The sequence below is a fragment of the Globicephala melas genome, chromosome X (assembly GCF_963455315.2).
Source record: "Globicephala melas chromosome X, mGloMel1.2, whole genome shotgun sequence".
NCBI classification, from domain to species: domain Eukaryota; kingdom Metazoa; phylum Chordata; class Mammalia; order Artiodactyla; family Delphinidae; genus Globicephala; species Globicephala melas.
Genome location: NC_083335.1, coordinates 80,383,641 through 80,505,536, shown reverse-complemented (window position 1 = coordinate 80,505,536; position 121,896 = coordinate 80,383,641). Strand labels below are relative to the sequence as shown.

At 42.7% G+C, this 121,896-nt stretch overlaps 2 protein-coding genes and 1 non-coding gene across 5 annotated transcripts; 2 read left to right on the top strand and 1 right to left on the bottom strand.

Moving 5' to 3' along the window:
• Nucleotides 1–3,405: 3,405 nt before the first annotated feature.
• ITIH6 (inter-alpha-trypsin inhibitor heavy chain family member 6) lies at nt 3,406–41,559 on the bottom strand. Its single transcript, XM_060292045.1, is given in 21 exon segments — nt 3,406–3,617; nt 4,909–5,228; nt 5,230–5,281; nt 6,263–6,376; nt 11,396–11,444; nt 16,759–17,714; nt 17,717–17,779; nt 17,782–17,828; nt 17,830–18,581; nt 18,583–18,776; nt 19,504–19,675; nt 25,391–25,507; nt 30,233–30,402; nt 32,565–32,744; nt 32,747–32,808; nt 33,652–33,671; nt 33,673–33,763; nt 38,809–38,963; nt 40,226–40,348; nt 40,977–41,032; nt 41,445–41,559. Coding segments are annotated over 21 exon segments (4,020 nt in total).
• Nucleotides 41,560–48,759: 7,200 nt separating this feature from the next.
• Nucleotides 48,760–57,034, top strand: MAGED2 (MAGE family member D2). Of its 3 annotated transcripts, none has more exons than XM_030850112.2 (13): nt 48,760–48,875; nt 50,381–50,454; nt 50,825–51,316; nt 51,890–52,198; nt 52,319–52,382; nt 52,642–52,721; nt 53,291–53,385; nt 54,088–54,167; nt 54,261–54,303; nt 54,648–54,710; nt 55,803–55,917; nt 56,290–56,696; nt 56,882–57,034. In XM_030850112.2, exons 2-12 carry the CDS (start codon nt 50,410–50,412, stop codon nt 56,686–56,688), a joined length of 1,785 nt encoding a protein of 594 aa, XP_030705972.1. In that variant the 5' UTR covers nt 48,760–48,875; nt 50,381–50,409; the 3' UTR covers nt 56,689–56,696; nt 56,882–57,034. The 3 variants fall into 3 exon arrangements, with proteins under 3 accessions (XP_030705972.1, XP_030705971.1, XP_060148765.1); XM_030850111.2 differs by lacking the exon at nt 48,760–48,875 and adding an exon at nt 49,422–49,506; XM_060292782.1 differs by lacking the exon at nt 48,760–48,875 and adding an exon at nt 50,147–50,222.
• Nucleotides 55,513–55,641, top strand: LOC115849157 (small nucleolar RNA SNORA11). Its single transcript, XR_004037920.1, has one exon. It is a non-coding gene; the product is annotated as a small nucleolar RNA SNORA11 (small nucleolar RNA).
• Nucleotides 57,035–121,896: the final 64,862 nt, after the last annotated feature.

Sequence of the window (121,896 nt, the reverse complement as noted above, 5' to 3'; positions counted from 1 at the left end):
CAGGGGCTGTGTCCCAGTGTCTGTACACCCAAGTATCTGTGTGTCTCAATGTTTATGTATCCCAGTGTCTATGTACCTCAATGTCTATAAGTCCCTGTTTCTGTCTACTGACTATGCAACAGTCTGTGTGTCAAAATGACTGTGTGTCACAGTGTATATATAACTCCCAGTATCTGTAGATCACAGCCTCTCTGTACTCTAATGCTTGGGTGTCCCAATATCTGTTTATGTCCTAACAACTGTATGTTCTAGTGTCTGTGTGTCTTGATGTCTGTGAGTGTTCTGGTATCTGTGTTCCTCAATTTTTATATGTCCCATGGTTTGTATACCCCAGTGACTGTTTCCATGTTGCTTATGTCTCTTAGTTTCAGTGTTTTTGTGTACTTCAGTACCTGTAGCCCAGTGTTTATGTGTCACAACATCTGTTTGATCCAGTTCTGTGGTGGTTCTATGGTGGTTCTGTGTCTCTATGTGCCTCAATAACTGTATGTCCCAGGATGTGTCCCAGTTCCTGTGTGTTCCAATGTCAGTGTGCCTCAGTGTATGTATATTCCAGTGTTTGCTTGTTCTACTGTTTGTGAGGTAAAGTGTCTATGTGTCTCAATGTTTTTATATGTCCTTATGTCTGTGTGCCTCAATATCTATATTCTATTGTCCGTGTGTTCCAGTCTCAGCATGCTCCTGTGTGTCTCTGAGTTTCAGTTTTTGTGTGCTTCAGTCTCTATACCCCAGTTTCCTTGTGTCCCAGTGTGTGTGTGTGTCCCAGGTTTTATGTGTCTCTGTTTGTGTATCCCTTTTTGTGTTCCTGAGTCTTTACATGTTCCTGAATCTTTTCAATTTTCTGAGTCTTTATTGTGTCCTCGAGTCATTGTTCATCCTTGAGTCTGCATGTTCCTGAGTCTTTGCATGTGATCTAGGATCTAGTGTCTGTTCATCTCCATGTCAGGGCACCCATGAGCCTCTGTGTTCCAGTATCTGTGTGTTCCTATCTTTGTGCATCCCCAAGTTTTGCATATCCCTGAACTTTTGTGATCCAGTGTAAGTGTGTCCTGGAGTCTCTATATTCCTGTCTGGGTGTCTCTCTCTGAGCCTCTGTGTTCTAGTGTCTATATTAATGAATCTGCACATGCCTCCTTCTATGTGCCCTTGTTTGGTGAGTCTCTGAGTCTATGCATCTCTGGAGCTTGGCTCTCCATGTCTGTGATTTTGTATTTATCCTACTTCTCCATTTATTTTCACCAGCTTTTGCCAATGTTTCTGTATTATTTTCTTGATGTTGCTGTGTCTTAAGTTGCTCTGTGCCTCAGTGCCTCTCTTTCTTAGTCCATTGATCTTTTTCTCTAGATTCCCATGACTGTGTTCTTGTTTCTATGGGTCTGTTTGTCAGGGTGTCTCTCTGTATCTGTTCCTCTTTTCGTCTTGCTCTGTCCTTGGTATGCTTTTGATCTGACTCACCACGTCTGTGTCCCTGTCTCTGTTTGTGTCTGGTGTCTGGATCCATGTCTTTTTATTTTTGACCCACTATTTATGTGTCCTTGGGTCTGATTCACTGTCCCCATCCATTCATCTGTGGCCTTGATTGCCTTTTTGTGTGTCTTTATTTCTGGATAACCCAGGTGTATCTTGATTCTGTGTCTTTGCCCATTTGCTTATGTTCTGTGTATCTGTTTCTCTGTGTCTAGGTTTCTTTATTCCTATCTTGATCCTTCCAGAAGTGTGCCTGTGTTTTTGTCCCTATGTCTAGCCTGTATTCATACGATTGTGTTTGTGAGTTCACATACCCATGTCTACTTGTTCTAAGATTTCTGTCTCTGAATTCCTGTGTCCCTGTCATTGTGTCACAATGTCCCCATTATTCCTGGGCCTCTATTTTGTCTGTCCTTATATCTCTGTTACCTGGTCTGAAACTTATCTCTTTGGTGGTGTTTGTCACTGTTGAGGTGTCTGCATCCCCATGTCTTTGTCGCTGGATCTCTAAATATATAAGTCTATGCTCCTGTCTCACTCTTAGTGTGTTTCTGCATGTGCGTGTGTCCTTGGGTCTTTGTCACCAAGTCTGGATCTGTGTAACATCTCTATTTCTATGTCCTTATAGGTCTCTGGTCTTGTATCTTTGTGTTCTCTTCTCATCCCCCACCCCATGTCTGCATGTCGTCATGTCTATGTGTTTCTACCTCTCTGTCCTTGATATCTTGGACTGTGGTTTTGACCAATGCCCCCCTGGTTACTTCTGTGTCCTGTGTGTCTTGACTCCTCTGCTCCTGTGTCTGGATCTCTGTGAATCTTTATCTTTTCACTTGTATGCTGTTATGTCTCAGTGTCTTCACATTAGTCATTGTGTGCCTGTCCCTGGGTGACCTCATTTTTGTCTCCCTGCCTCTTTGTTTGTGACAGGGACAGCACCTCAAAATGGGGATACAGAAGCCCAGCAAGTGGACATCTGTTTTTCTGGGTTTATGTCCCTGATACTGTCACTCTGGCTTCCTGCCCCCCTCTTTGTATGTCTACATGCTCTTATGTCTATTCTCTTTATTTTGAGATCCTTGTGTTTCCACATGTCTCTATCTCTATTTACCCATCCATGCCTGTGTCCTCGTTGCTGTCTTTCTGTGTGTGATTCTGTGCCTTTGGTTGTGAGTATTATATGTGTGTGTCTACTGCTGTGTCATGGGATCCTTTTTGGTTCATTCATTCAGCAAATATTTACTAAGCACCTACTATGTGCTAGGCCCTAGGGATACATAGATGATTCAGAAAAGGTCCTTGCCCTCAAAGAGCTCACAGTCTAAGTAAGGGATCCAGACAAGTAAATAGATGATTACTACATAGTATGATAGGTGAGCTTGAATGGAATGTGGGGGTGGGCTATGGTAACAGGAGGGGACCACACTCAATCTATGGGAGGGGTCAGGGAAGGCCTCCTAGAGGAAGTGACAACTAAGACTTGAAGAATATGTAAAATTTACCTGCATGAAGCCAAGGAAGGGAGTCCCACATAGAAGGAAAAGCACACGCAAAGGCCCATTGGTGGGAGAGAGCATTGTTTGCTAGGGGAACTGTAAGAACTTTAAATATGTCATCAGAGCCAGAGGTCATGAGCAGGACTGGTGCTTCAGTTTTTTGTTTTAAGGAAGTCACTTCTAAGGCTGCTGTGGAGTATGGATTGAAAAGAGTAGAGACTGGAGACAGTAAGGACTGTGAGGAGGTAGAAGTCCCTAAGCCTCTAGGTCCATAGATCTGCATGTCTTTGTGTGTGTGTTCTGGTATGTGTGTCACTTAGTGCATGTGTTAGTGTGCATGTCCCTGTGTGTTTCCACGTCCTCGGAGCTTTGTTCCTGGCTCACCCTATGCCCTGGCCTCTGGGTCTCCAAAACTCAGGTCTCCTGCTCTGGGGTTCAGGGGCCATCACAGGACATAAGCAATGTAGGGGTGGCCCAGCAGCTGCTGTACATGAGAGTGCTTCACCAGCCAGCAGGAAGCCCAGTGGGGTGGCAGCCTTGGTGAGTCCTTCAGCAGCCTCTTGCCTAGGATCACAAGCACATCTGGGTCCTGGTGCCTCCTCAAGCTTGGCGCCATAGGCCCTGCCACCAGCTGGATGTCTGCATGCTGGAAATGTCCTGAGGGAGAGAGATGCAACACCAGTTAAGGCAGTGGTCTCAGTCCTACTGACAGCTCTGAGAGGATCCTAAAGCAGGAAACCTAGAAGGAAAAGTGGGAGGGAGGAAGGGCAGCAAAGGCCTGGAGGAGGGAAGAGGCTGAGCATTGTGTGAAACGTGGAGGAGCCAGATGGGGCAGTAGTATGAAAGTAGAGAGCCAAGGTGGATGAGATGGCAGCAGAGGGGTTCAGTCCGGCTTGAAGGAGATGACAAGGCAGATTGGAGAAGTGAGGAAGTTCAGAGGAAGTAAAAATATCTGTCCAACCCACCATCACTGCCCAAACTCTTTGGCGTGTGCCTCTGCCTCAGGTTCTGCTAGTGTCTCCTGACCTACAGTCTGGTTTCCTGCAATCTCCCTTTACAGTAGCCTCCAGAGGGATCTTTGTAATACTCAGATCTGACTGTATCTTTCACCTGCTTATGCCTTTTCATGACTCCCATTGCCTTCAGGAAAAAGCCAAATTCCTCATGCTGGCATTCTTGTCTGATCACTCCAGCTCCATCTCCTCCAATCTCTATTCCTTTCCTCTACATGTTTGCTCAGCTTTACAGACTCAGTGTGGGTCTGTCTACTATAGGAGATCTTTCTTGAACTCCAGAGCTGGGCAAGATGCCTCACCCTGGGTTCCTCCAGCTCCCTGGACTGCTTTCTGTCTAGCACTGATAACTCCCTGGGATCACTATCCATGCCTGGGTCTGTCTTTATATATATATATATATATATATATATATATATATATATATATATATATATATATATATATAATTGCTGCATAGGGTCTTCGTTGCTGTGTGTGGGCTTTCTCTAGTTGTGGCAAGCAGGGGCTACTCTTCATTGTGGTGCATGGGCTTCTCATTGTGGTGGCTTCTCTTTGCTGTGCAGCATGGGCTCTAGGCGCACGGGCTTCAGTAGTTGTGGCACATGGGCTCAGTAGTTGTGGCTCACAGGCTCTAGAGCAAAGGCTCCATAGTTGTGGCACACGGGCTTAGTTGCTCTGTGGCATGTGCGATATTCCCAGACCAGGGCTCGAACCCATGTCCCCTGCATTGGCAGGCGGATTCTTAACCACTGTGCCCCCAGGGAAGTCCTGGGTCTGTCTTATTCCTAGACCAGGAGCTCTCCAAGGGCACAGCTTGGCTCTGATTCCTCTTTGTGGTTTGAGGGTCAAGGTGCTGGGGGCTCATTGGCCTCTCACCCTGGCAGAGTCTCTCTTGGGACTGGTGCCCTCTGACCACTATCAGCCTCAGTAACACTTTTCCAGCAGACCACGAGCCAAGGGGCTGAGACCTGAGCCACTGATCACATAGAGCCCCAGGTGGGGTAGTTGCAGGGTGCTGGCATTCTGGTAGCGGTGCTGGAGGACTAGGAATTCAAGGTGGGGCCCAAGGCAGAGGATGAGGTGGGCTGTAGCAGCCGCATGGAGCTCCAGCTGGGACCTCTTCAGTAGGGCTGACTGATCCCAGGACAGAAGCAAGGTACCCTCACCTTGCATGGATATGGAACTGCGGGTGATGGTGATAGTGTAGGCCTGGGATTTGTCTTTAGTAACTGTGATGGTCTGGAAGTAGGTACTTGTGCCCTGGCCTTGATGGTGTCCCAAGCAGCTGTCCACGTACATGCAGCCCTGGAGGGAGAAGAATGCTTGCTGGGAGCACAGGCTTTCACATGGTCATTCACATAGTCACCCACAGCACAGGAGGGGTGAAGTCTCAGGGCCTGAAGTTCAGATGAAGTGGTGCAGATCTGTGGTTAGAAAGCTAGCTCCTGAGGAAAGTGCTTCTACCACAGCCCATCTATCTGCTCCTTCCTGTGCAGTGTATGAGCATGTATGTATATGTGTGCATGCTTACCCCAGTGGGGCTATTTGCATGTATGTGCTTGCCTCTGAGTGTGTAAATGTGTGTGTTTAGTTCTGTTCATATGAGTATCTCTGGACATATCAGTGCATCTGCGTATTTGGGGAAGGTGTTATGGTAGAGCGTGTATTTTTTTTGGTTGTATGTGTATATGTGTCTCTGGATATGTTGGTGTTATAAGTCTTGGTGAATAGTTTATGTTGTGTGTGTCTGGCTGTGTGTTGGTACATATTGTATAACTGGGGGTGTCACTGTGCATGCATCTGGCTGTGTGTCATGGTATTTATGTGCTTTGGTATGTTTTATATGTCTAGAGTAGCAGAGTATGTGTACCTATGTGTGTTGAATTCTTGTGTATTGGGATGAGTGAGGTTACCAGCGCATGTGTGTGTGTCTGAGTGTGTTGATATATGTGTCATTGTGTAGATCTGGGCATGTGTTGTTCATCTCTGTGTGTCTGGATGCTTATTTGTATGTTACTATGTGTAGGTGTGGAAAGTGTCAAAATATATGTGCCTAGATGTGTATTTTTGTGAGTTTACTGTATTCCCTAGTGTGTGTGTATGTGTCTCTGTGAGTGTCTTGGTGTTAGAGTATATTTGTGTGTGTTTCCTTGTGTCTGGGTATGTCCTTGTGTGTTAGTGCGGTGCACTGATATGTGTTTGTATTAACCCACAAATGTCTGGGGGTGTTGACATGTGTATATCTGGCTGTGGAGTTATATGAGGTAGAGTCTTTGGGACTATCACCTGCCTTTGGGTCATCTATGAGCTGTAGTAGGTCCCCTGGGCACCCATCTAGTGTGAAGTGGATCCTCTATTTTGAGCATGGGCTGTGGATCACAAAGTGGGTGTCCCCATCCACTGCAAGGCAGGAGGCACAACTCTGAAGTTATGGTCCTAGAAGTGAGGCAGGAGGTAAATGGGTGTCCCAGGGTAGGCAATTGGAGATTCGTTCCCTAAGGACAGAAACTCCAAGATGAGCATAGCAGGACAATTGAGAGAGGAGGCTGGGCCCTGCTCAGATAGAAGATAAGAGACCATATATTTCTCATTCTCAAAGTCAAGGAGACCTTCCCAACTAGAAAGGCTCCTTGGAGGTCAAAAAGGGAGGGGGCGCCACCCCATAGTAAGTGATTTCAACTACCCATAGGCCTCTTGGGTGGCATCCATCTTGGCGCACACATTGGGAGGATCCTGAGATATACCAAATATGGACTCTGAACCAGGCAAATCAAAATGATCGGCTAAAGGAAACCTTGAGGAAATGCCCCATATAAGTGATTTAAACTACCACGAGGGCGTGACTCTCTTTTTGAGTCAATCCCTGTGTCTATACACGCGTACTGTACTCTTTTTCCTCCTAATAAATACTTTACTTGTTTCACTACTTTCCATCTTTGTGGGAATTCTTTTCTGCAAAGCTGAAGGGCCAGAGCCTTGTCACTGACCACTGGTCTAGTGGCTAGGATTTGCTGCTCTTACCACCACGACCTGACCTCAATCTCTGGCCAGGAACAGAAACCCTGCTTCAAACCGTTGCAGGCTGAGGCACCTGAAATCATATTTGGTTCCGACACCTGGGAATTCAGGCATTCAAGGTAAACAGTGGGTTTCACCCAGCTGCGGCTTGAGGTCCCTGACTTTTGCTCTTATTTTCTTTCTCACTCTCCACTTCACTTTCTTTTCAAGACCTGCAGGGCATAACCTCTGTCTGCTCACAGCGTTGTGGCTACCCCAACAACATTGAGGGTGGCAGGCAGATTCCCCAGGCTGTGCAGATTCAAATAACACTTGGGTGACAGCTGATGCTATCCTTTGGGACATGGTGGAAACGTGATTTCCAACTGAGAAGGAACCCAAGGGGTGTCTTTTTCTCTCTCTTGCTCTCTCTCTCTCATTGTCCTGTATGGAACCCTCCACTACGCTTTTCTTTCAGAAATTACTTGCACAACAAGGTCTCTTTCTCACTTCGTATCTCTGTGCCCTTTTAGGGAAGGATTTCCTGGACATCATTCCTAAACTGCATCCCCGCCACTGACAAACCCAGTGCTGCCTGTGTGAGACAAAATTGTCAGACCCTTCCCAGTTCTATCTTAGCTGCCAGACAGGGCAAAGGATTTTGGGTTCTTTTGCTGTCTAGTCTCTCACCTCACTCAACGCCCAGAAATTTACTATGAGAATTTCTCCACCTCCCGGCCCTGGAACCTTGAACCCTGTGGCATCTTCCATAGCGCCCAACTCCAATTTCTCCAAGGGTTCCTCTTTGCATCTATGGGACCCCCTTCACTCCAGGTCTTGGCAGCCTACACACTGCTATGGACAGCCTGTCTGGCTGGCCGCTACCCAGAAGCCTGAATTATAAACTTTGTAGATGCTCAGTCATGAGGAATACACCCCAGCATAGGAAGACTTATCACAGGACATAAGCTCTATAGACAAGGGATCCCTCCTAAGGAAAGTCCTGGCAACTGGTCTGCACTGGTTCAAAGGTCCTCCCCTGGCCATGTTGGGGGAGAAGGCTTGCACAAGTTACCATGGAAGACCAGAGACATCTGGTCAGAAATCGATGGGAGAGTAGAGGACACTTGAAACCTCATCAGGTTTGAAGAGAATTTGGGCTATGCCCTGAACCCCTTCAGGTTAAAGCCTCCTGATAAATGTTTCCAGCATGCCAGATTCCATTCTAGAAGCTCTCTCTTGTTCTTGCTTGCAAGTTACTCAACATAGGAGGATCCCCCTCCAAGCAAGAAGAGACACCTCTGGAGTGTATCCTTAAGAATTGGAAATTTTTTTTAAATAGAAGGGCTAAGAAAGGAAAAACTTAAGTTCTACTGTAACAGTGCCTGGCCTTTGTATAAGTTAGGGAATGGAGAAAAATGGCCTGAAAATGGGTCTTTAAATTACAATACCATTCTGCAATTGGATCTTTATTGCTGCAGGGTGGGAAAGTGGACTGAGGTTCCCTATATTCAGGCTTTCATGGTCCTTTACCAAAATCCCACCTCTTATAATTCAAAACCTGGGGAACCAGAAAACTCTCCTGACATGTTAGATGATCCCCCTTCTAAGCTCTCCCATCTCTCAGGGGCAAACCTAGCTCCTCCTCCTGACAGTATCCCTACTTCTCCAGAGCCACCTACTTCTCTTGCTCCCTCTGACTGACCCCAAACTGCACCTCCTTATGCCCACCAGACCCTCCATTACCCCAAGAGAGGCTAGTCCTTCTTGGGTAACTCGCAGTGGAGCTTCCTATCACCCAGGATCAGGGAAACTATGCCCTCTTAGGGGAGTAGCAAATGGAGAAGGGACAATCAGAGTACATGTGCCCTTCTCTTTAACTGACTTAGCCCAATGCAAACAGAAACAGGGCCAATTTTCTGAAGACCCTAGTAAGTTTGTTGAACGGTTTCATGACTTAACTTGGAAGGATGTCCAAGTAATTCTATCTATTTGCTGTACTCCTGAGGAAAAACAGAGAATCTGGACAGCAGCCCAGGGACATGCCAACCAGCTTGCCAGACACCAACCCGAACATTATGCTATGGGTGGAGATGCAGTCCCAAATCAGGAACGCCCTTGCAATTATAATTTGCAGGCAGGAACAGAAGCCAGGAAGCCTATGCTCCAATGTGTATTAGAAGGGATGAGAAAGTGTATCAAAAAGTCAGTTAACTATGAAAAGGTTAAAGGAGTGACCCAAGAAGAAGAAGAAAATCCAGCCCTCTTTCATAGGCAGCTTGTGGAGACTTTTAAGAAGTATACCAACATAGATCCCTCCACTTCTGAAAGTCAGCCCCTGCTGGGACAACACAACATTTTATTAGTCAGTCCACCCCTGATATTAAATGGAAACTCCAAAGATTACAATTAGCCCTACAAACACCCATGCCCCAACTACTAGATGTGGCATTTGGGGTATTTAATAATTGAGACCAAGCTGAGAAGGAAGAGAGAACCCATCATGAGAAAAGACAGACCAGGGCTCATGCAAAACTGATAGGTGTTGCTGTCAGCCATGCCTTGCAACCTCAGGACAACCCAAGGGGGCCAAGAAAGTCCAACTCTCCATCTGGAGGTAAGACCAACAAGGGGGAATGCTACAAATGTAAGTCAACTGGCCACTGGGCCCAAGATTGCCAGAAAGAGCCCCCCAGGCCATGCCCAACCTGCAAACAAATAGGTCATTGGAAGAGGGACTGCCCTCAGTCCCAAAGAAGAAGGGGGGCTCCCGCTCCCAAGATGGCCATGCTCGACAACTGAGGTGGGCTGGGGATTCTGGTGGCTCCCCCCAATGAGATGTCTTATCTCCATCGAGGAGCCCTGGGTAGTCCTTGACGTGGCAGGTAAGAAGATTGATTTTTTAATTGATATGGGAGCCACTCACTCTGTCTTAATTTTTCACTCTAGACCTCTTTCCTCCAAAAGCTGTACTGTGACTGGTGTTGATGAAAAGCTTAGCACCCATTGCTTTACTGGGCCTCTCACTTGCCAATTTGAGCAGTGGTTGATTTCGCATGCCTTTTTAGTTGTACCTGAGTGTCCCACTCCATTACTGAGGAGAGACCTTCTGAGCTCCCTCAGGGCCATACTCGATTTAGGAGGCCCCGAGCAGCCCCTTATCTTGACTCTGACTAAGACAGACCAACTGGAAGAGCAAGGTCCTATTCCCAGCCATATTCTACAAGCAGTGGACACTTCAGTATGGGAAAAAGGAATCCCTGGAAGGGCCATAAATGCCCAACTGTAAGAATTAGTCATAGACCAGAAGCTGCCTACCCTAACAAGAGACAATACCCTATAAAGTTGGAAGTGAAGAAGAGTTTACAACCCCTTGTAGATAAATTCTTAACGCATGGCCTCTTGGTGCCCTGCCAGTCTCCGTGCAATACTCCTATTAGGCTAGTTGTTAAGCCAAATGGGGAATGTAGGATGGTACAAGACCTTAGAGCAGTAAACGATGCAGTGGTCCCTATACATCCCCTCATGGCCAATCTTTATAACATATTAGCCCAAATCCCTGAGGACACTAAATGGTTTATTGTACTTGACCTCAAGGATGCCTTTTTTTTGCATCCCAGTTCATCCCTCATCACAATATCTATTTGCCTTCTAGTGGACTAACCCCGGCTCAGGCCAAATGCAACAATATACCTGGACAGCATTGCCTCAGGGGTTTTGGGACAGTCCACACTTTTTCACCCAAGCCCTAGGAAAGGAACTAAGGGAAATACACATGAAAGAAGGGGCTATTATACAGTATGTAGACGATATATTAATATGTAGTCCCTCCATGGAGGCCTCAGATCAAAATACCATTGAAGTGCTTAATATTCTTGGGGCCTGGGGTTACAGAGTCTCTCAGATAAAGGCACAAATCTCAAAACAACAAGTTAAATATCTGGGATATATTATAAACCCTGGAAGTAGACAGTTATCTCCAGATAGAAAACAAGCTATATTAGGCCTAAGCACACCAAAGACAAAGAAACATCTCTGTACCTTTTTGGGCATGACAGGATTTTGTAGAATTTGGATTCCAGGATTCAGGCTAATGGCTAAGCCCCTATATGAAGACACTAAAGGCCCAGATACAGAACTATTACTTTGGAACGGGGAATAAGAAAAGGCTTTTTAATGATATCAAGCAGGTCCTCACCAGAGCCCCTGCTCTGGGTCTCCCCAATTTGAAAAGCCATTCATCTTGTATGTGGCTGAAAAGCAGGGGACAGCTTTTGGTGTCCTTATACAGAATCTAGGGGAAGTTCCTCAGCCCATAGGCTACTTTTCCAAGCAACTAGACTCCATGGCCCGAGGTTGGCCTGGCTGCTTCCGGGCAGTAGCTGCCACTGCTTTATTAGTGGAAGAAGCCAACAAGCTCACCTTTGGACAGCCACTGGAAGTCCAGACCCCTCATCAAGTGCAAGGGATTCTAGATACAAAAGGTCACAATTGGGTAACTGGAGGCCGTCTTATTAAGTACCAGCCTTTGCTCCTTGACTCCCCAGAGCTAACCCTCAAAACTTGCCACACTTTTAACGCCACTACACTAATGTTCGCCAAAAGCCCAGAGCTAACACATTCTTGCCTCAAAACCCTTGACTGGGTCTATGCCTATAGGTCTGACCTAACAGACCAGGCCACAGAAAACCCTGAGGAAGAATGGTTTACTGATGGCAGTAGTTTCATTAAACATGGAGTTAGGAGGGCAGGGTATGCTGTTGTGAGCATGCATAGTGTCAGAAGCAAAACCTTTGCCACCTAAAGGCTGAACTGATAGCTCTAACCCAAGCCTTAATCCTAGGGGAAGGAAAGATTGTAAATATATACACTGACTCAAAATATGCCTTCCTTGTTTTACATGACCACACAGCTATCTGCAAAGAGAGAGGACTCCTAAATGCAAGAAATTTCCCTATAAAATATAGGGCTGAGATTTTACATCTCATAGAAGTGGTTCAAAAACCAAAACAGATAGCAGTCATTCACTGCCACGGGAACCAAAAGGGAACTTCTCAAATTTCCCAAGGAAACAACAGGGCAGATCGGGAAACAAAGAAAGCAGTCTTGATGCCCATAACTGAAATGGCATTAATCCCATCTCTTACCCCTTCTAACGTTATACCCAGGTACTCAACTTCCAAAGAGAACTGGACATGAGACAGAGGAGGAACTAAGGGAATGGATGGCTCGTGGCACATAGATCAGAAATTGCTCATACCTCTCTCTGACCAATGGAAAATTATTATAGGGCTACAAGATTCTTTCCATCTGGGGAGAGATGCAATGTTTATAATTGTTTTCCGTCTTTTTACAGGGAAAAGGCTCCCAGAGACAATTAAAAGAGTTACTTGAGCATGTGCCCTTTGTGCCACCCATAATCCAGGAGGCAACTTCAAGCCTCCCCCTCTTGTTAACCCAGTCCAGCGATGTAGGACTTACCCAGGAGAGGACTGGCAAATAGATTTCACTCAGATGTTCTCTTTCCAGGGTTTCAAATACTTACTAGTCTTTATAGATACTTTTACTGGATGGAGAGAGGCCTTCCCTACTAGAACAGAGAAGGCAACTGAAGTGGCTAAGGCTCTCCTAAAGGAAAGTATTCCTAGATTCAGGTTGCCCCGTCACCTTCAGAGTGACAATGGACCTTTGTTTGTAGTAAAGATCACTCAACAGCTTTTTCAGGCTTTAGGGATTAAATACAACCTCCGTTCATCCTGGAGACCACAGTCTTCAGGAAAACTGGAACAGGCTAATCATACTCTAAAGAAAACCTTGGACAAACTCCATCAGGAAAGGTCAGAGTCATGGTATTGCATGCTGCCAATAGCCCTCTTAAGGGTCAGAGCAGCCCCTAAAACAATCACTAAGTTAAGCCCTTTTGAAATGACATACAGAAGAAATGACATACAGAATGACATAGCATGTCCTTACTCTGGACATGCTAACTGACCCAGAAACCCAGGTTCATCTTAAATACATTATAAACCTAGGCCTGGTGCAGAGGCTATACAAGAGCCTGGCAACAGAGTACAGCCCTCTCCAGATGACAGTCCCAGTCACTCTGTTGTAAAACCTGGAGATTGGGAACTTTTAAAGACCTGGAAAAATGAGTTCCCTGGTCATCAGCTACTCACAAAATGGAGGGGTCCTTACCAAGTCCTGCTGAGCACTCCTATAGCAGTTAAACTCCAGGGGGTCACCAGCTGGGTTCATCTGTCCAGAATTAAACCTGTTTCCACTGATATGTTACAAGAACCTGAAGACCTACATTCCAGCCATTCCTGTGAATCCACCCCTTCCTCTGAGTCTCCACAGGATCCGGAGGACCCAGAAAAGCCTGAAAATTCCAGGTGGATGAATGAACCTCTCCAAGACCTGAAGCTTTTATTTGAAAAGGACAAAAAGACTTCTTAGACCCTAGGCTAAGTACCCATAGCCACTATCTTCCTTCTTGCCTTCCGGTACACTTACAGAATAATTGATAGGCTCTGGTAGATTTAGATAACTATTGTCTTCTTTGCTCTCACCTTTGCTTTTGGAATTTACTAAACTTCTCTGCCCATGCTAGGTGATTTAAATATGACTCTGACTGGTGCTACTATGAAGCCTTAGCTTTTCTATGCCTATTTCCCTTATCCACAGGATGGACAGCAGCTCTGGTTCTCATTGCACAAACTCTTGCTTCCTCCACTCTATTGACGGAATGCTGGATTTGTTTACCCTGAGCTAAGTCCATTGTGGACCAGAGCAACCCTCTTGTCCATCTTGTAAGGAATTATAGCCAAGTTCCTGATGGAAAATGGTCTTCTACCAGAGACCCAAGGCTCAGAACGGTAATGTACGGAGTCAGAATTGTTCATTTTCCTACTGAAGAAAATTCTAATGTCTCTTGCCTAACCCTCCCCTTAGCAACAGAAGGAGAATATGAAGTCAAACTGGGAGGACAAAGAACTGGCATTAAAGCACCCCAGCATTTTATAATGCCCCCCCAAGCCAGAATTCCAGTTACTTATTTGTGCTCAAACTCTAACTCGCTACCCAAAGGAAGAACGATCCACACAGGAGAAGCAGATAGTAGGACGGATGTGGATGGAGCGGGTTGGTTTTGTAGCTGCAGAAATTTTCCATAACAATAGAATTGGATGGCTAGGTCTTTTTTTTTTTTTTAAAAAAAACATCTTTATTGGAGTATAATTGCTTTACAATTTTGTGTTAATTTCTGCTGTATAACAAAGTGAATCAGCTATATGTACACATATATCCCCATATCCCCTCCCTCTTGAGCCTCCCTCCCACCCTCCCTATCCCAACCCTCTAGGTGGTCACAAAGCACCGAGCTGATCTCCCTGTGCTATGCAGCTGCTTCCCACTAGCTACCTATTTTACATTTGGTAGTTTATATATGTCAATGCTACTCTCACTTCGTCCCAGTTTACCCTTCCCCCACCAGATGGCTAGGTTTTAAAACTTTGGGTGAGTTAGTCTACCGTGCCCTGCCAGGATACATTTTCATATGCCAGGTAGATAAAAAACCATGCACCACTAATTGCCTACAAAATAACTCCATGCCCACACAGTGTATGCTGGGAACCTTGATTACCCCTTTCTTAATCCACTCCTTAAACGAATCCAAGCACTGGGCCACTTCATTAAAACTGTTCACACAATTAACTCGAGATTTACCTGGTGGCATCCCGGATGCAGATGCCTATTTCTTTGGGTATACATTGTTACCATGGTGGGGAGTAGCCGCCCACCAACATGTCCTTCGAAACTTGTCTTATACTCTTACTACCATAGGTAACAGTACTGCTAACTCTCACTAATTTACAGAAGTCTCTAGATTCGCTGGCCAAAGTGGTACTTGACAACTGACTGGCCCTGGATTATCTGTTGGCAGAACAAGGAGGGGTACGTGCAGTTGCCAACACTTCTTGTTGCACATACCTTAACACCTCTTCCCAGGTAGAGGCCAACATTGAGAAAATTCGACAACAAGCCACCTGGCTTCAGCAGACAATTAACCACCAATCCTCGGTATTATGGGTGGGAAAATTGAAAACTGGTTCTCCAGCTTGTTTTCCTGGATCCCACAAGATATTAAAACGTTTTTAATGCACTATGATAATCTAAGTGGGAGGGAAGTCCAAAACGGGAGGGGATATCTGTATGCGTATGGCTGATTCATTTTGTTGTGTAGTGAAGGCTAACACAACATTGTAAAGCAACCATACTCCAATAAAAATTAATAAAAAAAGAAAGGGATTTAAAAAATGTAACAGGAAGTGGCTTTAAAAGTAAAAGTATAATAATATTCTTAAAAAGAAATTAAAAATAGAATTAATATTAGATTCTAATTAAGTTCACTCAAAAGATAAATTAAATTTAATTAATTAATTTTTTGGTATACACAGTTGTTTCCTTTATTGGTTCTAGTAATTATAATTACATGTATTTATTAGAGTTCTTTAATCTTAAAAACTTTAATTTCTAGTGATATCTAAGAATTAAGCAATTGTGAACTGTCATGCCTTCCTATACCAGCATTCTTTTTTTAAATTAATTTTTATTGGAGTATGGTTGCTTTACAATGTTGTGTAAAAATAAAATCATGAACCAAAGAAAAAGAACCTCTCTGATGGGAGGTTTCCATTTTCTTATAACCTTCCTTGTTTCAGCCATACTGATTTATGTTATATTTTGCCTAGTGCTCTGTTGTCTTCCATACTGTTGCAAATTTGCAACCAAGACCTTTCAGTCCAAGAAGGAGACCTGGAACCAACAGGTTCAGAACTTCCATTTTAGAAATAGAGAAATATACTAAAATTTTAAGCCTGAGATTAACAAAGATATGCTGACCTTGTATAACCAACTTCCTACCCTTGCTTGAGTCTCTGATTATAGTAGTCTTTTGCTAGTCTTTAGCCCCTGCTTCTCTAATCTAATTATTTAGTTTGTTTTCTCTAGGGCATCACAGGACAATGGTGGTGCAGGGACTCCAACCACTCCCCACAGCCAATCCTGCTGAAATAACAGAAATCACCCTGGGGCCCCTTAATGAGACAGGGCAAGAGTTCTGTGACCCCAGTTAGGTAGGGTCTACAAGACCCTTGCCAGCCTGAGGAAGCTATGGAAGATAGACCTTTGTCCTTCATCTTCCCCATAAATATTTCTTGGGGGCTACTTCTCCCACGGGGTATTTGAGGCAGGAGGTAGATGCCCTCCCTAGGGCTAAGCTATTGGAGATTCAGTACCGGTGGACCGATACTCTAAGATGAGAATAGTAGGACAATTGAGAGAGGAGCTGGGCCCTGCCCAGATAGAAGATAAGAGACCACATAGTTCTCATTCTCAAAGTCAAGGAGATCTTCCCAACTAGAAAAGTCCTTGGAAGTCAAAAGGGGAGTGACACCCAACTACCCATAGCCCTCTTGGGTGGAATCCATCTTGGTGCACACATTGGGAGGATCCTGAGGTATACCAAATACGGACTCTGAACCAGGCAAATCAAAATGATTGGCTAAAGGAAACCCAGAAGAAATGCCCCATATAAGTGATTTAAACTACCATGAGGGCTTTATTCTCTTTCTGAGTCCGCCTGTGTCTATCCACATGTACTGTCTCTTTTTCCTTCTAATAAATACTTTACTTGTTTCACTACTTTCCATCTTTGTGGGAATTCTTTTCTGCAAAGCTGAAAGGCCAGGGCCACTGGTCTAGTGGCTAGGATTTGGTGCTGTCACTGCCGGTGGGTTCAAGGACTCCACAAATTTGGACTCCTCCATTGACTCAGACAGCAGCTGTAGCTCCTCAGGGATAAGGAGCAGGATGACCGCCTCAGGGAGGATGCTAGAAGGCAGCAAGACTGGCAGGTTTGGGGGGTTGCCTTCTGGCATAGGCCTGGAGCTGTTGGGTAGGCCCATTGTTGGGACTCCTGACACAGATGGTCCCAGAATTTTCCTGGTGCACTGGGGCTCTGGCAACAGGTCATGCTGATGCCATAGCCTTCCAGGGGGCAGCAGAGAGGGCAGGGTGGGGTGAAAGAGAGTAGGGAGGGGCTCTCCAAGGACAGAAATTGTCATGGAACTGCTGGGACTTGTAGGACTTGAGATAGTGCTTAGAAGTATGCTAAGGCTCTGAGGAGGTGGGGACCTGAGTTTGTCAGGTCTGGAGGGTAATGAGATTTTGGGTTTATTGGGGATTGTTGTCTTAGGTTTGGAAAGTGATAAGCTTAGGGGAGTTTGATGAGGTGGGGCACTAGGTTTAAGAGGTGATGGGATTTTAGGGGTCTTGGGTAAGAGGATCCCAGGTCTAGGGTACGGCAGGTTGTTTGGGGTCTTAGGAGCAGGAACACTTGCTCTGGTGTGTGATGGGTATTTGAAAAACTGATGTGTGGAGACTCCAGCCCTGGGCTGTGACAGACTTTTGGGTGACTGTGATGTAAGTACCCCAGGTTGGGGGTGTGATGGGGCATCTAATTTAGGTTGTGATGGAGAACCAGGTTTGGAATGCAGCAGAGTAACATGTTTCATAGAGCCACCTTTGGGCTGGGCTGGGGTGCTAGGATTCAGAGGTGGGACTTGTGTCTTGGAATTCATGGGTAATAGGGTACCAGAATTCTGATGTAATGGCGTGTTGGGCTTCAGAAGCAATAGGCCACCAGAATTTGAGGGCACAAAGGCAGCAGGTGGTATCCTAAAGTTGGCTGAGCCAAGTTGCCAGAATCCTGTTGTGCTGGAATTTGGGGCTTTGGTGTGCGAGGGTGGATGGGGTACTAGGGCTCTGACCCAGTGGCTCCAACTCCTTGGAACTGGGCAGGAGTAGTTGAGGATAAGTAGAACTTTGGTTTCACAAGCCTTGATTTGGGAGAAACCTTGGGAACCAAGGCTGGCTGGGCTGTGCCTGCCCTTAGGCCATGACTGCTGGTGGATGAGGGCATGATGGTGCCTAGTCCATCTGCGGTGAAAGTCTGTTTCCTGACTTCAGTGGCTTCTTTGGGCTGCACCATGACCAGTGATGTCAGAGGTGTGACAAAATCTTATTCAAAGGACAGGTTGAGGACCTTGGAAGCCAGCAGGTGGTGAGTGCTGGCATCGTGAGCTTGGAAGTGTGCCTCCAGCAGTTCTCCAGAGGTGATGTTGGCCCAGAGGCAGCGTATGAAGTGGGCTACATTGGGGGCTGGCTCCCCTGGGCAACCAAAGACATTCTGGCTGCTGTTGGTGGCCACCTCACTGTGGCAGGCCCCGAGAAGCCGACCCCTGGGGCCACGGGTTGCCAGGTAGATGTCTAGTTCCTGCTCTCCTGGTTGCACTTGGCCTGCCACCACCAGCTCCGAACCACCAAAGTAGTTGGGGAAAAAGGCCCAAGGTGAGGCCCCAATCAAGCCACCTAGGTAGTCCAGATGCACATCTACCAGCAGAGGCATGGAGATCTCTTCACAGAGGCCCTCCAGCTGTAGGGCTGTGTTGGTGTCCTCACATATGGGCCAGGCTGCTCCTTGGTTCTCCAGGGACAAGCGACGCAGCAGTGGGAAGTCAGCATCATCCCCAAAGGCCAAGCTGACCTTGGGACACTCTGTTGTCCAGTGCCTGACGGATGTTGGAGAGGATCACACTGGGAGTTGTCACTCCAGCCATGGGCTCCCCATCTGTCAGGAAGATAATGAGAGGGATCCTCCCCACACTGTGACCCCTCCCAGGCTCCTGGTTTCTATGGTTCAGCACTGAAGTAGCTGCCAGCAGAGCTGCATTGATGTCAGTCCCTAATTGGAGAGCAGACTGTGAGACCATTTTTTCTAGTAACTTCTACCCGCATTGGACACACTGGGTACCTCACCAACCTCCCAGGCAGAGTCATATCTCCTTATCTTTGCTCACACTGTTTCCGCTGCTCATCCTTCCCAAATCCCCACCCCCACACAGGCTCCCTGAGATCTGACAGTGGGGCCCACATGTCCTTGGTTTTTATCACTCCCTGTCTCAGACTGCTCTGACTGTTTCCTGGGGGGATGTCTCATTCTCTAGTCAGATTGGCAGATCCCCAAGGATAGCATCTCCACCTCCATGCTACAGGGGAAAAAGGGCTGAGTTGTCAGGAGGTGGTGGGTGGGGGAGACTTCAGTAATCGTCTGAGAGAGGATTGATCAGAAGCCAAAATCAGGGCAGCAGCTTGCTCAAATACTTAGAAATAAATATCTAGATTATTGATTAAAAAAACACAAAAGTTTCAGCAAATTCTTTTGAGTATGTGCTTTAAAGAGGAGGAAATTCAGCCCCAAAGAGGAATGTGTCCTAAAATACATGGAGATTTAGCTATGCTCTTTCCACTAGGCAAAGAAACACAGAAGGACAAAGGGACATATTTGTGTAAAATGTAACAGTGATATTTCAGACATTATGAGAGGTGAAGTGGATGGGTGCATGAAGGGAGGGTTTCAAGAATTTCCCATGTAACCACAGCCTGCCAATTTGGGTGGGTAGGTCTAACACAGCCAGCAGCTTCCACGTGCCCCAGGTAGTCCTTGGCACTGGGGACATTCTGGATGGTGGCCTGGATGGAGCCTCTGGCTTTCCAGACACTAACTGTGTCAGAAAAGGAGATGATGTTGAAGTAGTCGCTGACCGGCAGGTTACCAAGGATCACACTCATGGCCTTTTTAATCTGTGGGATATAGATGATGTGAAGGAGATGGACCAAGACTTGAGGTCTTGTTCAAGACTGAAAGGCTCTTTCTATACAAGGTACTAAGTGTTGTATGGTTTTAATGTTCTCTGACTCCAGCACTTTAAGTCTAGGATTCTTAGGCCAAAATGCTCTATAGGCTCTAATGGATCAAAGCCTAGAACTGTACTGTCCAATGGTAACTGCTAGCCACATGTAGTTATTTAAATGTAAATGTAAGTTAGTTACAATTAAAGAAAAAGTTAAAATTCTGTTTCTTCATTTGCAGTAGCCACGTTTCAAGGGTTCAATAACCTCATGTTGCCAGCAGCTACTGTACTGGACACTGTTTAGAACATTTCTATCATCAAAAAAGTTCTACTGGACAGTGGTGATCGAGAAGGTTCAAGTTCTATGCTTTCAGAGAGCTAGGATTCATGAGTTCTATGGTTTCTGAGCCCATGATCAAGGATTCAATGATTCGAGGGCCCTAAAGTTTAAGAGCTTTACGACAGGTATTTATAGCTACCTTTCAATGACTTTGCATGCTTTGGTTCTCTGTTCTCTCTAATCTGTTCTTCTACCTCAATTTCTGTTTCTTCCAGGCTGGTCTTCTCACCAGCCTCCAGATAACCTAGATTCTATTTCGTCTCCACAACTTTGTCCTTTACTTATTCATACCTTCATAGTTCCTTCAGTTGCTCTTTCTCTGGGCAGCCCTTCCTTGATTGCCTAGTCTGATCCATGCCCTTCACACCCAGATATTCCCTGTCCCACACTATTTGCTGACTATCTTACGTGGAATATTTTCATTCTCCATACAGATCTTGAGTCCTCTGAGAACAGGGCTTAGATTGCTACTTCCTCTTGGCTCCCTTCTCCATGACAATATTTAGTATAGGGCTACGCTCAGGGAATACAATATGTAGGTTCCAGTATTAGGGTACCATTTATAGGATAATTGCTATGCTCCTGGCAGTGCAATTTTAGATGCATCAGCTCATTTCATCTTCACAGCAACACAATGAAGAAGGTACTAATATTATCCTCATTTTACAAGAGATGACATTAAGCCTCAGAGAGTGGAGTGGCCAGCTCAAGGTCACACAGCTAGTCATTGATAGACCAGGGACTCAAATCTGTATTTTGGAGGTGGTAAATCCAGTGATTTTAAGCATAATATACACCTTCAACCTTTTATAGAGGTGTGGATTCTAGAAACCACAGGAAGGACATTTGTGGCTTGCCTTTCTCTACATCTTAAACTGATAGAAGATGCCTTGAATGCTTTTAAGGGAATCAGAATATTTCCTGCCATAAGATGAACTCAGGGGATAAGTCACACATTCTGGGATCAGGAGCTGAGCACCGGGGACTTCCCTGGTGGTCCAGTGGCTAAGACTCCACACTCCCAATGTAGGGGGCCCTGGTTCAATCCCTGGTCAGGGAACTAGATCCCACATGCCACAACTAAGAGTTCTCATGTGGCAACGAAGATCCTGCATGCTGCAACTAAAAAAAGAAAGAAAGAAAAAAAGATCCCACATGCTGCAAATGAAAAGATCCCACATGCCACAAAGAAGATTCCACAAGCTGCAACTAAGACCTGGAGCAGCCAAATAAATAAATAAATATTTAAAAAGAAAAAAGGAGCTGAGCACCATATTCCTGCTTCCATTGAGAGGGCTGACACATAAAGGATGGCTTCCCTGAGAATCTCCTGTTATCCAGGGACAGATTACGTTTTTAAAAGTATGTTGTTTAATCTCCTATTACTTTGAGATTTTCCAGCTATCTTTCTGTTGCTGATTTGTAGTTTTATTCCATTTAGTCTGAGAACATACTTTGTATGATTTATATTATTTTAAATTTGTTAAGGTGTGTTTTATGGCCCACAATGTAGTCTGTCTTGGCAAATGTTCCACATGAGCTTGGGGCAAATGTGTATTGTGCTGTTGTTGGATGAAGCGTTGTGTAGATGTCAGTTAGATTCAATTAAATGATGGTGTTGTTCAGTTCAACAATGTCCTTATGGATTTTCTGCCTGCTGGATATGTCCATTTCTGATATAGGGAAGTTGAAGTCTCCAACTATAATAGTGGATTTGTCCATTTATCCTTGCAGTTCTATCAACTTTTGCCTCATGTATTTTGACACTCTAATGTTAGGTGCATACACATTAAGGATTATTATGTCTTCTTGGAGAATTGACCCTTTTACCATAATATAATGCACCTTTTAATCCCTGACAATTTACTTGCTCTGAAGTGTACTTGGTCTGAAATTAATATAGCTGTTCCAGCTTTCTTTTGATTAGTGTTAGCATGGTATATGTTCTTTGCATCCCATTACTTTTATCTATCTGTGTCTTTATATTTAAAATGGGCTTCTTGTAGAAAACATAGTTGGTTTTTGTTTTTGTTTTGTTTTGACACTGACAGCTTCCGTCTTTTTTTTTTAATTTTTAAAATTTTGTTATGGTAAGAACACTTAACATGAGATCTAGTCTTTTAAATTTTGAAGCAATTTTTAAGTCAGCCGTACTGTTTTTTTTTTTAACATCTTTATTGGAGTATAACTGCTTTACAATGGTGTGTCAGTTTCTGCTCTATAACAAAGTGAACCAGCTATACATAAACATTATATGGAAGCTTCTGTCTTTTAATTGGTGTATTTAGACAAGTCATCATTAAGGTGATTACTGATATAAGTAGATTAATATTTGCTATATTTTAAACTGTTTTCTCTTTGTTTCCCTTTTTTTTCTTTGTCTCCTACTCTTTTCCTGCCTTCTCTGGTTTCAGTCGAGTGTTTTATATGACCCCATTGTCTCTCGTCTCTTAGCATATCCATTATGTTAAGAAAATTTCTTAGTGGTTGCCCTGGAGTTTGCAACATGCCTTTACAACTAATTACAGTCCACATTCAAATAACACTATACAGCTTCATGAATAGTTCAAATACCTTGTGACAGAGTAGTCCAATTCCTCTATCTTGTCCTTTATAACATTGCTGTCATTAATTTCACTTATCAGTAAACTATATTCACTGAATACATTGTTGCTATTATTATTTTGAACAAATCATTATCTGTTAGATCAATTAGTTAAAAAATAAAATATATTATTTTACTTTTATTTATTCCTTCTCTAACAATCTTCCTTTCTTTATGTAGATCCAAGTATCTGAGCTATCCCGTTTTCATTCTCTATGGAGAACTTCTTTTAACATTTAGCTGTGCAAGACAGGTCTACTGGTGACAATTCTCTCAATATTTGTTTGGCTGATAAAGTCTTTATTTTTCACTTTGGAAGGACAATTTTGCTGCATACAGAATTCAAAGTGAGTGGTTTTTTCCTTCAACACTTTGAATGTTTCACTACACTCTCCTTTTCCTTGCATGGTTTCTCAAGAGAAATTCAATGTAATTCTTATTCTTGTTCCTCTATAAGTAAGATATTATTTTCTGTGGGCTTTTACAGGATTTTCTCTTTGTCTTTAATTTTCTGCAGGTCGAATAGGATATGCGTACATGCACATTTCTTGGTATTTATCCTGCTTAGTGTTCTCTGAGCTTCCTGGACCTGTGGTTTGATGGATGTAATTTATTTTGGAAAATTTGTATCTGTTATTCCTCCAAATATTTCTTCTGTTACTTTCTTTCTTTTCCTTATGGTATTCCCATTACACATGTTACACTTTTGTACATGTACACAGTTCTTGGATATTTTGTCTTTGTTTTTTTTTTAACATCTTCATTGGAGTATAATTGTTTTACAATGATGTGTTAGTTTCTGCTCTACAACAAAGTGTATCAGCTATACATATATCCCCATATCTCCTCCCTCTTGCGTCTCCCTTCCACCCTCCCTATCCCACTCCTCTAGGTGGTCACAAAGCACTGAGCTGATCTCCCTGTGCTATGCGGCTGCTTCCCACTAGCTATATATTTTACATTTGGTAGTATATATAAGTCCATGCCACTCTCTCACTTCATCCCAGCTTACCCTTCCCCCTCCCCGTGTCCTCAAGTCTATTCTCTACATCTGTGTCTTTATTCCTGTCCTGCCCCTAGGTTCTTCAGAACCATTTTTTTTTTTTTTAGATTCCATATATATATATTTTTCATTCTTTTTTCTCTTTGCTTTTCAGTTTGGGAAGTTTCTATTGTCATATCTTCAAGTTCATTGATTCTTTCTTTGGCCATGTTCAGTTTCCTAATGAGCCCACCAAAGGCATTTTTCATTCCTGTTACAGTGTTTTATATTTCTAGTATTCTTTTTAATTTTCTTAGGATATCCATCTCTGCTTAAATTTGCCATCTGTTCTTGTATGTTGCCCACTCTTCCCATTAGAACCATTAGCATATTAGTCATACTTATTTTAAATTCCTGGTCTGATAATTTCTAAGCTCTGCCATATCAGTTTGGTTCTGATGCTTGATTCATTTCTTCAGATTGTGTTTTTCCTTTTAGCACTCTTTGTATATTTTTGTTGAAAGCCAGACATGAGGTATGAGGTAAAAGGAAATGAAGTAAATAGACCTTTAGTGTGAGGTTTTATGTTTATCTTATTAGGAGTTAGGTTGTGTTTGTTGGTTGCTGCAGTTGTGGGTGTCAGAGGCTAAAATTGTTTCTAGAGTCCTTGTTTTTGTTTCCTATGTTGTCTTGGATTTCCCTAGAGACTCTTTCATAAATAGAGTACAGGCTTCCAGTTCTTTCAACTGTAACCTCCTGCTTTTACACAGGGACCCAGCTGATATGGTGGTCATGCATGGGGGGAGGAGAAACATTCTATAGTTCTAGGATTAGGTCTCAGTCTTTTAGGGCACCTAGCCCCTGGAATATGCTCATCACAAGTTCTTTCAGCTTTTATCCTGCCTTAGATGAAATGGGAAGACTAAAAAGGTTTGGAGTTGGGTATATCCCTTCCCATACATTAAAGGCTAGAGGAGACAGTTTTCAATACTTCCCTTCTCCCAGTTTGGTTATATTCTCATAAAACACAAGTCAGTTAGCCTTAGGTCGGATGGCCTCTGTGGTTCAAAATGTCAAGGTAAAAAGGTTACACTGTCCCAAGACACTAGAACTGTATATTTCTAGAACCCTAGAGTACAATGGTTTGAAACGCTGCTTCCAGAACTTCATGGATTCAGGCTCTAAAGTCAAAATCTCTTTGGCCTATGGCTCCAGGATTCTGTTTCAAGGGTGCTATGGTAGGTGAGGTACAAGACTGAAGCCTAGATGGACCCAGGACTCTATGGCTTCTAAGCCCTATAAGGCCAGTGCACTGTATTCTTCTGGCTATATAGTCAAACAAAACAAAACAAAACAAAGCTGTGGCCCCTTGACAGTTCTGAATCTAAAATGACTACAGTTTTAATGTTTTGACTCATGCTTTATGATGCCAGAGTACTCTAGCCCAAAGTCTCTATGACTCTGGGCCTTTATGAGACCTGGAGGTTTGTGGTTGAGGCTCTTGATGGATTCAGGCCCCACAGTCCTATGTTTCAGTGTTCCTATGATTCTGTGGCTCCATGTCTACGTGGCTCCTGATATGTAAGGTACCAAGACTCTAAGGTAGGCCTAGGCCTATAAGGTCCAAAGGTGATGGGATGGCAGGGTGTCTTGTCTCAGGGAACCACTGTACCAGCACTCTCTGCTTTCTGAGCTTTCTAAATCAAGAGCAATGAACGATCCCCAGGGTCCTTGTTACCTGCTTCATTTTGGTACCAAACATGGAGCCGCTCGCGTCAATAACAAACACCACGTTTTTCTTAACAGGTGGAAGGCTTCTGGGTGCAAAGTAATGAACAAAATAGCCATCGCAAATCTGGAGAAAAAGAAGTGGAATCAACAAAAACTGTGAAAGCCAGTCTAAATCAAGTCCCCTCTTATTTTGCTGCATAAAACCCTGCTCTTTTCCTTCCTAGGCCTTATCACTGTTGCTATTAAATAGGCATTTGTGGGATTGTTTGCTCAATGTCCATCTCCTCCACCAGAAGTGTATCTCTGCTGGTCAGGCTGCCAGCCCAGGGCCTGCCCCTGAGCTGTGGAGAAAATGAGACTGGCTTGTGGCCCAAGGCTCCAGGGATCAGGATCTCTGTAATATGTGAGTTCCTGTCTGTGAGAGCTGGGCTTGCATAGTCTTGAGGGCCCCTAGGGACGTTTTGCCTGGGCTCCAGGAACTGAGAGTGTTGTTTTAACCTCCCTCTATAGAGTGAGCCTGGGGCCCGGCTCCATTGCTGCCAGGGGCTGGGAGTTTGCAGGGCCTCCCTCTCCTCCTTAAACCTCCTTTCTGCTGTTGCTGGGCAGAGCAGGGAGGGGAGGAGGGAGCAGAGGCTGAGTGAGCTATTTGTTCAGAGGGGATTGGTTAGACCAGGTGCAGATGCCTTGGGCTATCGGGGATATGATTGGCTGCTGACCCCCTTCCCCCACTCCATCTCTCCTTCTGCAGAGCCTGGGGCCTGGGACAGTTGGGGGAAGGGGAGGGGGAAGCTGGAAGGGCCCCCAGGACCAGTGGCAGCTCAGCCTAAGGAAGTATAGGCTTGCTGAGGGTCTGAGCTGCCCAGGAGCCTGAAGCAAGCTCTGTCCTGGGATAACCAGCTTATTCTCCTCTCAGCCCTTCAGGCATTCTCCGGTCACAAAGCTGGACACACTATCTCCTCCCATCTTGGAGGGCGGGAGGGGGGTGGTGGAGAGCAGGAAGGAGATGGGAGGACATCTTGCTCTTCCCCTCCACCCCAGCCTTTGAATTAATTCACAAGCACAAGCGTAGGCTTTGTCTGCACTTTTTCCTGGCACTCTACAGCAGTTCCCCAAGCCCTGGGTCAACCATCCTGCAACTGCCCAAGCCACAGGCAGAGTCCAGCTGCCCTTCTGTGTTCTTCCCATACCTGGGTAGGTGAGACTTCTGGGAAAATCACATTCCTACCTCTCCATGGTCCCAGGCTCACCAGTGACCCCACACCTCACATCCTATTATGTAAACCAGAGGCATGACCCAGGTCACCAACCTCTCACACTCCCTTCAACTGTCATGCCACCCCATTCTCAGGAAATGCCTCCCCTCCCTCTTCATGAAAAAATTAAGGGCACCAGGCCATGTCCCTTGGACTGCCCACCCCACCCTTGCGCAGGGTCCACACACCTATATGCCTCCTCCCTCTACTGAAAGACAAAACAATCCTTCCCTGACCCCATGCATGCCCAGCCTCCAGTACCTCCTCCACCAGCCAGACTCCTACTCTCCAACCCAGCCCATGCACCCGACTGGGTCTTCTTTAGAGTTTAAAAATGTTGGTGTCTTTTCCATCCACTAAGACAACCTCCATTCATCCCAATCCCACCCAAACTTCAAATCAGCTCCTTTCTTCCCGGTAGCATGCCAAGGTAATGAACTCGGCAGCTGCAATGGTCTTCTCACCTCCGGTTTACTCCTCTGCCCACTGCAGCCTGGCTCCCACCCCCACCGCTGATCCATCTCTCACCAAAGGTAGCAACGACCAGTTGGTTGGAAAACTCAGTGGGTGTATTTCAGTTCTCACCAGACTGCACCTCCCTGATATATTTCACAATTGACAATCACTTCTGCTCCTCAGAAGAATCTTTTCCCCTGGGATCCAGAGAGGATGAACACTCCTTATTCTCCTACCAGCTCTCAGGTCCATCGGATTCAGTCTCTTTCTTCAGCTCCATTTCCCCACTGTCCCTTAAACAGTGTTGCCTAATATTTGTCTGTCATGGCGTGCAAAGAGAATGATTACGTTTGTGTAGCACAATGGAGGGAAGTGGTGGGGATTTACAGCCCTGAATAGGCTGATGGCAGCTCCGTGGGGCCAGATACCCCAAGGGCTGTGGAGATCAATAGCTCCTAGACTGGGAAGCTCTACCTTAGCAACTGCCATCCTGGGTCTGCTCTTCTGGCTCTATACATTTGGCCTGGGTCACCTCTCTAGCTCTCTTGGATTCAACCCCTGAATCTCCACTGCTGACCCCACAACTCTTTCCCCAGTCCGATGCTCTTCACTCTTCCCCCTCCACAGCTTCATACACACTCACCATTGGACCTGTTCCCTTGGATGGCTGAAGCCTCCAATGTATGCTGCCCAAACAACAAATTCATTACCTTCCTCCCATCTCAGCCTTGCGTGTCTCTGTCATTTAGAGGCACCATCATCCACATGGTCACTCCAGATACAAACCTGAGTGTCACCCCTGAATCCTCCTGTGTCCCTCACTCCTCACATCCAACCAGCCACAAATTCATGCTGGTTTGATCTGCTGGATATGTCTCAGGCCCAACCCGCCTCGCCATCCCAAACTAATGAAGTCCAAATTTAGGGCTCCTTTCCCTCTGGTTTCCCTGCTTCTCCTGGGGCCCCTCCCGTCCATGCATCGTTGCAGCAGCTGCAAGGTCTGGTCTTTCTAAACACAAACCTCATAGCATCATTCCCTCTCAGGGCTCCCTGGGCATGTTCAACATAAATTTTATGTTCCTTATCAAGCCCCTGCAGCACTCATGGCCTTCAGTCTCACCTCTTAGCATTTCTTGGGCCTCAAATCAAAACTCCAGGAACTCCAATCCACTTGTAGTTCCCTACACACCCCTGGATATTTCCAGCCTCTATTCTTTGTATCATGCAGCCCTCAGTTTACTAGACTGCCTTTGCCTTCTGAGAGCCCCCCTTCCCAACTTGGCACACTTCTTTGAATTCTTTAAGACCCAGGTCAGGCTCCCTGACCTCCTCACCCCTCATGATGGCTTCCATCATACTTATGTTGTCATTGATAAAGCACTTCTCATCTTGTGTCATTCTCGTGTCTCTCTGTTTCACCTGGAGACAGTGAATAAGATCTGTGTGTGATTCACTTCAGGGTTCCTGACATCAGCCAGCAGTGGGCATAACGGATTAGGTGCCCATGGAGTAAATGTGTTGGGCTTTGAAAGGCGGGCATACTCAAGTAAAATGGGAGGTGAATTGAGGGGTTCTTGGTTGGGGGATGCAGGAATCATAGCACACAGTGGATGGGAGTATCAGTCGTACTATTTAATGCCTAGTTCCGTCTGTTCTATCTGTATCTTTACTCCAGGCAATGATGGGAGAGGTAAAGAATGAACAAGCAGACAAATGTCTCAGTTCACACGTGCACGCGCGCGTGTGCACTCACACACACACACACACACACACACACACACCAGAACACCAGGTTAAGGCCCTGCTGCCACCTACTGGCATGATACCCTCAGCTCCTATTCTGAGAGGGTGAATTGCTTCTATTCCCCTTACACAACAGGCCTCTGTTATACCTCTGTGCCTCTGCATATGCGATTCCCCTCTCTCTGCATGCCCTCCCCTTCATCCTATCGGCCCAGGTGGAGGTAAAGTCTATTCAGTTTTCCTATGCTAACTTAAAGGCCAACTCGTTCAGGAAGGCTCTCGTGAAACCCTCCTCAGTGGTATCCATACGTAACCCATTACATATTTATACACAGCCCTTAGAACCTTTTATGACTGCTCTGGCTCTATGTATCGAGTTACCTCAGGATGGGACATTTCCAAAGGGAGATTAGGGACTGTGTCCAACTCATTCCTGACTTCCCAGAGTCACTGAGGGCAGGACTGGGCTAGAGATGTTTCCAGCTTGATGGAGGTGAGTCCACATATGAATGAATGAATGAATAAGTAAGTGCATGAGGAGAGGTGTAACCAAAGCACTATACTAGCCCAGAGCAGAGAGAGGAATTGTAAGTGGGGTGGGGTCATCATGGAGGTGGCACTGAAGCAAGGTTTTCAGGGATGAGGAGGACACTCACCAGTGGAAAAAGGAGGGAGAAGACATTCCCAGGGCAGCAGACAGTATGAGCACATACTCAGGCACAGATGACTGGCAGGTTCAGGTGCTTTGGGACATTGGTGTGTGGTGTGGCGTGGTGTGGGGCAGCTGGAGGATGGTTTGTGTGCTGGAGGCAGTGAGAGGTGTGGTGGGAGAAGCAGGCTGGGACCAGACCTCTCAGGCTGCCATGCAATTGTTGTTGTGAAGCCAAGGGTCCCGGATCAGCCTCTACCCCTCTGGTAGAGCGTGGGACCTCTGCACATTCTTCGTGAGTGTGTGAGCTCAGAATTTAAGGGTTCCCTGTTTAGGCAAATGGCTCAAGTGAGGCAAAAAGAATTTTTAAAACTTAGAGACATCCAGAAAGCCCAAGAGAACATGAGAGTATCAGAGCTGCAGAAAGTGTGAGAGACTAATCGCTGGCCAATGGTTGCCTTTCCGAAAGGTCTGGTTAAGAGTGGGCTATGACTTGCTTCAGTTAGGAATGTATTCACCTGGATCTTGATTCAGTTTATACAGTTCCGGGTGTCCAACCCTTTGGGGGACACATGTGCCTCACCAGGTGTGAAGTCATGTGTCGCTACACACCGTCCTATCCGTGTTCACTAGTCCTCACTGATCCCTAGGGAGAAACAAACGTGCACCTTGTGGAGGCCAGCGCCTTGTTTCCCAGGTCTGTCTGACTCCAGAGCCCACGCTCTTTCCATTCTCCTGGCCCTCTCACCTGCACGTCTCCAACGATGTCCTCCATGACTACATCATACTGGACCACGAAGTCGGCCCTGATACCTGAACTGGAGAAGGCAGACTGATCTTGCAGTGTCGCGCAGAAGGTAATTCGGACACTGGTCTCTCCCCTCTCAATCCTGGTGGATGGGGGCGAGTCAGCCTCACCTGCATGGGTGGGGAGGGGTTAGGTGGGATGGAGAGCTCACCAGGCAGAAAGTCAGGTAAAGGGACATCAAAAGAGGCAATATCTGGGGAGGGTGAGAAGTAAGCCCTGCACCACCTGCTGTTCCTTTTGCCTGCAACGCCCCTCCACCTGCCCAAATGCTACATTCCTCTCCCAATCCTACAACCAGCTCCCCCTACTCTGCCTCTTCCACGGGCCCAGCCTGACAGACCCAGCCCCCACTCAGCTCCCAGGCTCTGGCAGCCTGGCCCTCACTCACAACTTCATCCTGGCTCATTTGCCATCCATCCAGGGAGCCCAGTCTCTGGAGGAGTGTCATGTCCCCAGGAGCCTGGATCTCCTCCCGGAGAGACCGTGTCGTGTGTGTTGTGGAGAGAGACAGATACACAGTCAGGGCCTCGGTCTCCTCCCATGCCCCTTACTGCTGTGGGAAACTGCAGCCCAGCAACGTTCTCTTCTAGATAGAATTTCATGTGTTTTCTTCCCCCTCTGGCTCCTTGACTCTCAGAATCACGTGTGTGAATAAGACTTTTAGCGCCTCATGAAATCACAGATGAACTTCTGGTCCCGGATGTTTGCTGAGCTGGCCACAAGATCAACTCCTCTGGAATTTCAGCCCAAGACAAATGTCCATTTAGACATGCCTCTGTGCCTCCTTTTTTCCAGAAAATGGAAACTAGGGAATTCTGCTCCCCACCCCCCTTTCCTGCTACAGCTGTCAGGAAGCTTAGGGGCAAACTGAGCCCCCATACTCTCTGAGGCGTCTGCTTACATACATTCCCTTGGCTTCCTTCCTTTCAGAGGTCTTTGTTCTGTTTTATCCCCACAGGATTGGCTCTCCCCTCCGTTTTAACCTTTAAGGAGAAGGGGGGAGGGAGCTGCCATTTATAGCTTAGGGTTTAAGCGTGCAAGCTCCAAGGACTCAGATGCTGCCTGTGGGCCCCTGGACAAGTTATTCACACTCTCTAAGCCTCAGGCTCCTCATCTGTAGCACGGGAAGGATAATAGCTCCTCTTTCATAGACAGTGTTTGTGCGAATTCAGTGAGATCATTTATGTAAAGCATTTGGAACCATACTTGGATCTTAGTAAGTGCTCGATAATGCTAATGATTACAATTATCATCAGGTCTTCATTACTCTGTACCAGTGATTTGCAGAGAGGAATTTTCTCAAATTCTCACAGTGGTCCTGGGCCATCGATTGCACGTCCCTATCGTACAGACGGGAAAAGTGAAGCAGAGCCAGTGAGTGATTTGCCTGCTGCCCCACCTTTGGAGAAGGTCAAACCTGGGATTTGAACCCAGGTCTGTGTCTGTCTCTCTCTTGTCTGTATTCCATACTGTCTCTCTGGGTCAGCAGGATCCAAGTAGGTAGGACATCCGAAGCTAAACAGTTTAGCGAGAGTGGCCACATGACATGGGTGATTTCTCTGTGCCTGTCCACTTGTCCCTCAGCGGAGGCGTCTAGGCCGGACCAGTGGTTCTCCAATCTGACTGGACATCAAGTTCACTTGCAAATGGGTTAAAAAGATAGGTTCCTGGGCCCCTCCCCAACCTACTGAAGCAGACTCCAGGAGGGTGGGGTCCAGGAATCTGTATTCTGACAGCTCACATAGCGATTCTGCTGGCCGTAGCCAGTGTGGCCTTCAAACACCTTGAGATGGAAAAACAAACACCTTGAGATGAAGTTTGAAGCAAGCCTGGCAGCCAGGACATCTCTCTGGCATACAGGGCCTGAGATGATGTCCTCTGGGGCAGCCTGCACTTCACACTGTCCTCCCATTGCCCTTCCATTCTCAGTGGTGATTCCAGAGGAAAGCAAGTGTGGGCTCTGAATCCCTTAGCAATGTCAACATATGATTTCATGGAGCTGACCCAGCAACTCCTTCTCCCCTTTTACAATTTCAGGAGGGAAATCACCACTGCGGGAAATGTGGGACTTGCTGGTTTCACACAGCTTGCAAGGATGAGAGCAAGTTTGTAACCGAAATATTTTCAACTCCAAACCTGCCCTCTTCTCCTTGTTTGAATGGGAAAGGAACCTAGGGCAGAAGTGGTATTAGAGGGAAGCAGAGGGAAAAGGGGCAGCTTCCCATTTAGGGAAGGCCAGTCTTATGGTTGACCTGTAGTGCTGCTCACATACTTGTGTGGGTGTTGGTGTGCAGGCGGCTGGTCCTCAGCGGTGGTACGTGAAGATAGCCAATGCCTGTCTTTTCTGACACTGTGACCTCTACACTCAGCCTTGTCACCAATTGGGGTCTCAGGCTCACCACCAGCTGGTACTGGCCCTGGTGCCGCTGCAGCAGCTCCTCGTAGGCGAGAAAAAAGTCACCTTTGTGGCTGTTGCCAGCCTGGTGAAGATGCGAAACTTCTCTGATTCTCAGTCCCTGGTCTTGAAAGGGAGGAGGATGAGAGATGGGATGTCGTGAGGAGGAGGGGAGCTGTTAGATGACCTAGTTCTGGCTACCCCCTTTCTGGCCCCAGCAGACCTGGCCAGGCTTCTGTTTCAGCTAAGTCCCTCAACCACAGTTAGTTATTCACTCACCCACTTGTTAAACTATCTCTCTCACTCATTCATCCTCTTAAATATTCTGCCTAAGAAATTCTATCACAGGCAGCTTACCCATAAGGAAACTATGTTAGTGAAAATCTGAATCTACAATAAAACAACAAGGGAGTAATGATTTATTTTATAAAAAGAGGTTTCAATTTACACACAATGTCTCTTTCCCTTCAAATAACCCCTCACACCCACCCCTCCCCCATGCTTTAGACTAAGCTTGTTTATACGCCATTAATTCCTCAGTATGCAGTAGCCAAACCTAAAGTTTCCGTGCTTGATGAAACTCTTTTGGAGGCTGAGAGGAAACATTGAAGGAAGACAATACACTTCTGCCATCAGAATGGAACTCAGTTAGGAAACAGGATTTGATTTAGAGAAATCTCACTTGAACATAACCTTACCGGAAGATGCCAGTTCTTAAATAAGCCACATCCTGCTGGCAGGAGGAAAGTGGAAGTAGTGAAGTAAACTCCCATTTATTGAACACCTACTCTCTTATAGGTTTTGCTATTCATTAACTCACCTCATCTTCATGTAATCCTATGAAGTAGAGATCATTATCCCCACATTACAGAGGTAGAGATTGAGGCCAAGTGAGAACATGTGTAAGTCCCTGATCACACATCTAAGATGAACTTGTCATGTTTCAGACTGGTTGGAGCCTTACCTGATGCCTACATGAGCAGCTATTTTTTCCTTGCTGATGGGCTTCCTCATAGATTTTCTTTTCCTGGTGCTTCTCTTTGACTTCTGCAATGTAGACTTTATTGTTGATGGTCCTGATGGAGCAGGAAAGAGGAAGGACAGACAGAAACAGAGAAAGGAAAAAAGAGATGGTCAGTGACATAGACAGAAAGAGACATACAAAGAAGATGGAAGAGGAGGATGAGGGATGGGGAGAGAAAAAGAGCAAAATAGAACTGTGAAGCCAGAGTGAGAGAAGGAAGAAGAGAAGAGAGCAGAGTCCAGGGAGATAAAAGCAGGTGAAGCAGTTATCATTATCTCCATTTGTCAGGTGGGGAAATAGAGACCACACAGTTGGTATATGGTTGACTTGGTGTTAGGACTTTATGTTTTCCAAAGTGTTGAATGAATTCCATGTTTTGGCACATAAAATAATTTTAGGTGGGACACAACTGAACATTTTTATTACAATTGTTATATATTTACTGTAATGTGTATTAAAAATATAAGTAGCACGTTGAACACATGAGCTCATAGATATTGTTACTTAGGATAAGCCTAACTTAGGTAATCTTAAGTGTATCTATTTACAGAAACTATATTAAGTAACTAATATGGTGGGTGGCACAGGCAGTAAAAATTGTGAAAGCAGAATGCAAATTGCTGCAAAGGCATCTGAGATTGACTAGGGAAGGGGCCTTGACCTTAGCGGGCTCAGAGACCAATGAGATACTAATTCAAACTTGTTTTACCCCAGTTTTTCCTATTGCTCTAAGGAAGGTAATAAGGTATAAAGGAGTTCAAAGAAGGGAGGAAGCACTTTTGCCCAAGTCTTCCAGAAAAGGTCCTAGAGGAGGTGGCCTTGGTGGTGGGGGAGTTCAAATTAGGGAAGATTTGGACAAATGATCATCACTGGCCATGCCTCCTCAGTCTCCTTTGTTGGCTCCTTCTCTTCTTGATTCTAAATCTTTGGAACATTCCTAGACTCTGCTCTAGACCTCCCCTTCCTCTCCTCTGTTCTTTCTACAGTCACTCTCTAGGTGAGGTCATCTAGTCCCATGGGTTTAAATATCATTTGCACACAGAGGCCTCCCAAATCTGTATCTCTAGTGTGGACCTGTCTCCTGAACTCCAGACCTATATATGGCTTACTTGACATTTCACTAGCATTTCCAATAGGCACCTAAAGCTTAACATATCCCAAACTGAGTTCCTTGTAGCTCCTCCACCTCCCAAATCTGCTCCTCCCTTGGTTTTCCTTATCTCAGGAAATAGTTGTTCGGCTGGAAATCTTAGAGTAATGCTTGCCTCCCTTCTTCCTCTCATACACCACTTCTAATCCATCAGGGAATTTTGACCCTATCTTTAGATATGTCCACAATCTGATTACTTCTCCCCACACCCACAATTACTACCCTAATCCAAACTACCAACATTTCTTGCTTGGATAAATGCAACAACCTACTAACTGGCCTCCTTCTTTAAAGCCTTGCCTCCTTATTACCTGTTCTCTTCACAGCAGTCAGACAGATCCTAGATCCTGTTAAATCCTAAGTCAGACCATGTCCCTTCTTTGCTCAAAAGTCTATGTGGCTCTTGTCTCAAATCAGAGTAAAGGCCAAAGTCCTCACCAGGGCCTCCATGGTCCTATACTATATGGCTCCCTGTCACCTCTTTAACCCCATCCCCTCCTTCTCTTCACCTTATTTATTATTCTCCAGCCACCAAGGCCTCCTTGCTGTTTCTTGAGTTTTTTCAGAACACTCCTGTTTAAGAGCCTTTACAATTTCTGTTCCCTTTGTTTGGAACACTCTTCCTCCAGATATTGGCAAATCTTATACTCTCTCTTCTTTCAGGTCTTTGTTCAAATGTCATTTCCTCAGAGAGACATCCTTGATCGCTCCTAAACAGCGCCTTCCCACTCACTCTTTATCTCTCTTGCTCTACTTTCTATTTCTTTGTAACACTTATCCATAAACTGACATATACTTCCTTGTTTATTTTTCCCTTATCTGCCTTCTCCATTGGACTGTAAGCTCCTTGAGGGCAGGGATTTTTTCTGTATTAATTGCTACTGTATCCCCAGTACCTGGAATGCTGCCTGGCACATAGTAGGCGCTCAACAATTATTTGTGGAATGGGCATTCAATACAGACAGCAGGAAAACACAGGGACCATGTTTCAGAGAACAGCAAGTAGTTAGATTTGGCTGGAACAGAGAGGTAGGGAAAGGAGTTATGGAGAGAAGTTTGGAGTGGTTGTATAAGCCTAGAGAATAAAGGGTTTTGAACACTAGACTCAATGAGCTCATATGACGGTGAAGACTAGATATGGAGAATGGGAGTCCAAGATAAATCTTGAAGGGGGGGATGGGTCAGATCTGGTCTTTGAGGAGTGATAGATAGTTCCTTGTCCTAGAGAACATTACTGCAACTCTGCAAGCGGCAGGAACAACAGTCTCTCTTTAACAAATGGAAGGCACAGGTACTGGGGGTGGTTGGGGTAGAATGAAGTTATTTGACCAAAGAAGCAGTTTCTAGGAACACTTGAGGAGGATATGCAACCTGCAGAAAAGACCACTCAGGTGGGAAGTGTTTCTAGGCAGCTGAAACAGACTATTGCTGTGGCTGGGCTCATGTGGGGGTGGGCTGAGCTGGCATTGCCCCAAGGTCTCCTGGGGGTTGTAGGGGTGTAGGGTGGGGCTGGTCTGGCAGCAGCACACTGGGGCCTCTCTATGTGTGCTACCTGCAGCAAGCATACTTTCCATGGAGTCTGCCCAAAACATTTCCTCCAGCCTGCTTTGCTTAATTAAAAAAATTATTTTGGAGTTTTTTCTATTAGAGCAAAAATCCACATTCTGTTTGACTGCTTAGCTCTTGTATCATTTGACCAGCAACCTCTCTGGTGAGCCCCCATACTCCAAACCCATGCTGTCTTTTTTGCCTTTGATCTTCCTGGGTCACCCACACACAGTGATCCTGGTTCCTTCCAGTCTTACCCATATGGAAATCCTGTTTCCAGGAAGCTTTCTTTGACTACCTCACCACCTCTCCCATGAACTCCCTTGCCAGGGACACACTGCCTACCTCCTCCAACCTTTCCTCTCTTCGGGGGAGTGCCATCTGTCCATCAAGGCCAGGAGGTTCCTGATGACAAAGCTCAGGCTCTAGGGCTGCTGTTAACAGAGGCTTACAGATTGTTTATAGCACAAAGCCCACCTCTGGTGAGGGGGTCTGTGCAAAGGCCGAAACTCTGCACGTGCTGGCCTCATTCATCTGCTAAATCTGAGTCACTCTTCCCGTTGGGACCATTTTCTAATTCACACTAAGGTATTATATGAGCCAATGAGGCCCCACCAAGTTCTCCTTATCTGCTCCTCCTCTCAACGTTTACCATCTCAAAGAAGGCACTGTCATCTACCAGGTCAGACAAGCTGAAATCAGGTGGGCACCTTCTATCTTTACTTACTCCCCACATGTATGCACCAGGTTGTTTCTCCCTCCTTATGGTATCTCAAATCCCACCCCCACTACGCTGTTCCAGCCCTCAGCAGCCCTTATGCGGATATTGCCTCAGGCTCCTTACTGAGCTCCCTGCTTCCCAGCTGGCCTTTCCAGCCCACCCCACCTCACTATTGTCACTCCTTGCTTAAAACCTTGCCATATCTCCTCATTATGGGCCACAGTTATTTCTAAAGTGGAGTACACACACTCTGGGGGTGCTGGAGTGTGTACACGCCAACACACACTGAGGGAGTGGGAAAACAATGTTAACACTCTACTTATAGGGTTTTCTCTTACATTGTCTATGTATATTTTTACATATGCTTCATAATGTACCTAATATATTTGCTCAGTAGTGTATTTATAGACTTTATAAATTAATAAATAATATATATTTGGGAAGTACATGATCAATTTTTTCCTGATGGGTGTGCAAACACATAAGATGGTTTGGAGACCATCAAGTAAGGTCCAGGTGCTTGGTCTGGCATTGGCAGCCTTCTACCACCTAGTCATTCCTTACCTCTCCAGTCTCAATTTTGACCACTCTCTACCTCTGCTTGTGCCCTACACTCTGGTGACACTGAAGTCCTTCCAGTTCCCCTAATGGGGAAACATTTATTCCTGTGCTCCTTTTGCCTGGATTCTCCAGCCCTGCCCTCAGCCTGCTTGCCCGATGAACAGCTCATATTTTGAACCTCAGTTTAGGTATCATCTTTGTGAGGCTTTCTCTGCATGGGGCTGGGGAACTGACCACTGTCTCCTGGTAGGCCTCGCCATTCCCACCATCCCCACCATCCCGCATTCACGCTTCTCTTTCTTCCCAGCATACTTTAATAAAATTATCTGCTTTCATTTTTATTTCCCCCATTAGACTGTGAACTCTTTGGGAGCAGGACCATGTGCAATTCATCTTCCTTTTTCCGTAATACCCAGCCCAGTGTAAGTCACACAGTCAGCATCAGGAAATGTTTGTTAAAAAAATAATCAAGCAAATATTATCAAGGAAATATTATCTGCCCGCCACTAATTTTAGCATATATTTTCACATATATTAGCTCATTTAATCCTTTCAGGTGGGTTCTAATTTATTTTATTTTATTTTATTTATTTATTTATTTTTGGCTGCACTGTGTCTTCGTTGCTGGGTGCGGGCTTTCTGTAGTTGCGGCGAGCAGGGCTACTCTTCATTGCAGTGCGCGGGCTCCTCATTGCGGTGGTCTCCCTTGTTGCAGAGCATGGGCTCCAGGTGCACGGGCTTCAGTAGTTGTGGCATGCGGGCTTCAGTAGTTGTGGCTCGTGGGCTCCAGAGCGCAGGCTTAGCAGTTGTGGCGCACGGACTTAGCTGCTCCGTGGTATGTGGGATCTTCCCAGACCAAGGCTTAAACCCGTGGTCCCCTGCATTGGCAGGCAGATTCTTAACCACTACACCACCAGGGAAGCCTGGTGGGTTCTAACTTTATCCCCATTTTACAGATGTGTAAAATGAGACTCTGATAAGTGACATGATTTGTCCTGAGTCCCATAGCTGGCAGAATCAGAATTCAAACTCAAGAGTGCATGCTCTCTATCACTATGCTCTGCTGAAAGAATGAACAAAAGAATGAATAAAACAGTGAGTTTGGAAGCAGACTTACATGGTGAAATTGGAGATAAAGGTGAGGCGAGGCAGATCCAGGTCAAAGATGACTTCATGAGCCTTGGCATGCGGACTGAACAAGACAGAGGTGACCAAGGTGTGGGCGTAGCGGGAAACCACAGTAGAATGCATTGAATAGATTTTCATCAACAGCTGAGGGAAGACAGGGAGGTGGGTTAGGTAGACTCTATCCTTGGCCTACATGTATTAGTACCCAGGACTCCTGGACAGGCCTCAAGGTACAAGTGGAGAAACTGAGGCCCAGAGAGGGAAAACAGCCTCTGTCATTCATTTTGTGGATCTGCCTAATATTTCAGTGAGCTTTACCAAGTCTCAGACCTAAAGGCTCACAGAGGATCACAAATCAAGGGACTTCTGGACAAGTGCTTCTCCAACTTTAATGTGCACATGAATTTCCTGGACATCTTGTTAAAATGCAGATTCTGATTTAACAAGTCAGGGGTGGGGACTGAGATTCTGACTTTGTAACAAACTCCCAGGTGATGTTGATGCTGCTGGTCTATGAATTTTACTTTGGGTAGCAAGGCTTTAGAATATAACAGAGTGGCTGTCATTCATTGAGCTCTACTCTGTGCAAGACACTGTGATATATGTGTCTATAACTATATCTATATCTATTCCCTTTTTAGGAACTCAAGTGTAAAGGATTGCACCTGGGGACTTCCCTGGATGTCCAGTGGTTAAGACTCTGCACTTCCACTGCACAGGGCACAGGTTTGATCTGGTTGGGGAACTAAGATCTCCCATGTTGCAAGGCGGGGCCAAAAGAGGGGAAAAAAAAAAAAAAGAATTGCACCTGATAAGTACAATCAGACACTGAAAGCATGATAAGCATTTGGCATCCATGATCTTATTTAATCCTCACATCGGCTCTATGGGCTACATAATATTATTGTTCATATTTTACAGATGTGTTAACTGGGCCCAGAGCCTGAGGCCGCACAGTAAGTAACATATCGATCTTCTTCCTGACCTTTCCTGAAGCCATGATCCCTTCATCTACCCACACGTCTAGCTCATTCTCAGTGTGGGGCAGAGGGAAATGAAGGCATTTGGGATCAGCTGGACCTAGAATCAAATTCTGGTTCTGCCACCTCTTAACTGTGTCAATCTCTGAGCCTCAGTTTCCTCTTCTATAACAGTAGATAGCTTAGCTATCTACTTAGCTATAATAGTAGAGCTTAGGTTACAGGGATGCTGTAAGGACTAAATGAAATAATAACTCTAAAATCCCTGGTGGAGCACCTGACATATGCTCAGAAAATAGTAACTCTTTCCTCTGGCCCTAGTTTCCTAGGACTGAGAAAGCAGACCAAATAACCTTCCACTGTTGCCCCCAAGGAGCTAATTTCCTTGCAAATCCTGGGGCTCTGTTCCCTCATCCCAGATCTAACCTTTGTGCTTGATGAGGAGGTCCCAGAAGGTCCCTGGCATGTCAGTTCCAGGAGAATGGTCAGCAAAAAGCTGATACAGATGAGGCATCTCCATTTAGACAAGATGCCACCTCTGGCCCGGGGCTGTTGTTCACATCCAGAAGGTCTGAGCCCAATCTCCAAACTCGTGCTCTTTTAAGCCTTCAGGTATCCCTTCTCTTGGGAGGGAGGGACTATCCTGAAGGGTGGGGAAGACTCTGAATGTGGCATTGAATCCACACAAGCCAGGATTGTCCAAGAGCTGGGGTTGGCATCTTGCCTGGAGAGGGGCCAGTTCCATGCCTCCCTTTTTCCCATCATCCAGCTGTAAGATGAATGGAAACTAAACATACTAGAGTTCTGGGTCTGTCTGTTTGCTGTGTTGGCCCAGGGTGGGGTTTTTCTTTCCTATAAACATCCACAGGAGCACAGTAACTGAGGCCAGAGAAAGGTCACTTAGCACTGATCATCTTAAAAAGGTAGCTGATGTGAGAGAGGGGTTGGTGGAGCAAGGCCCCAATCCTGGTCCTTTCTGGCATGGATTTTAGCCTTGAGACAGGAAGGATTTACTTAGGGTCCCATAAAAATTGACTCTTACAGATATGAGTCTTACAATCTGCAGAATATTCAGAGGCCAAGATAGGCTAGGGTAGGACTGAGAAAATAAGATAGTGGTTCAAAGTAGAACTACTGGACTCAGACCATCTGGGTTTGTCTCAGTTCTGCCACTTACTGAGAGTGTAATATTGTGAAATTTAATTAATTGCTCTGCAGCCTCAGTTTCCTTACCTATAAAAAGAGAGTAATAATAGTACCTATTTCATAAAGTTGTTATGAAGATTAAAAAAGCTTGTACTTTCAGAATGCTTGGCACATGGTAAGCATTCAGTAAACATTAGCTGCTAGGACTAGAGCTGGATGAGGCCTGATTGATCTCGAAAGTATGGGAAGCTCCCTGTCCCTCTGGAGACCTAGGTGGGGGAGGGGTGGGGAGATGCTCAGTTGATGGGTGTCAGTCTGCCTGTGGGAACCCAGAGATGCTCTGGACTGTGTCTACAGGAACTGTGGAGGGCAGGAGTGAGAACTGGAGCTGAGAAAGAAAATTACTTGAAGGTGCGCACACGGGACATCAGCATCAGTCAGAACCCCTATCCCTCTGCCCTTTCCATCCACATAGAGCACATGCAGCCCCAGCACTTACCTTCAGGCAAAATCTCTAACGACATTTTACAAACTGCGTAGGGAACATTCAGACTTGTCCTATGGCATTTGGTATCGCATAACAAAGCCTCCTCATTCTTGTATTTGGTGACCATGGCCTGTCAGTTGCAACCTCCCCCAAGTCCACACGAGGTTTCCTGTCAGAATTTCCTCATGGGAGAGAGCCCTAGCTAGAAAAAAACAGCTCTGCTTATACAACAACAGAGAAACCCACATCAGCTACCAGTCCTTTTCCCTTACCTGGGATGGATAACCAAGTGTCTTCAGGCAAATTAAGGGAACCTGCAGCATGAAAGCAAAAGACTAAAATAAGAAAATAGAACAACTGACCCCAGAGAAATTGGGGAATTTTGGAAAGGAAAGAGAATTTCAGAAAAGAAATGATAATATCCTCAGGAAATTTCAAGAAGGTAAAACATGAAAAAAACAAGACGTAAATGCCACAGAACAGGAACAATCAGAGAAAAGAAAGACTCCTTAGGGATGGAAAATAAGTTGCTGAAATTAAAAGAAAATCAACAGAAGGACTGGGAAATAAAATTGAGGAAATTTCCCAGGATGCAGGGCCAAAAAACAAAGAAACATAAAGTAGGAGAGAAAATTTAAGAGATGAAGATTAATCCAGCAGGTTCAACATCTGAATAACAGGAGTCCTAGCCAGAGAGAACAGAAAAAATAAAGGACAATTTGTCAAAAACTTGTTAGAAGTTAATTTTCCAAAGTTGAAGAAGGATTTCCAGAACAGGTGCCCAGAACAGTGAACCCAGGTAATAGTGGATCCAACCCAAGCAATTACTACAACAGCCTCCTCACTGGTCTTCAGCTTCCTAATTTGTCATCCCTGCCCCCTTCACCAGTATATTTTCACAACAGCCAGAGGGATCCTTTTAAAACCCAAGTCAGATACTCTCCCACCTCTGCTAAAAACCCTCCTGTGGATTCCACTGTGGCTTGGCTTACAGGGCCCTATAAGATCAGGCCCCCATTACCTATCTGACTTCATTTTCTATTACTTCCCTCCTTGCCTTCCTCCACTAGTCTAGCAACACTGACTTTTATGTTCTTCAAAAATGGCAGGCACGAGACAAACAATGCCAGGCACAGTCCTGCTCTAGGGCCTTTGCACTGACTGTTCTTTCTATTTGGAATGTTCTTTCCCCAGGCATCCACTTGGCTAGCTCTCTCACTTCATGCAAGTCTTTGTTCACATGCTACCTTTTCAGTGAGTCTTTCTCTGACCAACCTATTTAAAACTTCAATAACCTCCCACTCTCACTGGCATTCCCTATCCTTTTTACCCTGATTTATTTTTCTCTATAGCACTGATAACACTTAAACTTGTTATATATTTTACTTATTTATCTGATCATTTTCTCTTTCTTCCTCACTAGAATATCACCTCCATGGGGACAAGGATCTGTTTCACTGCTGTATCCTCAGCTTCTAGAACAGTGCCTGGCACATTGTAGATAATAAATGTTTGTTGAAAGAATGAATACAATAAAGGCAAATAATTCAAGGAATAAAGAAAGGCTATTAGAGAATCCGTGTGTGTGTGTGTGTGTGTGTGTGTGTGTGTGTGTGTGTACCTGTTCGAAAAAATCATGGTCTAACTACAAAGCAAAATAAAACATAACATGATTATAAGAAGCTGATGGAATATAAGAGGGACTCCCTTTGACCTTGATAGTAGAAACATTCTCTTTGGAGAGGCCGAAAGATTGTGACATAGGACTTGTAGAGAAGGAACTGTATTCCTGGCTCACTATTTGGCTGGGTTTTGAAAAATATTTACATAGTCATGATAATGTAAATCATGACTGGTTTTCAGGTTTTACAGTCAACATGAAGACAAAGCAGGGAAGAGCTGGTTGTGGCTGCAGGACAGAATGTAAATGTTAATAACCTAGACAATGTGAAGGAAAGATCAAACTGACAATGTGGGTCGTTCAATGGGCAGAGGGAGGGTGGTGGCTCTAATATCCTTGTCCTAAAAAGTGGGTAGTCAAAATTACCTGTCAAAAATGGATGGAATAAGGAATAGAGGTTTGAGTATATGTATTTTTTCAAGTTACAAAGTTAACTAGGAAAAACAAAGGAATATCAGCGTTAAACATTGCAGGGGAGTGGAGAGAAAGTGAGGCAGTGTACAGAAACAAAGCCCTCATTGTCATACTTGAGAGTCAACAGGATATTGTCTAAATTTTATAAACCAAGAGACAAAGTATATACATGTTATCTAGAGTTGTAAAGGGAGCCACCAGCAGAACTAAGTGCAAGAACTGGGTTTTTTTTTGGTTTGTTTTTTATAAATTTATTTATTTTATTTTTGGCTGCGTTGGGTCTTCGTTGCTGTGCACGGGCCTTCTCCAGTTGCGGAGAGCAGGGGCTACTCTTCTTTGCAGTGCGTGGGCTTCTCATTGTGGTGGCTTCTCTCATAGTGGAGCACGGGCTCTAGGCGCACGGGCTTCAGTAGTTGCGGCACGTGGGCTCAGTAGTTGTGGTGCATGGGCCTAGCCACTCCGCAGCATGTGGGATCCTCCCGGACCAGGGCTCGAACCTGCGTCCCCTGCACTGGCAGGCAGATTCCCAGCCACTGCGCCACCAGGGAAGCCCAAGAACTGTTAAAAGGTTGCTTTGAAGGGGTGGGATGGAGATGGGGAGAGTCAAGGCAGGGGACCATTGGTTTTTATCATGTGCTCCTTCTTACTGTTTGATTTGTTGCCATGTATGTGCATTACTTTAATAAAAATAAGATCTTAAAAACTTCATGTTGATCTTACAACAAAATAGTTATATATCCTATGACACTTTATGACAATATCAGAATGGGTATGTGGATATCCAATTAGACTTGCCTCCACGGAGGAAAATCACACTGTAATGTGCCTTGCATATGTTTTTGAAGAGGGTTGGAAAGGATATTATGGGACTTAAAACATTGGCAGTACTTGAGCATAGTAGTGGAGGCTCTGGTATTTGGCATCGTACTGGCCTGGGTTCAAGTCCTCTCTCTGCCATTCATTAGTTGCTCTGTCATGGGCAAGTTACTTCCCTCACCCCCAGTTTGTCCGCCATAAAAGGAGGCTAATGCTCAAACAGTAGAAATGTAAGCCCCTCAAGAGAAAGAGCCACCTCTGTAGAGGTGCATAATATATAGTTGATGCTCAATGTCTGCATGTGAGGCCCGAACCTGCCTCACAGGTATGTGTTGATGAAGGACTCAATGTGCAAAGAGCAGGGGAGAAGGAGTGTTAGTTCAAAAGTGGGTAGCCGGTTTCCTCGTCTATGGGAAATTTGCCTTTGGTTTAATAAAATGTAGTCATTTTGGCTATGGAAAGAATAGCTCTCAGGGCTTAGAGTGATACAAAATGAATTAAATTGCCCTGTACATAAAAGGAAGAAAACAATAAGAATTCACCAGCAGCTCAAGGGAGAGGGCACATGAGCCTGGAAATGGAAAGGAGGGGAGCTGCTTTCTCTGAGTATTGGGAACAGAAAGAACCCAACAGCGATAGGGAGTGGGGTCCAGGAGAAGGGTTGGTTAGGAAGCTTTTCCAGTGATGGGAAAGGCTTAGGAAACGTGAAGAACAGGAAAGTCTGATGTCCAATATTAAGTTGGTTGCTAGGCTGTGCTGTACAACTTAGATGACTAAAGAAGTGATAGGTAGCCTTGGAAGGAAATCTTTGCCACTTACTCCCAGCCTTCAGAATTTTCCAACATTCAGAGGTACTGATTTTTATATAGTTTGGGGGAAGGGAAATGTGTTAGGAGAGGACTGGTGGTGAGGATATTCTGGGCTTCTCATGTAAGCTTTAGGTGTCTGAAATCTTGGATGTCCCGGTACTAGGCAGTTTCATCCCCTGACATTCTGCAGTAAGCAGTCTTTAGCCTGCCTTTCCTTATCACCTGAACAGAGCTGCTTGGTGATAACTCAGCTTTTCATCTTTGTTCCTAGTTAATATGTAGAATCTATATGATTTCAGGTATTTTCCTGCTGATTTATGAATGCTGGAAACCGGTCTGGGACACAGTGACCTAGGTTCATCAGAGTTTATGGGCAGATGCTGAAGTTCAAAAGATTCCAAGAGTTTACAAAGAGAGAAGGTGGGAGGAAATCTCTCTAGTCAAATGATGAAGATTGTAAGTGAATTTATTTTTTTCTCTCCTGTTAAGGTTTCATCCTGTCCTCTGATCCCCAGATCATAAGATGAATGATTATGGTATTATGCTATGAAGGTGTTTGGCATTGAGAGGCACTGGGGAAGTTTGGCTTTGAAAGTCTCTGGGAATATCTCTCTGATGGACATGGACTGAGATTTTGCCTGAGTCCCTTGAGTCCAATATCTCCTAAGGATCTGACTCTATATTCTTTTAAAGTTATCCCAGGATCCCAAAGGCCACAACCAGGACTTAAAATGTTGTGGAATTTAAAATGATGGAGGTTGTAACAGAGGGTAGATATAACAGAGGGCGTTCCATAGGGAAGAAATCGTATGAGCAATGGCTCCTAAGAGAAGGCAGGGCACATCTGGTAATAGTGAAGTGTTTGTTTGGAATATACACAGTACTCAGAAAAATAGCAAGAAAAAGCCTGGAAAACTAGTCAGGGCTAGATTTTGGGAGAGTCTCAAAATCAGAGTCAGACATTTCTTGAAAGAGTAGTTTATGCTCATTGTCAGGAATACCTCACCTGCAATTCACATCTCAACTCACTGCAGTCATAAAACTTCTGCATGGCATAGACTCCCAAACAGTGGCTTCAATCAGACATACATGTATTTATCTCACCTAAAAGAAATCCAGAGTTAGGCAGTCCAAAGTTTGTATGGTGGTCCTATGAAATTGTTAGAGATCCCGATTCTTCTCAGTTTACTCCTCCACTATCCTTAGGGTGTGACCCTTGTCCTCATGGCCTTTATTCCAGGAGGCTATGTGTCCAGGTAAAAATCAGATTTTCTATTAATAGGGAAGGAGAGGAGAATGTATACTGGAGTAAACAGTTATCGACCTATGCCACAAGTGTGAAACTATCCCCTCCGTGGTCACCAGAGACCAGACCACTACCTGACTGCTACAATCCCTAGACATTTTTCAGGACTTTTCTTGACCTCTGGGTAGTATTCAACACTATTGACTCCTCCCACCTTTTGAAATATTCTCTTCCTTTGGTTTTGTGGCATTACTTTCTCCTGCTTTTCGCTCTGTCTCCTTGGTCATTACTTATCTGTCTCTCTCCTGGGCTCCTTTTCCTTCACCTATGCTGAGGTTGCTGTTGGCCTCCAGGGCTCTTCCCTGGGCCCCGTCTCTTCTAAGGTTTTTATTCTTCCCAGGCCCAGGGAAGAGCCGTTAGTATTCCATATGTTAGTGAAAGGGGTTACCATCTACACATTTGATCTCTCAAATTAGATTCCCAAAAGTTGCCTTTGACACTTCCCTCGTCCTCACCCCTTTCCCTACATCCAACTATTCATAAAGCCTTGCTTTTTATTTCTTTAATATCTTCTGAATTCAATCACTTCTCATGACCTCCACTGCTACCACGCTAGGCCTAACCACAATCATTGTTTACCTGGATGACTACTCTCCCTTTTTCCAGGAAGACATCTAATTCATACTCCTAATGGGTTAGGCAGCTAGAGTGGTGTTCTTTCTAGAACACAAATCTATGTTGCATCCAAGCCTAGAACCCTTCAATAATCTCTCAGTGTTATCAGGATCAAGACCAAAGTCTTTATCTTGGCATTCAAGGCTTGCCATGATTTGAAAGGGATGGGAATTTGGGGTACTAGAACTGGAAGAAAAGAAGGGCTGTGTCTAGTGTGAAATAAAGCCCTGTAGATGGGGGGAGAGAACCTAGGAGGTAAGAAAGTGGTGAGCTGATGTCACAAACTTGGAGGGAGCAACAATTTAGAGAAAAAGTCAGGCGAACAGAAGCCCACCATGAATATCTGTGAAGTATGTGTGTATGTGTGCATGTGTATGTTGAATTGTCCATAGAACATAGGGATTCATATTTTATTTGCTTAATAGAGGAAAAGGTGACTTCATAAAGCAGAAGACATAACCATTTGAATTACTTTTGATATAGGAAACATATTGAATATTAATTCTATAACTGACCACTGTGTTGACTTTTATTATGGTTTCTAACAACATTAATTGATGCTCTCAGGTTGTCCAGGTCTGCATTCATATACTCTGTAATTAATGATAATGTTGTTTACTTTCAATTTTGTATACATCTTATTTTGTTCTCTTGAATAGACCCAATTATTGATACTTATGTGAATTTATTACGTGGTAAAGGTGCCATTTCAAATCAGTGGGGGAAAAGATGGATTAATTTGCACATGGTGTAGGGATGAGGCTATATTTTTGGAAAATAATTAATCTTTATACAAAATAAATGTTGGAGTGATCAAACATTTAAATGTAAATAATAAAACCATAAAACTGCTTGGAATAAAAGCAGTGATTATTATAACAGGAGTGTGGAAAGCATCTCTAAGCATGAAGCAGAATCTAGTCATGGTAAAGGAAAACCTGATACATTTCACTACATAATAATTAATCCTTTTTGTATAGCAAATATTATCCTAAATAACATGAAAAATATTTGTAGTATATGCAACACATAAACATGCAAGAGACATTGCTGGTGGAAATGTTATTCTGTGTATCTTTTTAAAGTTGACAAGTTTTGTATCAAAATGGAGTCAGCACTGCTTGTAATAGTAAATAAAAAATGAAAACAATCTAAATGTCTATGTATCCTGGACTGGTTAAATACATTATGGGACATTTACAGAGAAAAGATTATGGAGCAGTTAAGAAAAATGTGCACTATGGAAAGCTGTTTAGAATATATAACTGGGAAAAAATAAAACAAACCCTGGTCACAGAACAGTAGGTATAGTGTACCATTTGTGGGGAGAAAACCCAAATAATTAGTATATAAATAGAAACAAATCTGGAAGAATGTATATCAGAACGTTAGTACTGGTTATTTCTGGGGCATGAGATAAGGGTGGCCTTTCATTGGTATGTTACATATTTCTGCATAATTTGAAATTTCACAACTACAACATGTTACTTTTGCAATAAGCAATATATATATATATATATAAACATATTCAATGAATGAATCGCTTTGAGGCAGTAGTTTTGGTTTGGAATGGCTTCAGACCAAGCCTGGTACAGTGGCATAAACACGGGCTTCGGCGTCAGACAGCCCTGAGCGGGGCCCCATTGCCCCACCCCCGAGGAAGGAGAAGGGGGGTGGCAGGGGGCTGCGGAAAGGGGCTGGGCTGGGCTGGGCTGGGCTGGCTGCAGCTCTAGTCCAGAAGGCTGAGACTTCGAGAGGGACTGAGAGAGGGCAGACGAATTCCGGACTCGCTAGAGGACAAGGTGAGGGACGTTGAGATTGGGGTTTCCAGACAGTGGTTCCAGTCCCCTCGAACCTAGAGCCAGGCAGGTGGTCAATTTTTACTGCACCACTGCAGCTAGGGGAGAGGTTACTCGGAGTGGGATGTAGGCAACGAAGACGACCGAGAGAGTAGTAGGCTGTATGGACTGGAGAGCAGAGGCTAGTTGAGGAAGAGGGGGAGAAAAACTGGGAACCGGGCGTGTTGAGTGGTGGATGGAGAATATGAGGGGGAAGGGGAATACTGAGAGGAAGTGGAAATTAAGAGAAGAAAACAGGGGATGTAGAGAAGGGTTAAGGAATACTGGGGGAGGGGGTGCAATGGTAGCATGAAGGAGGATGTAAGGAATGGGAATCCGGAATTCTGTGGGGTAAATAGGAACGGCGATGGAGAAATAGGGAGCAGGGAACAAGGCAGAGGGAATACGGAGTGGTACGGAGTGGGGGATAAGGAATGAGGAGCGGGCGGGGGGGAAGGGCAGACTGGCTGGGACGGAGGCCCCCTAGGGAGGCGGAAAGGGGCGGGACCACTTCCGGCCTGGAGGGGGGAGGGCAGTCTGAGTTTATGAGGGGCTCAGAGGGAGTGGACGCACTCAGGAGTAGTAGAAGGACGAGGTGAGCAGGGGGGCCCAGCTCTGGATCCGAGCCCGGGAGGGGTCGGCCCACCCTCTGGGATCTGGAGAAATCCTGCTCTAAGGACCGGATCATACCGGATCCATCCGGCCCGGGAAGGGAGGGGACAGGACCCTGTTTGGCTGGGCCCAAGATGGAATCACTAGCTCAATACTGATTTGAGGAGGGGGGTGTATTAGGGAAGGGGCGGAACCAAGATGCGCTTGGCCCCTGTTTGGAGGGGGGCGTATTATGAAAAAGGGCGGGACCGGACGGTGCAGTGGACTTGGGCTGGATGTCAGCAGGGGAGGGGCCTGGACCCCCAGACGCTGCGACAATTTGAGAGAGAGGCTTGTTGGGGAGGGGGCGGGACCGAATGGTACTACGAACTTGGAGAGGGGCGTGTTGGAAAAAAGTACTGGACTGAGCCTCTATTTACGCATGCGCACTATGGATCTCTGGAAAGGGGCGTGTAGTGAAAGGCCAGCTTGGAGACAAGCCAGCTGCCAAATGCGCATGTGCACGGTGGACATCAAAGAAAGCTTCTGCTGGGAAAGCGGGCGGGGCTGAGATGGGCCCTGCAACGGATGCGCATGCGCACTGTCGACTTGCGGCTGGGGGGGTGTGCACTGGGAAAAGGGGCGGGGTCCTCAGAGCTGCCGCGCTGGCACATCTTCCTGGAGTAGGGGAGGGTACGGCTGCAGAGAATTGAGATCTAGGTGCTCTGGATTACTGAATTTGAGAACGAGGGCCTTGGGGGGGTGGGGAGAGGGTTTGGGATTGGGACCCTAGGGAAGGTGGGTATCAGCCTCCAGGCCGAGCGGGAGAGAGGACGTTAAGTGAGCTCGCCTCTTAACCCAGGCCTTCTCTCCTTCAGGCTCAGCTCCTGCCAGGCCAACTTGAGACATGTCTGACACAAGCGAGAGTGGTACGGGTCCAACCCACTTCCAGGTAAGCCCTTCTTCTGCCCTCTCCCTAGCTGCATTTGCTCTCCAGCCCCTGTTGCTGCCCCAAATCTCTTGGCACCTCCCCTCCCATCCCAGCCCTTCTCCATCTACCTACCTGCTTCGTTGCCGCCTCCCTCCCCCAAGTAGAGGGAGGGAGGAGGGAAGGAAGGAGGGAGGAAGGAAGGTGGGAGGGAGGGTAGGCCCGCCCCTCTTCTGCTCAGAGGAAAGGGAGGCCTTGTTGGGCTGAGGTGGTCAGAGCACACTGCAAGTAGGAGTTAGTGTAGGTCAGAGAAGTGAGGCCCTGGAATTTTGGGGCCATTTGCCTAGTTGGGGGTGGGGAGAAGGTCTGTGAGCTTCCCTGCTTCCTCTTGCAGGCTGAAGCTTCAGAAGAGGACCGTGGCTTGAAGATGCAGACCCTATTGACAGTGACCCAGAACTTGGAGGTCTCAGAGGCACCGAAGGCCTCAAAGGCACCAGAGGTCTCAAAGGCCATGAAGGTCTCAAATGCTGCAGGAGTTTCAAAGACCACAGAGGTCTCAAAGGCCACAGAGGCTCAGGAGGTATCTGCCACTCAGGCCTCAGCTACCACTAAGCTGACTGATACCCAGGTTCTGGCAGCTGAAACGAAGAATCCAGCAGCTGACACCAAGATGCAGAATACTGACCCTCAGGCTGTGACAATGCCTGCTACTGAGACCAAAAAGGTCAGCTGTGGGGCTGATACGAAGGTCAATACAAAGACCCTGGAGACTGAGGCTGCTGCCTCTCAGGCTCTGGCAGATGAACCTGAGCCTGAGGGTGCAGCTGCACAGGCTCAGGAAAATCAGGATACTCGGCCCAAGGTCAAGGCCAAGAAAGCCCGAAAGGTAAGACCCTTGCCTTTCTGTTTCTCTCAGTTGGTTCATGGTTCTATAAACCTTTAGAAAGTTCCCTCAGCTCATCAAGGCTGTGGCGGGACACTAAGAGAAATGTGATATAATTCCTGTTTTCAGAAAGCTCACAGACTGGTGGGCACATGAGACAGGAATACGAACAGCTGCAATCTGAATGAAATGCAGTTTATATTTACATAGTAGCTACCATATGTCAGGCCTTGAGCTAGGCACATTCACACAGGTTATCTCATTAAATCCTGAAAGTAATCTAGTTTTGTAGAGAAGGAAGCTGAGTCCCAGAGAGGTGGAGTGACATGTCCAGGATGGTATAAGCAGAGCCAGTGGTGCACACAGGAGGAGGAGAAGCCTCAGGCCCCATCCTTGTGTTGCTCCTGGCCTGGTGGGAAGATGAAACTCCTGCTTGGAAAACAGTGAAAGACAAATCCAAGACTCAGGCAGTTACTACAAAAGTGGGATTAGAGGGGACTTCAGGAAGAGAGAAGATGAGGAAAAAGGACCATCTGCATCATCTGGCAATGTTGTGCTTGCTCTCCATTGATGCAGGTGAAGCATCTGAATGGGGAAGAGGATGGCAGCAGTGATCAGAGTCAGGCTTCTGGAACCACGGGCGGCCGAAGGATCTCAAAGGCCCTAATGGCCTCAATGGCCCGCAGGGCTTCAAGGGGCCCCATAGCCTTTTGGGCCCGCAGGGCATCAAGGACTCGGTTGGCTGCTTGGGCCCGGAGAGCTTTGCTTTCTCTGAGGTCACCTAAGGCCCGTAGGGGGAAGGCTCGCCGCAGAGCTGCCAAGCTCCAGTCATCCCAAGAGCCTGAAACACCACCACCTCGGGATGTAGCCCTTTTGCAAGGGAGGGTAAGAAACCTGTCCTCTCCACTCAGCGTTATTCACTGCTTTGCCTGCCCTCTTCTCTGCCATCCTCTCAAGTCTTCTGCAAGCATGTTTTGATCATTCCATCTTTTCCTCCTCTCCCAGGCCAATGATTTGGTGAAGTACCTGTTGGTTAAAGACCAGACGAAGATTCCCATCAAACGCTCAGGTAGAGTTCTACTAACCCTCCCTTCCCCCAGCTCTGTTCTCCATTGCCCTCTCCCCCATGTGCTGAGGGCATTTCTTGCTCTCCTGCTCCCACTTATGTCCTCCTAAAGTTCTAATTTAGCAGTAGTAGTATCTCTGTTCATTAGCTTAGAACGTGTTTATGCCACCCACAGCAGGGTTGGTGAAGGGTCTTTAGTTTGGGTATGGGGGCCACCCGGCCTCACTTCTGCCCAGGTGCTCGCAACACTCTCCCCTTGCAGACATGCTGAAGGACATCATCAAAGAATACACTGATGTGTACCCTGAAATCATTGAACGAGCAGGCTATTCCTTGGAGAAGGTGAAGGGGCAGACCTGGGGGATGGGTGCAATGGGGTAGCCTTGAATCAAACAAAGGTGTACATGTCTTTACTGGGGGGTACCACAGAGACTAATCCAGCCCCATCACTGTGCAGATGGGCAGACAGTGGCCTAGCAAGGGGCATAGACTAGCTTGAGGTCACACAGTAAGTCAGTGGTAAAATCACAGCTAGGACCCAAGCCACCCAGCTTAGTCCTGACTTCTGTCCACTGCTGGACATGTCCTATAATGTATTTCAGATGTTCTTTCTCCCTTTCATTCCCCACTCTCTGGCTGCCTAGATTCCCACTAATCACAAAGATGATGTTGATTAAAAATAATGCATTTGTTGCCTGTTTGCCGTGTGCTGGCCACTCAGCTAAGTGATTTAAGGGCATTATCTCACTGATGTTTCTCTCTCACACACACACATACACACACACACACACACACACTCACACACACACACACTCACACACACACACACACACCCCTAGTCACAGGGGGAGCTGTGGGATGCCCAGAAAGCTGAATTCTGTGATCTCACAAGCTGTTTTCCACATCTGCAGGTATTTGGGATCCAATTAAAGGAAATTGATAAGAATGACCACTTGTACATTCTTCTCAGCACCTTAGAGCCCACTGATGCAGGCATACTGGGAACGTAAGCTGGGAAAGGGCTGGGGTGGGAGGGAGGCTTCTGCTTTTGCCCATGGTACTACTCCATCCCTGTCCTCTCCCCACATCCCCTTAGGAAGTCAGGAAAGACAGAGCCTAAAAAACCCTATTCCAGCTCCTGCACGTAGTTGGAGCCCTGCACACAATAGTGATACCTGATTATGATTTACTGTAGGGTGTAGAAGCCTGGGGCAGGGCACTCCTACTGTCAGGCTTTTTGTTTCTCCCGAAGCTTCCCAGGAAAGCAGACCTGTCATTGCTTATCTCTTCCTGTTGGCCTTGGTAGAATGGTTCTCACAGGAGGGCTTCCTGGTATGAGTGGCTCATGATGTTTGAAGGCCAGGAGCATCAGTGGGGCTGTGCGTAGAATCCTCTTGGAGCTGAGGGGTCTGGGAGAGCAAGAAAGGACTCACATTGGCTGGGTGTCCGGGTTGTACTGGGTTGACAAGTACAAGTACAATTCTATCCTCTCAGCAACCTGGGGAGAGGAGAATGTGATTTTCCCATTTTATGAATAGGAGAGTCTAAGTGCCTTGCCCAGGGTCACATAGAGCTTGAAGCATAGACTGGGCAGAATTCTCTCATATGTGAAGGATCTGGGAGAAGCTAGCCTAGTGAGCTGGCTGGTGTGTTTTTTTGCAGATAGCTCCTGGATGTAAACCTTCTCTCTGTCCCATTATTCCCCTAGGACCAAGGACTCACCAAAGCTGGGTCTCCTCATGGTACTTCTTAGCATCATCTTCATGAACGGAAATAGGTCCAGCGAGGGTGAGTGGCTGGGCTGGCAGCTGAATGGGGGGTCATGGTCGGAATTCCACATGTTCATTTTCTATCCCTGTTTCCTTTTGCCTCCCCTTGCAGCTGTCATCTGGGAGGTGCTGCGCAAGTTGGGGCTGCGCCCTGGGTATGATTGGGCTCTGTCAGTGCTTGCTGTCTGTGTTGTCCTTTGGCAAGAGAAGATGGTCCCAGGATTGCATCAGCCTGGTGATCTGGTGGAGTGGGCAGGGTTGCTGGACTGGGTAGAGGGTCCAGGGTTCTGACCTGGGTGGATGGGGAAATGGTCCTGAACTCTGCTGTCTGTCTCACTGACTCTTGGGCTTCTGTGGAGCTTCCATCTTAGGTTGGAAGCCTCTTTTCCATGTTGGAAATGTCTCTGCCCACATCTGGGAAGTGCAACAGCCCCAATTATATTTATCTATGTATGTAATTATGTATGTATGTATGTATTTTATCATTTTCTGCTGTCAGGATACATCATTCGCTTTTTGGGGATGTGAAGAAGCTCATTACTGATGAGTTTGTGAAGCAGAAGTAAGTGTCTAGTGTTCCTGTGTTCCATGCATTTTGCCTGTCTTAGAACTGAGTAATAAAGCTGTGGTGCACGTGCATGTGCATATGTGTGCGTATGCAGGTGGTAGTTTATTCCTGAGGTAGTAGCAGAGAACAGAAGCACACATTTCCTGACCTACTTGTACTCTCACATATGCCTTTGGAACAATTCTTCAAAGGAGGGATTGTCATCACCAGTATTGTACGCATGAGGAAACTGAAGCTCAGAGAGGTGAAGTAATTTGCTCAGGGTTATTATACAGGTAGCAAACGGAAGAGTTGTATTTAGATCCTGGCCCCAATACCTTGGTTCTTTTTTACTATGCTAGCTAGGGCTTCATAGAAATTAATCTCCATAAAGAAATGCCATAGAATGGTAGCTTTAAGCAGCCACGTACTGTGCTGGGGTCTTGACTAGTACATCTCATTTCATTTTCATAACTACCCTGCAGAATAGCTGCTGTCATCTCATCCCCTGTATCAGTTGAGGAGCCTAGGGCTCGGAGAGTGGAAGCCTGAGCATGGCTCCGGCTGGTAAAGGATTCATTTGGACTTGAAGCCCAGACCTCCTGACTTTTCTGGCCAGGGCCCACCCTATTCTTGGTCCTTGGAGAACATGTGTGCACTCATACAAGTGTACCAGCACACACCTGTGGGCTCACATACAGATGGTCGAGAGTATGCATGGAGTCCACTGCTCTTGGTTGACTGTTTCTTCCTGTACAGTCATTTTCTAGGGTGGACTGTCCCAGGGTTCAGCCAGGCCATGGACAAGCCCCATGGTGAGGTGTGCTCAGAGCAGGGGGCCTGAAGAAATGGCTCCTCTGTTTACAACACACCCAACAGGAACCTGGGTTATTGTGACAAGGGGCACAAAACTCGTGGCCTTCCTATGAACAAATGCCCTACACGTGCCCCCTGCACCTCCACGTGGCTGCTGGGCAGGACCAGTGGGATAGGGCTGAATATAGGAAGAAAAGCTGCAGTATTTAGTGGGGGAGTTTTCCACCTAAATGCATGAGTGGGCCACGAGTGGTCTTACAGACATAAAGGCTTTGAACCTCTCTTTTCAAGGTACCTGGACTATGCCAGAGTCCCTAATAGCAATCCGCCTGAGTATGAGTTCTTCTGGGGCCTGCGCTCTTACTATGAGACCAGCAAGATGAAAGTCCTCAAGTTTGCCTGCAAGGTAATTGGAGAGCTGTCCAAGCCTGGCACATCAAGAGCATGGGGTGCCACTGTTTAGGGTAGGCTGTGTGCAGAGCAGCCTGCAGCTCATGCATGAACATTCTGAAGCCTGTATTAATGTGCAAACACTCTATCTGAATAGTTTAATCCTTAAAACTAACATGTCATTGCCTTACTGCAGATGAGAAAACTCAGGCTCAGAGAGGTTGTCAGGTGTTATGTCCAAGGTCGCAGAGATAGTAAGTGTCAGAGCAGGGATGGAATATTAGGTGTATAATTACTAGTAGTATTTATTGTATTACTATAATTTGCATCCTGTAGGCGCTCAGTGTTCAGATTATGATCCTTCAGATGGTTGTTATTCCTGTTTCAGGTACAAAAGAAGGATCCCAAGGAATGGGCAGCTCAGTACCGAGAGGCAGTGGAAGCAGATATGAAGGCTGCGGCTGAGGCTGCAGCTGAAGCCAAGGCAAGGGCTGAGATTAGAGCTCGGATGGGCATTGGGCTCGGCTCTGAGAATGCTGCTGGGCCCTGCAACTGGGACGAAGCTGATATTGGACCCTGGGCCAAAGCCCGGATCCAGACGGGAGCTGAAGCTAAAGCCAAAGCCCAGGAGAGTGGTGGTGCCAGCGCTGGTGCCAGTGCCAGTGGCAGCTTTGGTGCTAGCACCAGTCTGACAGCCACTCTCACGTTTGGGCTCTTCGCGGGCCTTGGTGGAGCTGGTGCCAGCACCAGTGGCAGCTCTGGTGCCTGTGGTTTCTCCTACAAGTGAGATTTCAGGTATCTATTTAGACTTGGGGAAGCCGGGCCTCGGGGGAATGGGATGAGGAGCTGGGTGGTTATAGGAAGGCCAAGGTTGGAGGACCACATGGAGAGTGTGAGAAAACACTACTTTTGGCATTTTATTCCTTCTTTTTTGGTGGATATCAATTGACTTTTTGATTTTCTTTTACTTGTGTTTTCAGATATTCCTAATCCCAGCAGTCTTTCTCTTCGAGCCAGGGTGCATCCTCAGAAACCTACTCAACACAGCACTCTAGGCAGCCACTATCAATCAATTGAAATTGACACTCTACATTAAATCTATTTGCCATTTCTGAGTTTATTGCTTTTTTTGGTGGGCTGTCACATTTTGGTATCACATTTTAAAATGAATTGGGAAAGTTTCCACCTCAATCTGTGCTTAGCTTTAGGTGACACTGTCAAATAGAGTAAAATTAGAGCAAAATTAGCATGTTTCTCTAGGATAGGTTGGGCCCCATCTCTAGCCTATAGAGCAGGCAGGATTGCAGTGGTGTGAAGAGTCATGGGGATTATAGGCATAGAGGACACACTTTGAAGAAGAGCCCTGAGGTGGGCAAGTCTGGAGAAGAAAAATAGAGATTGAACATCAAGTATAGACTCTCCTTTTGAGAAATTTGGGTGAGACAAGAAGGAGGGAGAGGGAGGTAGCTAAAGGGAGATACGGGAACAAGTAGGGATTTTCTTGGGAAAAGAGAGAGAGACTTGAGCAGGCAGGAGCCAAAAGACAGGGAGATGTTGAAGGCTGACTCGTGTAGCCCAGTCCCTGAGGAGGTGGGTGGGGAGGACCTGTGGGAAGGGACTGTACAGAAGGGACTTGGAGAGGGGACTGTGGAAGGATGTTAGGCAGTGGAGAGGCCCCAGTAGAGCATGGAGCCCGTGGTTTTTGGGAGACCTCTTCCCCGTGGCAAGGTGCTCAGTAATCTTGTAGGAATCAAGATGAGTGTTAGTTTATTCCAAGGTTTTCATTCTGTTGTTTGGTTGTGGAATAAGGACAAGACCAAGGGCAGTGAGTGTGTGAGTCTGAATCTTCGTTACTGTATCCACAGTGTCTGACATATAGTAGGTTCACAGAATGGTGGAAGAGATGGACCGTGGGACCCAGGCAGGCTTGGTGAGGAAGATGAGGAGATTGTGTGACAGACTGGGAGACAGTGTAGGGGTTTGTGGACAGGAGTCTCTGAAGTCTATGAATAAGGCAGAACATTAAGTGAATATACTAAGTGCCTGCTACGTGCCATGTTCTAGGTGTCTGGGAAGGAATGTTGAGAGAACTGGAAGGATAAACTGGGGCACTAGTCAGATGGTCATACAATGGGATGATTATATTTAAGAAGAGAGCAGAGATAACTCTGGGTGATGAGAAGGTCCAAGGAGTAGGTGGTTAAACGGGAGAGAAGGTGATGGTTCCTATACATGAGGGGTCAATGGCCTGGGAAGATGGGGTATTGGTTGGGTTATCCATTTGGACAGTGAAATCACCGAGGATGGAGGCAAGTGCCAAAGTCCCTTCGTGTAGTCCTCCCAGCTCTAGTGCCCACTAAGGCATGCGGCCTGCAGGCAATCAGAGATCCACCTTTGCCCTGTTTTGGGGAGTATTTCCCTGGACCTTTCTTTCCAGGAAGCTCTCATCATCTAATTGCCACATTACCAGATTCCTTATCTGGGACAGAGTCTTGCAAACAATGAGGCTCTAGTAACAGCTGCCTTTCCCCTCCTGTAGACTCTGTAAGCAGTAAAGGAACAAGGTTTGCTGCTTAGGGAACAGGATCTAAAAAAGAAAAAGCTGCACCTGGAGCAAGGTAGTTCCTTGCCTGTGGTCATGAATTGAGACCTGCTTTTGCTGCCGAGGTTGTTCTTCACTGGAAACAAAGATTCTTCCATTAATTCCATAGGCCATGGTCCCTTCTGGGTGGATAGTACCTGGGAGAGGTAGACAAGGCCAGAGGCAGCTTAGACCTAGGAAGGACTCTCTAGTGGGTGGGTACCACGTCCAGGGCCCTCTCAGACTTCCAGGTGATGTCCATCTGAAAATGGAATGGGTGGGGGGGGTGATGGTGAGGGGTGGCAAGGAACTTGGGGACTATGATTCTAATAAAAATTGAGTTCAAAGTGCTTGATAGAGATAAGGGTGAATCATAGTCATGAAGAACTCTGACCTTCCCACTTACCTTCCCTCTGCAGACCACTAGGTTTGCAGGGCTCCCTACCTCTTCTCCTTTCCTACAAGGCTTAGACTTTGACAGGGCAAGTGATGGACTTTTTCTCACTACCCAAGTGTAAGGACTGAAGGCATGTGAGGCAGGGAGGAAGAGATCAAGTCCAGTTCCAGGCAACTGGGGAGTGGCCAGAGCTAGGAAGAGGGAGTGCCAGGGGAAATGGGGATAGACCCTGGTTCATGTTTTTTGTCAGCTTGGAGGCCACTACTACAATGGAAGAACTCCCACAGTATATCATTAATTCCAAATAATTCTAGAATGTATCATATATCCTCCATTTGGCTAGGAGTGGGAAAAGCTCCTAGAGCAGTTTATCTATTTTTTATTATCACCCCCCAAGAAGCCTATTTAGACATTTTTGTCCTAATTGCTACCCCCCATGAAATTTGAATATCACAGATATACTGTATATCTATTTAAAAATTATGTACATTTGCACTTTATACATAAGAAGATATTTTATTCAATATAGGGTTTATAGTGACTAAATAAAATGTTTAAAAGTTTAACAATTTGTAAAAGCTATGAACATTTAACTATTTGCTGAGCAACTTTAAATGTAACCTATTTACACTGTAAGGTATCAGAGTACATATGTAAATTAGCAATTTATGTAACTGATGATATTAGCAGTGTAATCAAAATTTTAAAATACTATTCAAAACATTTTTTCAGCAGAAGTAAAACAAATGAAGTTTTAAATTAATTTCTTAAAAATTATTTTTAGTGAAATTAACTTTTAAGTGTTGCTTGATATGAGAAAACTTTTAACTAGCTCTTGGATATTCATTCAGGTATCATCAACATTTTTCTTTTCAGTACTTGACATAATTAATGATAGATTGAATAACTTTTGTAGAATTAAATAAAAGCCATTTTTCTTTAATTCTCAAAGCCCAAACAACACACAGAGCCACTGAGGATCAAACATAAAGGCAGTCAATGGCAGCCAAAAGGCACAAGCTGGTCACTTCTGCAAGAATGAGCAATAGATTGAAAGTCTTCCAGTCATAGCCATCTATTTGCCATGGTTTTGTAGTGTTGATCTTGCATATATTTTGTGTATTTTCCTCATTGTTGCTCATGTGAAACCCAAGAAAACCCAGTAACAGAAATTAAATATTAAAGAGTAAGATTCCTCAGGTAGGGCTGAGCTTTAGAGGGCCACAAACTATTGTAATTTTTGTGAAAGTTTTTTGTGATTTTTGTCCCCCACAAGGACCAATTTTCACTCCCTTGTGGGGTGATTACCCACCATCCTATCTTCCCTTTACCCCTGCATTGAGAATAGAAACCCTACAGCAACATTTCACCTGGACTGAATAAAACAAGGTAGAATGAATGCTGAGTGGGGTGTGGGGAAGAAGAGAGAGAGAGAGGGAGGGAGAATGAGAGGAAGACAAGAAAGGAAGGGAGGGAGGGAGGAAAAGAAAACAAGAAATATCTACTAGAGACCAACCATTTGTGAAAACAAAATGGATAACAATATTTTTCTCCAAACTTACACTTTCAAAAATGCTTTGGTCCAACATAATACTATTAATCCATGTACAATTGCCATTCATCCCTTCAAAAGGAGATCACCCCAAATCTTATTACCTACTATCTCCAGCCTCCAGTCTAGGAATTTTTGGGTGATGTGCTTTTCTTTTCTACCTACCTTGCAACCCATTCTAGATATGCTACAAGCTATGAACTAGATTGTACATTGAACCACCATGACCTGTGAGTGTATGGGTATTGTATCATTTGGATAATCTTTGGATCATCACTGTGTATGATGTGGATGAAGGTACTAAGGGGATTTCCTGGGACTCATATACTCATATATAGAAGGTAGATTAAGCCCTGCTCCAGTGGGTCCAGCAATCCTGAACTGCAAGTTGTGCGTTATGCTCCTGAGACCTTAGAGGTTGCCTCCACAATGACTGTGTGGAATCTGAGCTCTTGGAGGTCCTACCTGTATTGGCTGGCTGTAATATGCGTTGACCTTTTGCCACCAGACATAGCAGTGCTAGGGTCATGCAATGAATCTCCTGAGTTCCAGACATGCTCTTCCTTACCCCATTGTGTAGCAGAGAGAGTCCCTATTTCCCCTTGATAGTTGGGACCACTCATCCCAGCCACATAGTAAACACCCTTTTTTTTGCCTGTTGGTTCAATGTCATGAGGAACTCCAAATGGCCAGGTGGAAGTCTCAACTTCCTGTGAATCAAAGTTTTGCAATTGTTTCACTAAGTAAAGTGATGAGAGGTGCCATTCCCATTTCCACCCTTTGGTTTCTAGACCTGTGTATTCTGTTTATGGGAGAAAGATCATCATATATTGGTCGTTGATTCACAGAATACACTGAATTCTGCAGGATGGCCCCCCGAGCTCACAAAGTGTTGTTTCCTAACTGTCACCAGAACTAAATCTTCCATAGGCCATCCCACCCTTCTGCAAAGGCGGTTGCTTATGGGTGATTGCCCATCGCCGTTAGACCATTTGTCTTACCTCTTTCACTGTGAAATGTGTTCCTTGACCAGAAAAAAAATATTGTATGGGATATCTCAATGATGTACAAAGTGTATAAAGTAATTAGAAAATCCAAGGATGGTGGTACTGGTAAAAGCACCAGGGAAGGCAAATCCATTCCAGAATATTTGATTATTTCCATAAGGATAAATTGATGCCCACTCCCTGATGGAAGAGGTCCAATGTAATCCCTCTGTCATCCAAGGATTTGTTGGTCTCCCCAGGAAATGGTGACATATTGGGGTTTCTGCTGTTGAGAAATTGGGCACTCAACAGTGTTGGTAGCCAAGTCAACCCATGTGATGGTAAATCCATGTCAAATCTCTGCATAACATCCATCCCTTTTACAATGGCAGTTTTGTTCACTGGCTCATCTAACAAGCACTGGAATGTCTAGAGAAAGAGGTTGACAGATTTCCACAGGCTGGGTCATCATGCTCCCATTTGTAAGCATTCACATGAGACACAAATATTCTCACACTCAGCCCATTCCGAGAGATCTGTTCACTTACTCCTCATATATACGTAGGCAAAGCAATTAGACTGTGCCTTACATGTAATAAGCGCTCTCTAAGTATTTTGCTGCCTTGTTGTTATGGCTCAGTTCTCCAATCTTGTTCCTTCCCAGTGTCTGACAATCTGACAAGACTGTTAATTGGCATTTATCAGTGCCCTGGCCAGGTCACTTTCTGAATTAAGAGATCAACCAGATGCACAGCTCCGAGTTTTGCCTCCTAGGAGAATTTCCCTTCCTTACTTCCCATCAGGGTCACATCTAAGTGGGGCTGTTAACTTCCAGTTAGTTCCTACTTATCATACAGCATCATCTGCAAACCATGCTCCTGGGTTTTTTCTTCTTCAGTGAGCTGGTTATTGGAAACTCACCACAAGGGCCTAGAAGTGAGCTGAGGGAGAGCAAGCAGTGTGGCATGAGTAGGGACTAAGGGAGTTTGTGCCTCCTATAACTCGCTTTTGCTTTCAGGACCTGCTCCAGACTGACTTTGTTTATACCGCTGCTCTTTGGTGATGGAGTGTTGTTATTGCCTGACCAAATTTATGGCTTGGCGGATCAGATGGCACCAAGCCTAGGATGGGCAGCTCAGTTTAAATGGTCACTTGGGGTCCCATGGTTAGGTGTTCAAACTCTACCAGGGCCAGTGATTTAACTTTGTTAACTCAATCATCAGGTGCCAGGAGCTGTTTCTCAAAAGGAGGGTAATTATTTGACAAAGAGCATGGCTTATGCTCCAAAACTCTAGAGACTTGTGCTTAGATTCTCTGCTTAGGGCTTGTCACAGGCCCCACACAGCATCCCAATCTGTCACAGACGCTCACTCAACTCACTCAAACATTTACTTGCTCATTCCACAAACCTCTGCTAGTGACTACAGTGTTCATGGCCCGTGCTGGGTACTGGGGTGGCCTGTTCTCAAGAACAGTGAGGGAAACAGTGACAGCACCAAAAGGAACCACTTGGGTTTGTGGGAGCCCAGATGAGCAAGTGATTCACCCTTCTTCTGCATATAGGCATGTTATTAATCACAGATGTTGTGTGAGGAACATCTGCACAAATGTACAGTTACAGGCACACATTTTCATGTACAAATATAGGCATTGTGTACACGCATTCTAATTACGGAATATGAGTCAGCAGTCAGTGTGTTCTGGTGGAAGGAGTCCTGACTGAGAGACAGGCGAAGAGGGTTAAACTGCCCCAGCTCCCTCACAGGGTCCCCGTGTGGCCTGGGGCATGTCTCTGGCCCTCTCTGGCTTCATGTCTGCTGCCTGTAACATGCGAACAGCATTAGCTCACCCAGCCTGGTCTTCATGAGTGTCACATTAGATAGTAGATGGGGAGCACCCAGAGTACTTTGTGCCCCAGGAGACTTATATCTTCGCTAATTTATCTTCAGTTTACCGATTCAGCGAGCCATCTGCTTTTTGATGGCATTCTGACTGATGAAGAGAGTAAATGGGAAAGAAAAGGGGAATGAGTGAATGTGTGAGTAAGGAAAGAGTGGGTGAATGTAATGTGAGCAAATGCATGAATGAATCAGTAAATATGAATGAGTGAATGACTGAATGAGTTGATCAGTAACCTTCTCCTATTTATTCTACTAAGGGATTCAGAGCCCACACTTGCTTTCCTCTGGAATCACCACTGAGAATGGAAGGGCAATGGGAGGACAGTGTGAAGTGCAGGCTGCCCCAGAGGACATCATCTCAGGCCCTGTATGCCAGAGAGATGTCCTGGCTGCCAGGCTTGCTTCAAACTTCATCTCAAGGTGTTTGTTTTTCCATCTCAAGGTGTTTGAAGGCCACACTGGCTACGGCCAGCAGAATCGCTATGTGAGCTGTCAGAATACAGATTCCTGGACCCCACCCTCCTGGAGTCTGCTTCAGTAGGTTGGGGAGGGGCCCAGGAACCTATCTTTTTAACCCATTTGCAAGTGAACTTGATGTCCAGTCAGATTGGAGAACCACTGGTCCGGCCTAGACGCCTCCGCTGAGGGACAAGTGGACAGGCACAGAGAAATCACCCATGTCATGTGGCCACTCTCGCTAAACTGTTTAGCTTCGGATGTCCTACCTACTTGGATCCTGCTGACCCAGAGAGACAGTATGGAATACAGACAAGAGAGAGACAGACACAGACCTGGGTTCAAATCCCAGGTTTGACCTTCTCCAAAGGTGGGGCAGCAGGCAAATCACTCACTGGCTCTGCTTCACTTTTCCCGTCTGTACGATAGGGACGTGCAATCGATGGCCCAGGACCACTGTGAGAATTTGAGAAAATTCCTCTCTGCAAATCACTGGTACAGAGTAATGAAGACCTGATGATAATTGTAATCATTAGCATTATCGAGCACTTACTAAGATCCAAGTATGGTTCCAAATGCTTTACATAAATGATCTCACTGAATTCGCACAAACACTGTCTATGAAAGAGGAGCTATTATCCTTCCCGTGCTACAGATGAGGAGCCTGAGGCTTAGAGAGTGTGAATAACTTGTCCAGGGGCCCACAGGCAGCATCTGAGTCCTTGGAGCTTGCACGCTTAAACCCTAAGCTATAAATGGCAGCTCCCTCCCCCCTTCTCCTTAAAGGTTAAAACGGAGGGGAGAGCCAATCCTGTGGGGATAAAACAGAACAAAGACCTCTGAAAGGAAGGAAGCCAAGGGAATGTATGTAAGCAGACGCCTCAGAGAGTATGGGGGCTCAGTTTGCCCCTAAGCTTCCTGACAGCTGTAGCAGGAAAGGGGGGTGGGGAGCAGAATTCCCTAGTTTCCATTTTCTGGAAAAAAGGAGGCACAGAGGCATGTCTAAATGGACATTTGTCTTGGGCTGAAATTCCAGAGGAGTTGATCTTGTGGCCAGCTCAGCAAACATCCGGGACCAGAAGTTCATCTGTGATTTCATGAGGCGCTAAAAGTCTTATTCACACACGTGATTCTGAGAGTCAAGGAGCCAGAGGGGGAAGAAAACACATGAAATTCTATCTAGAAGAGAACGTTGCTGGGCTGCAGTTTCCCACAGCAGTAAGGGGCATGGGAGGAGACCGAGGCCCTGACTGTGTATCTGTCTCTCTCCACAACACACACGACACGGTCTCTCCGGGAGGAGATCCAGGCTCCTGGGGACGTGACACTCCTCCAGAGACTGGGCTCCCTGGATGGATGGCAAATGAGCCAGGATGAAGTTGTGAGTGAGGGCCAGGCTGCCAGAGCCTGGGAGCTGAGTGGGGGCTGGGTCTGTCAGGCTGGGCCCGTGGAAGAGGCAGAGTAGGGGGAGCTGGTTGTAGGATTGGGAGAGGAATGTAGCATTTGGGCAGGTGGAGGGGCGTTGCAGGCAAAAGGAACAGCAGGTGGTGCAGGGCTTACTTCTCACCCTCCCCAGATATTGCCTCTTTTGATGTCCCTTTACCTGACTTTCTGCCTGGTGAGCTCTCCATCCCACCTAACCCCTCCCCACCCATGCAGGTGAGGCTGACTCGCCCCCATCCACCAGGATTGAGAGGGGAGAGACCAGTGTCCGAATTACCTTCTGCGCGACACTGCAAGATCAGTCTGCCTTCTCCAGTTCAGGTATCAGGGCCGACTTCGTGGTCCAGTATGATGTAGTCATGGAGGACATCGTTGGAGACGTGCAGGTGAGAGGGCCAGGAGAATGGAAAGAGCGTGGGCTCTGGAGTCAGACAGACCTGGGAAACAAGGCGCTGGCCTCCACAAGGTGCACGTTTGTTTCTCCCTAGGGATCAGTGAGGACTAGTGAACACGGATAGGACGGTGTGTAGCGACACATGACTTCACACCTGGTGAGGCACATGTGTCCCCCAAAGGGTTGGACACCCGGAACTGTATAAACTGAATCAAGATCCAGGTGAATACATTCCTAACTGAAGCAAGTCATAGCCCACTCTTAACCAGACCTTTCGGAAAGGCAACCATTGGCCAGCGATTAGTCTCTCACACTTTCTGCAGCTCTGATACTCTCATGTTCTCTTGGGCTTTCTGGATGTCTCTAAGTTTTAAAAATTCTTTTTGCCTCACTTGAGCCATTTGCCTAAACAGGGAACCCTTAAATTCTGAGCTCACACACTCACGAAGAATGTGCAGAGGTCCCACGCTCTACCAGAGGGGTAGAGGCTGATCCGGGACCCTTGGCTTCACAACAACAATTGCATGGCAGCCTGAGAGGTCTGGTCCCAGCCTGCTTCTCCCACCACACCTCTCACTGCCTCCAGCACACAAACCATCCTCCAGCTGCCCCACACCACGCCACACCACACACCAATGTCCCAAAGCACCTGAACCTGCCAGTCATCTGTGCCTGAGTATGTGCTCATACTGTCTGCTGCCCTGGGAATGTCTTCTCCCTCCTTTTTCCACTGGTGAGTGTCCTCCTCATCCCTGAAAACCTTGCTTCAGTGCCACCTCCATGATGACCCCACCCCACTTACAATTCCTCTCTCTGCTCTGGGCTAGTATAGTGCTTTGGTTACACCTCTCCTCATGCACTTACTTATTCATTCATTCATTCATATGTGGACTCACCTCCATCAAGCTGGAAACATCTCTAGCCCAGTCCTGCCCTCAGTGACTCTGGGAAGTCAGGAATGAGTTGGACACAGTCCCTAATCTCCCTTTGGAAATGTCCCATCCTGAGGTAACTCGATACATAGAGCCAGAGCAGTCATAAAAGGTTCTAAGGGCTGTGTATAAATATGTAATGGGTTACGTATGGATACCACTGAGGAGGGTTTCACGAGAGCCTTCCTGAACGAGTTGGCCTTTAAGTTAGCATAGGAAAACTGAATAGACTTTACCTCCACCTGGGCCGATAGGATGAAGGGGAGGGCATGCAGAGAGAGGGGAATCGCATATGCAGAGGCACAGAGGTATAACAGAGGCCTGTTGTGTAAGGGGAATAGAAGCAATTCACCCTCTCAGAATAGGAGCTGAGGGTATCATGCCAGTAGGTGGCAGCAGGGCCTTAACCTGGTGTTCTGGTGTGTGTGTGTGTGTGTGTGTGTGTGTGTGAGTGCACACGCGCGCGTGCACGTGTGAACTGAGACATTTGTCTGCTTGTTCATTCTTTACCTCTCCCATCATTGCCTGGAGTAAAGATACAGATAGAACAGACGGAACTAGGCATTAAATAGTACGACTGATACTCCCATCCACTGTGTGCTATGATTCCTGCATCCCCCAACCAAGAACCCCTCAATTCACCTCCCATTTTACTTGAGTATGCCCGCCTTTCAAAGCCCAACACATTTACTCCATGGGCACCTAATCCGTTATGCCCACTGCTGGCTGATGTCAGGAACCCTGAAGTGAATCACACACAGATCTTATTCACTGTCTCCAGGTGAAACAGAGAGACACGAGAATGACACAAGATGAGAAGTGCTTTATCAATGACAACATAAGTATGATGGAAGCCATCATGAGGGGTGAGGAGGTCAGGGAGCCTGACCTGGGTCTTAAAGAATTCAAAGAAGTGTGCCAAGTTGGGAAGGGGGGCTCTCAGAAGGCAAAGGCAGTCTAGTAAACTGAGGGCTGCATGATACAAAGAATAGAGGCTGGAAATATCCAGGGGTGTGTAGGGAACTACAAGTGGATTGGAGTTCCTGGAGTTTTGATTTGAGGCCCAAGAAATGCTAAGAGGTGAGACTGAAGGCCATGAGTGCTGCAGGGGCTTGATAAGGAACATAAAATTTATGTTGAACATGCCCAGGGAGCCCTGAGAGGGAATGATGCTATGAGGTTTGTGTTTAGAAAGACCAGACCTTGCAGCTGCTGCAACGATGCATGGACGGGAGGGGCCCCAGGAGAAGCAGGGAAACCAGAGGGAAAGGAGCCCTAAATTTGGACTTCATTAGTTTGGGATGGCGAGGCGGGTTGGGCCTGAGACATATCCAGCAGATCAAACCAGCATGAATTTGTGGCTGGTTGGATGTGAGGAGTGAGGGACACAGGAGGATTCAGGGGTGACACTCAGGTTTGTATCTGGAGTGACCATGTGGATGATGGTGCCTCTAAATGACAGAGACACGCAAGGCTGAGATGGGAGGAAGGTAATGAATTTGTTGTTTGGGCAGCATACATTGGAGGCTTCAGCCATCCAAGGGAACAGGTCCAATGGTGAGTGTGTATGAAGCTGTGGAGGGGGAAGAGTGAAGAGCATCGGACTGGGGAAAGAGTTGTGGGGTCAGCAGTGGAGATTCAGGGGTTGAATCCAAGAGAGCTAGAGAGGTGACCCAGGCCAAATGTATAGAGCCAGAAGAGCAGACCCAGGATGGCAGTTGCTAAGGTAGAGCTTCCCAGTCTAGGAGCTATTGATCTCCACAGCCCTTGGGGTATCTGGCCCCACGGAGCTGCCATCAGCCTATTCAGGGCTGTAAATCCCCACCACTTCCCTCCATTGTGCTACACAAACGTAATCATTCTCTTTGCACGCCATGACAGACAAATATTAGGCAACACTGTTTAAGGGACAGTGGGGAAATGGAGCTGAAGAAAGAGACTGAATCCGATGGACCTGAGAGCTGGTAGGAGAATAAGGAGTGTTCATCCTCTCTGGATCCCAGGGGAAAAGATTCTTCTGAGGAGCAGAAGTGATTGTCAATTGTGAAATATATCAGGGAGGTGCAGTCTGGTGAGAACTGAAATACACCCACTGAGTTTTCCAACCAACTGGTCGTTGCTACCTTTGGTGAGAGATGGATCAGCGGTGGGGGTGGGAGCCAGGCTGCAGTGGGCAGAGGAGTAAACCGGAGGTGAGAAGACCATTGCAGCTGCCGAGTTCATTACCTTGGCATGCTACCGGGAAGAAAGGAGCTGATTTGAAGTTTGGGTGGGATTGGGATGAATGGAGGTTGTCTTAGTGGATGGAAAAGACACCAACATTTTTAAACTCTAAAGAAGACCCAGTCGGGTGCATGGGCTGGGTTGGAGAGTAGGAGTCTGGCTGGTGGAGGAGGTACTGGAGGCTGGGCATGCATGGGGTCAGGGAAGGATTGTTTTGTCTTTCAGTAGAGGGAGGAGGCATATAGGTGTGTGGACCCTGCGCAAGGGTGGGGTGGGCAGTCCAAGGGACATGGCCTGGTGCCCTTAATTTTTTCATGAAGAGGGAGGGGAGGCATTTCCTGAGAATGGGGTGGCATGACAGTTGAAGGGAGTGTGAGAGGTTGGTGACCTGGGTCATGCCTCTGGTTTACATAATAGGATGTGAGGTGTGGGGTCACTGGTGAGCCTGGGACCATGGAGAGGTAGGAATGTGATTTTCCCAGAAGTCTCACCTACCCAGGTATGGGAAGAACACAGAAGGGCAGCTGGACTCTGCCTGTGGCTTGGGCAGTTGCAGGATGGTTGACCCAGGGCTTGGGGAACTGCTGTAGAGTGCCAGGAAAAAGTGCAGACAAAGCCTACGCTTGTGCTTGTGAATTAATTCAAAGGCTGGGGTGGAGGGGAAGAGCAAGATGTCCTCCCATCTCCTTCCTGCTCTCCACCACCCCCCTCCCGCCCTCCAAGATGGGAGGAGATAGTGTGTCCAGCTTTGTGACCGGAGAATGCCTGAAGGGCTGAGAGGAGAATAAGCTGGTTATCCCAGGACAGAGCTTGCTTCAGGCTCCTGGGCAGCTCAGACCCTCAGCAAGCCTATACTTCCTTAGGCTGAGCTGCCACTGGTCCTGGGGGCCCTTCCAGCTTCCCCCTCCCCTTCCCCCAACTGTCCCAGGCCCCAGGCTCTGCAGAAGGAGAGATGGAGTGGGGGAAGGGGGTCAGCAGCCAATCATATCCCCGATAGCCCAAGGCATCTGCACCTGGTCTAACCAATCCCCTCTGAACAAATAGCTCACTCAGCCTCTGCTCCCTCCTCCCCTCCCTGCTCTGCCCAGCAACAGCAGAAAGGAGGTTTAAGGAGGAGAGGGAGGCCCTGCAAACTCCCAGCCCCTGGCAGCAATGGAGCCGGGCCCCAGGCTCACTCTATAGAGGGAGGTTAAAACAACACTCTCAGTTCCTGGAGCCCAGGCAAAACGTCCCTAGGGGCCCTCAAGACTATGCAAGCCCAGCTCTCACAGACAGGAACTCACATATTACAGAGATCCTGATCCCTGGAGCCTTGGGCCACAAGCCAGTCTCATTTTCTCCACAGCTCAGGGGCAGGCCCTGGGCTGGCAGCCTGACCAGCAGAGATACACTTCTGGTGGAGGAGATGGACATTGAGCAAACAATCCCACAAATGCCTATTTAATAGCAACAGTGATAAGGCCTAGGAAGGAAAAGAGCAGGGTTTTATGCAGCAAAATAAGAGGGGACTTGATTTAGACTGGCTTTCACAGTTTTTGTTGATTCCACTTCTTTTTCTCCAGATTTGCGATGGCTATTTTGTTCATTACTTTGCACCCAGAAGCCTTCCACCTGTTAAGAAAAACGTGGTGTTTGTTATTGACGCGAGCGGCTCCATGTTTGGTACCAAAATGAAGCAGGTAACAAGGACCCTGGGGATCGTTCATTGCTCTTGATTTAGAAAGCTCAGAAAGCAGAGAGTGCTGGTACAGTGGTTCCCTGAGACAAGACACCCTGCCATCCCATCACCTTTGGACCTTATAGGCCTAGGCCTACCTTAGAGTCTTGGTACCTTACATATCAGGAGCCACGTAGACATGGAGCCACAGAATCATAGGAACACTGAAACATAGGACTGTGGGGCCTGAATCCATCAAGAGCCTCAACCACAAACCTCCAGGTCTCATAAAGGCCCAGAGTCATAGAGACTTTGGGCTAGAGTACTCTGGCATCATAAAGCATGAGTCAAAACATTAAAACTGTAGTCATTTTAGATTCAGAACTGTCAAGGGGCCACAGCTTTGTTTTGTTTTGTTTTGTTTGACTATATAGCCAGAAGAATACAGTGCACTGGCCTTATAGGGCTTAGAAGCCATAGAGTCCTGGGTCCATCTAGGCTTCAGTCTTGTACCTCACCTACCATAGCACCCTTGAAACAGAATCCTGGAGCCATAGGCCAAAGAGATTTTGACTTTAGAGCCTGAATCCATGAAGTTCTGGAAGCAGCGTTTCAAACCATAGTACCCTGTGGTTCTAGAAGTATAAACTTCTTATATCCTGTGGCAGTATAGCCTTTGTTACTGAAAGAACCACATAATTCATTGGAGGAATGGTATAGGATGCAATATCCCCTGAATTTTAGCATCTTGGGTACCTGAGTGCTTAAAATCTCATGAAGTTATTGGACATTAAACTCTGGAAGGTTAGGGTTTTTTTTTTTTTTTTTTTTTTTTTACATCATAAGCTCCAAATCTCTAAGCCTAGATATCCTAGGCCAGAGTGATTTTTCAGCCCCTGAACCACAGTATCTTTTGACTCACCCTGTCTTCATATCCAGTCTACTGTTAAATGTATTTAGTGATTACCTAATTTTGGGTATGTTATTTTTTTAGTTTTAGAAATCAGCATTAGTGAGTTCAAGAGATCACTAGAAAGTATCTTAATTGAGGCAAAGCCACCCAAGATAATGAAAATAATACAGTAAAGGGTTATAAACATGTGTCAGAAAGCCAAATGATGAAATAAATTTTATTTTTATTTCTTAAAATTTATTTATTGAAGTATAGTTGATTTACAGTGTTGTGCCAATCTCTGCTGTACAACAAGTGACTCAGTTATGCACATATATACATTCTTTTTTTAAAATATTCTTTTCCATTATGGATTATTACAGGATATTAAATATAGTTCCCTGTGCTATATAGTAGGACCTTGCTCTTTATCCATCTTATAAATAATAGTTTACATTTGCTAATACCACACTCCCAGTCCTTCCCTCCCTCACCCCCCTTCCCCTTTGCACCAAGTCTATTCTCTATGTCTCTTAGTCTGTTTCTCTTTTGTAGATATGTTCATTTGTGCCACATTTTAGATTCCACATAAAAGTGATAATGATTAAATAAATTAATATATAGATTCTAATAGCTTAGAGAATACCAGTTAGGGAAAACAGAAAGAAAACTAGACCTAGGTACACCATGAGCAAGCTGTTTAAAACCAATGGAAGTGAAAAAATGTCAAGAGCATCGAGAAAGAATTATTATCTTTAGGAAATAACAATACATCTTAGAAATGAACTTTGAAAAGAAACTATGGAAAGTCATAGGCAATGCAATGACTTTTTTAAAGGAATTATATTTTTAAAAAATCCCAAGCTATATTCTGTACCCAGCAAAAATGTTCTTCAAAAATTAAGGTAAAATTATGACATTTTTGGACAAGTACTGATAGAATTTATTGCCAGCAAACTCAAGCTACAATAAGTAGTAGAGGATGTTCTTTAAGTTAAAGTAAAATGAACCTAGATGGACAAACAGAATTGTAGAACGGGTTGAAGTTCCCTTGGAAAAGATACACATATGAGTAAATGTAAAAGAATACTGACTGTTTTTTGCAACAATGTTAATTACTTGCCATGGGATTTATAGTAGGTAGAACTAAAAATATTTTTAAAGTAAAGTGCATAAAGGAAATAAATGGAGTTAAATGGTTTTATGGTTCTTTCATTCTTTGAGAAGTGGTTAAACTACTAAGTTAAGGTAGACTATAATAAGGCAAGAATGCATGGTTAGTATTTAGGGTAAACATGACAACAATACAACATTATATAACTAAAAATCTAATAAACGAAATAAAATGGACCAATAAATACTAATTAATCCAGAAGAAGTCAGGGGAGGAGAACTAAAGATACAAAGAACAGATGGGACAAATAGAAAAGTAGTATTAAGACATTAGGCTTATGGGAGAAGACAAGATGGTGGAGTAGAAGGACCTTGAGCTTACCTCCTCTTACAAGAACACCAAAATTACAGCTAATTGCTGAACAACCAATAAGAAGAATACTGGAACCTACTAAGAAAGATATTCTACATCCAAAGACATAAAGAAGAAACCCAGCATGATGGTAGGAGGGACACACTCATGATATAATCAAATCCCATACTCCCTGGGTGGTCCACCCACAAACTGGAGAATAATTATATTGCAGAAATTTTCCCACAGGAGTGAGAATTCTGAGACCCATGTCAGGCTCCCCAGCCTGGGTGCCTGGCATCAGGAGGAGGAGCTCCCAGAGCATTTGGCTGTGAAGGCCAGTGGGGTTTGATTGCAGGAGCACCACAGGACTGTGGGAGACAGAGACTCCACTCTTGCAGGGCACACACAAGGTCTCATGTGCACAGGGACCCAGGGCAAAATCAGTGACTTCATAGGAACCTGGGCCAGACCTACCTGCTGGTCTTAGAGATTTTCCTGGGGAATTAGGGGTGGCTGTGGCCCTCTCTGGGGTCATAAAAGCTAGTGGCAGAAATACAAGGGAGTGTTCATCTACTTGAACTCTTGTTGGAGACAGACATGTTGCTTTGGTAATTAGCACCAAGACCTGGCTCCACCCAACAGCCTGTAGGCTCCAGTGCTGGTATGAGTCAGGTCAAACAACCAACAAGGCAGGAACACAACACAATCCATCAGCAGACAGGCTGCCTAAAGACTTTCTGAGCCCACAGCTGCCTCTAGACATGCCCCTTGAGATGGCTCTGCCCACCAGATGGCCAAGATCCAGCTCCATCCACCAGTGGGCAGGCACTGGCCCCTCCCACCAGGAAGCCTGTACAAGTCTCTAGATCAGCCTCACACACCAGGAGACAGACAACAGAAGCAAAACAAAACAAAACAAAACACCCCAAAAACCAAAACCAAAACCCTACAATTCCTCAGCCAGTGGAACTGAGTCCTCAAACAGGTCCTCAAACAGGTCAGGACCTACCCTGGCACCAGCTGGTGCCTGGCACATGGGTGAAGAGAGGGAAGTGTACTCCTGGGATGCATAGGACATCCCTACAGAGGGCCACTTCTCCAAGGTTGAGAAACATATCTAACTTTCCACATACATAAAAATACAAATACAATTTAGACAAAATGAGACAGCAGAGGAATATGTTCCAGACAAAGGAACAAGGTAAAATCCCTAAGGAACAACTAAATGAAGTGGAGATAAGCAATCTACCCAAGAAAGAATTCAGGGTAATGATCATAAAGATGATCCAAGAACTCAGGAAAAGAATGGATGCACAGAATGAGAAGTTTTTAACAAAGAGTTAGGAAATATAGAGAAAACCAAAGTTGAAGAATACCATAACTGAAATAAAAATCACACTAGAAGTAATCAATAGCAGAATAAATGAGGCAGAAGAGGGGATAAGAGAACTGGAAGACAGAGTGGTGGAAATTACTGCTGTGGAACAGAATAAAGAAAAAAGAATGAAAAGAAGTGAGGACAGTTTAAAAGACCTCTGAGACAACATGAAATGCACCAACATTCACATTATATGGGTCCGGGAAGAAGAAGAGAGACAGAAAGGGCCTGTGAAAATATTGGAAGAGATAATAGCTGAAAAATTCCCTAACATGGGAAATGAAACAGTCACCCAAGTCCAGGAAGCACAGAGAGTCCCATACAGGATTAACCCAAGGAGGAACATGCTGAGACACATATTACTCAAATTGAAAAAAGTTAAAGATGAAGAGAAAATATTAAAAGCAACAAGGGAAAAGCAACATATAACATACAAGGGAATCCCCATTAGGTTATCAGCTGATTTTTCAGCAGAAACTCTGTAGGCCAGAAGGGAATGGTATGATATATTTAAAGTGATGAAAGGGAAAAATCTACAACCAAGAATACTCTATCCAGCAAGACTCTTGTTCAGATTTGACAGAGAAATCAAAATCTTTACAGACAAGCAAAAGCTAAAAGAATTCAGCACCACAATACCACCTTTACAACAAATGCTAAAGGAACTTCTCTAGGCAAAAAAGAAAAGGCCACATCTAGAAAGAAGGAAATTACAAAGTAGGAAATCTCACCAGTAAAGGCAAACATATAGTAAAGGTAGGAAATCATCCTCACAGAAATATGATATCTAAACCAGTAATCATGAGAGGAGGTGAGTTCAAATGCAGGATATTTGAAATATTTTGTAATAACCTATAAGGGAAAAGAATCTGAAAAATTATATACATATATATATATATAAAAGACTATGTATACATATATATACATACATATATATAACTGAATCATTAATTTTATATATATATATATATATAACTGAATCATCCGGCTGTACACCTGAAACTAACACAACGTTGTAGATCAACTATACTTCAATACCAATTTTTTAAAGAAGATATTAGGGTCAAACTGAACTATGTCCTCATTACATTAAATTTAAATACACCTCACACTTCAGTGAAAAGACTAAAAAAGATAGAATTCAATTATATGTTTTATTAAACAATAGATAGACCTTAAATATAAGAACACAGGCTGAAACTAAAAGGATGGCTGGTGTCTTGTATTAATGCCAGATTAAACAGGCTTTGAATCAAGAAAAAGAAGAACATTTTGTAATGATAAACGGATCCATTCAATTGTAAGATATAACATTTATAAATTTGTATGTACCCATTATCACAGGCTTGACATATATAAAAAATTAGAAAAAATAAAAAGAGGAAAAAAGTAAACTTTATCCTCAGTAAATGTTAAACTCCCCCCACCAAAAAATTGATAGAAATAAAAGGAGGCATAAATTCACAATCATAAGTAGAGATTTTAGCATGCTTCTCTTAGTAACTGATGAAAATTAGTTAACAAATATGTAAGGATATGGGTGATTTGAACAACAATATTAAACAGTTTTGACATAAAGGACATCTATAAAGCACTACCCCAAATGATAGCAGAATACACATTCCTTTTAAGTGTGCATGAAACAATTTCCAAAAGAGACCACACTCTGGGGTATGTCATTTTTCAAAAAATTTTAGAATACACATTAAAATCACAACGAGATACACTACACCTATTGGAATGTCTTAAAAAACAAAACCAAACTAAGGCAAACCAAAAATTCATAATACTAAGTGCTGGTGAGTATACAAAAAGAAACTCTTAAATATTGCTGGTGGGAATGCAAAATAGTACAGCCACTATGGAGAGTGGTTTGGGAATTTCACGTAAATTTAGAAAAAAAAACTTACCATATAACCTAGAAATCCTATTCCTAGCCTATATTTTTTCCAATAGAAAACAAAACTTAAATTCACATAAACTTTGTAATGAAATGTTTTAGTGGCTCTATTCATACTCACCAATTAAAAGGAAACAACTCAAATGTCCTTCAACATTTGGTGAATGGTTAAATAAACAGTGTTGCACCCATACAATGGAATGCCAGGTATTTACCCTGGAGAAATGAAAACTCATGTTCACATGAAAATCTGTATACAAATATAGCAGATTTATTTATGATTGCTGAAACCTGGATACAACTCTAATGTCCTTCAATTGGTGAATTAAAAAAAAAAAGCTTTGATGCATTCATACAATAGAATACTACTCATCAGCAAAATAAACAAACTACTTATACATGCAATGACATGGATGAATCTCCAATGTGCTGTGGTAAGAGAAAAAAGAAAAACTACAGATTCCAAAGGCTATATACTGTGTAATTCCATACATAAGACCTTCTGGAAAAGACAGTGTTATTGAAAAGCAGATCTGTTGTTGTTAGGACCTAGGAGGGGTGGAGGAGTTGACTACAAAGGGACAATATGAGAGAGTTTTTTTGATGTGATGGAATTGTTCTGTATTTTTCTTTTGTTTTAGATTATGTGACTATATGTATTTACCAAAATCATAAAATTGCAGACCCAAAATAGTAACTTTTACCCAATTCAAATAACAGAAGTAATAAGAAGTACTTATGAGAAATTTTATGCTTGTAAAGCTTATAACTTCAGTAAAAAGATACAATTTCCTAAAAAATTACAACTTACCAAAATAGACACAAGATCAAATCAAAAGTGTGGGGCTTCCCTGGTGGCGCAGTGGTTGAGAGTCCACCTGCCGATGCAGGGCACACGGGTTCGTGTCCCGGTCTGGGAGGATCCCACATGCCACGGAGTGGCTGGGCCCGTGAGCCATGGCTGCTGAGCCTGTGCGTCCGGAGCCTGCGCATCCGGAGCCTGTGCTCCGCAATGGGAGAGGCCACAACAGTGAGAGGCCTGCGTACCGCAAACAAACAAACAAACAAACAAAAAAGTGTGAATAACTCTATATGTTAAATAAATCGAATCTGTAATTGAATTCCTTTCTACCAAGAAAACTCAGAGGTAGGTGGATGCACTGGCAAATTCTTGGAACATTCAAGAAAGAAATATTTACCAATGTTACATAAACTCTGTCAGAGAATATAATAAAGATGAAACATTTTGCAAATTGTGTTATGAGACCAGACTTACCCTGATATCAAAACCTGACAAAGAAACTATAAGAAAAATATGTCATTAACTTTCATGAATGTGTAAAAATTGCAAGCAAACTATTTGTAGATTGAACCTCACGACATATGAAAAGGCTAATACATCATGACCAAGAGAGATTTATTTCAGGAATGCAAGTTAATGAAACAGTCAACAGAGTGAAGAGGCAATCTACAGAATGGGAAACCTTATATCTAATAGGGGGTTAATATCCAAAATATACAAGCTACTCCTACAACTCAACAGCAAACAAAACAAGACAAAATAAAAAGCAAGCTAACAACCTGATTTAAAAGTGGGCTAAGGACTTAAATAGACATTTTTCCAAAGAAGACATCAAATGACCAACAGATTCATAAAAAAAATATGCTCAACATCAGTAATTGTCAGGGAAATGTAAATCAAACCCACAGTGAGATATCACCTCACACCTGTCAGGATGGCTAGTGTGTGTGTGTGTGTGTGTGTGTGTGTGTGTGTGTGTGTGTATGGAGGAAGGGAGAGAGAGAGAGAGAGAGAGAGAGAGAGAGAGCAATCAAGTGTTGGTGAAGATGTGGAGAAACTGAAACTCTTGCAAAATGGTGCAACCTTTATGGAAAAGAGTATAGAGATTCCTCAAGTTAAGAATTTCCACTGCTGGGTATATATCCGAAGGAAACACTATCACTATCTTTTTTTATGCTTTTTTTAAATACTTCCTATTTAGTGAGAGCCTACCATATGTCAAACATTTTATACATTTTATCTCTGATCCTAATACAAACTTGGCCATATATGTTTGGGTTTTTTTTTTGGTTGGTTGTTTTTAAATAAATAAATAAATTTGTTTATTTATTTATGGCTGTGTTGGGTCTTCGTTTTTGTGCAAGGGCTTTCTCTAGTTGCGGCAAGCAGGGGCCACTCTTCATCACAGTGCATGGGCCTGTCACTGTTGTGGCCTCTCTTGTTGCGGGGCACAGGCTCTAGATGCGCGGGCTCAGTAGTTGTGGCTCACGGGCCTAGTTGCTCCATGGCATGTGGGATCTTCCCAGACCAGGGCTCGAACCCATGTCCCCTGCATTGGCAGGCAGATTCTCAACCACTGTGCCACCAGTGAAGCCCCGATATCACTATCTTGAAGAGATATCTTCACTCCCAAGTTCATTGCAACACTATTCACAATAGCCAAGATGTGGAAACAACCTAAAGTGTTTATCAATGCAAAAAACAAAGCATGAACCTAAGTGTCCATCATCAGATGAATGGATAAAGAAGATGTGGCACATATATACACTGGAATATTACTCAGCCATAAAAAGAAATGAAATTGAGTTATTTGTAGTGAGGTGGATGGACCTAGAGTCTGTCATACAGAGTGAAGTAAGTCAGAAAGAGAAAAACAAATACCATATGCTAACACATATATATGGAATCTAAGAAAAAAAATGTCATGAAGAACCTAGGGGTAAGACATGAATAAAGACACAGACCTACTAGAGAATGGACTTGAGGATATGGAGAGGGGGAAGGGTAATCTGTGACAAAGTGAGAGAGTGGTATGGACATATATACACTACCAAACATAAAATAGATAGCTAGTGGGAAGCAGCCGCATAGCACAGGGAGATCAGCTCAGTGCTTTGTGACCACCTAGAGGGGTGGGATCGGGAGGGTGGGAGGGAGGGAGACGCAAGAGGGAAGAGATATGGGAACATATGTATATAACTGATTCACTTTGTTATAAAGCAGAAACTAACACACCGTTGTAAAGCAATTATACCCCAATAAAGATGTTAAAAAATACTTAAAAAGATACATGGTATACATCTACATTCCTGGGGGTAACAAAGGCATGGATAAATTATTTTATGTAAAAATTATTTATGGTGGAATGAATAATTATTAAAACTTTTCAGACCTTCAAAATATACACAGAAATAAAAAAGACAAAGTCTTACACTCAAAGATAACTATTATTAATATTTTAATGTATTTCTACAGGTCTTTCCTCTGTATTTCTTATTTGTTTACATAGTTGTGTATAGTATGTATAATTTGGAATTCACTTATTCTACTTTACATTGATAATAAATATTCATTTTACTTCCTAAAACAAAAAAAAAAAAAAACAAAGCATGAATCATAAAGGGTAAACTTTATGAAATGGACTTTGCCAATATTACAAACTTCTGCCCTTTGAAAGACACTATCAATAAAATGAAAAGGCAAACCACAGACTGGGAGTATATATTTGCAATGTGTATTAGATATAAAAATCCAGAATAAATAAAGATCTCTTAAAAGTCAACAATGAGAACACACAAAACCAATTAAGAACTAGGATAAGCAATGCTAAGTGAAAGAAGCCAGGTTCCAAACCATACAATATTACATTTTGGGAAAACAAAACTATAGGATGGAGAATAGATAACAGGTTGCTAGGAATTAAAGTTGTTTGGAGGGTTTGACTACAAAGGTTTAATATGGTGGAATTTTGGGGGTGATGGAACTGTTTTGTTTCTTTTTATCATAAGGGTAATAATATGCATCTATGCATTTGTTAAAAGCCATAGAACATACACCAAAATATAAAATTTGCCACATGTAAATTAAAAACAAATTAAAAATTGGGCTAAATATTTGAACAAATGCTTCACAAAAGAAGATGTACAAATGTGCAACAAGCATGTGAAAGATGTTTAATATCACCACCTCTCAGGTAAATGAGAATTAAAACCACACTAACAGACCACTACACAACCACTGGATGAATAAAATTAAAAGACTGAAAATTCCAAGTGCTTATGAGGATGTAGAACAAGTGAAACTCTCATGCATTGCTGGTGGGAGTGCAAAATATTGTGGCTACATTGGCAAACAATTTGGAAAAAATCGTAAGTTTAAATATACACTTACCATATGACTCAACAATCTCATTCTTAAGTATTCACTCAAGAGAAATAAACTCATGTCCATAAATGACTTGCACAGAAATCTTCATAGAAGCTTTACTCATAATAGCCTCCAATCTGGAAAAGAGCCTAACACTTTTTGATGGGCAAATGGATAAACATAATGGTATCTTTATATAATGTAAAACTACTCAGCAATAAACAGAATAAACTTATGTATGCAAAATCATGGAGAAATCTCATATACATTATGATGAGTTTAAAAAGCCACTCTCAAAAGAGTATATAATATATAATTCTATTTATATTATATCCTTTTATAAATTCCTTTTGTAAATTCTTTTATAAATTCTATTTATATGACAAAATAATCTTTTTTTTGACAGAAAGAAGATAAGTTGTTGCCTAGGCCTTGGAGTATGAGGGAACTTTTTTTGGGTGATGGAAATATTCTATATCTAGATTGTAGATGCTGTTTCATGGGTGTATACATTGTCAAACTCATTAAACTGTAAATGTAAAATGGCTGCATTATCCTGTATACAAATGATGCCTCAATAAATTTGATCTTAAAAATGAAATGATTGTTATTCTTTGCATTACCATAATAAAGCAAAAAATGGCCATCTCAGTAGATGTACAAAGAGAATTGATAAAGTCAATACCTGTTCAGGATTTAAATTCTTGGCAAACTTGATTTCAATCTGATAAAGGGCATTCATATTATAATTTGTATCTTACTTTGCATTTTTATCTTAATTTCACACTATTATTTCTTTCATCAGAGTATTTTAGTTTTCCACATATAGTTTTCCACATATAGATCTTGCACATAGTTTGTTAGGTTTACACCTAAGTGTTTAATTCTTTTGGTGCTAATGTAAATGGCATTCTGCTCTAATTTCAATTCCAGTTGTTCATTGCAGGTGCATAGGAAAGCAATTGAGTTTTGTATATTAACCTTGTCTACAGTCTTGCAATAATCATTATTTGGATTTTTTTACATAGACAATAATGCTATCTACAAAAACAAAAAACAAACAAAACCAATTTTAGATCTTCCATCCAACTCTGTATGCCTTTATTTACTTTTCTTGTCTTATTGTATTAGCCAGGACTTGCAGTATGATGTTGAATAGGAGTGGTGAGTGAGGATATCATTTCCTTGTTCCTAATTGTGAGAAAGCATCTCTAGTTTCTTGCCGTTAAGTATGATGTTAACTGTAGGTGTTTTTGTAGATGTTCTTTACTGAGTTGAGAAAATTTCTCTCTATCCCTGGTTTGCTTAGAGTTTTTATCATGAATACGTGTTGAGTTTTGTCAAATGTATTTTTTGCATCTATTGATTGATTTTTCTTCTTTAGCCAGCTGATATGATGGATCACATCAATTGATTTCATTAGTTGAAGCAGCCTTGCATACCTAGAATAAATTCCACTTGGTGTGTAATTCTTTTTATACATTGTTGGATTCTATTTGCTAGTATTTTGTTGAGGATTTTTTAATCTATGTTCATGATATATATTGGTCTGTAGCTTTCTTTCTTATAATGTCTTTGACTTGTTTGGTATTAGGGTGATGCTGCCTTCATAGAATAAATTAGGAAGTATTTCCTATACTTCTATTTTCTGGGACATATTTTAGAGAATTAATATACTTTCTTCTTATATGTTTTGTAGAATACACCAGTGAACTCCTCTGGGTCTGATGCTTTCTGATTTGGAAGGTTATTAGTTATTCATCCAATTTCCTTAATAGAGATAAGCCTGAGTGACATCAACAAAATGATGGATTGGGAAACTCCAGGCCCTGGTTCTCCATAGAAACATTAAAAATAAAACCTAGATAACAACAAAAAATGTCTTTATAGGAGTTCTGGAAAACAATAAAAGATCTACAATACCCAAGTGATTGCCCAATCAAGAAAATGCCACATTCAAAATGATAGAAAGTTCCATGATATATTTGTTTGCTTTTATGCCACACCCTCCCAGGCATGGCATATCCTGGTCTGGAGGAAGCAGCAGCCCACTTCCTAATATCCTCTTTTAAATTAGAAGGAGCAGAGCAGACTTTATTTGCCACAATTTAACTAGGCTGAGGGCTGTCTAATGGACTGTTCTCTATTTTGCTCAACTTTGTTCTCAGGCAGGAGAAGAAGTGGGGACACCTTGGGAAGGCTGCAGGAACATTGACAAGTGAAACATACACCAGACCATCAAAGTCTTCAAGAAAAGACTCCTTCAGAAGTTACGATATTTAAAAGCAACCAAGTATGTGGAGAAATTTAAAAAAGCTACACAGAAGCTGATTCAAGACACATGCTCAAAAAAGGCCCAAGGAGATATTAAGCTTTTTCCTCATGCTTATCAGAAGCCTCAGAACCAAGGCCCAGCTGATTAGTGAAGAACTTCCCCAGCACAGAGCCAGTCTTCAAAGATTGAGAGAGTTGGCAGTTTCTTTTTCAAATGCCTAATTTTCAACAACAACGACAAAATTCCAAGGCACACAAAGAAACAGGAAAACATGGCTCATTCTAAGGGAGAAAAGTAAAGATGGCACCAGAAACCATCCCCGAAGACATGAAGGCTTCAGACTTATTAGACAAAGACTTTAAAACAACTGAATTAAATACGCTCAAAAAGCTAAAACAACAACAACAACAAAGAGAAGAACTAAAGGAAATCAGGACAATGATATATGATCAAAATAAGAATATCAACAAAGAGAAATTATAAGAAGGAAACAAAAATTCTGGAGTTGAAAACTATAACAACAGAATAGAAGCATTCACTAGGGAAGTTCAATAGACTTGAGCAAACAAAAGGAAAAATCAGTGAGCTTGAAGATAGGACATTTGAAATTAGTGAGTCTGAGGAGCAGAAATTAAAAAAAGAATGAAAACAATGAAGAGAGCCTAAGGGACTTATGGGACACAATAAAGCAGGCCAATATACGAATTATGGGAGTCCCAGAAAGAGACACGAGAAGGTGACAAAGAGATTTTTTGAAGAAATAATGGCTAGAAATCTGCCAAATGAAAAGAAAGATATGACTCTACAAGTCCAAGAACTCAACAAATGTCAAGGAAGATAAACATAAAAAAATACGTACCAAGAAATATAATTCAACTGTTGAAAGCTAAAGACAAAGAGAGAATTTTGAATGTAGCAAGTGAGAAGCAACACATAACTTATGAGTCTTCAATAAGATCATCAGCCAATTTATCAGCAGAAACCTCAGAGACCAGAAGACAGTGGAATAACATATTTAAGATGCTGAAAGAACTGTCAACTGAGAATCCTTTCTTTTTCATGTTTAAATGGACTTTATTCCCCTGACCACCACTTTATTGAGGTATAATTGACAAAGAAAATCATATATATGTAAAGTGCACAACTTGATGAGTTGATAAACACAAACATTGTGAAATGATTAACACAATCATTATTTAACACATCCATCACTTCACATATTTTTTTGTGTGTGGTGAGAATGTTTAAATGGAAAATAAATAGCTAGTGGGAAGCAGCCTCATAGCACAGGGAGATCAGCTCGGTGATTTGTGACCACCTAGAGGGGTGGGAAAGGGAGGGTGGGAGGGAGGGAGATGCAAGAAGGAAGAGATATGGGAACATATGTCTATGTATAACAGATTCACTTTGTTATACAGCAGAAACTAACACACCATTGTAAAGCAATTATACTCCAATAAAGAAGTTTAAAAAAAAGATCTACTCTCTTAGCAAATTTCCAGTATACATTAAATGTTATTAACTATAGTCATCTTGCTGTACATTAGACACCCAGAGTTTATTAATCTTATAACTGAAAACTTGTATCCATTGACCAGCGTATCCCCATTTTACTAATCTCCCAGCCCCCATTAATCACCATTTTACCCCCTGTTTCTATGAGTTTCACTTTATGGAGCCTAGGTCCACTGTTGGAGTCCCACCGTTAATATGCCTGTGATGTGTGGGGTGTGACCCTGCCATAGCAGCCTCATTCTTAGTGTGTTCACAGGGAATACAGCAGAGCTCTGGGATTGTACAAGCACCAGAGGGTTGCCCACATGTGGAAGCAGGGCTGAAATCTAAGCAGATTTCTGGTGGGTGTGTGACTTCAGCAGATTCATGCTGGTGGCTTTGTGAGTGCAGCACCTGGGAAAATGTGAGCTGATTACTGTGCTCTCATGGCTGAGTTGTGTTGGGTGCTAGCAGCAGCAGGCTTTGCAGGCACACATGCAGAAGCGAGGCTGAAATCTGAGCTGATTACCAGCATCCTCACAGTGGAGGAGGGGCCAAGGGCAGTGCCAACAACAGTGTACTTTGTGAGCAAACACACTGGGTGACAGGTGATGTCATAGAATTTTATGTCCTGAGGGGCAGCTCCTGGGGAGGAAAACACAGCAGCTCCTTTTCCAGTGGGAGTGCTCCAGTCCCACTTATCTCACACCATAGTGTAGAACTGGATCTGGGGACCTCTATTCCAACAACTGGGGAGCAAACCATGCTCCTGACAGAGCAAAGAGGGGGTCCCACCGAACATCCACTGCAGGCTTTGGTCACCACAACGCCAATCACACCACTAGCAAGGGAGTAATGAACAACACATTCTGAGAAAAGACATGGCAGGCATCCATATCAAATACAGCCCTTGCACCAAAATATTGAACTTACAGCCAACACAAGGATGTTCCTACATAAAAACAGCCCTTCAAGACCACAGTAGGTAAATATATCTCCTAAATTCATAGAGTCAGAGGAATATAAGTAAAAGGAAAAGGCAGAGGAACCACTTCCAATTAAAAGAACAAGAGAAAGCCCCTGAAAGAACAATGAAACAGACCTCTCCAGTCTACTAGACCCGAGTTCAAAAAGGCTGTAATAAAAATGCTGAAGGAATTAAGAAAGACTATTGATAGAAATGCAGATCACTGTGACAAGGAACTAGAAATTATAAAGAGGAGCCAATCAAAATTAGACAACTCTACTGCCAAGATGAAAAACGAGCAAAAGGCAACAAATGAAAAACTAAATAATACAGAAGAACAATTCAGTGGTCTGGAAGATAGAATAATGGAAATTAAGCGGAACAGGAGATAGAAGCATATATATATATATATATATATATATATATATATATATATATATATATATATATATATATATATATATATATATATACACACACACATGCACCCGATACAGCAGCAATACAGAAAACACAGTCTTTTCAAGTGCTGATACAACATTCTCTAAGGTAGACCACATACTAGATCACAGAACAGCCATTTTAAATTTAAGAGGATTGTCATTATTTCAAGCATCTTTTCTGACCACAACAGTATGAAACTAGAAATCAACAATAGAAAGAAAAACAGGAAAAAGAACTAATGCAGGGAGACTAAACAACATGCTACTAAAAATGGGTCAATTATAAAATCAAAGAAGAAATCAGAAAATACCTTGAGACAAATGACAATGAAAACACAACCTTACAAAATTTATGGGGTAAAAGCAGTTCTAAGGGGAAAGTTCATAGTGATACAGGCCTTCCTCAAGAATAAAGAAAAATTTCAAATAAACAATCTAACCTACTACCTAAAAGACTTAGAAAAAACAACACACAAAATCCAAAGTCAGCAGGAGGAAGGAAACAATAAAGATCAGAGAGGAAATAAATAAAAATAGATATAAAAACAATAGAAAGATCAATAAAACCAAGAGATGTTATTTTTTAAAGGATAAACAAAATTGACAAACCTCTAGCTTGGATCACCAAGAAGAAAAGAGGATCCAAATAAACAAAATAAGAAATGAAAAAGGAGAAATAACATCTGATACCACAGAAATACAAAAAAAAAAAAAGAAAAAGAAAGAATACTATGAATAGTTATATGCCAACAAACTGCACAACCTAGAAGAAATGGACAAGTTTCTAGGAACAGGCAGGCTCCCAAAACTGATTCAAGAAGAAACAGATAATTGGAACAGACTGATCACTCAAAGCAAAATAAAATCTCTAATAAAATAACTTATTGCAAATAAAAATCCAGGACTGGATGGCTTCACTGGGGAATTCTACCAAACATACAAGGAAGAACTTATATCTATCCTTCTCAAAATATTCCAATGCATTGAAAGGGAGGGAACACTCCCAAATTCTATGAAACCACCATCACCCTTATACCAAAGCCAGACAAAGAAACTACAAAAAAAATTACATATACAATGGAATATTACTCAGCCATAAAATAGAACAAAATAATGCCATTTGCAGCAATATGGATGGACCTAGAGATTGTCATACTACGTGAAGTAGGTCAGACAGAGAAAGACAAATATCAAATGATATCACTTATATGTGGAATCTAAAACAATGGGTACAAATGAACTTATGTACAAAACATAAGTAGAGTCACGGATGTAGCAAACAAACTTATTGTTACCAGGGGATGGGGAGGGGGAGGGATAAATTGGGAGATTGGGATTAACATATACACACTACTATATATAAAATAGAGAACTAATAAAAACCTGCTGTATAGCACAGGGAACTCTACTTAATACTCTGTAATGGCCTATATAGGAAAAGAATCTAAAAAAAAAAGAGTGGATATAAGTATATGTATAACTGATTCCCTGTGCTGTACACCTGAAACTAACACAACATAGTAAATCAATTATACTCTGATAAAAATTAAATAAAAAATTACAGGCCAATATCTTTGATGAATATAGATGCAAAAATCCTCAACAGGGCTTCCCTGGTGGTGCAGTGGTTGAGAGTCTGCCTGCCAATACAGGGGACACAGGTTCATGCCGCGGTCCGGGAAGATCCCACATGCCATGGAGCAGCTGGGTCTGTGAGCCATGGCCGTTGAGCCTGCGGGTCTGGAGCCTGTGCTCCACAACGGGAGAGGCCACAGCAGTGGGAGGCCCACGTATCGCAAAAACAAAAACAAAACAAAACAAAAATCCTCAACAAAATATTAGGAAAATGAATCCAGCAATAATAAAAAGGACCATGCACCATGATCAAGTTGGGTTTATTCCAGGGTCACAAAGATGGTTCAACATATGCAAACCAATTAATGTGATACACCATATTAACAGAAGGAAAGACAAAAACCACATGATCATCTCAATAAATGCAAAAAAGCATTTGACAGAATTCAATATCCATTCATGATAAAAACTCTCACCAAAGTGGGTATAGAGGGAACATATCTCAACATAATAAAAGCCATTTATGACAAACCCACAGTCAACATAATCCTCAATGGTGAAAAGGTGAAAGCGTTCCCACTAAATTCAGGAACAAGTCAAGGATATCCACTCTCACAATTTCTATTCAACATAGTATTTAAGTTCTAGCCCCAGCTGTCAGACCAGCAAAAGAAAAAAAATATCCAAATTGGAAGGAAAGATGTATAACTGTCACTATCTGCAGATCACAAGATACTCTATATAGAGAACCCTAATGTCTCCACACAAAAACTATTAGAACTAACAAATGAATTAAGCAAGGTAGCAGGATACAAGATTAATATACAGAGATCTGTTGGATTTCTTTATACTAACAATGAAATATCAGACAGAGAAAGTTTAAAAAATCTTGTTAAAATCATGTCAAAAAATAAAATATCTGGGCATAAACTTAAGCATGAAGTGAAAGAACTATACTCTGAAAACTATAAAGCATTGATAAACGAAATTGAATATAACTCAAAGAAATGGAATGATATCTCATGCTCTTGGATTGGAAGAATTAATTAATGTTAAAATGGCCATATTACCCAAAGAAATCTACAGATCTAATGTAAGCTTAATCAAAATACACATGACATTTTTCACATACCTAGAAGAAATCATCCTAAAATTTATATGGAACCACAAAAGACCTAGAATTGCCTAAACAATCACGAGAAAAAACAAACAAAGCTGGAGTCATAAGTCTTCCAGGCTTCAGATGATACTACAAAGGTACAGTAATCAAAGCAGCATGGTATAGGCACAAAAGCAGAAATATAGATCAACGCAACAGAATAGAGAGCTCAGAAATAACCCCATGTAACTATGGTCAATTAATCTACAACAAAGTAGGCAAGAATGCACAATGTAGAGAAGACCATCTCTTCAACAAGTGGTGTTGGGAAAGGTAGAAATGTAAGTCATGTAAATTAATGAAATTAGAACACTCCCTGACATCATACAAAAATAAACTCAAAATGGTGTAAAGACCTAAATATAAGTCATGACACCTTAAAACTCTTGGAAGGGAACATAGATAAATCCTTCTCTAACATAAATCGTAAAAATATTTTCTTAGATTTGTCTCCCAAGGCAAAGAAATAAAAACAAAAGTAATCAAATGGGACCTAATTAAACTTAAAAGCTTTTGCACAACGAAGGAAACCATCAACAAAATGGAAAGACAATGCATGGAATGGGAGAAAATATTTGGAAATGATATCACTGATATTGGGTTAATATCCAAAATATAAAAACAGCTCATACAATTCAATACCAAAAAAACAAACAAACAAACCCGCAAACAGCACAATAAAAAATGGGCAGAAGACCTACATAGACAGTTTTCCAAAGGAGACATACAGATGGCTAACAGGCAACTGAAAAGATGCTCAACATCGCTAATTATTAGAGAAATGCAAATTGAAACCACAATGAGGTATCACCTCACAACAGGCAGAATGGCCATCTTATTAAAACGTCTACAAATAGTAAATGCTGGAGAGCATATGGAGAAAAGGAAACCCCTCTAAACTCTTGGTGGTAATGTACATTGGTGAAGCTACTATGGAAAATTGTATGGAGGTTCCTTAAAAAAACTGAAAATAGAGCTACCATATGATCCAGCATTTCTACTCCTATGTATATAATCAGAAATAACAAAAACTCTAATTTGAAAAGATACATGTATCCCAATGTTCATATGAGCACTACTTACAATAGCCAAGACATGGAAGCAACCCAGTGTCCATCCACAGATGATTGGCTTAAGAATATGTGGTATATATGTCAATGCTACTCTATCACTTTGTCCCAGCTTACACTTTCCCCTCCCCGTGTCCTCAAGTCCATTCTCTATGCTTGCAACTTTAATCCTGTCCTGCCCCTAGGTTCACAAGAACCATTTTTTTTTTACATTCCATATACATGTATTAGCATATGGTATTTGTTTTTCTCTTTCTGACTTATTTCACTCTGTAAGACAGACTCTAGGACCACCCACCTCATTACACATAATTTCATTTCATTTCTTTCTATGGCTAATATTCAATTGTATGTATGTGCCACATCTTCTTTATCCATTCACCTGTCAATGGACACTTAGATTGCTTCCATGTCCTGGGTATTGTAAGTAGTGCTGCAATAAACATTGTGGTACACGTGATGTAATACCTCATTGTAGTTTTGATTTACATTTCTGTAATGATTAGGGATGTTGAGCATCCTTTCATGTGTTTGTTGCCAATCAGTATATCCTCTTTGGAGAAATGTCTATTTAGGTCTTCTGCCCATTTTTGGATTGGGTTTTTTTTTTTTTTTATATTGAGCTGCATGAGCTGCTTGTATATTTTGGAGATTAATCCTTTGTCAGTTACATCGTTTGCAAATATTTTCCCCATTCTGAGTGTTGTCTTTTCATCTTGTTTATGGTTTCCTTTGCAGTGCAAAAGCTTTTAAGTTTCATTAGGTCCCATTTGTTTATTTTTGTTTTTATTTCCATTTCTCTAGGAGGTGGGTCGAAAAGGATCTTGCTGTGATTTATGTCATAGAGTGTTCTGCCTATGTTTTCCTCAAGAGTTTTCTAGTGTCTGGCCTTACATTTAGGTCTTTAATCCATTTTGAGTTTACTTTTGTGTATGGCATTAGGCAGTGTTTTAATTTCATTCTTTTACATGTAGCTGTCCAGTTTTTACAGCACCACATACTGAAGAGGCTGTTTTTCTCCATTGTATATTTTTGTCTCCTTTATCAAAGATAAGGTGATCATATGTGTGTGGGTTTATCTCTGGGCTTTCTATCCTGTTCCATTGGTCCATATTTCTGTTTTTGTGCCAGTACCATACTGTCTTAATTACTATAGCTTTGTGATATAGTTTGAAGTCAGGGAGTCTGATCCCCCCCAGCTCCATTTTTCTTTCTCCAGATTGCTTTATGTATTCCGGGTCTTTTGTATTTCCATATAAATTGTGAAATTTTTTGTTCTAGTTCTGTGGACAATGCCATTGGTAGTTTGATAGGGATTGCACTGAAGCTGTAGATTGCTTTGGGTATTATAGTCATTTCCACAATGCTGATTCTTCCAATCCAAGAACATGGTATATCTCTCCATCTCTTTGTATCATCTTCAATTTCTTTCATCAGTGTCTTATACTTTTCTGCATACAGGTCTTTTCTCTCCTGAGGTAGGTTTTATTCCTAGGTATTTTATTCTTTTTGTTGCAGTGATAAATGGGAGTGTTTCCTTAATTTCTCTTTCAAATTGTTCATCATTATTGTATAGGAATGGAAGGTATTTCTGTGCATTAATTTTGTATCCTGCTATTTTACCAAATTCATTGATTAGCTCTAGTAGTTTTCTGGTAGCATCTTTAGGATTCTCTATGTATAGTAACATGTCACCTGCAAACAGTGACAATTTTACTTTTTCTTTTCTGATTTGAATGCCTTTTATTTCTTATTCTTCTCTGATTACTGTGGCTAAAACTTCCAAAATTATGTTGAATAACAGTGATCATGAGACTGGGCAACCTTGTCTTTTCCTGATCTTAGAGGAAAAGGTTTCAGTTTTTCAACATTGAGAACGATGTGGGCTGTGGGTTTGTCATATATGGCCTTTATTATGTTAGGTGAGTTTCCTCTATTCTTTCTTCCTGGAGAGCTTTTATCATAAACCGGTGTTGAATTTTGTCAAAAGCTATTTCTGCATCTTTTGAGAAGATCATATAGTTTTTATCGTTCAGTTTGTTATTATCACATGGATTGACCTGTATATATTGAAGAATCCTTGCATTCCTGGGATAAACCCCACTTGAGCATGGTGTAAGATCATTTTAATGGGCTGTTGGATTCTGTTGCTAGTATCTTGTTGAGGATTTTTACATCTATGTTCATCAGTGATATTGGCCTGTAGTTTTCTTTTTTTGTGGCAACTTTGTCTGGTTTTGGTATCAAGGGGATGGTGGCTTGATACCACCATCAAGATGGGAGTGCTCCTCCCTCTGCTATATTTTGGAAGAGTTTGAGAAGGATAGGTGTTAGCTCTTCTCTAAATGTTTGATAGAATTCCCCTGTGAAGCCATCTGGTCCTGAGCTTTTCTTTGTTGGAAGATTTTTAATCACAGTCTCAATTTCAGTGCTTGTGATTGGTTTTTTCTATATTTTATATTTTCTATATCTTCCTGGTTCAGTTTCAGAAGGTTATGCTTTTCTAAGAATTTGTCCATTTCTTCCAGGTTGTCCATTTTATTGATATATAGTTGCCTTTAGTAATCTCTCATGATCCTTTGTATTTCTGCAGTGTCAGTTGTTACTTCTCCTTTTTCATTTCTAATTCTGTTGATTTGAGTCTTCCCCCTTTTTGTCTTGATGAGTCTGGTTAATGGTTTATCAATTTTGCTTATCTTCTCAAAGAACTAGTTTTTAGTTTCATTGGTCTTTGCTATCGTTTCCTTCATTTATTTTTCATTTATTTCTGATCTGAATTTTATGATCTTTCCTTTTGCTAATTTTGGTTTATTTGGTTCTTCTTTCTCTAATTGCTTTAGGTGTAAGGTTACATTGTTTATTTGAGATATTTCTTGTTTTTTGATGTAGGATTTATTTGCTATAAACTTCCCTTTTAGAACAGCTTTTGCAGCATCCCATAAGTTTTGGGTCATCGTGTTTTCATTGTCATTTGTCTCCAGGTATTTTTTTTTTTTTTTGCGGTACGCGGGCCTCTCACTGTTTTGGCCTTTCCCATTGTGGAGCAGATGCTCCGGACGTGCAGGCTCAGTGGCCATGGCTCACGGGCCCAGCCTCTCAGTGGCATGTGGGATCTTCCTGGACTGGGGCACGAACCCGCGTCCCCTGCATCGGCAGGCAGCTTCTCAACCACTGCGCCACCAGGGAAGCCCTCTCCAGGTATTTTTTGACTTCATCTTTGATTTCTTCAGTGATCTCTTTGTTATTTAGTAGTGCATTGTTTAGCCTTCATGTGTTTGTATTTTTTACAGTTTTTTTCCTGTTATTGATATCTATTCTAATAGCGTTATGGTTGGAAAAGATACTTAGCATAATTTCAAATTTGTTAAATTTACCAAGGCTTGATTTGTGACCCAAGATATGATCTATCCTGGAGAATGTTCCATGAACACTTGAGAAGAAAGTGTGTTCTGTTGTTTTTGGATGGAATTGTCCTATAAATATCAAATAATTCCATCTTGTTTAATGTATCATTCAAAGTTTGTGTTTCCTTGTTTATTTTCATTTTGGGTGGGTGATCTGTCCATCGGTGAAAGTGGGGTTTTGAAGTTGCCTACTATGATTGAGTTACTGTCGAGTTGTCCTTTTATGGCTGTTAGCGTTTGCCTCATTTATTGAGGTGCTCCTATGTTGGGTGTATAAATATTTACAATTGTTATATCTTCTTCTTGTATTGAACCCTTGATCATTATATAGTGTCCTTCTTTTTCTCTTGTAAGAGTCTTTATTTTAAAGTCTATTTTGTCCGATATGAGAATTGCTACCCCAGCTTTCTTTTGATTTCCATTTGCATGGAATATCTTTTCCATCCCCTCACTTTCAGTGTGTATGTGTCCCTAGGTCAGAATTGGGTCTCTTGTAGACAGCATATATATGGGTCTTGTTTTTGTATCCATTCAGTCAGTGTATGCCTTTTGATTGGAGCATTTAATCCATTTACATTTAAGGTAATTTTTTTGGTTTGCTTTTCCCTAGCTTTATTAGATGAAATTGATGTATAATATTGTTTAAGTTTAAGGTTTACAGTGTTTTGATTTGATACACTTATATTGCAAAATAATTACAATAATGGCATTAGCTAACACCTCCATCACGTCACATAATTTTTTTTTAATTCATAGGTTTGCACCTGTTGAAATGATTTCTTTCTTTCTTTCTTTAATTTTTACATCTTTATTGGAGTATAATTGCTTTACAATGGTGTGTGGTTTCTGCATTATAACAAAGTGAATCCGTTATACATATATATGTATTCCCATATCTCTTCCCTCTTGCATCTCCCTCCCTCCCACCCTCCCTATCCCACCCCTCTAGGTGGTCACAAAGCACCGAGTTGATCTCCTTGTGCTACGTGGCTGCTTCCCACTAGATACCTATTTTATGTTTGGTAGTGTATATATTTCCATGCTACTCTCTCGCTCTGTCACAGCTTACCATTCTCCCTCCCAGTATCTTCAAGTCCGTTCTCTAGTAGGTCTGTTTCTTTATTCCTGTCTTACCCCTAGGTTCGTCATGACAATTTTTTTCCTTAAATTCCATATATATGTGTTAGGATACGGTATTTGTCTTTCTCTTTCTGACTTACTTCAATCTGTATGAAAGACTCCAGGTCCATCCAACTCACTACAAACAGCTCAGTTTCATTCCCTTTTATGGCTGAGTAATATTCCATTGTATATATGTGCAACATCTTCTTTACCCATTCATCCAATGATGGGCACTTAGGTTGTTTCCATCTCCAGGCTATTGTAAATAGAGCTGCAATGAAAATTTTGGTACATGACTCTTTTTGAATTATGGTTTTCTCAGGGTATATGCCCAGTAGTGGTATTGCTGGGTTATATGGTAGTTCTATTTGTAGTTTTTTAAGGAACCTCCATACTGTTCTCCATAGTGGATGTACCAATTCACATTCCCACCAGCAGTGCAAGAGTGTTCCCTTTTCTCCACACCCTCTCCAGCATTTATTGTTTCTAGATTTTTTGATGATGGCCATTCTGACTGATGTGAGATGATATCTCATTGTAGTTTTGATTTGCATTTCTCTAATGATTAATGATGTTGAGCATTCTTTCATTTGTTTGTTGGCAGTCTGTATATCTTCTTTGGAGAAATGTCTATTTAGGTCTTCTGCCCATTTTTGGATTGAGTTGTTTGTTTTTTTTGTTATTGAGCTGCATGAGCTGCTTGTAAATTTGGAGATTAATCCTTTGTCAGTTGCTTCATAAGCAAATATTTTCTCCCATTCTGAGGGTTGTCTTTTGGTCTTGTTTATGGTTTCCTTTGCTGTGCAAAAGCTTTGAAATTTCATTAGGTCCCATTTGTTTATTTTTGTTTTTATTTCCATTTCTCTAGGAGGTGGGTCAAAAAGGATCTTGTTGTGATTTATGTCATAGAGTTTTCTGCCTATGTTTTCCTCTAAGAGTTTGATAGTTTATGGCCTTACATTTAGGTCTTTAATCCATTTTGAGCTTATTTTGTGTACGGTGTAAGGGAGTGACCTAATGTCATACGTTTACATGTACTTGTCCAGTTTTCCCAGCACCACTTATTGAAGAGGCTGTCCTTTCTCCACTGTATATTCCTGCCACCTTTATCAAAGATAATGTGACCATATGTGCGTGGGTTTATCTCTGGGTTTTCTATCCTGTTCCATTGATCTATCTTTCTGTTTTTGTGCCAGTACCATACTGTCTTTATTTATTTATTTTTTTATGGTATGTGGACCTCTCACTGTCGTGGACTTTCCCATTGCAGAGCACAGGCTCCAGACACACAGGCTCAGCGGCCGTGGCTCACGGGTCCAGCCACTCCACGCTATGTCGGATCTTCCCGGACCGGGGCACGAACCCGTATCCCCTGCATCAGCAGGCGGCCTCTCAACCACTGCGCCACCAGGGAAGCCCCTATTTTTTATTTATTTAGCATACTGTCTTGATTACTGTAACTTTGTAGTGTAGTCTGAAGTCAGGGAGTCTGATTCCTCCAGCTCCATTTTTCGTTCTCAAGATTGCTTTGGCTATTTGGGGTCTTTTGTGTTTCCATACAAATTGTGAAATCTTTTGTTCTAGTTCTGTGAAGAATGCCAGTGGTAGTTTGATAGGGTTTGCATTGAATCAGTAGACTGCTTTGTTTAGTAGAGTCATTTTCACAAGTTGACTCTTCCAATCCAAGAACATGGTATATCTCTCCATCTATTTGTATCATCTTTAATTTCTTTCATCAGTGTCTTATAATTTTCTGCACACAGTTCTTTTGTCTCCTTAGGTAGGTTTATTCCTAGGTATTTTATTCTTTTTGTTGCAATGGTAAATGGGAGTGTTTTCTTGATTTCACTTTCAGATTTTTCATCATTAGTGTATAGAAATGCCTGAGATTTCTGTGCATTAATTCTGTATCATGCTACTTTACCAAATTCATTGATTAGCTCTAGTAGTTTTCTGGTAGCATCTTTAGGATTCTCTATGTATAGTATCATGTCATCTGCAAACAGTGACAGCTTTACTTCGTCTTTTCCGATTTGGATTCCTTTTATTTCCTTTTCTTCTCTGATTGCTGTGGCTAAAACTTCCAAAACTATGTTGAATAAGAGTGGTGAGAGTGGGCAACCTTGTCTTGTTCCTGATCTTCGTGGAAATGCTTTCAGTTTTTCACCATTGAGGACAATGTTGGCTGTGGGTTTGTCATGTATGGCCTTTATTATGTTGAGGACAGTTCCCTCTATGCCTACTCTCTGCAGGGTTTTTATCATAAATGGGTGTTGAATTTTGTCAAAATCTTTCTCTGTATCAGTTGAGATGATCATATGTTTTTCTCCTTCAATTTGTTAATATGATGTATCACATTGTTTGATTTGCGTATGTTGAAGAATCCTTGCATTCCTGAAATAAACCCCACTTGATCGTGGTGTATGATCCTTTTAATGTGCTGTTGGATTCTGTTTGCTAGTATTTTCTTGACGATTTTTGCATCTTTGTTCATCAGTGATGTTGGCATGTAGTTTTCTTTCTTTGTGACATCCTTGTCTGGTTTTGGTATCAGGGTGATGGTGGCCTCGTAGAATGAGTTTGGGAGTGTTCCTCTCTCTGCTATATTTTGGAAGAGTTTGAGAAGTATAGGTGTTAGCTCTTCTCTAAATGTTTGATAGAATTCACCTGTGAAGCCGTCTGGTCTTGGGCTTTTGTTTGTTGGAAGATTTTTAACCACAGTTTCAATTTCAGTGCTTGTGATTGGTCTGTTCATATTTTCTAGTTCTTCCTGATTCAGTCTTGGCAGGTTGTGCATGTCTAAGAATTTGTCCATTTCTTCCAGGTTGTCCATTTTATTGGTATAGAGATGCTTGTAGTAATCCCTCATGATCTTTTGTATTTCTGCAGTGTCAGTTGTTACTTTATTTTCATTTCTTTTCTTTTCTTTTTTTTTTTTTTTTTGCAGTACGCGGGCCTCTCACTGTTGTGGACTCTCCCATTGTGGAGCACAGGCTCCGGACGCACAGGCTCAGTGGCCATGGCTCAAGAGCCAGACCTCTTCGTGGCATGTGGGATCTTCCCTGACCGGGGAACGAACCCGCGTCTCCTGCATCGGCAGGCAGACTCTCAACCAATGCGCCACCAGTGCAGCCCTCTTTTTCATTTCTAATTGTATTGATTTGAGTCTTCTCACTGTTTTTCTTGATGAGTCTGGCTAATATTTTATGATTTTTGTTTATCTTCTCAAAGAACCAGCTTTTAGTTTTATTTAACTTTGCTATCATTTCCTTCATTTCTTTTTCATTTATTTCTGATCTGATTTTTATGATTTCTTTCCTTCTGCTAACTTGGGTTTTTTTTGGTCTTCTTACTCTAATTGCTTTAGGTGCAAGGTTAGGTTGTTTATTTGAGATGTTTCCTGTTCCTAAAGGTAGGATTGTCATGCTATAAACTTCTCTCTTAGAACTTCTTTTGCTGCATCCCATAGGTTTTGGTTCGTCGTATCTCCATTGTCCTTTGTTTCTAGGTATTTTTTGATTTCCTCTTTGATTTCTTCAGTCATCACTTCATTATTACGTAGTGTATTGTTTAACCTCCATGTGTTTGTATTTTTTACAGATCTTTTCCTGTAGTTGATATGTAGCCTCATAGCATTGTGGTTGGAAAAGATACTTGATATTATTTCAATTTTCTTAAACTTAGCAAGGCTTGATTTGTGACCCAAGATATGATCTATCCTGGAGAATGTTCCATGAGCACATGAGAAAAATGTGTAGTCTGTTGTTTTTGGATGGAATGTCCTATAAATATCATTTAAGTCCATCTTGTTTAACGTATCATTCAAAGCTTGTGTTTCCTTGTTTATTTTCATTTTGGATGATCTGTCCATCAGGGAAAGAGGGGTGTTAAAGTCCCCTACTCTGAATGTGTTACTGTCGATTTCCCCTTTTATGGCTGTTAGTATTTGCATCATGTATTGAGGTGCTCCTATGTTGGGTGCATAAATATTTACAATTGTTATATCTTCTTCTTGGATCGGTCCCTTGATCATTATGTAGTGTCTTTCTTTGTCTCTTGTAATAGTCTTTATTGTAAAGTCTATTTTTCTGATATGAGAATTGCTACTCCAGCTTTCTTTTGGTTTCCATTTGCGTGGAATATCTTTTTCCATCCCCTTACATTCAGTGTGTATGTGTCTCTAGGTCTGACGTGAGTATCTTTTAGACAGCATATATATGGGTCTTGTTTTTGTGTCCATTTAGCCAATCTGTGTCTTTTGGTGGGAGCATTTGGTCCATTTACATTTAAGGTAATTATCGATATGTATGTTTCTATTCACATTTTCTTAGTTGTTTTTGGTTCATTATTGTAGGTCTTTTCCTTCTCTTGTGTTTCTTGCCTAGAGAAGTTCCTTTAGCATTTGTTGTAAAGCTGGTGTGGTGGTGCTGAACTCTCTCAGCTTTTGCTTATCTGTAAAGTTTTTAATTTCTCCATGAAATCTGAATGAGATCCTTGCTGGGTAGAGTAATCTTGGTTGCAGGTTTTTCTCCTTCATCACTTTAAATATGTCCTGCCAGTCCCTTCTGCCTTGCAGAGTTTCTGCTGAAAGATCAGCTGTTAACCTTATGGGGATTCCCTTGTGTGTTATTTGTTGTTTTTCCATTGCTGCTTTTAATATGTTTTCTTTGTATTTCATTTTTGACAGTTTGATTAGTATGTGTCCTGGCATTTTTCTCCTTGGATTTATCTTGTATGGGACTCTCTGTACTTCCTGGAAATGATTAACTCTTTCCTTTCCCATGTTAGGGAAATTTCCACCTATAATCTCTTCAAATGTTTTCTCAGTCCTTTTCTTTTTCTCTTCTCCTTCTGGAACCCCTATAATTCGAATGTTGTTGCATTTAATATTGTCCCAGAGGTGTCTGAGTCTCTCCTCAGTTCTTTTCATTCTTTTTTCTTTATTCTGCTCTGCAGTAGTTATTTCCACTATTTTATCTTCCAGGTCACTTATCCGTTCTTCTGCCTCAGTTATTCTGCTATTGATCCCATCTAGAGTATTTTTCATTTCATTTATTGTGTTGTTCATCCTTGTTTGTTTCATCTTTAGTTCTTCTAGATCCTTGTTAAATGTTTCTTGCATTTTATCTATTCTATTTCCAAGACTTTTGATCATCTTTACTATCATTATTCTGATTCTTTTTCAGGTAGCCGGCCTACTTCCTCTTCATTTTTTAGGTCTGGTGGGTTTTTATCTTGCTCCTTCATCTGCTGTGAGTTTTTCTGTCTTCTCATATTACTTATCTTACTGTGTTTGGGTTCTCCTTTTTGCAGGGTGCACCTTTGTAGTTTCTGTTGTTTTTGATGTCTGTCCCCAGTGGCTAAAGTTGGTTCAGTAGGTTGTGTAGGCTTCCTGGTGGAGGGGGCTAGTACCTGTGTTCTGGTGGATGAGGCGTGATCTTGTCTTTCTGGTGGGAACGTCCACATCTGGTGGTGTGTTTTCGGGTGTCTGTGGACTTATTATGATTTTAGGCAGCCTCTCTGCTAATGGGTGGGGTTCCTGTCTTTCTAGTTGTTTGGCATAGGGTGTCCTGCACTGTAACTTGCTGGTCGTTGTGTGAAGCTGGGTGTTGGTGTAGAGATGGAGATCTCTGGGAGATTTTTCCCTATTTGATATTACGTGGAGCTGGGAAGTCTCTGGTTGACCAGTGTCCTGAAGTTGGCTCTCCCACCTCACAGGCACAGCACTGACCCCTTGTTGCAGCACCTAGAGCCTTTCATCCATGCGGCTCAGAATAAAAGGGAGAAAAAGTAGAAAGAAAGAAAGAAAGAAAGAAAGAAAGAAAGAAAGAAAGAAAGAAAGAAAGAAAGAAAGAAAGAAAGAAAGAAAGAAAGAAAGAAAGAAAGAAAGAAAGAAAGAAAGAAAGAAGGAAAGAAAGAGAGACAAAGAGAGACGGAGGGAGGGAGGGAGGGAAAAAAGCAAGGAAGGAAGGAAGGAAGGAAGAAAGGAAGGAAGATAAAATAAAATAAAATAATGTAAGATAAAATAAATTTATTAAAATAAAAAATAATTATTAAGAGAAAAAAAAATTTAAAAAAGAAAAAAAAAAACCCAAAAAACAAAACAAAAAAAACCATGGATAGAACCCTAGGAGAAATGGTGGAAGCAAAGCTATACAGACAAAATCTCACACAGGAGCATACACATACATACTCACAAAAAGAGGAAAAGGGGCAAAAATCATAAATCTTGCTCTCAAAGTCCACCTCCTCATTTTGGGATGATTCGTTGTCTATTCAGGTATTCCACAGATGCAGGTTACATCAAGTTGATTGTGGAGCTTTAATCCACTGCTTCTGAGGCTGCTGGGAGAGATTTCCCTTTCTCTTCTTTGTTCTCACAGCTCCCGGGGCTCAGCTTTGGATTTGGCCCCGTCTCTGCATGTAGGTCGCCGGAGGGCGTCTTTTCTTTGCTCAGACAGGATGTGGTTAAATGAGCAGCTGCTTCGGGGACACTGGCTCACTAGGGCAGGGCGGAGGGAGGGGTACCGAGTGGGGGGCGATCCTGTGACGGCAGAAGCCGGCGTGACGTTGTACCAGCCTGAGGCATGCTGTGCGTTCTCCGGGAGAAGTTGTCCCTGGATACCGGGACCCTGGCAGTGGCGGGCTGCAGAGGCGCCCAGGAAGGGAGGTGTGGATAATGACCTGTACTCACACACAGGCTTCTTGGTGGCGGCAGCAGCAGCCTTAGCATCTCATGCCCGTCTCTGTGGTCCACGCTTTCAGCCACGGCTCACGCCCGTCTCTGGAGCTCCTTTAAGTAGCGCTCTTAATCCCCTCTCCTCGAGCACCAGGAAACAAAGAGGGAAGAAAAAGTCTCTTGCCTCTTCAGCAGGTCCAGACTTTTCCCTGGACTCCCTCCCAGCTAGCCGTGGGGCACTAACCCCCTGCAGGCTGTGTTCACGCCGCCAACCCCAGTCCTCTCCCTGTGATCCGACTGAAGCCCGAGCCTCAGCTCCCGGCCCCGCCTGCCCTGGCTGTTGAGCAGACGAGCCTCTCGGACTGGTGAGTGCCAGTCGGCACTGATCCTCTGTGTGGGAATCTCTCCGCTTTGCTCTCTGCACCCCTGTTGCTGTGCTCTCCTCCGTGGCTCCAAAGGTTTCCCCCTCTGCCACCCGCAGTCTCCACCTGCGCAGGGGCTTCCTAGTGTGTGGAAACCTTTCCTCCTTCACAGCTCCCTCCCACTGGTGCAGGTCCCGTCCCTATTCCTTTGTGTCTGTTTTCTCTTTTTTTCTCTTGTCCTACCCAGGTACGTGGGGGAGATTCTTGCCTTTTGGGAGGTCTGAGGTATTCTGCCAGCGTTCAGTAGGTGTTCTGTAGGAGTCGTTCCACGTGTAGATATATTTCTGGTGTATCTGTGGGTAGGAAGGTGATCTCCGCGTCTTACTCTTCCGCCATCTTCCCCTCGTCAATTTTTTTAAACATCTTTATTGGAGTATAATTGCTTTACAATGGTGTGTTAATTTCTCCTTTATAACAAAGTGAATAAGTTATACAGATACATATGTTCCCATATCTCTTCCCTGTTGCGTCTCCGTCCCTCCCACCCTCTGTATCCCACACCTCTAGTTGGTCACAAACCACCTAGCTGATCTCCCTGTGCCATGCGGCTGCTTCCCACTAGCTATCTATTTTACGTTTGGTAGTGTATATATGTCCATGCCACTCTCTCACTTCGTCATAGCTTACCCTTCCCCCTCCCCATATCTTCAAGTTCATGCTCTAGTAGATCTGTGTGTTTATTCCCGTCTTACCCTTAAGTACTTCATGACAATTTTTTTCTCTCTCAGATTCCATATATACGTGCTAGCATATGGTATTTGTTTTTCTCTTTCTGACTTACTTCACTCTGTATGACAGACTCTAGGTCCATCCACCTCACTACAAATAACTCAAATTCGTTTCTTTTTATGGCTGAGTAATATTCCATTGTATATATGTGCCACATCTTCTTTATCCACTCATCTGTTGATGGACACTTAGGTTGCTTCCATGTCCGGGGTATTGTAAATAGAGCTGCAATGAACATTTTGGTACATGACTCTTTTTGAATTATGGTTTTCTCAGGGTATATGCCCAGTGGTAGGATTGCTGGGTCTTATGGTAATTCTATTTGTAGTTTTTTAAGGAACCTCCATACTGTTCTCCATAGTGGCTGTATCAATTTACATTCCCACCAACAGTGCAAGAGTGTTCCCTTTTCTCCACGCCCTGTCCAACATTTATTGTTTCTAGATTTTTTTAATGATGGCCATTCTGACTGGTGTGATATGATATCTCATTGTAGTTTTGATTTGCATTTTTCTAATGATTATTGATGTTGAGCATTCTTTCATGTATTTGTTGGCAGTCTATATATCTTCTTTGGAGAAATGTCTATTTAAGTCTTCTGCCCATTTTTGGATTGGGTTGTTTGTTTTTTTGTTATTGAGCTGCATGAACTGCTTGTAAATTTTGGAGATTAATCCTTTGTCAGTTGCTTCATTTGCAAATATTTTCTCCCATTCTGAGAGTTGTCTTTTGGTCTTGTTTATGGTTTCCTTTGCTGTGCAAAAGTCTTTAAGTTTCATTAGGTCCCATTTGTTTATATTTCCATTTTTCTAGGAGGTGGGTCAAAAAAGATCTTGCTGTGATTTATGTCAGAGTGTTATGCCTATGTTTTCCTCTAAGAGTTTGAAAGTGTCTGGCCTTACATTTAGGTCTTTAATCCATTTTGAGTTTATTTTTGTGTATGGTGTTAAAAAGTGTTCTAATTTCATACTTTTGCATGTACCTGTCCAGTTTTCCCAGCACCACTTTTTGAAGAGGCTGTCTTTTCTCCACTGTATATTCTTGCCTTCTTTATCAAAGATAAGGTGACCATATGTGTGTGGGTTTATCTCTGGGCTTTCTATCCTGTTCCATTGATCTATGTTTCTGTGTTTGTGCCAGTACCATACTGTCTTGATTACTGTAGCTTTGTAGTATTGTCTGAAGTCAGGGAGCCTGATTCCTCCAGCTCCATTTTTCATTCACAAGATTGCTTTGGCTATTCGGGGTCTTTTGTGTTTCCATACAAATTGTGATAAGTTAATTTTTGATAGGTATGTTCCTATTACCATTTTTCTAATTGTTTTGTGCTTGTTATTGCAGGGCTTTTCCTTCTCTTGTGTTTTCTGCCTAGAGAAGTTCCTTTAGCATTTGTTGTAAAGCTTGTTTTGTGATGTTGAATTCTCTTAGCTTTTGCTTGTCTGTCAAGGTTTTAATTTCTATGTCAAATCTGAATGAGATCCTTGCCAGGGAGAATAATCTTGGTTGTAGGTTTCTCCCTTTCATCACTTTACATATGTCCTGCCCCTCCCTTCTGGCGTGCAGCCTTTTTGCTGAAAGATCAGCTGTTAACCTTATGGGCATTCCCTTGTATGATTTTTGTTGCTTTTCCCTTGATGCTTTTAATATTTGTTCTTTGTATTTAATTTTTTATAGTTTGATTAATATGTGTCTTGGCATGTTTCTCCTTCGATTTAGCCTGTATGGGACTCTCTGCACTTCATAGACTTGATTGACTATTTTCTTTCCCATATCAGGGAAGTTTTCAACTATAAACTCTTCAAATATTTTCTCAGTCCCTTTCATTTTCTCTTCTTCTTCTGGGATCCCTATAATTCTAATGTTGGCATGTTTAATGTTGTCCCAGAGGTCTCTGAGACTATCCTCAATTCTTTTCATTCTTTTTTCTTTATTTTTCTCTGTGGTAGTCATTTCCACAGAGACCTTTATTCCCCATTTCCATTTATTTTATCTTCCTGGTCTCTTATCCATTCTTATGTCTCAGTTATTCTTCTACTGATTCCTTCTAGAGAATTTTAAATTTCATATTATTGTGTTGTTCATCATTGTTTGTTTGCTCTTTAGTTATTCTGGGTCCTTGTTAAACGTTTCTTGTATTTTCTCCATTTTGTTTCCAAGATTTTGGATCATCTTTACTATCATTACTCTGAATTCTTTTTCAGGTAGGTACCCTATTTCCTGTTCATTTGTTTGGTCTGGTGGGTTTTTACTTTGCTCTTTCATCTGCTGTTTAATTCTCAGTCTTTTCATTTTTCTTAAGTTCCTGTGTTTTGGGTCTCCTTTTTTCTGGCTGCAGGTTCGTAGTTCTGGTTGTCTTTGGTATCTGTCCCCAGTGGGTACGTTTGGTTCAGTGGGTTGTGTAGGCTTCCTGGTGGAGGGGACTCATGCCTGTATTCTGGTGGATAAAGCTGGATCTTGTCTTTCTGGTGGGCAGGACCACGTCTGGTGGTGTGTTTTCGGGTGTCTGTGGCCTTATTATGATTTTAGGCAGCCTCTCTGCTAATGGGTGGGGTTGTGTTCCTGTCTTGCTAGTTGTTTGTCATGGGGTGTCCAGCACTGGAGCATGCTGGTTGTTGAGTTGAAGTGGGTCTTAGCGTCTAGACAGTGATCTCTGGGAGAGCTCTCCGTGAATGATATTACATGGGGCTGGGAGGTCACTGCTGGACCAATGTCCTGAACTTGGCTCTCCCACCTCAGAGGCTCAGGCTTGACACACAGCTGGAGCACCAAGACCCTGTCAGCCACACAGCTCAGAAGAAATGGGAGAAAAAATAGGAAAAAAATTAAAATAAAGTTATTAATATAAAAAATTTAAAAATATTTTTAAAATTAAAAAATAGGTAAAAAAAGAAAAGAGCAACCAAAGCAATAAAGAAATCCACCAATGATAATATGTGCTATAAACTATACTAAGATAAACTTAAAAATCAGTAACTAGTCAGTCACATACAGCAAACCCCAAGCCTACAGTTGCTCCCAATGTCCACCACCTCAATTTTGGGTTGATTTGTTGTCTATTCAGGTATTCCACCGATGCAGGGTACGTCAAGTTGATTGTGGAGTTTTAATCCGCTGCTCCTGAGGCTGCAAGGAGAAATTTCCCCTTCTCTTCTTTGTTAGCACAGCTCCTGGCAGTCACCTTTGGACTTGGTGCCATCTCTGCATGTAGGTCGCCCTCTGGCGTCTGTTCTTCACCCTGAAGCGAGGGGGTTAAAGGAGCGGCTGATTAGGGGGCTCTGACTCACTCAGGCTGCGGGGAGGGAGCAGTACGGAATGTGGGGTGAGCCTGTGGTGTCAGAGGCTGGTGTGATTTTGCAACAGCCTGAGGTGTGCCGTGTGTTCTCCCCATAAGTTGTCCCTGGATCATGGGACCCTGGCAGTGGTGGGCTGCACAGGATCCTGGAAAGGGAGGTGTGGATAGTGATCTGTGCTTGCACACAGGATTCTTGGTGGCTGCAGTAGCAGCAACAGCATTTCATGCCCATTTCTTGTGTCTGTGCTGATAGCCGCAGCTCAGGTCCATCTCTGATGCTTCTTTAGGTGGTGTTCTGAATCTCCTCTACTTGCTCACCTCAAGACAATGGTCTCTTGACTCTTAGGCAGTTCCTGACTTTTTCCCAGACTCCCTCCCAGTTAGGTGTGGCACACTAGTCCCCTTCAGACTGTGTTCACATAGCCAACCCTAGTCCTCTCCCTGGGATCTGACCTCCAAAGCCCGACCCTCAGGTCCCAGCCCCCACCCACCCTGGCAGGTGAGCTGACAAGTCTCTCAGGCTGCTGAGTGCTGGTCGGCACCGATCCCCTGTGTGGGAATCTCTCCACTTTGCCCTCTGCACCCCTGTTGCTGCGCTCTCTTCTGTGGCTCTGAAGTTTTGCCCCCGCCCACACCCTGACTCCTCCAGTGAAGGGGTTTCCTAGTGTGTGGACACTTTTCCTCCTTCACAGCTCCCTCCCAGAGGTGCAGTGTCCATCCTTATTCTTTTCTTTCTGTTTTTTTTTTTTTTTGGCCCTGACCAGTTACGTTGGGAGTTTCTTGCCTTTTGGGAAGTCTGGGGTCTTCTGCCAGCATTCAGTAGGTGTTCTGTAGGAATTGTTCGACATGTAGATATATTTTTGATATATTTGTGGGGAGGAAGGTGATCTCCATGTCTTACTCCTCCGCCATTTTGTAGGTCCTCTATATCCATTGTATATGTTTTGATTGGAACATTTATTCCATTTACATTTAAAGTAACTATTGATGGTTATATACTTACTGCCATTTGTTAATTGTTTTTTTATAAGAAAAAAAATTTATTGATGTTAAGAATATTTTATTTTTTAATTATATAATATTGCAAAACTTTTAAAGACAGCTTAGAATGGGCCTCTTTTTTCAATGTAAAATGTGTTATAATACTGTTAATTGTTTTCTGTTTTTTGTTGTAGTTCTTTTTGGTTCCTTTCACATATAGAATTATTGTATATTTAATAAATAGAAATATAATAATAATTTTATATTGATGTTCTTTTAAGTTCAAATGCATTCTAACCACCCTCTCACTTTTAATGTTTTTTATGTTGTATTTTATATATTTTTGTTTTGTGTATCCCTTATATACTTATTGTGGATATAGTTAATTTTACTAGTCTTGTGTTTTAACCTTCCTACTAGCTTTATAAGTGGTTGATCTACTACTTTTACTGTGTGTTTGTCTTTACTAGTGAGATTTTTCCTTTCATAATTTTTATATTTCTAGTTGTGGCCTTTCCTTTTTTTTTTTTTTTTTTTTTGCTTAGAGAAGTCCCTTTAACATTTCTTGTAAATTTGGTTTTGTGTTGCCTAACTTGTTTAGCTTTTGATTTTCTGTGAAACTCTTTACCTCTCCTTCAAAATCCTTTCATGCCACTCTTCTGGCCTGTAGAGCTTCTGCTGAAAAGTCAGCTCATAGTCTTATGGGAGTTCCCTTGTACCTAACTAGTTGCTTTTCCCTTGCTGCTTTTAATATTCTCTTTTTATCTTTAACTTTTGCCTTTTAAATTACAATGTATCTTGGTGTGGTCCTCTTTTGATTGATCTTATTTGGGACACTCTGTGCTTCTTGGACCTGGATGTCTGTTTCCTTTCTCAGACTAGAGATGTTTTCAGCTACTATGTCTTCAAATATATTTTATGCCCCTTTCTGTCTTTTCCTTCAGAAATCCCTATAATGCGAATTTTAGTACACTTGAAATTTTCCCAGAGTTCTCTTAAACTGTCCTTATTAAATTTTTTTTTCTGTTCAGCTTGAGTGCTTTCCCCTACTCTGTCTTCCAGTTCACTAATCCATGCCTCTATATCATCTAACCCACTGTTGACTCCTTCTAGTGTATGTTTTATTTCAGTTATTGTATTCTTCAGCTCTGTTTGGTTTTTCTTTATATTTTCTCTTTCCTAACTTCTCACTGTGTTCGTCCATTCTTCTCCTGAGTTGTCTGAGCATCTTTATGATCATTACCTTGAAATGTTTATCAGGTAGATTGCTTATCTCCACTTCACATAGTTTTTCTTCTGAGGTTTTATCTTGTTCTTTCTTTTGCAACATATTCTGTCACCTCACTTTGTCTAATTTTCTGTTTTTATTTCTATGTATTTGATAAGTTGGTTCCATTCCACAATCTTAGAGAAGTGGCCTTATGTAGGAGATGTCCTATGTGTTCCAGCATCACACTCCCCTATGGTTACCAGAGCTATATGCTTTCAGGGTGCCCTCTATGTGAGCTGTGTTATCTCCTCTGTTGTGGTGAGCTGACTACTGTGGGCGCACTGGTAGGCATTGTTGCCCTATGGTTTGGTTGGTTGCCAGGCTCTGCCTAGTGTGGAGGCTGCTGGCTGCTGTTGGGCAGGGCTGGGTCCTGGCACAGCTGGTTGCACAACTTGGAGAGTTCTTGTTCTGGTGTCAGCCAACTGGTGGGCAGGCCTGGGTCACAAGGCTGCTGGCTGTGAAACCCTGGTGGTCTTAGGGCTAGTGCTGGCCCACTGGTGGGTGTGCCTGGTCCTGACACTGCTCCCTGTGGGACCTTGGTGCTCCTGGGGCATTGTCTGCCTGCTGATGTGTGGTGCCATAGCCCAGGGGGTCCTGGAGCTGGTAGCAACCCACCAGTGGGTGAGGCCATGTTCTGGCCCTAGTGTTGGCCCACTAGTGGGTGGAGATAAGTCTTGAGGATCTTACTACAGGGGGTTCCAGACCTGGTGTCAGCCCACTGGTTGGCAAGGCCAGGGCCCAAGGAGTCTTGGGGCTGCTGCTTACCCTCTGGTGTGTGAGGCCAGTCTCAGGGCTAGTGCTGACCTGCTGATAGGTAGAATGCATCCTGGAGTCTCTGGCTGTGGGGCCCTGGGGTCCTGGAGCTGAAGTAGGCTTGATGATGAAAGGGACTGTGGCCCATAGCATCCCATGGCAGATGCCCACCCACTGGTGTGTGAGGCTAGGTCCCAGAGCTGGTGTCAGCCTGATGGTGGTCAGAGCTGTGTCCCAATGGCTGGCTGTGGGGCCCCAGGATCCTGGAGCTAGTGTCACCAGTGGGTGGGAGGGGCCAGGTCCTGAGCCTTCTAGTGGATAGGGCCATGTCCTGAGGCAGCTGGGACCTCAGGGCTTCCTGCAACAGTCAGTCTGCTGGTGGTTGGAGCTGTTTCCCCACCTGGCTAACTGCTTGGCCTGGGGCATCCCAGAACTGGTGCTGATTGGCTGGTTGCTGTGGCTGGGTCTTGGCCCTAATATGCTAGAGAAGGGATTCCTAAAGGGGTTTTGCCAGCAGCAGTTCCCTCCTGGTAGAATGAGACCCTCAAAATGGCTACTGCCAGTGTCTATGTCTCCAGAAATAGTCCTAGTGGCCTCCTGCCTCTACAGAAGGCTCTCTAAGATCTGAAGTTTGTCTGACCCAAGCTCCCTCCAAATTACTGCTTTTGTGCTCGGTCTCAGAGCATGTGAGATTTTGTGTATACCCTTTAAGTACAGAATCTCTATTTTCTGCAGCCCTCTGGTCCTCCCAAAACTAAGCCCCACTGACCTTCAAAGTCAAAAGTTCTGGAGGTTCATTTTCCCAGTGCAGGACCTCTGGGCTCAGGAGTACAATGTGGAGGTCAGACCCCTTGCTCTTTTGGGAGAACCTCTTCAATTGTAATTATCCTCCCATTTGTGGGTCATCTACCCAGTGGTATGGTCTTGAGGTCTTGAGTATATTGTGTCTCTGTCCCTCCTACCCATCTCCTTGTGGTTCCTTCTTTATATCTTTAGTTGTAGAAGATTTTTCTGCTAATCTTCAGGTCGTTCTCATCAATACTTTCTCTGTAAATAGTAATTTTGGTGTGCCTATGGGGGGAGGTGAGCTCAGGGTCTTCCTACTCTGCCATCTTCAAATATGTGGAAATTAAAGAACACAGTCCTAATTAACCATTAGGAAATTATAAGAAAAATTAGAAAATACGTAGATAGAAGTAAAAACAAAAACACAATATACCAAAATTTATGCGATGTAGCAAAAGCAATCATAAGAGGAAAATTTATAGTGGCAAATGTCTACATTAAAAAAGGATGTCAAATCAATAACCTTACTTTACACCTTAAGGAACTAGGAATAGAAAAGAAAAATAAACCCAAAGCTAACAAAAGGAAGGAAATACTAAACATAACAGCAAAGATAAACAAAATAGAGAACAGAAAAACAACAGAGAAAATTGATGAAACTGGAAGTTTGTTCTTTGAAAAGGTGAACAAAATTGATAAACCTTTAGAGAAAAAGAGAGGACAAAAAAAGTAAAATATAAAATGAGAATATTACTACCAACCTTACAGAGATAAAAAGGATTATGAGAACAACTCAACAACAAAAAACAAATAAATAATGAGCAAATGACTTCAATATAAATTTAACTGAAGAAGATATACAAATGGCCAAAAAGCATATGAAAAGAAGCTTAACATCACTGATATTAGGGAAATGCAAATCAAAACTTCAATGATATCACCTCAAATCTACTAGGATTGCTATGATGAAAAATAACAATTGTTGGCAAGGATGTGAAGAAATTGGAAGTTTCGTACATAGCTAGTGCAAATGTAGAATGGTACAGATGATGTGGGAAACAGTATGGTTGACCTAAAAAAATTAAGTGTAGAATTATCACATGACCCAGCAAATCCACACCTAGGTATATACCCAAAATAATTGAAAACAGGTGTTCAAACAAAAACGTGTACATGTAGGTTCATAGCAGCACTATTTATAATAGCCAAAAGGTGGAAACAACACAAGTGTTCATCAAAATGTGGTATATTCATTCAATGGAATATTTTTCAGTCATAAATATGAATGATGTACTGATATACGACATAAGGTGTATGAACCTTGTAATCATTTTGCTATGTAAAAGATGACAGACACAAAAAGTCACATGCTGTATGATTCCTTTTATATGAAACATCCAGAAAATATAAAGCCTTAGATATAGAAAGCAGTTTAGTGGTTACCAGAAGCTGTGAGAGAAGGAATGGAGTGTGACTGCTAAATGAATTCAGGGTGTCTCTTTTGAGGTAATGAATATGTGGAACTAGATAGAAGTGATGGTTGCACAATGTGAATATACTATATGCTATTGTATCATATACTTTAAAATGATTAATTTTATATTATGTGAATTTTACCTCAAAAATTATAGAAGACTACATATATTTATGCAAATAAATTAGAAAACTGAGATGAAATGTATAATTTCCTAAGGAAATATGGATTATTAAAATTGACTTCATTAGGGATATAATGCTTAAGCATTGAATTTTCATACAGGAAATAGAAAAAGATATCAAAGCATAAAGCACCAGGTCACATGGTTTCACAAGGGAATTCAATGAAAATTTCAAAGACCAGTCAGGTCAAATTCTCTATAAATTGTCCCAGAAGATTGAAAAGGAAGGAAAAGTGTTTTTATTCCAATTAAGAAAGAGTAAGCACACTTCACCCTTTCTTTCCCACTGAATGCAACTAGCAGTTATCTAAGGACTCTTTAAATAAATAGTAAGGCTGCCACTTACAATTGGGGAAGAAAACCAGAACTCAAAGTATAACTGGACTGGTGGTGGGTTTCCAATTTTTTTCCTTCAGTATCTCCCAGTCTGGACTCAAACACAGCCTAAAATTGTGCACTGGTGTGGAAATAAAGGGCTGAAGGAAAGGTTACTGTTTCTGGTCTGAAGAGCAGGAAAGGGAACCCCTATGGGTCAGAAGCAATAGGTGATATCCTCTGTTTATTTTTCCATAAACTCCCACTCTATTTCCTAGAGAGTTTTGTGAGATCAGTAGCAGCAACAGTAGCAATGTCTAGCCAGGCAACAAAACTCCAAGGGAGGTAAACCCTTCTCTTTGACCAGAATAACAATTGTCCAAAGAACATGGGGGTAATCCCTGTTGCTTTTAATTTTTCTCTTTTCTCTTGATGCTTGATCCCAGAGGCAGATGTAGTAGATGGGAAGTTCATAGCAGAGTGGGAGAAATTAAAGCCCTGGCTTTCTAGTCAGAGGGCCATTGTTGGGGGGAGAGTTCTCCTGAGAACCATAAAGAGTCACAGAGATAATGGAGATGAGAGAGCTCAATAAAACCATCTCATAAATTTGTGTATGAGCTTCTGACCTTAAGCAACTTACCAAAGGTTTTGAGCACCAAACTATGGGGTAGACCACTATCCACAGCCTAGAAAATCTGTTGGATGGCACACATGCATGACAGGTTGGAATAGCACTACAAAGGCTTTGAAAGTTAAATTTATATTGGAAGCACAGCTCATATATCATAGCCCATTCATGGGCTGATATAACAAAAGTAGCATAGACTGGGTGGCTTAAATGACAAACGTTTATTTCTCCCAGTTCTGGAGGCTGGAAAGTCCAAGATCAAGGTGCTGGAAGATATGGTGTGTGGTGAGGGCCTGCTTCCTTGTTCATAGGTGGCCATCTTCTCTCTCGCTCTCTATCCTCATGTGGTAGAAGGGGGTGAGAGAGCTCTCTGGGGTGTCTTTAATAAGGGTATTAATTCTATTCATGAGGGCTCCACTTTTGTGGCCTAGTCACCTCCTAAAGGCCCCACCTTCAGATACCATCACATTGGTGATTAAGATTTCAACACATAAAATTTGGGAGGACACAAAACTGCAGTCCATAGCATCACAGAATGCAAGTAGAAACTTGCCACCTGAAACTAATTGGGTCAATCTTGTGTTAAAACATAAACAAAAATCAACATTCTTCATAAGATTTAAATAAGACCTAGAATCTTACAACATACTATTAAAAATGTCCAGGATTCAATCCAATATTACTTGAAGGATAATCTCAACATCTCACAAGGGAAAAGACAAAAGAGTTATCATCTCTGGGGTGACACAGAATATTGAAATTATCAGAGACTTTAAAGCAGCTATTATAACCATACTCCAAGTAGGAAGTGTGAAAAATCTTGAGACAAATGGAAGGCTAGAAAAATTTAACGGAGAAATAGAAGGTATAAAAAAGGAAGGAATCTTCTTCATCCTTTTAACAAAGCAAGAACAACATTTGTACCTAAACCTGATAAAAGTAGTACAAAAAAATAAAATAAAACTGAAAACTAATATCATTCATGAATACTGATGCAAAAATACTAAATAGGGTATTAACAACAGAATCCAGCATCACTGTGACCATGAAGTTATTCCAGGAATACAAGTTTGTTTCAATATTAGGCAATTTATTAATATAAAATATCTTGTTAGAAGAGCAAAATAAAAGTATCATATACTTATCTTTATATATGTTGAAAAGCCTTTGACAAAAGTCAACACCAATTCTTGATTAAAAAGTGAGGAAAATTGGAATAAATTGTGCTTATAGGGTATTATATCATCATTAAAAATGAGTTAAAGCTGTATTAGTTGTCTTGGCAGAATCTCAGTGATATTCTGTAAGGAAAAGCAATATATAGAAATGCATATATAATCTGGTCCCAAATTTTAAAAGTACCACCCAGCTAATTGCTTTGATTCATATCCTAAGGCATTATATCCTAAGGCATATAATGTTAAATTGAGAGCTGAGGGAGAGCCATTTCTAAAGGAAATATTACAAAGAAAAGGAAGCTTTAAGTGGATGGTCTCATTCTGGATGTCCCTTTTCATAGACTGAGGAATTCAAAGGGTAGGACTGAATTCCCTCAAATAAGCTCACAGGCAACTGACTAAAATTTTAAGGAGCAACATCACCGGGAAAATCCCAAAGCTGGGTGTTTAACGTGAACTCTAGAGTATGCAGGGTTGTTTTCCTAGGATAACTATCATTGCCTCACTATAAGCAGGACCCCAATCCCATGAAAGCAGTTGTTAAAGCATGACACATTAAGAGACAGTTGGTGGGATCCTGATAGGCTGAGTGGAGAAGCAAGCCATGATGACCCTTCCCCACATACTGAACTAAACTGGTATTTAGCTGCTGAGGATCAACTCAGCTCAGCCCTTTCTATTCCTACTCTTTCTCTGTCACAAAAGGTGATTACATCAAAAGGTGTTCCCAAAAGGTGATTACATAAACTCACTTATCCCCTTCCCAGATGCATTTGACTTGTTTCATAGGGATGGAACTGTAATGGTGGAGCTCAGGAGCAATGGGAAGCTACTTCGGGCAGGCTGGCAATTATGGGTGTGGTTTTGTATATTTTCCCTTGATTTCTGGGGATATTCAGGCCCTTTGCAGCCCAAGGGCATGTAACATCCTGGTTTATTGTTTATTTGGGGGACAGTGATAATGCTTTGATAGCGACAATAGGGGGAGTGGTTCCAAAGGGCAAACCCGCAGGGTTGTACTTCTGGATTTCCCCGTAGTTTACCTCTTTGCTAACACTCTGAGGTCAGTACTCAGGCACAGCTTTTACAATAGACCTGAAATGGTTTAGTGAAAGTGGATGTATCCATTTCCTACTGCCATTGTAATAAATTACCACAAATTTGTTGCCTTCAAAGGACAGAAATGTATTCTTTCACAGCTCTGGGGGTCATAAATTGCAAGTTTCACTGGGCTGAAATCAAGGTATGAGCAAGGCTGTGGACCCTTCAGAGGCTCTAGAGGAGAATCTGTTTCCTTCCCTTTCCCAGATTCTAGAGCTATATTCCTTGCATTCCTTGGCTCACACTTTGATGTCATTATCTAAGCAATCTTTATCCAACGGAGATCACAAGGAATTTCTAGTGTTTTCTTCTAGAAATTTTGTGTTTACTTTTGGATTTATAATTCATTTTGAGTTACATTTTGTACAAGAAACTTTGTTGAAAATTAATTGACCGTAGTTGTGTGGGTCTATTTCTGGACTCTGTATTCTGTTTCATTGATCTTTGTGTTTGTGCTTTCTCTAACACCATGATGTCTTGATTCCTATAGCTTTATAGTAATTCTGGAGATCAGGTAGTGATGGTTCTCATATTTTCAAAACCCTGTTGGCTACTCTAGTTTCTTTGCCTTTCTACATAAATTTTAGGAGAAGCTTGCCAAATTCTACAAAAAAATCTTGCTGGGATTTTTATTGGAACTACATTAAATATGTAGATCAGTTTAGCATGAATCGATATCTTAAAATTTTTGAGTATTCCAATTGGTGACCATAATATATATTTCCATTTGTTTAGGTAGTTGTAGTGTTCAGTATACAGAACCTATATTTTAAAATATTTATACCTAAGTAATTTATGTTTTTGGTGTTATTATAAGTGGTAATGTTTTATAAATTTCAATTGTTTTCAGTACATTTTCAATTGTTCCTTGCTAGTATATCAAAATTTAACTGTTTTTTTGGGTATTGACCTTGTGTCCAGTGACTGTTGGGTTGAGGATTTGCCCTGATGTATGGAAGAAAGTATTCAGTCTTTCATCATAAACTTTGATGTTAACTCTAGTTTTTTTTTGTAGATGGCCTTCATCAGATTGAGGTGGGTTTCTCCTATTCCTAACTTGCTGAGGGTGTTTTTTTTTAAAAAAATCATTAATGGTTCAGTTTTGATGAAGACTTTTTCTACATTGCATTAGTTTTCTGTTGTTGCATAATAAATTACCACAGACTTAGCAACTTAAAACAACACCTATTTATTAGTTCACAGTTCTGTAGGTCAGAAGTCTGGCACACTGCAGCTAGGTTCTCTGCTCGGAATCCTGCAAGCCTGAAATCAATTTGTCAGTCAACTCAGTTCTCATCTGGAGGATTTGAAGAAAAAGTCACTTCTCAGCTCTTTCTTGTTATTGACAGATTTCAGTCCCTTGAGCTTGTAGGACTGAGGTTCCTATTTTCTTGTTGGCTGTAGGCTGGGGATTGCTTTCAGCTCCTAGAGGCCACTCTCAAGTCCTTTCCACATATACCACTCTACGTTCAAGCCAGTGACAGTGTGTCAAGTCCTTCATATGCTATGAATATCTGACTTTCTCTTCTTGGACCAGCCAGAGAAAATGCTCCGTTTTTAAAGGGTTCTTGTGATTAAGTCAAACCCACTTGGGTAATCTTTTATTCACATCAACTGTGCCATATCACATAACCAAATTATGGGAGTAAAATCTATCAAATTGAACACTTAAGGGACTATGGAGGGCCTGTACATGTGGAAGTGTACTAGAAATCTTTGGAACCATTTTAAAATTCTGACTACCATACTACACTACACTACAGGTATGAAAAGAAATATTTTTCACCTTTAGTCTGTTGATGTGGTGAATTATATAGATTGATTTTCAAATGATGACTGATTCTTGCATTGTCAGGATAAACCTCAATTAGCCATGATGTATTACCCTTTTTTGTATTGTTGAATTTGATTTGCTCATATTTTGTTGAGAATTTTTGAGTCTCTATTTATGAGGATCATAAGTCTGTATTATTATGTTTTTGTAAATTTAATGTCTAGCTTTAGTATCAGGGTAGTTCTGGCCTCAGAAGATAACCCTGGAAGTTTCCCTTTCTTTCTATATTCTGGAAGAATTTCAATGGAGTTGGTATCATTTCTTCCTTAAATATTTGGTAGAATTAATCAGTGAAGCCATCTGAGCCTGGGGTTTTCTCTGTTCGGAGGTTTTTGTTTTGTTAAAAGAAACTAAAAATTCAATTTCTTTAATAGATGTAGTACTATGCAGGTTATATATTTTTAAGAGTGAGGTTTGGTGACTTGTACCTTTTAAAGAATTTGTGCATTTTATCAAAGTAATTGACTTTTGGGATAAAGTTATCATGACATTTGTTCTTTATCTTTTAATGTTTAGAGTAGCTGAATCAATTACTCTTTTTCAATTTTTCATATGGGCAATTTGGGTGTTCTCTTTTTTTGAGGTCAATCTGCATAGTAATTTATAACTATATTAATTTATAATAAATCAATTTTTTGTTTTATTGAAATTTTATTGTTTATTATACTTGCTTAATTATTTTCTGATTTTGTTTTTATTATTTCCAATCTTTGTGTTTCTTTTAACATCTTTATTGGAGTATAATTGTTTTACAATGGTGTGTTACTTTCTACTTTATAACAAAGTGAATTACTTATACATACACATATATACCCATATCTCCTCCCTCTTGCATCTCCCTCCCATCCTCCCTTTCCCACCCCTCTAGGTGGTCACAAAGCACCGAGCTGATCTCCCGGTGCTATGTGGCTGCTTCCCACTAGCTATCTATTTTACGTTTGGTAGTGTATATATGTCCATGCCATTCTCTCACTTTATCCCAGCTTACCCTTCCCCCTCCCTGTGTCCTCAAGTCCATTCTCTACCTCTGCGTATTTATTCCTGTCCTGCCCCTAGGTTTGTCAGAACCATGTTGTTGTTTGTTGTTGTTTTTAGATTCCATATATATGTGTTTGCATATGGTATTTGTTTTTCTCTTTCTGACTTACTTCACTCTGTATGACAGTCTCTAGGTGATCCACCTCACTACAAACAACTCAACTTCATTTCTTTTTATGGATGAGTAATATTCCATTGTATATATGAGCCAAATCTTCTTTATCCATTCATCTGTCAATGGACACTTAGGTTGCTTCCATGTCCTGGATATTGTAAATAGAGCTGCAATTAACATTTCAGTACATGACTCTTTTTGAATTCTGGTTTTCTCAGAGTATATACCCAGTAGTGGGAATGCTGGGGCATATAGTAGTTCTATTTATAGATTTTTGAGGAACTCCATACTGTTCTCGATAGTGGCTGTATCAATTTACATTCCCACAAACAGTGCAAGAGGGTTCCCTTTTCTCCACACCCTCTCCAGCATTTATTGTTTGTAGATTTTTGATGATGGCCATTCTGACTGGTGTGAGGTGATACCTCATTGTAGTTTTGATTTGCATTTCTCTAATGACTAGTGATATTCAGCATCCTTTCATGTGTTTGTTGGCAATCTGTATATCTTCTTTGGAGAAATGTCTATTTAGGTCTTCTTCCCATTTCTGGATTGGGTGGTTTTGTTTTTTTGATATTGAGCTGCATGAGCTGCTTGTAAATTTTGGAGATTATTCCTTTGTCAGTTGCTTCATTTGCAAATATTTTCTCTCATTCCGAGGGTTGTCTTTTGGTCTTGTTTATGGTTTCCTCTGCTGTGCAAAAGCTTTGAAGTTTCATTAGGTCCCATTTGTTTATTTTTGTTTTTATTTCCATTTCTCTAGGAGGTGGGTCAAAAAGGATCTTGCTGTGATTTATGTCATAGGGTGTTCTGCCTATGTTTTCCTCAAAGAGTTTTATAATATCTGGCCTTACATTTAGCTCTTTAATCCATTTTGAGTTTACTTTTGTGTATGGTGTTAGGGAGTGTTCTAATTTTATCCTTTTACATGTAGTTGTCCAGATTTCTCAGCACCACTTATTGAAGAGGCTGCCTTTTCTCCAGTGTATATTCTTGCCACCTTTACCAAAAATAAGGAGACCATGTGTGCGTGGGTTTGTCTCTGGGCTTTCTATCCTGTTCCATTGATCTATATTTCTGTTTTTGTGCCTGTACCATACTGTCTTGATTACTGTAGCTTTGTAGTATACTCTGCAGTCAGGGAGTCTGATTCCTCCAGCTCCGTTTTTCTTTATCAAGACTGCTTTGCCTATTTGGGGTCTTTTGTGTCTCCATACAAACTTTAAGATTTTTTGCTCTAGTTCTGTAAAAAATGCCATTGGTAATTTGATAGGGATTGCATTGAATCTGTAGATTGCTTTGGGTAGTGTAGTCAATTTCACAATGTTTATTCTTCCAATCCAAGAACATGGTATATCTCTCCATCTGTTGGTACCATCTTTAACAACTTTCATCAGTGTCTTATAGTTTTCTGCATACAGATCTTTTGTCTCCCTAGGTAGGTTTATTCCTAGGTATTTTATTCTTTTTGTTACAATGGTAAATGGGAGCGTTTCCTTAATTTATCTTTCAGATTTTTAATCATTAGTGTATAGGAATGCAAGACATTTGCGTGCATTAATTTTGTATCCTGTTATTTTTCCAAATTCATTGATTAGCTCTAGTAGTTTTCTGTTGGCATCCTTAGGATTCTCTAGTAGTTTTCTGTTGGCATCCTTAGTATTCTCTATGTATAGTATCATGTCATCTACAAACAGTGAACGTTTTACTTCTTGTCCATTTTGTGTTCTTTTATTTCTTTTTCTTCTCTGATTGCCATCGTTGGACTTCCAAAACTATGTTGAATAATAGTGGTGAGAATGGACATCCTTGTCTTGTTGCTGATCTTAGAGGAAATGCTTTCAGTTTTTCAACATTGAGAATGATGGTTGCTGTGGGTTTCTCATATGTGGCCTTTATTATATTGATGTAAGTTCCAGCTATGCCCACTTTCTGGAGAGTTTTTATCATAAATGCATGTTGAATTTTGTCAAAAGCTTTTTCTTCATCTATTGAGATGATCATATGGGTTTTCTTCTTCAATTTGTTAATATGGTGTATCACGTTGATTGATTTGCATATACTGAGGAATCTTTGCATCCCTGGGATAAATGCCACTTAATCATGGTGTATGATCCTTTAAATGTGTTGTTGGATTCTGTTTGCTAGTATTTTGCTGAGGACTTTTTCATCTATGTTCATCAGTGACATTGGCCTGTAGTTTTCTTTCTTTGTGACATTTTTGTCAGGTTTGGTATCATGGTGATGGTGGTCACGTAGAAAGAATTTGGGAATGTTCCTCCCTCTGCTATATTTTGGAAGAGTTTGAGAAGGATAGGAGTTAGTTCTTCTCTAAATGTTTGATAGAATTCAGCTGTGAATCCATCTGGTCCTGGACTTTCGTTTGTTGGAAGATTTTAAATCACAGTTTCAATTTCAGTACTTGTAATTGGACTGTTCATATTTTCTATTTCTTCCTGGTTCACTCTTGGAAGCTTCTGCATTTCTAAGAATTTGTCCATTTCTTCCAGGTTTTCCATTTTTTTGGCATAGAGTTGCTTGTAGTAGTCTCTTAGGATGCTTTGTATTTCTGCTGTGTCTGTTGTAACTTCTCCTTTTTCATTTCTAATTTTACTGATTTGACTCCCTCGTTTTCTTGATGAGTCTGGATAATGGTTTATCATTTTTGTTTATCTTCTCAAAGAACCAGCTTTTAGTTTTTTTGATCTTTGCTATTGTTTTCTTTTTTCTATTTCATTTATTTCTGCTCTGATCTTTATGATTTCTTTCCTTCTGCTAACTTTGGGGTTTTTTTTCTTCTCTCTCTAGTTCCTTTATGTGTAAGTTTAAATTGTTTATTTGGGATTTTTCTTGTTTCTTGAGGTAGGCTTGTATTGCTATAAACGTCCATCTTAGAACTGCTTTTTCTGCAACCCATAGGTTTTGGATCATCGTGTTTTCATTGTCATTTGTCTCTAGGTATTTTTTGAATTTGTCTTTGATTTCTTCAGTGATGTCTTCATTATTTAGTAAAGTATGGTTTAGCCTCCATGTTTTTGTGTTTTTTACATTTTTTTCCCTGTAATTGATTTGTAATCTCATAGCCTTGTGGTCAGAAAAGATGCGTGATATGATTTCAGTTTTCCTAAATTTACTGAGGCTTTATTTGTGACCCAAGATGTGATCTATCCTGGAGAATGTTTCATGTGCACCTGAGAAGAAAGTGTAATCTGCTGTTTTTGGATGGAATGTCCTATAAATATCAATTATATCTATCTGGTCAATTGTGTCATTTAAAGTTTGTTTTTCCTTATTAATTTTCATTTTGGATGATCTGTCCATTGGTGTAAGGTGTAAAAGTCCCCCACTATTATTGTGTTACTGTTGATTTCCTCTTTCATAGCTGTTAGCAGTTGCCTTATGTATTGAGGTGCTCCTATGTTGGGTGCATATATATTTATAATTTTTATATCTTCTTCTTGGATTGGTCCCTTGATCATTATGTAGTGTCCTTCTTTGTCTCTTGTAATAGTCTTTATTTTAAAGTCTATTTTGTCTGATATGAGAATTGCTACTCCAGTTTTGTTCTGATTTCCGTTTGCATGGAATATCTTTTTCCATCCCCCCGCTTTTAGTCTGTATGTGTCCCTAGGTCTGAAGTGGGTCTCTTGTAGACAGCATATATATGGGTCTAATTTTTGTATTCATTCAGCGCGCCTGTGTCTCTGGTTGGAGCATCTAATCCATTCATGTTTCAGGTAATGATTGATATGTATGTTCCTATTACCATTTTCTTAATTGTTTTAGGTTTGTTTTTGTAGGTCCTTTTCTTCTCTTGTGTTTCCCACTTAAAGAAGTTCTTTTACAATTTGTTGTGGAGCTGCTTTGGTGGTGCTGAACTCTCTTAGCTTTTGCTTATCTGTAAAGCTTTTGATTTCTCCATCGAATTTGAATGACATCCTTGCTGGGTAGATTAATCTTGCTTGTAGGTTCTTCCCTTTCATCACGTTAAGTATATCATGCCCTTCCCTTCTGGCTTGTAGAGTTTCTGCTGAGAAATCAGCTCTTAACCTTATGGTAGTTCCCTTGTATGTTATTTGTCATTTTTCCCTTGCTGCTTTCAATAATTTTTCTTTGTCTTTAATTTTGCCAATTTGTTTACTATGTGTCTCAGCCTGTTTCCCCTTGGGTTTATCCTGTATGGGACTCTTTGCACTTCCTGGACTTTGGTGGCTATTTCCTTTCCCATGTTAGGGAAATTTTCGACTATAATCTCTTCAAATATTTTCTCGGGTCCTTTCTTTCTCTCTTTTCCTTCTGGGACCCCTATAATGTGAATGTTGTCACATTTAATGTTGTCCCAGAGGTCTCTTAGGCTGTCTTCATTTCTTTTCATTCTGTTTTCTTTATTCTGTTCCGCAGCAGTGAATTCCACTGTTCTGTCTTCCAGGTCACTTATCCGTTCTTCTGCCTCATTTATTCTGCTATTGCTTCCTTCTAGTGTAGTTTTCATTTCAGTTATTGTATTGTTCATCTCTGTTTGTTCTTTAATTCTTCTAGGTGTTTGTTAAACATTTCTTGCATCTTCTCGATCTTTGCCTCCATTCTTTTTCTGAGGTCCTGGATCATGTTCATTATCATTATTCTGAATTCTTTTTCTGGAAGGTTGCCTATCTCCACTTCATTTAGTTGTTTTTCCTGGGTTTTATCTCGTCCCTTCATCTGGTATATAGCCCTCTGACTTTTCATCCTGTTTATCTGTCTGTGAATGTGCTTTTTTGTTGCACAGGCCCCAGGACTGTAGTTCTTCTTGCTTCTGCTGTCTGCCTTCTGGTGGATGAGGCTATCTAAGTGGCTTGTGTAAGTTTCCTGATGGGAGGGACTGGTGGTGTGTACAGCTGGGTGTTGCTCTGGTGGGCAGAGCTCAGTAAAACTTTAATTCACTTGTCTGCTGATGGGTCAGGCTGGATTGTTTGGCCTGAGGCGACCCAACACTGGATCCTACCTGGGCTCTTTGATGGGGCTAATGGTGGGCTCTGGGAGGACTCAGGCTAAGGAGTACTTCCCAGAACTTCTGCTACCAGTGTCCTTGTCCTCACAGTGAGCCACAGTCACCCCCCACCTCTGCAGGAAACCCTCCAACACTAGTTGGTAGATGTAGTTCAGTCTCCTATGGGGGTCACTGCTCCTTCCATTGGGTCCCAATGCGCACAATGCTTTATGTGTACCCTCCAAGAGTGGAGTCTCTGTTTTCCCCTGTCTTGTCGAAGTCCTGCAATCAAATTCCACTAGGCTTAAAAGTCTGATTCTCTAGGAATTCATCCTCCCGTTACTGGAACCCCAGGTTTGGATGCCTGATATGGCGCTCTGAACCTTCACTCCAGTGGGTGGACTTCTGTG

Bases quoted from the DNA above. Each gene is read 5' to 3' on its own strand.
- MAGED2 (XM_030850112.2), top strand. From the start codon at position 50,410: ATGTCTGACACAAGCGAGAGTGGTACGGGTCCAACCCACTTCCAG. The intron at 54,304-54,647 runs GTATGATTGGGC...TTCTGCTGTCAG, and splicing joins AAGTTGGGGCTGCGCCCTGG to GATACATCATTCGCTTTTTG. The intron at 55,918-56,289 runs GTAATTGGAGAG...TTCCTGTTTCAG, and splicing joins TCCTCAAGTTTGCCTGCAAG to GTACAAAAGAAGGATCCCAA.